The sequence below is a fragment of the Neovison vison genome, chromosome 2, assembly GCF_020171115.1.
Source record: "Neovison vison isolate M4711 chromosome 2, ASM_NN_V1, whole genome shotgun sequence".
Lineage (NCBI taxonomy): Eukaryota > Metazoa > Chordata > Mammalia > Carnivora > Mustelidae > Neogale > Neogale vison.
The window spans coordinates 222474260-222612500 of record NC_058092.1 but is presented as its reverse complement, the minus strand read 5'-3'; the positions used below and the strand labels follow the sequence as shown (position 1 = coordinate 222612500).

Sequence of the window (138241 nt, the reverse complement as noted above, 5' to 3'; positions counted from 1 at the left end):
ATAGGTTGTTTGTATTAATGCAAATATGTTAAGGGATTCCCCCCACCAACCCCGCCAACACATATTTTTTTAGTAAACTCTGAACTAGAATGTCATCCTGGCATTTCTTTAAAACGTCATCCTGAACCCAACTTTATATTTTAGATCTCCAGGCTTTTGAAGGTTTGTTAGTCCCCCAGAGCAGTGATATTGCAAGAAGGAACTTAGAAAGGTAATCTTATGATTCAGTCCTCAGTCACCAAACAAGATCTCCCTAAAAACAACAGATAAAACTGAGAAGCTCCTGAACATATTACCTGAGGGTTTTTGTTTTTTTTTTAATCACCCAGAAATTTAAGAATGAAGAATCAGTGTTTGTTTTAATTTTTGTTTTTGGAAGAAACAGACTCTTTTATCAATCAATGGAAGGCACTGCCTAAAGCCCTTGGAGAGCCACGGTAAAAAGTACTGGAAAGTGCCCTCCTTTTTTGCAAGGCTTTATAATGTAGCTGAGAAACTAAGTCACCAATACACAGTGATTCAGAGTTAGAATACTGGGTTAAAGCATTGTTTTGCTACTTACCACATTTCCTTAGTTTTAAGATACCCATTCCTCCTTCTGAGCACACATAATTTAGTGTTGTGGAAACACTGGGATGTGTTTATAAGCAATGCGCACACCTAGCATGGTAGCGATTCCTTGTTTCCTAAAAATCTAATGGTGAGTTGCTGGTATGTCTTACAATGATGGTGTCAAAAAACCGAGGAAGTAACCCTGTGGCAAGTCCTTAAAAATTTCCGTGACTCAGTTTCCTTCTCTCTAAATGAAGGCATAACCCTGGGCTTGCCTTACAGAGTAGAATAGCAATGAAATGAAGGCTCTTACAAGCTATGAAGTAGTCAATAAATAACAGAGTACATGAAAAGACAGCCAACAGTTTCATGCAAGTGTGTATGTCCTTGAGTTTTCTTTCCCCCTCCTCACAGAGAAGGACCACGTGTTTCCTCATAGATTTCATTTAACAGGAGACATATCTATATTGAATAAAGGACATGTACATATTTTATGGATAAAGACATGCATATTGTACCACAGACATGCATGTATAATGGACACTCATGTATTTTATGGATAAAGACTAAATGGACTAAAGAAGGGAGGGGATAGAACATATTAATTTTTTTATATAGACACTTGGATCAAATTCTGTGTAATTTGTTTATACTGATCTTCACAGTTCATTATAGGCATTACTTTCTGAGCACAAAAAAGGCACTTGACTCTAACAAGTATGTGTGAATTCTCTGAGTTTCTCTTTCCTAGGGCTTAGCACTAACTCTGTGCTTCTTCCTTTGTCCTTTTTCTTAAACATCTATTGAGCTCCAATAGTATACTGTGCACTGGGAAGACATGGGCAAGTCAATGGTGTCAAGGAACTGGGGGGGGTGGGTGGGGGAGGCACAGAGTGATGGATTATGGGAAAGAGAGGAGGGGAAAAGGAAAAATTAAGATGCTTGACAAAGGAATGAAAAAGAAAGCCAGGTCACAGAGGGCCAAAGCAGCCAAGCCTCTAGAGAGTGGTCCTCTGATTTGACATAATGATTGTTCATCACTGATAACCACTCTTGTTATTTTCTATAGGTTGGGATTCTTATTTCTATTCCAAGATTCTTTTTAGAAGGAATTGCATTTTTATTAATTATTTTTTTGACATATAATGTATTACTAGCCCCAGAGGTACAGGTCTGTGAATCACCAGGTTTACATACTTCACAGCACTCACCATAGCACATACCCTCCCCAATGTCCATAACCCCACCACCCTCTCCCAACCCCCCTCCCCCCAGCAACCCTCAGTTTGTTTTGTGAGATTAAGAGTCACTTATGGTTTGTCTTCCTCCCAATCCCATCTTGTCTCATTTTTTCCTTCCCTATCCCTTAAGCCCCTTCTTCTGCCTCTCAAATTCCTCATATCAGGGAGATCATATGATAATTGTCTCTCTCTGATTGACTTATTTTGCTCAGTATAATACCCTCTAGTTCCATCCACGTTGTTGCAAATGGCAAGATTTCATTTCTTTTGATGGCTGCATAGTATTCCATTGTATGTATATGTGTGTGTGTGTGTGTGTGTGTGTGTGTGTATACCATATCTTCTTTATCTGTTAATCTGTTGATGGACATCTAGGTTCTTTCCATGGTTTGGCTATTGTCCAAGAAGATTCTTTTCACACATCTTCAGGTATGGACTTCTTTTCAACCAACTTTGGCCCAAGCAGGTCAACAGGATCATCTAGTCTCTGACCTGGAAGGGCAGAGTTGTCTCAAGGAAAGTGAAGCAGTGGAAACCAAAACCTTTCTTGTCTCCCAGTGGAAATGTCTGATAAACACCTACAAGATGCTGTGAGGAAGTATAGGGTCAGTTTGGGCAGACAGACCCTGCTGTTGGCCTGAGATCAGAAACCCACTCTAGCACTTACTAGCTGTGGGTTCTTGGGCATAAGTTACTTAGCTTCCATGAGCCTTAATTTCCTCTTCTCCTAAAAGGAGAGATGGCATCTATGACATAGTGTTAGAGTATTAAATAAGATATAAATTGTTTTATAAAGACACAGTTTATTTTCCTCTATAAGGGTCAGGGCATCAGGGAAAACTTATTTTATGCTTTGTTCTACTTGGGAAATCCAAAGAGGGGAGTGTGTTAGGAGTGGGTCATCACTGGCTAGTGTATATATTATTGCCATCAAGGATGAATTATGTCATAAGTAGCAAAGAGCTCAGGTTCTGAATCAGAGACTGTGGCTCTGTTACATTTCTGGCTGTGTGATCTTGGGCAAATAATGTGATCTCTCTAAGCCTTCAGTTTCTAAAGCTATAGAACGGGGCTCCCTCTCCCCAGTGGCTGTTGTGAGGGCCTAATGAAATGATACATGTAAATTGCTTAGCACAAGGCCTGGTATGCAGTAAGTGCTCAGTAAAGATTTACTGCCATTAAGTTTATTCACCTGAGATTGGTATCCTCAGGCTGAGAACGTGTCAGTAGTGTTCCCGTATGAACTCTGGGCATTTTCTAATGGGAATAAATCTCTCTTTAGAAGCCCACTTTCACAAAGAGCAGGTGCTTTTGATTTCCAGAAAAGCCTGATAATGATAAGATCTCGCCTACAATTTCTTGGATGTGGGGGCCTACCTAACAATCAGGGATATGATACTCCTTTCAAGGGCAAGTTGAATGAAGTTGGGGAAGCGGAGTCAACTTTTGTGGCAGGCTGCTCCCTAGATGTTGAATTTGCATAAGAAACAGAACAGGACACAATGTACTTGGGCAGAACAGTATTTGATACTTGTTCTGATAAAAGGTAGGAGGCTCCTATTTTTTCATGGTAATTACCCACTGTTCTGCCACCCCACCCCATCCCCTCTCTGCTTTTTCCAACACCCTTCTCCCTTCTGGAGAGGACGCTGGCGACAGAGGGACGCCACTGGGGGATGGATCCCAAAGCAAAGTCTCCCACTGAGACTCATTGCTATTTCTCTATCAAACACACGAACAAAACTGATGGGAAGATTTGAACACTTCTAGGATTTTTAAAAGAACCCAGTAAAGGGGGTTTTGGGGCAGACTCCTCTGAAAGGTGAGCTTGTTTCTCCTTTGTCTTTCTTTTGCGAATTGCCAGGCAATAGAACTCTATTTGAAGGTCTTGCATGAGTTGTGAAAGCTGACCCAGACATCGAAGGATTGCCATTTGCAAAATTCCTCCACATTTTCATTCGTCACTCAGAAATCGTATAGGTGATGAATCACGATGATAAATAAACCAGGAAACCCTTACTAGGATAACAGATGGGACTTTAGAAATAAAGCTAATAAGCCTGCGTGAAAGTTTAAAAGGCTACTTTATTAACTTATTTTTTTAAAGCACACTGTTTTGAGTTCATTAAATGTTGGCTTTCTTCAATAGACTCCATTGTTTCCTTTAAGCCCTGAATCAAGCCTCCTTCTACTTTGTGGGAGACTCTTTTGCCAAATTGCAAATGAGGGGGTGTTCCCATGCAGGCTTCAATGGCTTACTCCTTGGGAATTAAGAGTTCTCTGGAGAAAGTGCTGTTCGCCTCAGAGAAAATACCCTTCATAAAGGAGAATTGAGAAGTGGGAAAACCATCTGTGCTTGATGGTGCATCAGAAATTCAGAGCAAGAAGCTCGGCCTCTCCCCTCCCTCCCCAGACCCGGCAGCAACCAGATGACCCCAGGCAGAAGGAGAGCTTTAGGTCTGGCTAATCTCTAAGCAACGGGGTGGTGGGAAATAAAGCCTTACTTTTTTCTCAGAAGAATAGGACCCACTGGGCCCTCCCTGGCCTGTCTCTCCACCACCCTCCTCACCTCCAAGACTAAAGAATAAAAAGCAGTTCCTCTTCAGATGAAGATTAGGGATCTTATTGCTGGTCGAAAACATTCAAGATGAGTAATTTTTTCCGTTCTTAAAACTTCCCAAGGTATCGTTCTTTTATTCCTTCCTTCCTTCCTTCCTTCCTTCATTCACCAAATATGTAACGAATGTCTATTAGGTACCACATAGTAGTCAAATACATGGACATAAATATGTACACAGATGGTCCTTGACATGGCAGTGGTTTGGCTCAAGATATTTTTTGACTTCACGAAGGTGCGAACGTGATGAGTTCAGGATAAACCATACTTCAAATTTGAGTTTGGATTTTTTTCCCTGGGCTAGAAAGGCACAGTACAACACTCTTTTGTGATGCCAGGCAGCCCCCTCCTAAGTTGAGTAAGATCTGTGGATCTTCTACTTGGGGCAAATGTAAAGAAATTGAGCAAGGACACAAATAGGTTATAAAGAGTAGCAGGACAGAGAAGACGCATCTGGTCAAGATAGGGCCTCAAGGATAACAGAGCTGGGGTGTGTGTTGATGGGATTTGTTCACAGGGGCACACACATGTGTGTGTCAGTGTCTATGTAAGGACAGGATATTCTAGGCAGAGGGTATGCATTTAAGGAGATTCCGATTTGGAAAATATTGGCTGAAGTTGTCCTTTGAGAAGAAGAAGCCAAAGAACTTTCAAAGGGTATTACTCCGTATTTCTTCGTGAAGTCAGTTATATCTTGGCTAATTAGTTAGCCAAAAGCGACCTGGTCAGACTCCTTCTGAAGTCCTGAAAATGCGCATCTCTGGTTTGCTGGCACAATTCTCAATACCTCCTTCTGCTTCCTGCCGCTCTCTCGCGCAGGCAGGCACCCTTGTTGAAGTGTTTCTGAGGACAGGGCCATTTCCATACCGCCTCAAAGGGGTTTCTGTGTAACTGCGGTGCCTGCACCTGTCAAGGTTTCCCCCATACTCTGAGAACCAAATTGCCTCCTGGGGCTAGGGAGGCAGTGTTTTCCAAATCTTGCAGCTTTGGAAAAAAAAAAAAAAAATCTTGCAACTCTGTTGGCACTCCCCTGGCAAAATGTACGCTCTGTGCTGTGGTTCACAGAGCTCATGTACAAATTCTGAGTATTCCTATTTTTCTGTTTTTCTGACCCAGCACAGGCAGGTCTTATCTATTTACTAAACTGGCAGGATGCTGTGTGACATTTTAAAGTCTGCTTTGCCTCTCAGTGCATACGTTGTGCGCTTCTGAACCTGGAGAGTGACAACACCTGTGTTAAACATTTGGGGAAGACTGGAAATTTGGGAACGTATAAATTTGTTTCTATTATCCATATAAAGTAGACACCCTGATTGATTTTAAAGACTCAAGGGTGATAGTTTTTTGAGTAGAGCAAGTTATAAATCATGACAATATTTTCATCATAATATCTATAATTCATTGTTTGGTTGAAGGAATTTAGAACAGGAAATTTATGTTGCAAACTTTTTTTTACATGGTAATGATTAAAATACAAAACCCTTTCATGGGGCTGATTTGTCTTTTTGATTTCTAAAGGAAGCTTTTTTGCTTGTATGGCCGGGGGAAATGGTAATTAAAATGGATAGATCCATCGGTAGCCACAAGGAGCAAGGCAAAATGCTGGGGCAATAGACATGCATAATTAGATCTTACTTTCAGGCCATTTTCTTAGAGCCATAAACCCAGGGCTGTGATGGACCCAAGGGGGGTGGAACACTAAAACTTCTGAATCTGGAGGTCTTTTCTTTCTTGAGCCAAGGGTTCTGGGGATGGTAAGTAGGTATTAGGTGATTTTAGAAGGTTGCAGATGGCTGAGGGCCATTGCATGGAAAGCAGGACCAAACAACATTGGACATCATTGACAAAAGACATGAACAATGAAGAAATATTGGGTATAAGCTGAAGTGTCCTATAGGCCATGGGGTAGAAACTGGATGATGAGGAGTTTCTTGTTGATGTTTCTAAATGTTGGTGAATGAATGGACTCTCCATGATCTAGACAATCATAATCATTCTTGAAAGACAAGCTCAAATCTACATGCTGTGACGATGTCTCAGATCTCACCACCTCTGGGGACTTAGAACTGTTGGAACTTCTACTGTCTGCATCGTGTTTATAGCATCTAGTATGTGTTACAATGTATCTTCTTTGTCTCCTGAAATTGAGAACTTGTAGGTCTCTGTATTGCCTATAACACCAAAAAATGTCATACTGATTGTTTGCAGAGGGATTGGTTATATGGCCAATTCTGTACAAGAATAGAATAAAGGGGCACCTGGGTGGCTCAGTGGGTTAAGCCTCTACCTTCGGCTCAGGTCATGATCTCAGTGTCCTGGGATTGAGCCCCGCATCGGGCTCTCTGCTCAGTGGAGAGCCTGCTTCCTTCTCTCTCTCTCTGCCTGCCTCTCTGCCTACTTGTGATCTCCGTCTGTCAAATAAATAAATAAATAAAATCTTAAAAAAAAAAAAAAAGAATAGAATAGAAGTAGAAGTTCCTTTTTCACTCATGTGATGTTTCAAACACCAGTCGGTGATAGTCTTCCTGTGATTATCCAGGGAAATGAACTTGGCTCTGTTTCCCTCAAAATCCTGTGGGGCCTCTGTATTGAGCAAGGAGACAGAGAGGAGTATGGAGGGTCTCTGACGGGGAACCGGAAATCACTAGGCCTGAAAGTGACACACAACATTCCTACTCACAGTTCACTGGCTAAAACTCAGTCATGTGGCAGCGTTTAGCTTCAGCAGTGCACCCAGAGAGAAGAAAAAATGGGTTTTGGTGAACAGATAGCAATCAGATATGGGTAGCTACCTTTAGGGAGATTGGGTGCCTATCTGTCATCTGTCAAGGGTGGGTTTTATTATTCCCATTTTACAGATAAGAACACTGAAATGGGAACATCAGATCACTTGCTGGGGTGAGGGCTGGTGCTTGAATGAAACCCACGATTGTCTCTTTCTAAAGCCACCACATTGTATTTGCATATTAACCTGATTTCTTACACTACTCCATTATTTTCTCTTTCTTATTCCGGCCTCATAACACCCAAACTCAACTGCTATGATAGCCTCAAGCTGTGTTTCCATATGTCAGTCAACCAGGCAAATGATTGATAGATCAGTCTTCTTAAAGGACAGTTCCAACCTTACCAAGTCACAGCCTGAAAATCTTTCATAAATGCTCAGTAAATATATGTTAATTCTCTAGTGAATGGAAGGCAAAGGCCATGACCTGGGCTCATGGCCCCAGATTAGGGAATTCTTTTTTTTTTTTTTAAAGATTTTATTTATTTACTTAACAGACAGAGAACACAAGCAGGCAGAGAGGAAGGCAGAGAGAGAGGAGGAAGCAGGCTTCCTGCTGAGCAGAGAGCCTGATGTGGGGCTCGATCCCAGGACCCTGGGATCATGACCTGAGCTGAAGGCAGAGGCTTTAACCCACTGAGCCACCCAGGCGCCCCCTCCAGATTAGGGAATTCTATGGAAACAATCTGAGAGCAGACCCTGGGTCCCTGAAAGTCCTAACATTCTATGGGTAAGCCTGTGCTCAGAAACACTGATTCTGGGTTGTTAAACAATGACTTCTATGGGAGACAGGGTGGCTCAGTTGGTTGAGCTTCTGCCTTTGGCTTGGGTCATGATCTAGGGGTCCTGGGATCGTTGGCATTGTGGGGCTCCCTGCTCAGCGGGGAGTCTGCTTCTCCCTCTCCCGTTGCTCCTCACCCTGCTTGTATGCTCTCTTGCTCTTGCTTGCTCTCTCAAATAAATTCATAATGTATAAATATATAATAATATTAATATTATATATAATAATACATAATCAATTTATATAAATATATTTATTATATTATTAATAGATATATGGAAGAATGATTTCTTTCCTGACCTTGTTCTAGGAAGTATTAGGTATCTTATTCCCTGAAAATCTTTAGGTTTAACTACACAGGCCCATGTCCTCAGCAGAAGAGAGAGAAGAAACAGCCATTGGCTCTGCCACACAGCTCCTGTGTCCACTCCTAGGCAAACAGTCAGTGACCATCTGCCTCTCCTCTGACTGGGCAGGGAAAGGGTCACAGAAAGCTCCTGAGCCCCTGCAGGGCTCTGTTGAATTAATCCTGTGATTCATCTGGAAAAACTAGTTTATGCACAACGGCAGTAGCAGATTTCCTCTAAAGAAGGGATTTAAGGTAGTGTTCTCATTGAAAAGATGGGATGTCTCAGTGATTAAGGGTACCTTACGCAAGACTGAAACTCTCAACTGTTCACATTAAAGACTGATATGGTTGGTGTGGATTATAGGGAGACAGAGGTCTCCCAACCCCCTCTACCACCAGGACCGCACTGCCGCCAGGGGAAGCTTCGTGCGTCTGCTGAGAGTCTCTGTCTTTCTTCACTGCCCAGTGCTCCCACCTCCGTGTCCTCCAGCAACATTGCGAGGCTGGGCCTGTCGATCCCAGCTCCATTAGGAGCGCCCACCAATGGCCATCTCCTGGGCCCTGGCCCACTAGAAGAATCACAGACCGTGTGATGCTTACTTGGATGGCAACTGCGTGGGAAAAAGCATCAGATAAACACAAACAGAAAGGGGCTGGTTCTTCCTTTAGTGCCCTCCACTGCTGAGACTGGAAGAGCAAATCCTGCAGAAATAATGGGGTCAGGGTTCAGTGTAAAGACTTGACCCATGTTGGAGGGGCCAGGGCCCAAGCTCAGGTGGCAGGCTCCTGCTTTGGTCTGGGCTAGGGGGCAGAAGAACTTGGGATCCTGGACCAGAAATGTCAATGGCTCAGAGCTAGCAGGGATGCTATTGACTGGGCAGAAGAGTAAATCTTGGCACATTACTACTGTATCCTCTTCTCATACCCAGGGCCCACTGTCCATCTCTTGCTGAGTTCCTCTGTAGACCACTGGTAAATCCCAAGAGAGGATTGTCTTGGTCAGTTAGTACCATATTGGCAGAGCTCTTTGACCAGGCCAGCTACCTCCATGACTGCTGTCCAGCCTACAGAGGAACCAACCCTGGTCCAATCAGCTGAGATTCAAGTTCAAGTTGGTTAAGTACAGTGATCGGGTTTAAGAAAAATTTGGCCTCTCTCTGCTTCAGAGTGGAGTTGTAAGTGCGTGGCCCTTAGACTGTAATGTCCACCTACATCGACAGTGAGACAGACAAGCTGTGTGTCTTGGAGTAAGTTACTTAACCTCTCTCTCCCCCAACTTTCCTCATTTTGAAGAAGGTGGTAATGCCAATACCTGCCTCCAAGGATTGTTGTGAGACTAAATGCAATAAGGCAGATAGGGTACTTGGCACCCGGTAAGGGCTCAATAACTAGTACCTGTTGCCATCACCTTAATACCATTTCTCAAAGTCCCAGTAGGGCAGTTTTATCTGGCTCCTTCTTCGACGGGGTTCAGTTCCCTTCATGTAAAGGATGTTTTTCATCTGAGCCCTTTGGGCTTCTGCTGGATAGTCTGAGGGACTCGTGTGTGCGGGGCTGGGGACCCACCTTTTCCACTGCTAGCCATGCCTTCAAGAGTCTGGGAGCTTCAAGGTTCCAGGTGCTTCTTACTCTCAATGAAGTTTTTCTGAAACCAACCTTGCTTTTCAATCACATCCTACGGAACCATTCATCCATCGACTGTCTTATCAGCCCATGTCTGCTCATGCGCTGGGAAATGAGGTCAAAGCCGAGGACCATGCAGGGTCAGAGCTTATTGGAGAAATTTAGGTCAACCCCTATCGTCTTCCACCTGCAGGATTGGGACACGGGTGAGGTGTCTTTCTGGTTTCATTCCCATTTGCTTTTATCCTCATCGTCCATCTTTACAGAGGCCATTGGTTTAGTGATTCTGTGCTCACTGGACATTTGCTCTGTTTGACAATGCACCATCAAAGTGACCCAGTGAGCCAACAGGTGGGTCCAAACAAGGATGCAGGGACCCTCCACTTTCCACAGTTTGCATTCTGCCACTTCACTTTTGCAAGAGATCGACATGAGTACTTGTCCTCAATGACCACAAGAAATCCAAGGAGAATTTTGGCTTTTACCAAAAAAATAAGGCCAAAAAAGCAAGAATAGCCTGCAGCCTTTGTTTGCAGCGAGCAGTTACAGAGGCAGGGCATGCAGGCCCAGCAGGGAGGGCAGCCCTGTCAGCCTCCTTCCCCCAGAACGCCACTCAGCATCTCAGCATGAAGGCTCCCGAGCTCTGAACTGTGTCCTTGAGCACCCGGGCCTCATCTCCATTTATTTCGTGCATCCGTTAGCAAGATGAATCCTAAGGTATCAAAGAAGCCTAAGAGAGATTATTTTGTGGGTCTGGGAGGGCTCGAAAATTTTCCCACGTAAATTAATAGTAATGCCTTCTTTGCCTTATGCTTTTTCAGCTTATTACAGCTTTCAAAGGAATGCTCTGTTTTCAGATAGTGGGGGAACATGTGCTGATATTCCAGGACCATCCAGAATGCACACACAGCTTGAGATCTTTATGGGAGAATCTAGTGCAGTGATTCTCCATTCCCCCCTTTTTTTTTGGAAAAAAAAAAAAAACAAAAAAGAGTAGCCCAGTATGTTGAATTTGAGCAATTTGGAAACAACATAGTCAGGCCTGCAATTTTGTTCAAGTATTGCAATTGCTGGGTAATTCTGTGGCTTTGTGCCCCGACCTTTGTGCCCTATGACCTTTATTGGTTATCTCAGGCCATTTACACTGCTTTAGTTTCTGGTTTGAAACCAGCTCTGCTCTCTTACAGATGGATTAAAAAGCTATGGAAATCAATCCTTCCCAGTGGACTTAAAAGATGGTTAGATTTGATAGGAAATACATTTACAGCTCCGAGCACCCTCCAAGATTGCCACGGCACAATGCATCCTTCCTCGGGGAGCAGAAGCTTGGGCTTGGGAAGCACTTAGATCCCCTTACCCAAACCCTTGCCCCCATTCTGCTTCTGCCCTTAACTCCCTGTGGAACCTTGGGCAAATGTCTCCACTTCTTTGGCCATTCATTTCCACCAAGCTCCTTAAAAGGTTCTGGTGCAGATCAGAGGAGAGATAGTCAAAAATGTTTTGAGAATTAGAAGTTGTATATTGAAGTCAATACTCAAAGGTCACATGCAAAGTCCTACTAGAAACAGCCCTTTCTAACAGCGAGGCTGGTCTGGTGACTGGTAGTGCTTTTAGGTGGAGGAAAGGCTGCCAGTCAGACCGCTGAGCTGACTATAGTTTATTGGCTGTGAGGACCTTGTGTGATGGTCCTGAGCCTGGGGCTTGCAGGACCGGTGGGGAGGCTGAGACATTTCTGCAGCCTCTACCAACCTCTTCCTTTCGTTTTCCCTACCTCATCTTCCTTTTTCAATTTTTTTTTTTTAAACTAGAGAAGTAATTCTTGCTCATGGCAAATTACCTAGAAACTTTAAAAAATATGAAAGAAACAGAGAAAAATGCATAAATCTATCCCCCGGAGGCAAGCCCTGTTAAGATGGCGACTTATTTCCTTTCTTTCATTGTTGTTGTTACTGTTTTTTGAACTGTGCATTTTAAAAACATCATTGAGAGCCTAGGGTTTAGGACATTTTGGTATTTTGCCCACCTCTGTTTCTGATGGCAGCACAGGAGAACCTCGATGATCTCTAGGGGTGGATCTCGGGAACTTCACGAATCCCCATATTTGCTAACACTGGTGTACAATATCCTTTCCCCAATAAGAGTTCTCTTCCCATTTCCCCTACAGCTGACTCTCTGTTCAGGGTTACTTCCAAACCTTGCAGAACTAGTACATCTATGATACCAACTGCATTGCACTGTGGCCTGTGACTGGCCTCCATCACTAACTCTGGAACTGGATCCCATAACCCATTTCTCTACTCCTTGAAACTCTTTCTGCTCATGCGAGCAGAACAAGGGACTCCGTGTCTTGGACTTTCAGGATCACGTGTGAATAGTTGAGACCTCAAATATTCAGCTGTGGCTTCCAAGGGTGTCCTCATCCCTGCACCACTGAGTTTGAAGAAGGGTCATTCAGGATTCTCTTTCTCATCCATCTTTCCTGACCTCCTCCCAGCTGGAGCCTTGGAGCATTGGAGAATCACCTCACTTAGCCTCATCGCCATGCAGGGAGGGGTGACCTACACCAAAAATCTTTTATTTTCCAGCTGGTGAAAGGGATGGAGGTGGGGATAAAGCAACATGACTGCAAGCTGCCCCCTCAGAATCTCTCATCTGGGCCCAGGAGAGGTTTCCTATCAAATGGCCACTGGAAAAATGCAAATGTCGACCCCTCCCCTCCGCACTTGAGCTTATCCTGCATGGAATCAGAATGCTCTCCGCCACATAACTCAAGCCCATGACTTCACGCCAGGGCCTCCTTTTGTGAACAAACTGAAACCATTATCCGACCCCGCAATCCCTGTTTTTCTGCACTTGTGATTTCAAGGGAGCCGATAACGCCATCCCCCATGGAGCCAGCCTCATTGTCGCAGGCCTTTTGGAACCCATATTGAGTAACTTTGAGGTGGCCCGTTAGAGGCGGCTTACACATCACAAGTGAGAGAATGACAAGAAAGTGGCTTCAGGAGAAAAGAATAAAACCAAGCCAGTGAGTTGTGAAGCTGATTTGGGCACAGGTTTCAGCTGTCCCAGTACCACAAAAGGGCTGCAGCCCTCCACCGCTCTTCCTTTGATGGCGGCCCACTGCTTTCATCAAAGGGAGGGAGATGGCACCACACTTCAGAAGAGATTCTAGGGAGGCCGGGATTTTGTAAAATCTTTCTGCAGACAAGTGTCAGTCACTTTTTTGCTCATGTGCGTTTAGCGGCTCCTTATGATTTCCAGGATAAAATCAAATCCCCAGGTATCAATACTTGGATTGGTCCCTCGATGATCTCCTTTAATTTGTGCTTCCAGATTTTATACCTTTTTCTCCACCCTATTTCATAGATTCTCAGTGGTCTCTCCATCGTGTTCCATTGATTAACAAGTCCCATCTTTGGCTCAGTCATTTCTACTCTGCTGGTAATGGCTCCCTACCTCTGTCTTCACTTTCTTTTTCGGTCATTTCTCACTACTTACTTAACAATTAACTATTTTTTTTTAAAAAGAATTATTATTTATTGATTTGAGAGAGAGAGAAAGAGAGAGTGAGTGGGCAGAGGGGCAGAGGAAGAGAATCTTCAAGCAGACTCCCTGCCCATCGTCGGGCTCGATCCCACAACCCATGAGATCATGACCTGAGCTGAGACCCAAAGTCGGACGCTTAACCGACTGAGCCCTGCCCCCCCTGCACCCCCGCCCCTGACACAAAACTATTTACAAAGGAGGATTTCCTTAGACTAGAGGTTAGAAAGAGGCCACAGGCTGGTTCGACCAGGGGACAATGTGACTTGTTTGGCCTGCAAAGTGTTTAATGAATTTGAGGCAGTGCTTAAAAATTGGGAGATTTCACATAACCTTGGATGTTCATCTTTAATTTAATCTGAAGAATAACATGCTCTGGCAATACTGTGCCACATTTCTCCACGGGGTTAGTGCTGGTCACAGACTAGGTCCTGCATGCGGCAGACAGGTCACAAGCTCTCTAGCTGTCATGGTCCCTACATTCATGGACAGTTTCCATATGTGTTTCCACCTGCTTCTGCTTCTCCTATTCGTTTACCAACTGGACTCTGTGGGCCTTTGTGTTTGCAACTCCTACCTTAAGTAAAACCGCAATAATTTTAAAATAATAAGTAATGAAAGCACACACAGGGAGTCTTCTAAAGCATGGTTAAGACAAATTAAAGTGCTGCCTAGAACACATCATTGCAGAGTGGGAGGGTATATCTGGGTTGTGACCTTCTGCGGAAAGCCGAAATCTCCCCATCCTGATTGGTCTCATCAGCACTTATGTGGGCAGGCAGGGAGCGACAGGGCAAGGGCTGCGGAAGGCAGAGAAGACTCAAGGGTGGTACCCAGCTTTTCACTCTGAAATTAGGAAAATGGAGTTTCCATTGATCGAGGGGGGGAAGACCGTGAGAAAAATAGATTGCAAGGAAAATTCAGAGCTTGATTTTGAGCCTGTTAGATTTGATGTCCCCATTAGACATCTTTCATGAGTTGAATTGTGTCCCCCCAAAAGAGCTATTGATGTGCTAACCCCCAGTACTTCTTATTTGGAAATAAGTTGTAATTAGTTAAGATAAGGTCATACGGGGGTGGTGTGAAACCTTAAGCTAGTATGACTGGGATCCTTACACTAGAAAAAGACAAAACACACAGGGAGACGATGGCCATGTGAAGACAGAGGCAGAGATGGGAGCGCTGCCTTGATAAACCCAGGAGCTGGAAGGATCAGCAGCAGAGACTCAAAGAGGCAAGAAAAGATGCTTCCTTATAGGTTTCAGAGGGGACATGACCTTATTGACCCCTTGATTTTGGATTTCGAGCCTTCAGAATTATAAGCAAATAAAATTCTGTTGTGTTTAGCCACCCAATGGTGATACTTTGTTATGGCAGCTCTAGGAAGCAAATAACACCACCAATTGCAACTGTTGACCACGTGGTAGGATATGCCGATCTGGAACTCAGTTACATTATTTTAATCTTCACTGTAGCCCTGAATCTTTTATGACCATGTGGGTCAGTCAGGAGCTCTGAAGGAACATGAATAGTTTAGAGAGAGATTGTTTCCTTTAGGAGTATTTTCTCAGATGTGGTTGGGATGTAGGAAAACTTCAGGGAATAGAGAAGGACCCTGAGATCAGTAAATGTGGGGCTGAATAAAGAGAAAGTGCGAGGAAGGGAACTTGGAGACGAAGAGGACTAAGGACGGGTTAACCTGGCAGAAGAGAGAAACATCCAGCTAAGAGGGGCGCTGGGGTGGGATGGAAGGGACAGGCCAAAGGGAGGAGTACGTATACCAACCTTATTCTCTCACCAGTCCGCTGCTTGTCTCTCCATCGGAAAATCCCAGGGGAAGCCAGAGGATGAAGGAGCTCATTGAAATAGTGCACACATGGGACGCCTGGGTGGCGCAGTTGGTTGGACGACTGCCTTCAGCTCAGGGCGTGATCCTGGAGTCCCGGGATCGAGTCCCACATCAGGCTCCCAGCTCCATGGGGAGTCTGCTTCGCTCTCTGACCTTCTCCTCACTCGTGCTCTCTCTCACTGTCTCTCTCTCTCAAATAAATAAAAAAAAAAATAAATAAAAAAAAAAATAAAAAAGAAATAGTGCACACAGAGGTCACACCCTTGGGGCAGAGAATAGGGTGGAAATGAGACTAGGAGGACAAAGAGATTTCCAGCTCATCCATTTAACACATATAGAAACTGAGCTCATGAAAGGTGAAGTGATTTGCCCAATGTCACATGGCTAAAGGGTCAGCCTGAGTGGCTTCCAAGACTGGACTCAACCACTTCATAGTGGGGCATTCCCTGAACGCTCACAGGTCTCTGGGCCACAGGGAATGTCTTTCTAATCATGGAAACCAGACACTGAGAGAAGTTGGGGGAGGAGAGAGATCTTTGTCTGAGTCCATCTTAAAACTGATGTACTTATAAAGATGACAGAGGTTCTAGCCCGACTCGCTCTATGGGACCACTACTGCAGGTAAGCTGAAACAGTCAAAATTTGCCCAGCCTGGGGTGAGAACTCACGGAGGGTCCGAGGTCCCACACTCTGTTGTAACATAGGAAAAGTTACTTCACTAAGAGAGGCATTGGGAATTAGTGGAAAGTGACTGTTATACCATTTCCTGGAGAGTAAGACATCAAGATGATGATATCGAGGGCCTCTAGAAGGGAAGAAACGGGGCAAGGGGCTCCCTTGTCTTTCCATTGCTCTTGGCAAGTGCAGGCATGGCGTACAGGCTTCGTCTCTTGTGCCAGCTTTGACTGATTGCTAGTGGCTGTCTGGAAAGCTGTGTTGAGAAAGATTTTCAGATCAGTGCATCACCATTTGGATAAAATGCTCTGCTTGATTAGTGATGCCTGCTATGAGCATTGAACTGGGAGTAAGAAAATGCACGAGAGACATTTGCCTCTTCAGCTGGATGTATGCGGTTGTCAACAAAGCATTTCATGATCTCTATGGAAACCATGACATTTTGGTATATGATAGTTACTCTGTATTTTTTGGAATTTTTTCTTTTTTGTTTTTCCTTAGGTTTCTGTTGTTTTCTTTTTAAGTGAAAATGCTCCTTGTTTTAGCCATGCTGAAAGGACAAAAGAGGGTCCTTTTTTGGCCCTCCTGGGCCTTGTGTTAGAAGGGGAAGATGGATGCTGGAACTGGGGTGGGGCCGACACAGGAACTGGAAACCCAGGTGAGGATCAGGATTCCTTGTGTTATGAAGCCCTCCTTTCTCACTTTCGCTCAAGCCAGGGGGCATCTGGTTTTCACTTCAGGGAGGGCATTTTCTTCTTTTATGTCCCATCCAACGCGGACGATCTCCTGCCTGCACTTCCCTCTGCTTCCCACCTTAATGGGAGTTCAGACCCAAAGGCTCCAGGGCTCAATGTCTCAGAGTCAGCCCTGGCTGAGAGGCCTGGAGGATGCATCTCGTTTGTTCCCTTGTTCGCAGGCTCGAGGTATCTTAGGCTGTGACTTGGCTGAGTGTAACCAGCTAAGGGTGTGACAACCTTCAAAAGGCCTCGGGACACATTTTCTCAGTCATTCTCCCGGGCCACCTCACCAATGGTTTTGTCCACATGAAATCTTCAGAGAGCACCAGGGGAGGGGATGTGGAGAGCAGAAGTAAGGGGCTGGGGGCAGGGCTTGCTGACTCTCACTTAACAGCATCTTTGGAGGAGGAAGTTTTATGTACCAACACCATGTCGGGGAACTTTCTCTCCCAACAGAGGTAGGTTCAGAAGGAATGGGGTAGGGGATATGGGAAAGCCTTCTTACTTCAGAAGAGCCCCTCTAGCCTCTACCCAACATGTTCACAGTATGACTGGCGGGGTCCCACTGACCTTGCTTCTTAATTTCTCTCTCTCTCTCTTTCTGTTTATCTTGGGAGCCTGAAATTTTTACCCGAGAGCCGTTGCTTAGCCATAATTCAAGCTATTTATTTTAAAGGGCTACTTACCCTTCGAAAGATCTCAGAGTCCGTGGAGCAGGTGTTCTACTCACGTGCTGTGGGGACAGCACCGATGCAGGACGGCCTCCAGCTGATTCGAGTCCTTCCCTTGCGTGTCACTTACCTCATCTGTGCAATGGGAGAACAGGATTCAGTGATCCTGACCTCGTTTTCCTTTCTCTCTGTGTAGAATTAATTCTGAAGCCCTTCCACTCAGGGCAACTAGGGGAAATCCTTGTACCTTCCGCAGCTGTAGGTCAGTGAGAGAATCATGTGCAGTCTCTTGAAAGGGAGAAATGTCACCGAAAGTCACCATGCGGCCCAAGTGGGTGGTGAATGTGAATGTTTAAGGACAGGGGGCGGATGTCTGAGATTTGAGCTGGGGGTTTGGGGAGGCGATTCCAAGCAAGGCTGTGGTTGGCGATGTAGAGACCCTAAGCCCGAAATACTCATGTCTCCCACTCTCTCCTCCTTGTTATTCAAAATATAAATACCACGTGGCAATAACTAAATAAATAAGTAAATAAACCAAGAATATGATGACACAGTTTTGAATTTTTAGTGCTCTTTTGGAAATACAAAATAACAAATTCTTTAAAAACACTCACTCTCTCTCTGCGGGTGGTGGAGGGTGTGGGGGAGGCTTGTGCTTTGCTGAGGTCCTTGTCACAACCCTGGCCTCGTCAACAGTCAGTGAGGAGCCACCTCCCTTGTCTGGTGTCCGCCTTTCACCTGGTGCAAGTCATGTTCCCTGGAGCAAGACTCAGGGGTCTCAGGCTCCTGAAAAACAGAGAGTTTGGCAGGAATCCCTATAAAGATACTTCAGAGTCGATGTTTGCTTACTTTACAAATAGGGCAAGTGCTTTGGTTTGGTTTTAAACATTTGTCTGTCCATAAGTCAGCCCTGTAACAAACAGCAAGCGGACACTATCAAACGACAAATGCAAAACACACCAAACAACGGTGGCATTTTACATGCCACAACTACCCATTCTGTTTGGGTTTGGTAGAGTGAGGACAGCAAGTGCGGCGTTGTTTTTCGTTGTCTTTTTGTTGTTTTTTGTTTTGTTTTGTTTGTGTTTTTTTCTCCTGCAAATGGGAGCGAGGGGTGTGTGAGAACATATGGAACATTCCATTCTGGTATCATCTGGCTCCCGTCCTAATGTCATTAGAGGGATCTTGTAACAGTTAGAGCATTGTTCCAAGAGACGTTTTGTCGCTTTCTTCTGCCTTCCGAAAAGTCCTCTTTCACTCTCCAAAGGTGGTGGTAGAGAGGAAGGGTCCTGAGGGACATGTTGACAGGTGCGGCTTGTTCCCTTGTCTCCCTTCAGCCAACCCCTCTCCCCTCTTTCTTGAGGCCAAAATGGAGAAGGGTCTGAAGCTCTTTTCAGAGGTGGGTGGGAGGGCAGGAGAGGTTCTTGGTAGAACTGGCCATTTTCCAACTTCTGAAACAGACTCCTCTGTTGGAAGAAAACATGAGAAACTGGAAGCAAGAAAAATGGGATGTTTATCAGATTTGTAAAAGCAGTAGGGAGGTGGGCGTGGTGGAGAAGCGGAGGCCAGCATCCAGTCTCCTCCGGCGTTAGAACCTCCCGCAATACCGGCTGCTTCTGCATTTCCAGGTAGGTTTGGAGTGATTGCCAGAAGCAGGGCATTGGTGAGTTGGTTCAGCAACAGGTGTGTGGTCCTGTGGGAGCCTCCACTGGATGCTGAGAAGGACAGTATCAGATGATACTGTTCTGAGGCACCGGGTCAAAACCCTGCCTGCCTAGGGTTTCCCTGGGATTGTGACTTTCTTTATTTCTCTTATGAGTTAGAAATAAAACCAAATTAAAGCTTCTTTTTTTGAAATGCAGACTATCGCTGGGTAGTTCTAGAGACCTTCGAGAAGGCATAGGTCATGCTTGGTGCCTGCTGGTCCCCTAGCCACATGTCTCTGGGCAGGGGCTCCTTGCCCCACTGGGACCCTCTGCAAGGACTTCATCCTGGGGATCATACTGGTCAAGAGACTGCCTGGGTCTACATTCTGGCTGTATCTCTTACTAGCTCTGTGACTTTGGGTAAATTATTTATTTCTCTCTGCCTCTATTTCCTATCTGTACAATGGGGATGATAGCAATATCCACCACATGGCATTATGGTGAAACTTAATGAAATAATCATTAGAAAGCATTTAACATGGTAAAAATTACCTATTTTTGCTATTATTTTAATATTTTAATAATAGTATTTTAACAATACTCTTCAGTAAACCATATATGCCTAGGTACATATATTTAAACATTTTCATAACTGTGCAGCTGAAAAATAGATATATTTCATCTGACCTACACAGATGGTCCCCAACTACGCTGCTTTGACTTACGATTTTTTGATTTTACAACACTGTAAAAAGTAAGATGCATGGTGTAGAGACTATACCTTGAATTTTGAATTTTGATCTTTTCCCGGGTTAGTGATAGGCAGGATGCTACTCTCTTGTGACACTGGGCAGTGACAGCAGCCACAGATCCCAATCAGCCACGTGACCACGAGCGTAAGCAACCCACAGGCTTCCAGCCATTGTGTTGTTACTTCTAATTCCGTCTGCAGTAAATTACATGAGACATTTAACACTTCTTTATAAAACAGAGTTTGAGATCAATGATTTTGCCCAACTGGAGGCTAACGTAAGTGTTCTGAGCACAGTCAGGATAGGCTAGGCTAAGTTATGAGCTTTGGGAGGTCAGACGTATTAAATGCATTTCAACTTACGACATTTTCAACTTGCAATGGGTTTCTCAAGATGTGACCCCAATGTAATGGAGGAAACTCTCTATGTGTATTAAATATATATAACATATATATATATATGTAATACAATGCAATGCAATGAAACTAATGGAAACCATAATTTTATGGAATTATTACAAGGGAATATGCTTATAATTCAGTGTCTAGTGAAAATATAGTTTGCAAAACATAGTTCATGGTACGATTCCAAATTTAAATAACACAAACACACTTCTATGAAAAGCTATACAAAAATGCTAACAGTTATTCAATTATTATCTCTGGGAGAGCAGATTTCATGAGATGAATGTTTTCGTGTTCTCAGAAAACTATGTTGAAATCCTAACCCCCACTGTGATGGTATTAGGAGGTGAGGTCTTTGGGAGGAGATGAGGTCATGAAAGTAGAGCCCGCGTGAATGGGACCGGTGCCCAGAGAGCTCCCTTCCCTTCCCTTGCTGGTGATACAGTAAGAAGACGGCCGTCTGCGAACCGGGAAAAGGCTCATCACTTGGCATTGAATCTTCTGTCATCTTGCTCACGGACTTCCCAGGCTCTAGAACTGTTAGAAAAAAATTCTGTCATTGCAGCCCAAACTGAAGAAGACAGGAATTATGGGTAATTCTTACTTCCTGCTTATACTTTCCTGCAATTCCTAAATTTTATATAATAAAATGAATTGCTTTCAAAATGTGAGCAGTGCCCAGAAATGATAAGAATTTTGTTCTTCTTGAGGTTTAGTTGATTTGTGAGGTTTTTGTTTTTTTTGTTTTTTTTTTTGTTGTTTTTTTAACATGGGAAGCATTTATGGCTTTGGGGTTTCCTTTTGCACCCAGTACGAATGGCCGGCTCATTCCCCTTTTACATCCGGATGCCTTTAACATCGTAGGGGGAACTGCCTCAGCCCCTGGCATGTCTACAAGTGCTTTTCCACCTGCGCACAAAATGGAAATGTTCCCCCCGGATCACGCAGCCCTGCAGCCTGACACCAGGGAGCACTTAGTCCACTGGCTGTCCCTGGCTTGCTTGCTTTTGAAGCTAATTCTGTTCCAGGAAAACTCGAATTTTCTCCCCCAATTTCATATTTTAATTAATTTATTTGTTTTTGCTAGGCTGTGACCATCTGAGGCAGGTCTGGAGCTGATAGAAATATACAACACGTGAGATTTGAGGGAGATCATCCTGCCTCAAGATTCTCAAACCCTTCTCCCTCACCATAGAGGATGGGACTAGGTTGTGCCCCTCCCCCATCTTCAAAATTCATAAAAGCCTTGTGACACCATCGTATTTCTGTGTTTGTTTTAATAAAAGGGAAAATAAGTTTTCACATCACACTTGAAAAACTTAGCATGAAAAATAAAAATTAAGTTAAAAAATAAATCGGGAGGAAAGTGGTCTCTCGGGAAGGTGAGCCAGACTCCCTCTGTCTATGAGCATCTCCAGCTTCTGCTGCATTCCTGCAAGGATACCAGTCCTTGAATTTGAGAAGCACAGATATTCCACCTAATTCTGCAGCATGTAGAAAGCCTGGACAGGTCCTCCCTTCAGTTTTCCCTTGGTGGCTGCTAGAGAGATGAAGGCAGACCTTTCCTGTCCTTCAGAGAGAGGCAGTTGCAAACAAGTTTTTCTTGATGATGTTAGCCAACTCTTATGTTGCAAATCTTTGATGCATTACTTGACTAACAGGGTTTCTGTCTTTTTTTCTTCATCTTAATAAAGATTTCTTCCCAAGGTAGCTGGGAGCTGTGCTGAAGGCAGGAAGTGAGGAGAGCCAGATAGGGCCTTCTAATATAGATCTAATCTGATCTTCTCTTCCTGATGACTATGAACTTGAGGTCCAGAAAGGGAATTAGAAGGAGACAGACATTAACATTACCATGGGCTGAGCACAGGGCTACATAGCCCTTTCCACCTTGTTAATTCCCACAACCTTCTGAAGAAGGGGTATCCTCTCTATTTTTCAGTTGAAGAAATAGTCTCAGAGAAGTCATTAAACCTCCTAGAGTCACACAGCATAAGCAGAGTTAAGATTTTCTTTCCAATTGACTTGATCTCTCCACCTACACTGTGGTCCTTGACCTCAATATGCTTACAATTTGTCTGGAGATATGTCATAGGAGTTTGTAATACATTCGTCAGAGTGCCCGTGTCTGGAAACAATTAACTTCTAAATTTAATTAGGAGGAGTTACTGTTGCTTACTTGCTTATGTGCTTTCTTGGGTGGAAACTAAAGGGGGCCATAAATGGAGGAGTGTAGGGGCAAGGAGGGATGGGGTTGTGTGGTGTTATAAAGAGTGTTCTGGAATATTCTGTTAATATATGCACAGGGTTTACGCGTTATTGCCATATTTTACTTTTCCACACATTAAAAAACCCTTTGTTTTCTTATGGAAAAGTCAGCTGTCATTTGGTTGTGACAGAACACAGATTAAGAACTGCCACAAAGCACCTTGCTTTCAGGGACTTGCGCAAGGCCACCCCGGCCGGTCAGAACAGCTTGAATCAGAATTTAGGTCTCTAAGTTTCCAGTCCAAAACTTGTGTAACACTGCTGCTTGTTAAGATTTGGCCTGTGAGTGTTGATTTAAGGGAAACTCTAACCGAGAGGAAGGTTGACCAGCCAGGAGGACTCCAAAGACTTTACCTAAGACCAGTGAAATAAATAGACCCAACCTTAAAAGTCTGCACCCAGAGTACTCCTTCTCCTTAATTCATTAATCCATATAGCAAATGGTTGTTGAGCAAGTGCTTGGTCAACACTCGTTAGATGAGTATGAGTCAGAATTTCCTTTGTACTTAGGGAATGGGTCTTCACTAAGTGGGTGAAAGCATTGGGTCCTCGGGGCTCAGAAATGAAATCCTCAAAAATATTTACATACCTTTTAGGGGGTTACTGGACCTTCTGAAGTCTGTCCATTGAGGTCATGGATCCCAGGTGAAGAGCCTTTGATCTAACTGTTTAACCTGGAGTCTGACAGTTTCTGTTCCCATGTCATTCAACTTAGTTGCTTACAACTTAACCTTGAATTTCACAGCCCATTCCATTTAAGGATTGATAAGTATGCTCTGGTAATGAAGTAAAATGTGCTTTCATTACCATTTTCATGGCATCAAGAGAAAATTAATTTATTCTCAAGCTCTTATAAGGAAGGCTTTATGCCAGGTGTCATGGGAGACACAAAGACCTATCCCACACAGATTCTACCCTCAAGGTGTCTTTGTCCACTAGGAAGTATAGTCAGTGATACCAAAATATAGCAAAATAAAGCAATTTCAAGGTCGAATAGGTGGGACAGCTGATGAAGATCATGGGCATTTAGAACCAGCAGGGCCCCTGGTGGGATCAGGAGGGGCTCAGGTGAGAGAGGGGAAGCTGAGGCCAAATTCCTGCTGTTGGTTCCTGTGACAGAGACTCGAATCAGCCCATGCAGGGTAAGTGCTCAGATAATGCTGTCTATTCAGTCTCACCCTGGGGGCCCAATATTCCATATGACTGGAAATAATTTTGTACGGAGGGGGGACCTGGGTGGAAACCCTGGCTCCACACTCATGGCTTGGGTATCCTCCTAGGCCAGTTCCTTCATTACTCAGAGCCCCATAGGGTTGGAAAAATTAGTGTAGGAAAGTGAGAGTCAGCAGGTTGGATGGAATTTCCTCAGCCAGGAGCTATTGAGAAGAATCTGTCTGAGCCTGTTTGGGCACTGGCCTGTCTTCACTTGGTTCCCTGAAAGTTAGAGGATTCCTGGGATTTAGGGTAGGACCTGAGCAGTATCAGCTGAGTTGGGAGTGGTGGTCTCATACTTGGTGTGTTTTGAAGTGTGCTCATCTGGCACTCGAGATGGGTAAGGCAGTGGCCCGACTTAATTTGTTCAGGGCCCGAGCATCGAGGGGTCTAACACATAGGGACTGTTTGGCTCTAAATCTCTACTCACCTCCAACTTGCTGTGCAGCCTTGAATAACATTCCCAGCCTCTGAGCCTTTGGATTACCCACTGCAAAGATGGGACACCAACAAATGGGAAGATCAAGTAGTTTTCAAAGGTTGGGCTAAAGCTCCCTGCCATTACAAGTGAGAGGCTCTGGATGGAAAAGGCTTTATGTGCAACTTGTCTGAGCCCTGAGGCAGAAGTGAGGGACAGGTGCACCTCTGGGATGTCAAGTTGTCTGGGAAAACATAGACATCTTTTGGCAAAGTTTCAGGTATTGATGGCTTCCTGTGGATATTCTGGATCTAAATGCACAGCTCAGCTGAGCTTGTCAGTTTCCAGCTCTCCCTTGTAGGGGCATCTCCCCAGTAGGGGCATCTGGGAACTCAAGTGAAGAAGAGGACTCTCTCTTTGGCTCCCTTTTCTATCCCCTCATCAGATCACCAGTTTTGAGCAATTGCATGTCCTATCTGCCTCCAAGCCACCCACCCATCTCCATTCCCCTGGATAGCACCCTAGTGCAGTCCCTCGGGTTCCTGCAGCAGCCTCCTAGGCTTCCCCTAATCCTAAATTCTCCCAGCACCCTCCATAATAATCTTGCCTGCCCTTTATTTATTTAATTTATTTATTTGACACAGAGAGATCACAAGTGGGCAGAGAGGCAGGCAGAGAGGGGGGGGGAAGCAGGCTCCCTGCTGAGCAGACAGCCAGATGCAGGGCTCGATCCCAGGACCCTGAGATCATGACCTGAGCTGAAGGCGGAGACTTAACCCACGGAGCCACTTAGGCGCCCCTTGCCTGCCCTTCATAACTCTGTCCACCCAGAGTCACTTGCTCCATGCTGTCCGCCACCAGCCATTGTCTCCTGCTCTTCTTGTGGCCGGAAACACTCCGTTGGCAGATTCCCTTGGGTGACTCCCAACTGATCTTTAGGCCTCTCTATGTGGGAGGCATTTTTTCCTGCTGATTTCCTTGCCCTTGGTTACTGCCATGGATTTGTCCTCCTGTGCTACCTCTGATTATCTAAAGGCATCTTCCTGGGATGCTAGTTTGGGGTTTTTGAGGCCAAGGTTTGTAGGACAGAGAGGTTTGAGATGTTTGCAGTAGGAGGAGTGAGCGTGTGGGGGGTGGGAAAGCTCAGCCATCCTGGTACAACCCTTCCCCTCTCCTGGGTCGAGCCTATTCCTCCCCCATGGAAGCCTCTGACTGCTTCAGCCCCAGCGACCTTGCCTTCCCCACACACCTTTGTATATAATCAGTGCCACAACACTTAGCCCTGATTTCTTCCCTAATTGTGTTAGTTATTGTTTCTGGTTCTGGTCCTGGTCCTGGACTGGAAGCTCCCAGAAAATAAGAAGCTTTTCATCAAAACCTCTGTGTTCCCGTCCAGCAGGACTGGAACGTAATGGCTGATGGCTGGGTAGCTGCTCACAACCCATTGTTCTGGCTCGCTGGTAGCCTGATGGTGGCCATCTGTCCCCTTCCCTATGGCTTCTGAGAGGCCCTGCTTCTACTGCTCCCATCCTTGGCTGCTGCCTCCCTACATCACACTTGAGCTTCTCACGGCTCCCTCCTTCCTGTCATTCTGGTCTCCCCCCAGATGTCACCTCCTGCAAGACCCTTTCCTCATTACCCACCCTGTTCCTTGGTGACTCTCTTAGAACTGCACTCTGCTTCATGTTCTCTAGATCATGTGTCCACTTTCTCGAAGTATCCAGTGATGTGTTTCCTTTTTTCTTATTTTCTATCTACCCTCCCCCATATCCCCCAAATATAAGCTCCTTGAAGGCCGTGTTTAATCTGTCTTGTTCTCACTATCCCCTCGGGCCAGACACTCTTCCCAAATGGATGGATGAATGAGCGAGTGAACGCCTAAGGAATGGGCTGTCTCTGAGGTTGATCCAGTAGGAGAACCCTTTTACCAGATGATTAATTTTTGATCTCTGGGATTATGGCCTCTTGCTCTGCAAATTCAGGAGACTTCTAGATGACCTCTTGTTTTCTGGGAGAAAGCAGACTGGTTACTAGAAAGAAAAACAACAACGCACCGGAGAGAGAATGGACTACTTACTGGGTTGTATGCGGACCCGGCCATCTGAAAGGCCGAGGACTGTAGGCCATCTTTCTGCTCCCAGCTTCTCCAGCCTCCTGGGAAGAACAGAGGCCATGAAAGGGCCCTTCCTGTGGCCATATTTGCTGGAAAACAATGAGGCACGTTTCCCAGCTGACTCACCAGGAGGGAACAAATACCCCTCTGTGGGTCTCTGAGCCTTGGACTTGAGAATCCCCTGAAGAATGTTAAGGGGGTTTAATGTTTCTCAGCAGAAAGTGCTTTAGGAGAAGGGAAATAGGGACAGAGGGAAGCATTTTCCTGTATCCTTTTTGGACTTAACAAACAAGGCCTGTTCCTCAGGAGAATGTCTTGTTCTTTTTTTCTTTTTCTTTCTTTTTTTTGGCTGAAATTTTCATGCTCAAAGCCTATTGTTCGGTGTGTCAGTGTATGCCCAATGGTGCCTCTCCTCCAGGCCAGGTGGAGAAACTCTTGCCCATGGTTGCTGTGTGTTCTGAAGAGTCCTTAATGGGATCCATTTGGAAAAGACCCCAAAACAGAAGGGAAAAAATGAAAACAATTTATATTTCTGACATTCAGAGGCAACTCTCCAGGTTTTTGCTTCTCTCATGTATATATATATTATGTTTTACTTGTATGTATATGAAAATTGGGACCAGATCTATACCATTTTTTCCTTTGATAGCATATCATAAGCAATCATCAAGTTTTTTTAAGAAAACTTTTTTGTTTCCTGATTGCAATATATTATACTTTTGTTACAGAAAACTCAAAAATAAAATGAAATAAAAAAAAAAACCAAACAAAAAACAGCACATTGGGGTGCCTGAGTGGCTCAGTCGTTAAGTGTCTGCCTTTGGCTCAGGTCATGATCCCAGCATCCTGGGATCGAGCCCCACATCAGGCTTCCAGGAAACCTGCTTCTCCTTCTCCCCTTCCCTCTGCTTGTGTTCCCTCTCTCACTGTGTCTCTCTCTGTTAAATAAATAAATAAAATCTTTTTTAAAAAAAAAGCACAGGAAATAAATTTTTTAAAATCTATAATTTCATTATTTGGGGATAATCACTATAAAGTGTTTACCTAACTATTCTTTAAAAACATATTCTTAAAAACACAATTGTTTTTAAAAGCCTACCCTAAAAAAGATAAAAATGGGGCTTTATTGTACATTCAGTGAGTTCAGGGACATCGTCTATTATAATATGACTATTTAAAATCAAGGATAGTTCATACATTATAGGTTCCGTGAAACCTATTTAAATCACCTTCTCCCTGTGTTTCTCTACTATGAAGCCTGAAAAGTGAAAAATACCCAGATTCCCTTGCAGGAGTGGCCATATGAGTTGTTCTGGTCAATGATATGAAGGCAGATTCCCAAGGAAGGCTTCTCTTCCCAAATGAAAAATGATTAACTTAAAAAGAGAGGATTTGAAAAAGAAGACTTTGCCATTTATACTTCCTTCTTTTTTTCTTCTTGGAAAGTGGATATGATGTTGGGGTAGGGAGGCCATTTTGAAAACATGAGGACAAAATCCACAAAAGACAGTATAGCAAGGAAATAATAGAAACTGTTGATGATTTTCATGACAACTTCTCCAGCTCTGAGCCGTCTACCTTTGGAATTCTTACTTAGTGAGGAAATAACATGCCCCACACTAGTCTAAACCACTATTTGTGAGTTTTCTGTTACGTGTAGCTGAATGCCTTTTTAACTGATTTGAGATGCATATGAAATCCAGCATTATTAATGTCTGTCCTTTATCTTTGCTCCATGTAAAATTACCAACTCTCATATCAGAGCTTGGTGGGTCCGTTTTGACAATAATATGCCTAATCCAACCACGGACTTGTTTCAGGTGTTCATTTCAGTGTGAGTTCATAACATCTGGCTATTTTCACATTATCATTTTTTAAAAAGATTATTATTTTAGAGAGATAGAGAAAGAGGATGAGGCAGGGAGAGGCATAAGGAGGAGAGAATCTCAAGCAGATTCCACACTGAGCGTGGAGCCTGATATGGGGCTTGATCTCACAACCCAGAGATCATGACCTGAGCCAAAATCAAGAGCCAGACATTTAACTGACTGAGCTACCCAGGTGCCCCCTCGCTCCATCATTTTTATGTAGGTTTGTAACTTTGCTGTTCCCAAAACCTCTTCAGTGACCAACTCACATCCACAAGTCAAGGTCTGAACTCTATATTTCAACATAGCTCTATATATCAACATAACACAGTGTTGTGTGAGTGGTAGATACTCAATAAATATAAAGGTTGTATTGTCTGATTTTAACTCTGATTTCTTGATTACAGAACATGTAAACAATTCTGAGACTATTGATTTAGACATCTTTACGGGACCCACAAACACAAAATGATGCTTGTTTCTTAAAATGCTAGGCAGAATAGTCAACATGATACTGTCATACTGTTTTGTTTATGGAGTATTTTCAGCTGCCCATCACTCTTCATTTGCTTATTGTTACCAACACCTTATCTCTGCCCAGTGGTAAGATCCCTTTTGAAAGAGAGGATGTATTTCAAAAGACCTGAAAATGATTAGTGAGGAGGCTTTGATACTGTTCGTATCATCTCATGATTGCAAAGGGAATGTGGTTAATTAGTTGCCCTATGCTCCGTGTACCCAGACCCTTGAAGGGCTGGTGTTCTTGCCTGTTGGAGCAGGTGGAGCGTCAGCAGGGAGCCTCATGGCCGGGCAGACAAAGAGGGAAGAGAACAGTATGGTTGCCCAATGAGCCTTTGAAACAAATCGATCCAGACTGTTTGTGGTTCCAAATGCCACTGGGTACTTGGCATGCAGTTCACCTTAGTATGTAATTGGTCAGTGGTTCGGGTGGGGGCAGGAACCTTGACCTCTGCTTGTCCACTGCAACAGCAGATTGAGAACCAATTGCTTAATGAGTGTCTTCAGCTTGTCTTCATTTACCTGCTTCAGCCATGGGGACCCACACAATGAAGAAAAAGTCACTTGAGACCATAGCTTTGTTGGCTTCTCCCCAGTGGGAGGCCAGATGGCCAGAAGTCAAGACCTCGGCGAGTGCAGGAGTCTACTAGGCCTTGGCCTCACAGCCAGTCAGATGAATCACTTGAGCAAGAGAAGAACCAGAACATCCAGTGGCTGAGCTTCAGGATGGAGAGGTGCCAGAGGAGAAGGTGGGGCAGGAGAGCGAGCTCTGGGTTAGTTGGAGAGAGTAGAGGAGAGAAATCACTGATCTCTTTTATTCTCCTTCGTTCTCCAAACTCATTTTTCTTAAGAAGAAAAAGTTCAGGTTTAACGGACCCTCCCTTATGCAAAGATCACATTTATGAAAACACCGTTAGGTCATTTTTCTATAAGGAGACATTAGACACTGTGTGGGTTAGAAAGGATAATAGATGTTTGCACATAAGGAGGTTTGGAGATTGTTTGGGCCACCACTTGCCTTTACTGATGGGAAAAAGCCAGGAGAAGAGTGGCATACCCCAGGACACATGGTTCAGGGTGTAAGCTGGCTTCTTTTCACCAGCCCTGGTGATCTTGTCCTATATCCCCTCTGAGCCTCCTTTTTCATTTCCAATGGGAAATGGCTGCCCACTCCCCTTCAGCCTCTGGGTCCTGACTTCTGTGCTCTGCAAGGCCCTTCTCAGTTCCTCTCCCGTCACCTGCCCATTGATGACCCTCTGCCCAGGGCCAGGCCCCGTGGTTGCAGAAGAGCAGGTAACACGAGACTGGGAGTGTGCTAGTGTACAGCAAGTTCAGCCTTCTCTCTTCTTCAGCATCCTCTTACTCCTTGGGAAGAAAAAAAATATCAGGAAGCAATTGGAAACCCAATCTGGATGTTTTGTATGAATTAAACGACGTTGCAAACTGTTTGACGGCAAGGACTTTCATTAGTCTCTCCTGTAAATCGAGGGCCCTAGAGGACCTGGCACGCCATGGGTGCTCGTTACGAACCTGTTGGAAAAAAGGAATGAATGTCTGTAAGAAGAATGGGGTGATTCTCAGAGTAGTCAGAGGAGGGTCCCAGAGAAGGGAGAGCCTAAGGCAGGCTCCAAAAACATGGCTACCAGTAATGCCTTTATTTATTTCTCAAATGTATTTACTGAATTATTTATCGGGCCAGGAATTCTTCTAGGTGGGGAGGAAGTTGCCACTGTTTACACAGAGGTCAGCGAAGGCTTCACTTACGAAGCGAGGAGTCCTATCTGTTCTATGAGCGACTGCAGCGCCAGGGGAGTCCTACTGAGGACCCTTCTGCCCCCAACCCATCGCTTCCTAGAACATTCTTTTTCCTTCACTTCTGCACATAGACATCCCAGTGTGAATCGGGCTGGCTGGCCTACAGCGCTGGGAAAGTGAAACAGTGGAGTGCAAAGGTATGTCAGTGACACCTGGGCCAGGTGACTCAGTGTCCTGAAGCTTTGAAAGTCAGGCCCCGACTTTCCCTGGAGTCTCTTCCCCAAGAGCCAGTGGCCTCCAGATGGCTTATCCAACATGGGGCTCTCTTCCAGGATGAAGAAATTGTGGACACATCCGTTCTTGCGTGCGGTGGGAATCTGGAGAGTGCCAGCACATTCTGCATTCTAGATTAGAAGCTGACATCTGTTCGAGGGCAGCATCTGCCTGGTCTGGGAGGGATCCCTGGGCACTGCTCTGTCAGGCAGCTGTGAGGCTGGCAGCCACACAAGATCCCAATGGGATCTCTCCATCAGGGAGGTGTGAAACAGGCAAAGTCATCCTGAGGCATGTGCTCCAACCTGAGCTGGGGAATGTTCTGCTTAATGACGCAGAGGACTATTTGTGTTCTGTGGAAACGATTATGTTATTAATGAGTTTGGGGCTATAATTTGGATATACATAAAGAGGTGATCCTGGAGGCTGGGGAAGTTGAGGTGACTACTGTACATGTGTCTTTCCTATGGAGAAGGTCCATGGCTATCATCAGATTCCAAAAAGGGTAGCTGATCCCAAAGGTGGAGTCCATCATTCACTGTGTGTGAGGGAACTTGGCTTCTCAGGGGCAGGTGTCCAGATGGGCCCTGCTTTGAACGGACCCTTGCTGGGAGGGAATCTAAGAGAGCCTGCAACCCTATTCCAGCATCTGTGTGGTAAGCAGGGGAAAGATCAAGATCTGTCTCCTGGTTCCAGCCCAGGGCCCGGGGAGCCCAGCTTGTTTCCTGTCAGTGGGAAAAACAGCAGACTTGGGGCGCCTGGGTGGCTCAGTGGGTTAAGCCGCTGCCTTCAGCTCAGGTCATGATCTCAGGGTCCTGGGATCGAGTCCCACATCGGGCTTTCTGCTCGGCGGGGAGCCTGCTTCCTCCTCTCTCTCTCTCTCTGCCTGCCTCTCTGCCTACTTGTGATCTCTCTCTGTCAAATAAATAAATAAAATCTTTAAAAACAAAACAAAACAAAACAAAAAAACCCAAAACCAAACAAACAAAAAACAGCAGACTTTTATCTTTACAAACTAAGATGGTGAATCCCTAGTTTCCATGAGATCGGAATAGGGCAATAGAAAATTCCAACCCAATTGCAGCTTTGGAAAATCATGATCATTTTATTATTAACTTATTATTACTTAAATATTATCTTAAGTGGCTGTTTTGTATCCCCATATAGGTGCATTTTGCAGTAGAGATGATGGTACATATTTTAAAACACTTCTATATGCATTGTCATTGAATCACTGGCCTCAGTTTTCTCCTTTAGGAGTTGTGGGGACTGAACAAGTTCAGGAGGAAATGATAGACATCACTTTATATACCAGCCCCACCTGATCTACAGCCCTGTGTTAAGAAGGATTCTGAGGCCTCCAGTGAGCACTGTAGGAAGAGGCTTCCTGATTGGGACACTCTGCCAGGAATGTAGGAAGAAGGTTCTTGGTACCCTGAACCTCACAATGTTTATTCTCTTTTCCAAACATAAGATTCCATAACTGTAGGGCAAGGGTCAGCAAATTGCAGCCCTTGGACCCAAGGCAGTCCCCTACAAGTTTTTCTTTAAATAAAGTTTTATTAAAACACAACCCCATTGCTTTTATTTTTTTTTATTATTTTTTATTTTTTTATTATTTTTTTCTCCATTTTTATTTTTATTTTTTTATTAATTTATTTATTTTCAGCATAACAGGATTCATTATTTTTTCACCATACCCACTGCTCCATGCAATCCGTGCCCTCTATAATACCCACCACCTGGTACCCCAACCTCCCAACCCCCCCGTCCCTTCAAACCCCTCAGACTCTTTTTCAGAGTCCATAGTCTCCCATTGCTTTTACATACTATCGTGGCAGCTTTTGCCTACATGGCTGTTGAGTAGCTGTGACCAACACCATAAGACCCATAAAGCCTAAAATATTTTCTATTTAGCTCTTTATAGAAAAAGGGTGTCAATTTTGTTTTAGGGCACTCAAGACATGTTTTTTTTAAAGATTTTTTATTTATTTATTTGACAGAGAGAAATCACAAGTAGGCAGAGAGGCAGGCAGGGAGAGAGAAAGGAGGAAGCAGGCTCCCTGCTGAGCAGAGAGCCCGATATGGGGCTCGATCCTAGGACCCTGGGATCATGACCTGAGCCGAAGGCAGCGGCTTAACCCACTGAGCCACCCAGGCGCCCCAAGACATGTTTTTTAAATATATACATCCAGGGAGGTAAGTGTTAACAATGATTGAGTGAGACAGTTCCATGGATACAAACAGCATTGGTTTATCGTTTCATGGAGCAGGCAGTCTCTGTTCCCATGGGGCCAGAGAATGGCATGATGGGATAAACGGAAAGAATAAGGTATAAGGTATAAGGCAGAGACAAATAGAAAATGAATAAGGGACAAGAAAGTAAGTCTGAGGGCGCCTAGTTGGCTCAGTGGGTTAAGCCGCTGCCTTCGGCTCAGGTCATGATCTCAGGGTCCTGGGATCGAGTCCCGCGTCGGGCTCTCTGCTCAGCAGGGAGCCTGCTTCCCTCTCCCTCTCTCTGCCTGCCTCTCTGTCTACTTGTGATCTCTGTCTGTCAAATATACAAATAAAATCTTAAAAAAAAAAAAAAAAGAAAGTAAGTCTGAGCCCAGAGTTAATTCACACTTGGTTCAGGGCATATATTATGTTCATTTACAGGGAAATGAATATCACCTAAGATTGTGTTTGCTGAGGTGGCACCTTGGACAGGAATATCTCCATCCGGGGCCTAGAAATGTCTTTCAACCTCTGGAAGACTTATTAGCCTTATTAAGCAAGTGAGGCAGCCCAAAGGAGAGGTCCTTGCTCAAGATCACATGCCATGTTCAGCCACCTTGTTCTCCCATGGCCCCTAGTTCTTTCCACTGCCACTCCTGGCTTCACAGAAGAGAACATCTTAGTCGAGGGCAGAATTCCCTTCATTGGTTCTAAGGTAAGAATTTCACACCACGTTTTTGAATGAAAACTGGTAGGCCAATGGATTTTTTTTTTTCATGTGCAAGAAAGGGAGTGTGGAAGTCCCCAGCTGCTGGTGGAGTTCAGGCACTTGGACTGTTCAACCACTGGAGCGTTTCTCCAAAAAGCAGGTGCTGAAACAGGAGTAGACATGCAGGGGATTTGTTAGGGGGAAATGCTTTTGGAGGATACAGAAGGAGGGAGCGGAAGTAGGTCGGCCTTGGATGGTGATGCTGGTCTGTGCCCTGTGAGGGGAGAGAGGGGAGAAAGGAAGAGCTTTAGACCATGGTGCAGTTCTGAGAACCTCACGGCTGGGCTGATGGGGCCATGTCACAGGGGCAGAAAAGGACTGGCTCTAGTCTGCTGTCATACCCAGCCACGGACCGGTAGCAGCCTACTGAAGTGCGGCCTCTGCTGATACGTGTCATGGATCCAAAATGGCAGCATCCAGAGGATGTTCATCAGCTACACCCCTGCGGCAGGTTCTCTTGAAAGAGAAGCTGAGTGACACATCTCTGTGCTGGCATGACACGCATTGCTTGCTTGCACACCCTTGCCAAGTGCTATTCCAGGCCTGGCAACTACTGGGATCTGAGGAACATTGTTCCCATGGCCAGGGAACTCATGGTCTAGCCAGGAAGAGTAATCTGCCCACCTGGACAAGGGAAAGTGCATTAAATCATGGAAAGATAATAAAGGAGAGAAATGAAGCAGTCTGAGGTTGCCAGGAACAGTGTGTGACAGTGGTTCAAAGAGGCATCCTTGGAGGAGAGCTTGGAATGTTCTCATTAGGCATGATGAGGATAGGCGTGTGTACTGGGTGTTCGGCCTTCGTTCAGCCCTGCCTGCGCCCACGTGTCTCCGCCGCCTACTCAACATTTATTGAGTATCCACCAAGTACCAGGCCCTGTGCCAGGGGCGGGGGTTGTGTGGGTCCCTGGCCACAAACAAGCTGAGGACATTGAGGGGCCGTAGAGACACGGATGAGTCATTTAGAAACAACATCTACAGAAATACGTGTGGGTTTGTGTGGGACTCCTCATGACTGGAATCCTGCTGCTGTTTACAGTGGGGCACCAACAATGGGCAAATCCCAGTTTCTCTCCCTAGGACCTCTCGGGTGGTGTCTGGAGATCCGTGTGCTTAGTAAGTACCTGGAGACTTCTGATAAAAGGGTCCTCCAACAACGCTTTAATTACTCTAGGGAAGCAAGAGAGAGAAACCCACAAGCCACTTGGAGAATTGGCTCTTACAGTCTATTTAGAAACATTGGTCACTGTGAAAGTGGTAGTAAGTAAATGTATGTGAATGTGTATTTTGTCTACCTGATGGGGAAAACAAAGACAGCCCCATGGCTGAATTTATCTTGAAAATCTATGGGGACTTCTTGGCATGAACTGCCACCCAATTTTAAAAAGTTTTGGGGATTTCACATTAAAGTTCATATTTCCATCCTCTCTTGAAGATAAAGAGATCTGACAACACAGCCTCCATTTTCCCATGCAATATTTGGCCAGAGATGGTAGATATTCTTAGATGGGATTACGTACACTCCATCTGACCTCAGTCCCCACCACGCCCTAGTAATTATGCTTAACTCATTTTTCTCATTTATATTACCTGTCTGGTGCTAAGATGCTTTTTGGATATATGATATATTAGACCATCTCCCCAATTCAACTGACAATTGTGTGTATCTCTGTGTGTTTTCTGTCCTTAAGTAGTACAGATAGGGCCCAAATCAAAGAGGGTTTTTATTTGGCCATGACACAATCATCAATGGTATGTATCATTAATTGGGCACTTGATTAATGGAAGTTTTACGGATCTCTGGGATGAAAGACCCTTCCCAGTACCAGCTACACAGAAGATGGCTGCAGTAGGAAAATTTCCCTGGTCAAAGGAGCCATTTTCTCTACTGAAGAGCTGACATAAATAGGAAGACTGTCCATCAGCCAACTATTTAAGGTCAAACTTTGACATAGCCTTGAGGAAATGAAAACTAAAGTTACCTGCACCCTTCTCTGAAGGCAACAGAACAGAGACAGCTAAAAGCAAGGAAGCACACACATGAATATGTGCCCAGATATGTCTTCCCACAGATATGTATGAATATGGATCTAGAGGCACGTATGTTCTATGTCAACATACACACGGCTTTGGGAATGCTAGAAAAATCACTGAAGGGAGAATGGGAGTAAGTGACAGCTTGTAAGAGACAGAAAGGAAATGAATCTAAGACATCTCTCTCTCTCTCTCTTTTAAGATTTATTTATTTGGGGGAGAGAGAGAGAGGGAGAATGTACATGCTCGCGCTGGTCGGGGGAGGGACAGAGGGAGAGGATCTCAAGCAGACTCCCATGAAGCACCCCATTTCAACATGGAGCTGGATCTCAGGACCCCCATGATCACAACTGAATCTGAAACCGAGAGTCAGGCGCTCAACAGACGGAGCCACCCAGGTGGCCCCTAGGAACTCTCTTATGAATGCTAATGTGAAATCACAGAAAGATCATTTGTGGGATTTGGAGTCAGATGGCCTTAGGCTTAAGTCCCCACTTCACCACATATTAACTGTATGACCTCAAGCATTTTAGTTAACCTCTCTGAGCTCTACTATTTCATTCTCTGAAATGCGTGTACATATTCATACCCTATAGGGTTTTCTAGGACCGGACCCATGGTAGGTGCCAATAGACACTGTTTCTTCTCACCAAGTTGAACTTATTGATGGGTGCTTGCCTTGTTTTGCCTCCTGGTGCCCAGTACTCTCTGGTACTCTGAAGTGGGAGCAGATCTAAAGTTACCCTTTCATGTTCTGTAAGTGGGTCTTGTAGACAGCTCAGAGATAGGAGGGACCTGGTACAAACTTGGGACTGTTTCATACTCTTAGAGAGTTTTCTTTTTAATTTTTTTTTTCTTAGAGAGTTTTCTAACCAACTCTTTTGGGCAGTGGTTTTCCTGGTGTGTACTATATTCTGCAAGTGCTGGGCCCAAGGAAACCAAATGCAGTATGCATGAACTTGGTGCAATGGGTCAAGAGCTAGGAGCCTTGAGACAGCTGACTGGTTCCAGACTTCCAGTACTTTCACACCCTTCTGTCCATCCCATGTTCCCTACTCCCAGGTGAGAAGCCCTTTGCAAGGAATCTCCACTTCAGAGTTGAGCTGTGGTCATGCCTATCACCTGTGCTCTCCTGGTCTGCCAGGCCTCCTTCTCCCCATGGGGATCCCGATTTGCCCTCCTGCTTCCGGGAGGATCCCTCATGGGTGGTGTGCACCAGGTCTGTGTTCTTTGGTTGGGGCTGGACAGATGATCAAAGCTGGGTGGATTCTGTAGCTCTGACCCCACTCTTGCTATCCCTGGTTCCTGTTTTTCCCATCCCATTCCACCGAACCTCTGTTTGCATTATTTATCAGACCTTAGGGGTTGGATGAAACGTTGCCGGCCACAGGACAAGCTGGGAACATGGTCAGCCTTTGAATAGGACTGTCCCCACAGTCTCTCTGTTATTTCCTGCTCTTCTTCTCTTCATAGTCATCTTTCCTCTCTATCTTCAGACTCTGGCATTCCTTACTCTCCTGCGAAGCATGGCATCTTCTTCCCTGTCCCTCCCTTACATGCAGTGCCTCCTCCAAGGTTACACATTCTCCCACCTGAACAACCGGGACTTCAACGGCTCTCAGTTAAATGTTAGCAAGAAAGTAAGCTGACTTAGCCCATGTCTGGGAGTCACATATTTGCCTTTCAATTGTCAATGTGTGGCTTACTAGGTCTGTGTCTTTAGAAATGAGATGTAATCTTTCTGGACCGAATGTGCACATTTTAAAAATGCGTACGATAACATCTATTTTGTTGGGCTAGCTGTCGTTTTCTTTATGAATAATAAGGAAGTTCTTTTTTATTTCTTTATCTTTTTTTGTCTCCTTGAACTGCACATCCTAGAAGCCAAGACTGAGTATGTATGAAAGATTAAAGATCTGTTTTGTGTGTGAAAAAGCCCGAGTAGAAAAAACATAGGACTTAATTCTGGCTTCAATTTTTGGATGGGTGACTTTTGGCAAGTTACTGAAACTTCCTAATTTTTTATGGTATCATCTTTAAAATGACAATAAAAATAATATCTCCCTCATGCTTAGGATTGTGGAGATAATTACATACAAGGGAATGGGTAATGGTGCTTCTGTTCAGTAAAAATCTATGCAAATATCAGAGTCAGCTACTGCTGGGGTACTCTAACTTGTGGCCTTTCGAAGGCTCTCTGACCTGCTTTGATGCCTTCTTTCTCTTCTACTATGTGGTTGTGAATTTGTGGGTAAAGGGAAGTGGAGGCATGTATGTGATTCTCCATAGCAGCACTATTGCTAACAGCAAAAATGTGGAAACCTTCCAAATGTCCATCAAGCAATGAATGGATAAACAAATCATAACATATTTTTGCAATGGAATATTATCCACCCATAAAAGAGAATGGAATGAACCTTGAAAGCATTATGCTAAGTAGAAGAATTCAGTACAAAAGGTCACATAGTATATGATTCTATTTCATGAAACGTTCAGAATAGGCAAATCCGTGGGAGACACCAAGTAAACCAGTGGCTGCCTAGAGCTGGTAGAGGTGGGCATGGGGGATGGGAGGCAGAATGACTGCTAATGGGGAGGCATTTCTTTCTGGGAGGATAAAATGTTTTAAAATTGACTCTGCTGCTGGCCACACAACTGTGTGAAAACGCTAGAAATTGTTGAATTATATAATTTAAATGGGTGAATTGCACGGTATGCAAATTATATCTTAAGGAGGCTGTTATATATATATTTTTAAAATGGGGTGCCTGGGTGGCTCAGTCGGCTAAGCATCTACCTTCAGCTCAGGTCATGATCCCAGGGGCCTGGGATCGAGCCCCGCATCAGGCTCCCCGCTCAGCGGGAGCCTGCTTCTCCCTCTCCCTCTGCCTGCCATTCTGCCTACTTGTGGACTCACTTGAGCTCTCTCTCAAATAAATAAAATCTAAATTAAAAAAAAAATTGGAGATACAATCTTGCTTTTGCTCTTTTTTCCCCCCATAGTTGGAGCCCTGCAGGGGGCCCACTGACTTGGGTCCACTTCCTGTTCATCACTGCTGGTTTCCCCCTGCCTGCTTTGGACGGGTCCAAACTCTCTGTAACAAGCTGCCTTGACTGGCCCCTTCCTTTGGTTTGACTGTACTGAAGACTAATATCAAACTCCTGCCTTCTGTGCTGTGAGAGTTTCATGAGGACAGGGGACTCAACCTGGTGATAAGGTAGATACTAAATCCATCTCTATTGCATAAAGTGTTGATGGAGAAGGTTGGGGTGGAGGTAAGGGGAAGTGACTGCTAATGGGAAGGGGTTTCTTTCCGAGGTCCCTTGAAATGTCTTAAAATTGATTCTGCTGGTGCCTATGTGTTATTTGCATAACAAAAGGATACTGAAGTTCCTTCACAGAAGGGTTTCTTTACTTTCCTTAGGGCACGTAGAAACTTACAGGGACCTGGAAGAGTTCTCCCACTGAATCCTCCGCAGCCGCTTAGCCGAGAAGGGGCTGAGGGACATGTTCAAAGTCAGAGGGCTACAAGGCTGCCTAGCTGCTGACACCCACCCTCCTCCTGATGCCTTTGTGACCCCACAGAGCACAGACAGCATGTGAGGGGAAAGTGGTGGGGAAGGATGAAGACTACAGAAGCTCTAAGTCCCTGCCAAGTAAATGCATGCGAAGCATCTCCAACACGTGACAAATACACTTACCACCTCCCCCACCCCCACGGTGACCCAGCCCTGCTCAGCCCCACTCAGGCTTGGTTTCTTAGCAGCAGTGAGAACTCTCTTGGCCTTGGCAACATGGAAACATCCAGGCTGGGAGCTGAGCGCCCCACGTGATAGCTCAGGATACTCAGCTGCAGGGCTACCCCCACCCTGTCCCCCCCCCCCGCCCCGCCCCTCCTGTTCCCCCCTCCCCCGCCGCCCCTCCCCGCTCTGCCGGGTCAGGCTCCTCCACCGAGAATGAGCCTCTGAGCTCCCTACTTAGAAAATCCCCACCAGGCAAAGCCAAGAAGACACCACTTACAGCATCATTAAATTATAACGAGCCCTGAAACTCACTCCAAAAGCCCGGGTCTGTTTGCCCTTGCGGTCTGAAAGAAGCAGGCGATTGGTTGGCCCTGTTCGGCCTCGAAAGCCTTATCTCAGGCTGGTTATTATTTGATTAAAGAGGTTTCCTCCTCCTCTGGTGTTTCAAAACTGTGCTGGGAGGGTTTGCTGCAGCCTGGGGACTTTTTCTGAGGTTACTCTCGAGCACTCAAAGTCCTTCGGCCTCCAGCAGTACAAACAGACAGCCAGACGCCGCCACACACGGGGGCTGTCTTCCGAAAAGTTTCCATCAGCTTTGCACATCAGCTGGTTGAACATAATTCTTCAAACACTACAGAGTCAAGGATACAGGTATTAAAGGTAATTTTTTTTGGCGGGGTGGGGGGGGGTGCCTAATTTCCTAGGATGCCATGACACTCGAAATGGGGATACATTGGAGCTCTGGGGCTCAGAGTAGAAAGCAGGAGAGGCGGAGAAAGTGGAAAAAGGAAGTGCAAGAAAAAAACCTCAGAATCTTGGAATTCTACAGAAAGGCAAGGCCAAGGGGTGAGTTATTTGCAGCTGGAGAGAGCTGTGAGCGTGATCACCAGGTCTCATTGGCATCTGAGCGCTTTGGCTCCCATGAAGCCCTTCCTGAGGTCTGTCCCCTTGGCATGTCCATCATCCTCCCCACTGGCTCAGAACCCCAAAGTCCTTATAAGGTTTTGGACGCTGTGTGAGCAGTCCAGTTGCTTTAGCTTGAAACTTTTCCGATCTGGTTTGCAAATGGGACGTGGCCCTCAGAGGGTCTACTTGGTGCGCCAGTCCTCGTGATGCTGACCGCAGAGAGGGGCAGAGTGGGGCCGAGCCCCGCATTTATGAGGATTTCTTTCCCACCTTGCAAAGATCTCCGTGTGCTGTGCACGGCCTGTTCTCATCCACGCCATGCCCCTACCTCAGCTGGGCGGGTAGGGGACAAGTTGGAGGACTTCCCCTGCTACCCATGCAGGCTGGGCTCCGTGGGGTGCCGGCAGGGGTTGAGAGACCTGAACGAAGACGAGAGCATCCTCTCTCATGGTGAGGTTTGGCTGGAGCTGGCCAAGGAGGGGAGGAGATGATGCAAAACAAGAAAAACATTTTATTTTGCCATTAAATAGAAAAAAAGGCTTTTAGGGTAAATTGGTATTAAAACTGGTTTTTCCCTCCACATGTTAGATGACTGCATCTCCTCTCTCTAGTCATGGCGGTTCTTTTAACCGCCCGAGGCTTCCATTCAGAATATCTTAATTCTGAACTGGCTGTATCCAGGTTGTTTGTGCTTTGCTGGCTTCAATGGGATGGGATGTTGGCATCTCTTTGCCCCCAAAGCTTCTCCACGAGGTGGAGAGCCCTTCTTCCTGCTGAGGACTCTGCCACCCCCCAGGAATTTTCTCTGCCCAGGCCCCCCACTGGATTTCCTGACACTCTTCAGAGTAATGGTCAGAGGAGTTCATCAAAGTAAATCCTGCTTCCCCCTCAAAATTTTAAGGGAAAGGACAAGAGGGGGGACAAGCTCAGAGCAGGGGGGCTATACCTCTCGGACCTGATTTCTTTCCTACTCCTTTGGGAACACCTCCGCCCTTTACCATCGTCTGGGTGGTGTGGGTCTTCCCCTCCCCCCATTCTCCATCCTTGTCCCACCACATGGGGACGCGTTCTTCGCACCCACCATGGTGTCCTTATTTCATGCTCTCCCTTCTGCTTGGCACACTTTCCCCCCTCCCCTGCCCCCTGCTCTTGCCAGGTCAACACATGAGTTGGGTCTTTGAGTAAAGGCTCTTCCTCTGGTACTAGGTTAGGGTTCCCTGCACTTTGCCTCATCGGACCCCTAATCGCATTGTCTTATGATCGCTTGTGTCCTCGTCCATGGCCTCCCCTACACCGGCAGCTCTGTGAAGCCAGGGGTTTTACACTTGTTGACTCAGTTCTCATAACACGCCTGTGGGGTGACTGTCAACCCATTTCACAGACGGGAGAGCTGGATTAACAAACAAGTTCATCGGGTAAATGGTGGGCTTCAGAACCCGTGCTTCCACGCCTGTGCCGCGTGCCAGTCTGGTTCTGAGTGAGTCCATGAGAAACAAATGCCTAGTGTCAGGGTAGTGAGCAGAGCACGAGGCAATGCTCCCATCAGCTCCGCTGAACCGTTCCCTCCACTGAGAGGACAGCACAGGAACTGCAGCGCAGGTTGTGGGCAAGGCTTTGAGGATGTGGGGGTAAGTGGGCACAGACCCTGACCAGAATGGGTCTTCGTTTGGAGCTCTGACCTCTCTGTCAGGATCGGCTTTCCCTGTCAGTCTCTTGCCTACCTTTGTAGCCACGTTTAACCCCTTCTGGGCTCCATACTGGAGACTGAGAGGGGCTCCAGATCAGGAATTTGGACAGCCTTGATGGGGGTCCTTCAGGAAACCATCATGGCCGGACGCTCGGAGTCCATCAGATGTTGTCCTGAGGGCTCTCCCTGCCAGATCTTATTTGTGAGGAAGGGGGTCAGGATCATCCTGTGTCTTCGAGGAACAGACTAAGGCTGGGAGAACCAGCTTGCCCAAGCTGGTAAGTGCGAGAGCTGAAACTCAATTCTGGATGTATCTGGCCTCAAAGCCGGTGCCCTTCCCACACACCAGGGGCTTGCACAAGCACTTAGCTTTGAACTCACTGGATCCCCTCTGAAATTCCCGTCAGGCAGATAGTCCTGCTCCACGGTCTGCCTTCCCACTTGCTGAGTGCGGATCCCCTCACTGTGGTGTGGTCCTCAGCGTCGTCTTCCCTACCCGGACCACGGTCAAACATGGGGCTTGACAAGACCAGGGACTGGTTTGGAGGAATCTGGTCCAAGAACATCACAGCCAAAAAAGCCTCAACCAAGATCCCCAGCCTAGGCGGATCTACAAAGTCTGAAAACCTTTGTTAGAAGAGTAGTAAAGCATTGGGAGTGTCATTTACTGCTGAATTTCGCTTTTTCCACTTGTTATTTATGTTGTCTAAGTTCTAGTCTTCCTCATCTGGAAAATGGGTGTAATGTGTCTCTCTTGGAGTTACTTGGAGAGTAGAGATTCTGTGTTCATTGAATGTGGGTGTGTGCCTGCCAGCTGTAAGGCACTGGGATACAGTAGAGAATCAGGCAGAAGCAGCTCCCTTCCCTTGTGGAAGTTACAGTTGGATTGGGGGCAATAGGCATTAAAAAAAAAAAGTCACACAAATAATTAGTTCCCGTTGTGGTGAGAAAAAGAACAAAGGACCTCATTTAGATGGGGTGGCGAGCTAGTCATGAAAGACTTCTCTGATGGACCAGTAGCATATGAGCACCTCTCATGCCTCCAGAATGTAGTAGGTGCTCAGTATGTGTGGCCCTGGCCAACTTCCGGCAAGTCTCTGGGACTCAGAGGCTGTGAGTCTAAAGTGTGTGTGATGGGGGGTGGACTGAATGATTCCTCAGGCCGAGTTGCCCCTATCCAGTATTTAAAATTCCCTTGATCCACAGCAAGATAGAGTCAGATTAAAAGAGACTCTCCTAACTCCCTGTCCAGTGATCTTCTACCCAGACGTCTCCTTGGATGGAGAGAGTCTGAGTCTAAACTCAAGGAGGCCAGGAGGAAGACTTGGCTGATTCTGTCTCCTGGAAGTCTCTTTCTCTAGCACCTCCTTCCACTCCCCAGCTACAACTCAACATCCTTGCTCCCTGGGGGTCACTCCTTCTAGATGGAAATCCCTCAGCCCCTTCTCAGGGACAGAAAACAGGTTCTCTGTGTCTTTGCCCTCCAGGTTCCTACATGTCCAGCTTGGATGATTAATCCTCCTGTGGCCATCCTCTCTGATGGTGAGATCGCAAGCACAGGCAGGCTGGGAGGGGGAGCTGTGAGTTGAGGATTTGGGGAGGGGCCCATCATCTTCCTTGGCTGCCCATGAGTGCTCCCAAGGTGGCCCCCTTCCCCCACCCACACAGCCTACCCCCAGGAGCACCATGTTCCTTTTGCATTGCACATAGTGTCATTTGTAAGCTCTCCGGCCAGGGTTTTAGTGACAGCCCTTGTGAGGAGCTGGTTAGCATTTTTTCCAGACAAAGCCAGAAACTGGGAGATGATGGAAAGTCTAAGCTTGCCAAGCATGGTGAGAGGAAATGATCAGTATCAGGCTCCTGAAAGAATGCTCTTTAATTCTCTCCCACCTTCCCCATGGAGGACCCTGTCCCCTTGTTCTCCAGGGGCATATCAACTTTCTATCTCCTCTTCCTTATCGGGGGCCATACTCTTGCCTTCACCTGTCTGTTAGCCAATCCCTACCAACTGTTTGCTGGTCATAATGCTTAGTAGGACTGATGTCCCAGGGACATCAGTGTTTTAGCCAGTGATGCCTAAGGGAGCAATAATGGCGGGAAGACGGGCTATAGGATTGATCCTTCAAAGCATACCCCTGTCTTCAAATGAACTCAGGATTTGAAAACCTTTTTTTGGTGGTGGTGGGGTTGGTCAGAGAGGATTGGATGGATATTGAGAAAGGAACAAAAATGCTGTACAATAAATGATACATTACCCCAAGAGCATTTCCAAAGAGACTGAGTAGCAAGTTGTACCCTGAGGCAAATCCTCCCCAGTGGGTCATAAAAGGAAAGTGGCAGGATATTTGCAATGGAAAGCACACCCTGCCCATTCAGTTCCCAGAACCTGCAGCCTTGCAGATCTTACCAAGGTGAAGCTGGGTTCTCTGGCCATGAGCAGCACTTCAGATGTATAATGGGGCTCCAAGCTGCCATGCTGAGCCAGTGGTAATGAAAATCCTCCATGACTCCTGAGCCCTCAAGCAGGAGCCCTCTCCCCTCCCCATGTTCCCCATGCTCCCCTCCCCATGCTCCCCAGCTCCCCATGCTCTTCTTGCCTCAATGCACTTGCTTCATGAGCTTTGCATTTGACCTCCAAACCGCCCTATGGGTCTGGCAGGAAGTTTAGCTGCGGCTGGCTCTGTGCATTGAGCTTTAACCTCTTGCCAGAAATCAAATCGGCTAAAAAAACAATAATAATAATAAATAACAACAACAACAACAACAAACAAGTACCCAAAATGAGTTTTCAAAGAAGGCAACATCACTTCCCCGTGACTTCTTCTGCAGAGAGGAGTGGTTGCTGTGGAATGTAACCAGAGGGCTGCTTGGTAACAGCGCAGATGATGTTTGCTTTTTGTCAATTCCAAATTATAAGTGACTGTGGGGAACAGGGACCTGGGAAAATGGAAAGCCTTGGGACTGAAAGCTCTTCTCTGACTTGGCAATGGGAAAACCAGGGGGATCAAGCAGCAGGTGGGCAGGAGATTGGCTGCTCCACACCGAGCCCCAGTCTGGCCCAGACAGTTCAGGGACACAAGAGAGGTGCTGAGCCTTCACTCATCGGTCCCCTGGCATCTCCCCGGGGGCGGTAGCAGTCCTAACCCCTATTGCACTCCCCTTGGGGCTCATTTTAATGATCTTGTGGGATGATGCCCAGGGTGAGCCTGCTGGGTAGGATGGAGGTGGGGCTCTCCATCCATTGCACCAGCCAGAAACAGCATGCATGGTTAGACGATAGAAAATGTGCCCTCTAGGGGCACCTGGGTGGCTCAGTGGGTTAAGCCGCTGCCTTTGGCTCCGGTCATGATCTCAGGGTCCTGGGATCGAGTCCCGCGTCGGGCTCTCTGCTCGGCAGGGAGCCTGCTTCCCTCTCTCTCTCTCTGCCTTCCTCTCTGTCTCTCTGTCTACTTGTGATCTCTGTCTGTCAAATAAACAAATAAAATCTTAAAAAAAAAAAAAAGAAAAGAAAATGTGCCCTCTAATCGTCACATTGTCTAAGTTCACGAAGCAGCACTCTGTGTTCCTAGTGCTTTGCCATTGCTCCTTGGAATGCCCTTTTCCTACGCTGTCACCCCTGCCCCACAACTAATTAGCTCCGTGACTCAGGGTAACGAGGTACAACCCCTGCTCTCAAGGAACTCAAAGCCCAGTGGAAGAGATGGGTAATTAAACAAATAATTTAGGGTAGCATTACCACATGGAGATTGCTATCACAGAGCAGAGAGGCTTATTCTAGGGGCAAGTTCTGTCCCTGCAACCCTACCCCTCACCTCTTCTTGTCCTTGCCCTGCAATACCTTCCCTGTTCAGTCTGAGTCTTAAACCTAATTCGTCTCCCAGCAACTCCAGTGGCTACTCACAGTAGCCATATTCCAGACTGCAGACCAGTGCTGGTCTATGATGTTTTTCTAAGAACTAAGGACAAAGTAACCAGTCTCTAATACAGCTGTGTGTATTTCCTTGGAGGAACCTGCTTTCCTTCTGAGAGTCTATCCCTCCTGTTTGTCGGGATATTGAGACATTCTTTCTTATGAGATGATGATGTTTGTAGGTTATCAATTTATGTTACTTTTAATTTTCATATTATGACTGGGCAGAAAAAATAGCATCCATTGTTTACTGCACAGTGATAGTTCAAAGTCTGGGAAGCATTGCCCAACAAACTGCTTGTCATCAAGGTTAACACCTATGTCCAAAGCCAAGTGGGAGCCCCTGGCATGTCTTTCTTTGTGTCTGATTTCTCAGTCTGTAGCCAACTGGCCAAGCTGATGTATTCAAATTCTACTCATTTCCCGGAGACACTTAGCTGGCCGTGGCGGCCAGATCCTTAAATAGACACTCCTGTTTATTTGGTGTCACAGGCTGCTATATGTTTAATGCCTTGAGTATCCAGTTTCTGGGCCAAACTCATGAAAATCTAAAGGGGAATTATCCGTCTCAGAAAGCAATTGCAATGGAAATAAAAGCAATTCGTACTCAGTGTTATCAGGGTGTTTAATTTTTCATTGAAATCGCAAGATAAAAGTTGATCTTGTGTTAACCCAGATCTCCAGCTTCCACTGAGCTGCAGCTTAGAAACTGCTGGAAAAGATACAAGTACCCTGGCTCAGAACAGCCTTCCAGGGGCTGTCCCTTAATCTCATGAGGTTAGGAAATCTTGAGGTCGAATGGTCTTGTCTAGCTAAATGAAGTTCCATACTGCCTCTGGTTATCCCACCATTGAAGATATGGTCCAGGGCATTGGAAGTCCCCACAAAAGCTTGATGGATAGAGGAAAATGCCCATCAGGCAAACCAAATCCCAATAACATATGTGGTAAAGTCCAAATTCTTGGGCTATGGTTGAATGTTTCTATATTAAAAGTTATTTAAGGGACACCGAGGTGGCACCAACCTTGGTTGGACACCACCTCTTGGTTTTGGCTCAGGTCATGACCTCAGGGTCCTGAGACTGAGCCTCGTGTTGGGCTCTGTGCTGAGCGTGGAGTCTGCTTGAGATTCTCTTTCCTTCTTCCTTTGGCCCTCCTGTTTGTGCACTCTCTCTCTCTCTCAAGTAAATAAATAAATCTTTAAAAAAGATTATTTAATATAAGCGATTCATGCTGGGCTTAGATAATTTAGCTATAAGGAGGGTTTTCTTTTATCACTCTGCAATGTTGGTTTTGCTCTGCGATGGCCAATACAAAGGGAGACTCTCATGTTTGGACTGAGTCCTTCTTGAGGTCAAGAATGTGTCTTGTGCATGTTATTGGTGAACACGCTCTTCTCCTTCTCCCGAGGTCCTCTGGGACCTACCCCATCTCTTGGGAGGTAAGATGCCAAAAAATTATTGTTGGTGAAAACAATAATACAAATGACTCTTATCTTTTGGAAAGAATCAGTTTCTGGCAGTTTCTACCTTGACCTAATGTGACCACTTAATCACTCATATTTTTCACTTGCCTATTTAATTATTAGAAGAAAAAAATTTTTTGACTTGATAATTATGTTTTGGTTTGCAACCCTAAGAAGAGGAAAAAGGGGGAGCAAAACTGATGGGCAACTAAGGCCTCTAGTGAGCACTCTGCCCTCCCAGCCTTGGTCCCAAGTTTTCTGGAACCTTCCCCGGCTGCTTATTGAGGGTGTCATCCAGACTTGGGAGCAGCAGGCTCGGTCCACTTACTTGTATTTGGTTTGCCTGGGCTCTTTGGCCAACACAGTCCTTTCCACTGATCTCCTCCCACTTGTAACAGGCAGCCCTCTTGTTGGTCAGCAGCTTGAGGTCTGGCAAGAACAATGTAGAAGACTTAAGGGTGTTTCTCATCATGGCTTTGCCATCAATCCGTTGTATGGTCCTGGGCAGGTCATCCTTCTCTCTGGATCATGGTTTCCTCATCTGTAAAACATGTTGGATTAGATCAGAATTTCTCAGCTTGACCCTATTGACATTATGGGCCAGATCATTTTTGTTGTGGGGCTGGCTGTCCTCTGCATTGTAGGATGCTTAGCAGCATCCTGGCTTCTACCTACTGGTTTCCAGTAGTACTCTTCCCCTCTTTTGTGATGACTGAAAGTATCTCTAGACATTTCCAAATGTCTTCCTGGGGGCAGAATTATCCCCAGTTGAGAACTAATGGATTAGATTGACCCAATTGGACTGGGTTTGAGAAACCACATTGAGTTGTTAATCTCTCCTGTTTTATTGAGCACCTACTGTATACTAGGCACTATATTTGTTTTTTTTTTAAAGATTTTATTTATTTATTTGACAGACAGAGATCACAAGCAGGCAGACAGGCAGGCAGAGAGAGGGAGAGGAGGAAGCAGGCTCCCTGCAGAGCATAGAGCCCGATGCGGGACTCGATCCCACGACCCTGAGATCATGACCTGAGCCGAAGGCAGTGGCTTAACCCACTGAGCCACCCAGGCACCCCTTATATTTGGTTTTGTAGCCTAAATATTTTTTTACAGATATTCCATTGAGTAAGTGCCGTCTACTTCACAAAAATCTGAATAAGAGCTAGGCATTGAGATAGAATGAAAAAAGAGAATTTCTCTTTGGATTCTTACTAGCCTCATCTCTAAAACATCAACTTTACACACGGTTGTCAGGACCTAATGCTTAGTGTACATAAAGGACCTTAGATCATAGTAGACATCCAATAATTAAATTCATTCTCCTTTCTTACCCACCCCTGAGAGAATCAGATCTGCACAAAACATTAACTTTATCAGCCTTGCTCTGCCATCCCTAGACATCTACCCTTCACCGACCACGTGCTGCCTCCCCTCTCCCCAGTCAGTCCAGTACTGATATGTCTTCTTAAAAAACCTCAAACTGGGGGGGACCTGGGTGGCTCCATGGGTTAAAGCCTCTGCCTTCGGCTCAGGTCATGATCCCAGGGTCTTGGGATCGAGCCCCGCATTGGGCTCTCAGCCCTGCATTGGGCTTTCAGCTCAGAGGAGGGAGTCTGCTTCCTCCTCTCTCTCTGCCTGCTTCTCTGCCTACCAGTGATCTCTGTCTGTCAAATAAATAAATAAAATCTTTAAAAAAAATCTCCAACTGTTTGTTTCAAGGAGAGCCCCCTCACTGCAGTCTCTTCTATCACCAGATTATTAACTTGGTCCATTTTTGAAGGAGTCGCCTCCCTCTCTAGGGAAGAAAAAGAGTCTTCAGAGTCTGGAGAATCACCAAGGTTTGCAGAGGCCATTGTTTCATGTTTGCTTTGCCTGATGACAATAAGGATCCAAGGAAGAGGGAGCTCCTGCTCTATGAGTTATCATCACTGCCTCTCTGGGGCCATTGGCTGGGCCATGGGGTTTAGCATGGGTTCTGAGTGTCTCAAGGGCAAAGACCATGCATTGTCTTCTGTGGGAGCTCCCGCACCATCTCCTCCAGGGAAAACATGTTGGTGTTTGATAGCCTGACATGGCGAGAGGCATCATGGTGCGGTGATAAGGATTTCAGGGCAATGGAGTTGGAATCTGTATTTTCCTTTCCAGTCAGATCCTGACCAGGGGCTCTGCAGAACATGCAGATAGTGTAATTCTTGGGGAAAAAAATGGTTCATGCTCAGAGCCCAGCTCTGTCGCTTCCTCTCTGTTTCACCTTGGGACATTTATGTTATTACTTGGAACCTCAGCTGTTGTATATGAGAAGTCTGCAATCACAGGGGTCCCTTTTCACAGGGAGGTTGTGAGAATGAAATGCTAGAAGATGTGGACAGTATACAGTACAGTCCTGGTAAATCTTAAGTGCTCAATAGAAATCCACTTTGATTGAAAATAGGTATCATCTTAAATAGTAACTATAAACAATAATAACTAGGACAGGTATTAGACAACAAAAAGAGGGATTTGGGTGGTTGAAAAAGTAGATATGAGATTGACTTGTTCCATTGCTCATGAGAAAACAGGCTCAGAAGGGGAAGCGAAGGGAAGGGCGCCCAGGTTACTGGCAGAGCTGGGGGAGGTCTTGCATCTCTAGATTCTCCTTCACATGCTGGTTCTGCCACGCTGGGGCTGCTTTCCTGTGTTAAAGAAACGAAATACTCACTGACACCTGTAAACATGGTCAGGCAGACTCTTCAGGACTCCCCAGAGGCATGAGGACCATCACGATGGGGCTTTTTACAGTGGGTAGGACAGACTGGGCTTATGTCCAAATACAGCACTGGCAGGGAGGTTGTAGGGGTCAGCAGATGGAAAAGTACTAAGCGGAAACAGCAAGGGTAAGGGGGACTCTGACTCAACCGACCTAACCGGATTCTTCACCGAAGACAGGCCGGGGTGGTCAGGCAAGACCTGTAGGCTGCTGGAGGGTGCCGAGCCTGATCAGATAGGAAAGTCAGGGACCTGGTGAAACTGATGTAGCAGTGTTCTTGCTAAAACTGGGTTTTACTAGAACGTGCACAGAGGGTCTTAGGAGAAGGTCCAGGAGACCACCTAAAGTTTGAATTTTTGTCACCTGCCCAAATATTTAAAGCCCATGTTTGGAAAATTACATACAGATTGGGGAAAATGTGCCTATTGGTTTAAGCACTATGTGCTGTTCCTGGAGGGAAACTTTTTTCTAGGTAAGAGAGAATGAGTATTTGTCTAATGGGTTTGTGATGACCTAGGGTTACCCTAGAGAAAAGCAGAGTATGAGAGGAGGCTTAGCACCCCCAGAACTCCCTGGCCACACCAGCCTGTCCTTCTGTACAGCCCACCACTATAGAAACTACTGCCTTTGTCCCTCCATCTCCCACCTTCTCAAAGTTCAGCCCTTACCTCCCAGCCCAGGCCCAAGGCACTAGTGGGCTGATCTTTTCCTTTAACGGTGACATTCAGTCTCAAGAGCTGCTATAAATGACCATAATATAACTGAGCACAAATTGTGTTCCTCTTCCCAGTAAAGTACAAGAGATTGCCCTGGCCTGGCTCCGAGCCGTGATTCATAGCATATCTTTCACCTCTTGCCAATAACCGTAAGCTTGCTTGAGAAAGAAAGACTGAATGTTTTAGGCTCACTGTTGAAAGAGGAAGAATTTTAACAGAGTGGCTTTCTACACTTGGTCCTTCAATATTTACCACTTGGGGGCTTGCTTGCAGTGGGAGGTTATGTGGTTCTTTTCAGACACTGGCATCACGTCTAATTCATGTGATGCAAAATCAGGCATAACTACATGTGAATGGAACCTTGGTAAAAATGGAATAACTTAATTGAATTAGTTAATTGAATCATTAATTGAACCACTTAATTGAATCATTCTCTTTTTTTTTTTTTTTAAAGATTTTATTTATTTATTTGAGAGAGAGAGACAGTGAGAGAGAGCACGAGCGAGGAGAAGGTCAGAGAGCGAAGCAGACTCCCCATGGAGCTGGGAGCCTGATGCGGGACTCGATCCCGGGACTCCAGGATCACGCCCTGAGCCGAAGGCAGTCGTCCAACCAACTGAGCCACCCAGGCGTCCCTGAATCATTCTCTTAAATGATGGTCATAGTTCAGTTAAGAGGTTGAATCAGTAGAGTCCTATTTCCTATCAGAACTCTATCTCTTACTCTACCTTTTTCCCATCCAAGTACTAACCAGGCCCGACCCTGCTTAGCTTCCGAGATCAGACGAGATCGGGCGCGTTCAGGGTGGTATGGCCGTAGACTACTCTACCTTTTTCTATGTAAGTTAGAACTTACCTGAAAATGGCCATCTTTCTTATCTAAAGAGCTATCGGTGGCACAGAGCACATATTTTAATGTTTGCCTTTTACTCCCCTCCTCTTTTGTTTAACCCCCTTCTGGCATAGCGTATCATCAAATTATGAATTAAACGAGGGATCTGGGGGGCGCCTGGGTGGCTCAGTGGGTTAAAGCCTCTGCCTTCGGCTCAGGTCATGGTCCCAGAGTCCTGGGATCGAGCCCCGCATCAGGCTCTCTGCTCAGCAGGGAGCCTGCTTCCCTTCCTCTCTCTCTGGCTGCCTCTCTGCCTACCTGTGATCTCTGTCTGTCAAATAAATAAATAAAATCTTAAAAAAAAAAAAAAAAGGAAGGATCTGGGCCAAATCCTGCCAACCATTTGTTTTGCAAATAAAGTTTTATTGGCACACAGCCACATCCATTTGTTTATGTACTGTCTATCTCTGTTCTCCTGCTACTACGGGATTGTGAGTTGCATAGTTGTGACAGGGACCACATGGCCCCCAAAGCCTTAAGCATTTACTAGCTGGCCCTTTATAGAAAGAGGGTCTGATTCCTGATTTAGAGTATGAGTGTTGGAGTCAAACATGCCTAGGTTCAAATCAGGTCTTGGTTACTTGCTAGCTTATAACAAGCTAGTTTTAACATTGGAAACACTGGCAGAACCTCTCCAAAACCTAATCTGTACCATAGGGATAATTGATAAATACCTACCATGGAGGGCTGGTGTGAGAATTCAGTGAGATAAGCATTTGTGTCTGACACAGAGCAAATGTTATCCCTGAGCATTCATTTCTTTGGCCCACAAATGTATATCTAGTGGTTTCTGTGGGCTAAGCTGGCGTTGGGGGGCAGGGGGAGGGGGAGGATAGGATAGGATGGTGGGGTGGGGGGGCATGGCCATGGCAGAGATTGACATAGAAGGTCCGGGCTCTACTAGAGCTTACATTCTAATGGGGGAAGAGAGGAAACATAAAGAAAATGAATCACAGATTATTATCAGATAGTGATAAATGCTATAAACAAAATAAAATAGGATGGCACAGAAGAAAGTGACGAGGCAGGGAACCCAAAGTTGCTAGTCAAGCTAAGACCTGAACATAAGAATGAGTCAGCCATGTACAGATCCAGAAAAAGAATGCTCCTGATAGCAGGAACAAGTAAGGAATCTCTGAGCCAGGGATGATTCAGGATGGTTTAAGAAGAGGGATGGCCTTGGGGACTAGGGCTGTAGGGGAGAGGAGGATGGCGGAGGTCAGCAGGGGTAAGAGCATGCTAACACTTGTGGGCCTTGAGAAGATTTTAGAAGCAGAAGTGCAATCTGAAACCATAATGGAGCAGAAATGAGGTCCTTGGCCTCATTCTCTGACCTTTGTTGTAAATATATTATTCTTCCTCTTTGGTGTCTGGCATGTGACACTGTGGAAACCGGAGACAGAAAGGGGTTAGGGAGTCCTCATCAAATGGGAAGCTTTTGGTTGTGGCAAGCCCATCCCACCACCCTGGCTGATCCCAGATGCCCCACCTGGGCTCGTCTCCTTACAGTACCCCTGACTCACCCAAAGATCTGTTGGCCGATGCCATTACCTCTTTGAAATTTTTCTTATCAGGAGGCTTTAATGCCTCTCCAGGCAGAGCACTTAAGGTGAAAACCAGTTAATGTAATCTTAAAACACTCTAAAAAATTTCCAGCAATATAAGACCACCAGATAATCATTTTGTCCCTAGGGTCACTCAGAATTCACAGCTCAGTTCCCATAATTAGCATTTCTTTTGTGTCTGAATCATTGAACAGGCGTGAAGAGCCCCAGTGATAATATTTTGCCTGCTGGACATTTTAAAGAGAGCAGAGCCATAGATACAATCAGTTACCCAAAATGCCTCTAAAGTTGCTGATAATAACAGCCATGTGGCGTTTTCCCAGGTTCAAAGCTGTGCTGCAAACCTAGCTTCCTTAAATTAAAAATATACCTTTAGTTTACCTACCTTTATTGGCTTTGGAAGACTCTTCCTCTTCATCCTCCTTCTTCTTCATCCTCTTCCTCATCACCAAAATCCTTTATTGGAAAGTACTTACCAGGCTAATAGTAATTAGACTTCCTTTACAATGTACCAATATGTGTTTCTGTCTCATCTTGCCTTTAGACATTGTTCAAAGAACAAGATCCTGATTGGGGCTGTCTTGCAACCCATGCTTTCAGACACTGATTCTTTATCTGGAGTCCATGAATGACCTTGGGCAGGGCGGGGGGTGGAGAGTGGGTGACGAACCCTCTGCAATCAAATGTGAACTTCTACATGTACCCCCCCCCACCCAGGAGAGGGTCTAAAGTTTCATCATATTCTCAAAGTGTTCCCCTGGACTCTAAAAAGTGGAGACTTTAAGACTTGAGTGACACAACCCATAGCATAGTTATCGAAGGAAAACTCTGTGCAAATGTGTAAGTGGAAAAGGGAAGTTGTTGGGGTTGGAGCTAGGGTAGCCCATGATTCTGAACTACCACACTGATTGATTACAAACCTAGATCCTATGAAGGCTCCCAAACTAGAGATTTTCCCAGAAACTCTTAGGATAATTGCGAACATTATATATTGGCCACTATACACCAGGTGCTGTCTAGCAGGATCTTCCATATTTTAAATTTTAGTCTTCACAGCCACCCTACAAAGCAGATACTATGACTAGTCTTGCTGTACAGATAAGGGAAATGAGGCACAGAGAGATTAAAACCATAGATTGAGTCTGCATTTAACATTCCAAGACCCTCCATAGTCCTGGATAATGTATCTCGTCAAGCTGTAATGAATGGTCTAGAGTAATTACTATTACTCATGGTAATAGTATTACTCATGGTAGCCATGTTGTAATCTTCAAACACATGCCTAATTAATAATAGGATTCCTATAGGGGCGTCCTCCAGTTTTGCGGATAAGAAGAGATTGCAGGTCATGTGCAGAGGAGAGCCAGCTGACTACTCTTATAATTAAAATTTGTCTAAGAGCGTCGCTGTGGTTTATAAAATGGGGTTGCTGAGTATGTAGATAATTTTACTGTAACTATTATCACCATTCAAAAATTCCTGCCATGTACCTAAGGTATGCCATGACACTGTAGAGCTTAAAGTTAACTAAGCCTTCTCTCTGAGAGGTTACAATTTCCTTCATTCCAGGAGGGGATCCGTTTATGGGGCTTTCGATATAATTCATGATATATTTTTCAACAGTTAATGAGCAGGTGACCTAGACGTTTAGGGACTATCCTCTAAAAACCTCATTTATAATGAACCTAGAGAAAATCAACATTGTGGATATGAATGTTTACTTAATCCCACCTATCACCTACAGTGGTTACTAGGAATTCTACAATTCATGGATGCATGCTAAATTTATACATGTGTGCCAGTGATTTAGGGAGGGGAGGTTGGAACCCTGGACCAGAACTGACAGCTTTTGGAAAAAGTAACTATAAAATAAGTTGATCAAGGGGAATAGTGTTTTGCCATCTCCTAAGCAGAACTGGATGTACAAGAGGAATGTGGGAGGTGTACGTCACCCAGTGAAGGGTCAGCCTCAGTGACCTGTGCAATCAGCAGTATAACCAAGTGGGACTACAGGAGAGGATTGTACCCTGTGACTCAGGATTATGGAAAGCCTATCATACAATATCTTACTTTCATGTCAGAGATCATCCTTGTAATCCATTTCAAATATTCTATGGGATAATATGATGACAACCGTCAGAAAAGATTTGGTAAAAATCACAGCCAGTTGTATTATTTTGCTTTTTCAGGTTTTGCTTTCTATCAGGTAATTTAGAAAATTGGAAACTGTGTTGATAACACTCTTTGGAAACCTTTTATTTTAGGAAATGTGTAAGTAAAAAGCTAAAGATGGTTATAAGGGGGTACATTTGGAACATCCAACGTTTTCTAAAAGAAAATCTTGGAGCTTATGTGTCCCCACAAGTAATAAAACTAGATGTCTTTAAAAATATTCTAACTGGAGATTTAGTTAAACTTTGTGGACCTTCCTGATTAGATTTAATAAGTGACGTTCTAGCTTACTTTGCTCTCATTAGAAAATGAATAATTTAAATGCAAAGTAGTTTTGCTTCTCCTTGTCCTCTTCATGAAAACTTTTTTCCTTTTCGTCAAAAACTGATTCTAAGGAGGGAGTAGAAATAGGTCTCTCTCCAGCCATTTCTAACTTCCAAGTATTTTCAAATTCCTCCCTTCAAGTGTCCTGGGCACACACGCGGTTGCCTCCCAGCCTCTGCTTTGCCTTGTTCTCCATTGCGGATCCTTACCCATGGAAGACCACCACCCTGGCGTGGCTGGTCACCACTGGAGACCTAGGCCCCTATTCTCTCTGGTGTTTATGTTGTTCCCTCTCCTCTGACCCAGGAAGGGGGAGGATGGGTAATCTGCTTCCTATCTCTCTACCAAGCTTGAATACATGTTTCTCTAAGAGCCATAGAGTCCTGAGCCCCTAAGACTCTTTGGTTCATTATTGCTCCTGGAATACGTCTGTTCTCAAAGTTATACTTGTCCACGACTATTAATAGCTGTAATAGCCACTCACACTCTGCTTTATTAAATAAGTAATTACATCTTGTACTTAGACATTCAACGAACAGATCTTGAGCACCTGTTTTGTGCAAGGCACTGTTGGGCGCTAGGAAATTGAGAAGGGAATGGGAGAAGTCAAGAATTTAAGAGGGACAAGCAGATGTTAAATGGCTAATTCTACAGCCGAGTCTTCAATTATAATTGTGATAAGTACCATGGGGGAGAAGCATCTGACAAGGGGTCTGACTTAGTCTGGGGGTCAGTGAGGGAGCTGGGAACTGAGCTGTGTTATGAGTCATGGATTGTAGAGAAAAGAGGGGCTTGTGGTGGGGACCACTGCCAGCAGACGAAGCAGTATGTGCAGGAGAAGGGCAGAGCCATCTTACTGAAGGAACTGAAAACAAACCAGGGTGGCCCAAGTCAGAGACAAAGAGCAAGTGGGAGCAGAGGAGGGTGGGAAGATTAGCAGGCCAGGTCTGAGACTTTTCCTAAAAGTCTCTGTTGTAAAAGTCCTAAAAACTGCAACAACAGCAGAACGGATTTTAATCACTTGCAGTGGGGATCAGGCAAAGAAATGGGAGTGTTTGAAATGCTCAGTGTTGCATTTTCAAAGGTCCATTCTGGCTGCTGTGTGGGATGTCTGCATGAGAAGCAGACATGAGAAGCCTTGGTAGGAAGTTTTGTGTTTCCCAGGGAGGATGGTAATGGCCTGCATTAGGATAGTGCAGGTGGAGAGGAGGTAATGGGTGGTGGGTTTAAAGCTATTTAGAAGGTTACATTGCTGGAAGTTGGTGTTGGATTAGATCTAGGAAGAAATTAAGAATGACTTCTGAGCTGCTGATCTGCTGAGAGAATAGGGAGTAAGAATGAAGGACGACCTTGAGTCAGCAAACGTTGCCAAGAAAAAACACCCAGGTAGGGAGAAGGAAGTCCAGGAGAGCATGGGGTTGTGAAAGCCGAGGAAAGGCCTTGTCCCTTCCACTAGAACTTGAACTTGCTCAGCAACCCATCCCATCAGTATCTGACAACCTGACATCATGCAGATGGTAGTATAAAAGCAGAAGGGCTCTGGGTAAGTCTGGGCACTCACCATCTAGTCCACATGAGGATCCCTCTTCCAGAAGACAAGATGCTTCGTGTCCAGCTAGCATCTCAACTCCATAAACCACCAGGACAATATCTTCCAGAAACCGACAGCGATTTTCAGAGAGGTAACCTAAAGCAGTTTTTAGGAACAAAACTACAAGTTGTCTTCAGAAACACAACAAAAGCACAACAAAGGCAAGATTTATGAGGTCATATAGGGTGGTCTGGCCTGTTAAAAGCTCCCAAATCTCTTCATTCCAGATTGGGAATTTTGGTTTATCCATCCCAACCAGAAGGTTCACTGAGATTGTTCTGATAATCATTAGAGTTGTTTGTTAATTTTGGGTATCTTGTTTCGGACACATGATAGGATGACATTTCCTCACCTACTTGCTTCATACAGAGCTCCAGCTAATGAAATTGGAACTCAAGCTGTATGGATTAAGAGCCAGTGGGTGCTTTATACTCTCTGCTCTTGGCCTCAGCACATAAGGAAGTATGTGTCCACATGGAGCCTTCCCCAGTGACCTTCGTGAGCAGAGCTTCTATAATAACCTGCCCTTTACATGTAGCATACACAAGAAATGAACTTTGTTGTCTTAAGACTCTGAGACATTTTTTTTTCCAATTTATTTATTTTCAGAAAAACAGTATTCATTATTTTTTCACCACACCCAGTGCTCCATGCAAGCTGTGCCCTCTATAATACCCACCACCTGGTACCCCAACCTCCCACCCCCCCGCCACTTCAAACCCCTCAGATTGTTTTTCAGAGTCCATAGTCTCTCATGGTTCATCTCCCCTTCCAATTTACCCAAAAGCACATACCCTCCCCAATGTCCATAACCCTACCTCCCTTCTCCCAACTCCCCTCCCCCCAGCAACCCACAGTTTGTTTCGTGAGATTAAGAGTCACTTATGGTTTGTCTCCCTCCCTATCCCATCTTGTTTCATGGATTCTTCTCCTACCCACTTAAGCCCCCATGTTGCATCACCACTTCCTCATATCAGGGAGATCATATGATATTTGTCTTTCTCCGCTTGACTTATTTCGCTAAGCATGATACGCTCTAGTTCCATCCATGTTGTCGCAAATGGCAAGATTTCGTTTCTTTTGATGGCTGCATAGTATTCCATTGTGTATATATACCACATCTTCTTGATCCATTCATCTGTTGATGGACATCTAGGTTCTTTCCATAGTTTGGCTATTGTGGATATTGCTGCTATAAACATTCGGGTGCACGTGCCCCTTTGGATCACTACGTTTGTATCTTTAGGGTAAATTCCCAGTAGTGCAATTGCTGGGTCATAGGGCAGTTCTATTTTCAACATTTTGAGGAACCTCCATGCTGTTTTCCAGAGTGGTTGCACCAGCTTGCATTCCCACCAACAGTGTAGGAGGGTTCCCCTTTCTCCGCATCCTCGCCAGCATCTGTCATTTCCTGACTTGTTGATTTTAGCCATTCTGACTGGTGTGAGGTGATATCTCATTGTGAGACATTTGTTACTGTATCATAACTTAGTCCATCCTGACTGATACAGAGACACTTTTTTCCAGAACAAAGTAACCTTAAGAGTTCCTATGAGTTCCAAAGATTTTAGGACAAATTCTTTGCCAGGGTTTAAACTCAAAGAATTAAGATCTCTCTTTTGTTTCCAAAGTCTCTGCAAGAGGAGACCTACTGACAATGATAATAATAGCTACTATTTAGTAAATCTTAACCATGCAGCAGGTGCTATGTTAATTATCTTGCATACATTATTCCATTTAATCTCAAAATAACCCAATAAGGAAGTGGACATGAGCAAATCCACTTTAAAAATGAGAGAACTGAGGCTCAGAGAGCTTAAATAACTTGCCCAGGGTTACGCAGCTGGTAAATGGCAGAACCAAGATCGGAATGCAGGGTGTCTGGCTCCAGAGTCCTTGCAGAATTCTCAGACATCCTGCTAGAAGGATTCAGGGTTGTTTTCCACTGATGTCCTCACTCACAGTTCAGTTCTAACGCTAATCCCATCTGAATATCTTTATGGAGTGGGGTTTAACATTAAGATATGCTTTTCAGACCTGGGACTCGACTACCCTAACTGCTAGGCCCTCACCGAAGCTGGTTAAAAATGTTTGTTTTGTGTTTGTGCTCTAGAATCAGATAAATCTGAATTCAAATGGTGGTTCTACCAGGTCCTGAAGTCACTTAACCTCTCCGTATACCTCAGTTTCTCCATCTGAAAAATGTGGGTAATAATTGTTCCTGGCTCATGGGGCTGTGGGAAGGATGGGTCCCTTCTTTTTCTGTTTGCTCTTAGATCCATTCCCCTTCTTTCCTGCTCTATTTTATGTCGGGGAGGGGAGTGGTCCCTGCAAACTCATTCCTTAGGCTTCTTTGCCGTTTGTTTCAGCCAGTAGGAGGGCCTTGCAGGTGGAGGGAGGGCAGAAAGGGGGGAAGCCAGGGAGGGTGTCCCTGCCTTTTCAGGTGGCATCTCCAGCCATGGCAGCCCTGTGGGTTGGAGGACCCAACCCTTTGGGGTTCTCCTAGGTAGCCCCTCCTCCTTGGTCCTTGGTCCTAGATGTTGCTTAGGTGGCTCTGGCTCCTGGTTCTGTCAATATTTTACTTTGTTGCTCCAGCCCTAGGGTACTGATCTGTTGTTGCTAATCTCTGGGCTGCCTCAGGGTTCCCTTTTGTTCTTTCAGCTCTTCCAAGACCTTTCTAAGATGGATTCTGTGTGAAAATTACACTTTCAGTGGTCTGGCCTGGCTTGTTTTCCAGGTTGTGCCACGATTGATACAGAGGATTGCTTCAGATAATGCCTCCAAAGTACTTAGAATACTGCTTGGCACATCAGAAATGCTCAACCAATGGTAGCTTACAAAGTGTGCCTGCTTTCCTCTTACCTAGATTCTCTGTGGCCAGTTAGCCCCAGGCAGGCCCTTGCCCACATCATAGCTCCTGAGTCACTGCCTTCTCTTCCAGGTTGGCCAGGTCCCAGGGCTTCTGTTTTGATTCCTCCTCCTCTAATATTTATAGAGTAAAGGGCCTGTGAATTCCTCCATGACTTATTGACACGTCACAATGTTATGTTTAATTTTTGAGATTTCTTATGGTGTCTTGAAAAGCCCGGCTTTACCTGGCCCCTCTGGCTTCCCAACACCTCCCTCTGCCACTTTCCTACTTATTCCCCTCCTGTCCACGCCGCTCACTTCTGTCTCCCAGCCCCATCCTCCCACAGGGTTTTGGCATGTGGACTTCCCGCTCCTTGGAAAGGTCTTCTCTGGGCCTTCTCACACCACAGTCTTGGCTTGGCTGCTCCTTCCTTAGAGAGGCCCTCCCTGACCACCTTCTCTAATGCTGGTTACCTCTGTTGTCCTCTGTGACAGAGGCTGTTTGGAACTTCACTGTACTTTTCCATAGCATGTCTCCCTCCTGACTTGCCAGAGGCCATCAGACTCTTAACACCACCTGGGCAAATCCGTGTGACATCCCCATATCGCCATCTTGTATCCTCAGGTGCTAAAAAGATGGGCCCAAAAGGGGCTCTCAGTCAGTATGTTATGAAAGAATGGATATCAAAGTAATTGCATGTCAAGGGTCCATAGAAGTCCAATAGTGATCATTCTTGGGATTTGCCTCTTCTCCCTTATGGGCACCTGTGTTGTGCAGAATGCCTGACAGCCAGTTTCCTACACCACTGTTCCTTGCCCAGGCCCTGCATGGTATGTGGGCCCCATTCCCTTCACAACACACTTGGCCACTGAGATCTTCACTGAGGCTCCCAAGACTCTAGCCTTCTGGTCCTCTGAGTCCTCCCATGGTCCTCCTTCTGCAGACTGACCACCTCCACTGGCCCTGCATGAGGCACTCTCGAATGGAATCCTGAACCAGCTCCCTCAACACTTAGCCCCTTCTCCATGCTTGGGCCATGTGGGTCCCTGCCTGCTTCTCAGACAACATCTTCTTGCACAACCCACAGGATTGTGTCTTCTTACACAACTCACAGGATTCCACAGGAAAAACAAAAGGCTCATTCAGGGTTTGTCTTCTTGGTGACCAATCTGATCAATAGTTTCTCATTTTTTGACTTTCAGTAACAAAAAGGCAGATACTTGCAATCAGCCTCCCTTAAGGGCTTGGGGAATCTTGAGATTTTAACCCAAGAGTCTGGCTGGATGCCTTGGGAAAAGGGGAAAAAGTAACTTCCATTTCTTAACCATGAACTTAATAGTTGTAAAAAAAAAATCAACTTGCAAGCTAATTTCTTAATTACCCTGCTCCACTAGTTCTCTGATCCTATGCCCCAGATGCTCTCTGGAACTAGTGCACTGCCCTGAGGCACAGCTAATGGCTGAAAGAAAGTCTGGAACCCTGCCTAGTTCCTGCGGGCTTTCCTTCTTGGCCGTAGAGGTGTGGGGGGTTGAGTCCTGTCAGGTAGCCTATCCTGTAGGAGGTCCTGGCTGAGCAGCCGACCCCAGGACCTCTGGATCTTTAACCTGAGCCCAAAGCAGCCGCTTAACAGACTGAGTCACCCAGATGCCTTCTTTGAATACTTTAAAGATGCCACTTCCCTGATTTCCTGTTTGCAAATTTCTGATAAGAAATCTGTCCTCATTTTATCTTTGCTCCTTTGTATAGTGATTTTTTTTCTCTATGATTTTAAGATTTTCAATTTACCACTGGTTTTAAGCAATTTAATTGTGATGTTCCTTGGTATAACTTTCTTTATAGTTGGGCTTCTTGGATTTGTGAGTTTATAGTTTTTAATCAAATTTGGGAAGTTTTTAGCTACTATTTCTTCAACTATTTTTTTCTGTCTCCCCGACCCCTCCTCATTCCCATATTTCTCCTGTCCTTCAGGGACTCGAGTTATGTGTATGTTAAGCTCACTGATACTCTGTTTGTATATTCAGGCTTTTTATTCCTCTGTATTTCACTTTGGATAGTTTCTATTGCAGAGTTTTCAGGTTCTTTAACGTCCACCCTCCTGCCTTCTCCTTCCAGGTTGGCCAGGTCCCAGGACCTGGGCTTCTGTTTTGATTCATTCTCCTCTAATCTTTATAGGGTAAAGGGCCTGTGAGACCCAGTAATGTTAATCCGCTATTAGTCCCACAGAAGTGTAGGGATGTGTGTGTTAAAAATCTCAGACAATGTTTTTATGATTTCTAGGTATTTGCTTTGGGTCTTTTTAAAGATTTCCCATATCTCTACTTCTTTGGCCATATAGAATATAGTTACAATTTTTTTTAATGTCCTAGTTTACTAATTCTATAATTTCTGTGACTCTTTCAAGTTTAGATTGTTTTAAAAGGTCACCTGTGCATTTTGAGATGGACTTAGAAGTAAAAAGTTCAAGAAAAGGAATTCTTGTTTTCCTTCCTGCTCCTTTTTTAAAGAAAAAAAAAAAAGGTTTTTTTTAGAGGTTTATTTATTTATTTATTTGACAGACAGAGATCACAAGTAGGCAGAGAGGCAGGCAGAGAGCAGAGAGCCTGGTGTGGGGCTCGACCCCAGGACCCTGAGATCATGATCTGAGCTGAAGGCAGAGGCTTAACACACTGAGCCACCCAGGAGCCCCAAAGAAAATTTTTATTTATTTATTTGAAAGACAGGGAGAGAGCATGAGTAGGGCAAACTATGAAGGGAGAGAGATAAGCAGACACCCCACTGAGCAGGGAACCTGATGTGATGAGGGGGATCAATCTTAGGACTCCAGGGTCATGACCTGAGCTGAAGGCAGATGCTTAACCAACTGAACCACCCAGGTGCCCCTCTGTTACCCTTTCAATTGATTGATTTTTCTCCTTATATGGGCTATTTTTCCCTACGTGTTTTTTTTTTTTTTTTTTGTATGCCTGATCATTTTTGACTGGATGCCAGAATTTTGTGAATTTTATCTTGTTGGGTGCTGGATATTTCTGATTTTCTATAATGCTGTTGTACTGGTTTTGGGACACTTTGTTCTTGGAAATGGTTTGATTCTTTTGGTGCTGGCTTTTAAGATTTCTTTGGGAGGACCAGAACAGTATTTACTCTATGATCATTTTTACCCCACTACTAAGACAAGACCTATTGAATCATGAATTATGAGGTTTCTGATCTGAGTGCCAAGATCAGGTCCTATTCCTAGTCCTATATAATCATTGGGTATCATTCCACTCTGATTTGTGGGAACAGAACTATTCCCTGCACCGTGCAAGCTTTGGTGATTGTTCTCGCCCTCTGTCTGGGTGGCTTTTTCCCTGGCCACGGGTAGCTTCCTCACACTCACACACTTAATCAGCTGAAGATGAACAAGGCCTTCTGTAGGTCTCCAGAGCTCCTTTCACTCTATAGTTCTCTTCTCTCGGCACTCAACCCCCAGCTCCCACTGTTTTGCCTTTCCCAGTCTCCTAGTTCTATTTCCTCAACTCAGGCTGTCTGTTTAGCTCTTCCTTGATCCCCCTCTCTGCACTGCTTCCTGGCCACTCTCTCAGGCGGTAAGCAGAGGCAATCCGAGTGCTCACCTCATTCATCTGCTCTCCCTTATGCACCACTGTTCTGCATTTCTGCCTATTTATTTACTTTATTTAGTTGTTTTAGTAAGAGAGTAAATTCAGTCAATGTTGTTCCATCTCGGCTGGCTAGACTGGATTACTATAAATGATCGTTATTCTGTTGATAAAACAGATTGCTGTGTCAACTGTTTCCAAAACAGTTCCCATTAGGTAACCTGAAACATCTTGCACAGCAATCCGCATCTCCTGCAAGTACAGTACATCCTTGTGCAATGTGTGTTACAGAAGAGTTGCCTACAAATAAGGTCTGTGTAAGATAATCTGATTTTTCCCCCTGCCTTCCATTTGCATTCCTGCAGTACTCTCTCTACGTCATTTCTCATCACTTTTTCTTTAGCTATGACTTCAAGCTCTGAGACTTTCCTTTGTCCCCCTCCCCTTTTTTTTCTTTTTTGTTAGGGACCGGTAATCTATACACAAAATGTCATGATGTTGGGGGATTAGAATTCATTGCATTCTTGTCAACACAGTCCTTGAGTACTCAGTGCTTAACTCAGAGTTAAGGTCTGTGTGGGGTAGAATAGAGGCAGGCTTCAACTTCAAACCAGCTCAGTCTTTTTTTCCCCCCATATGAATAGCTACTTCTACAGTTTTGGATTGTTTTAAAAGGCCACCTCTGCATTTTGAGATGGACTTAGATGTAGAAAGTTCAAGGAAAGGAATTCTTGTTTTCCTTCCTGCTCCTCAGTTTCAGCAATATTTATTGTTTATTACAACAGTGCTATTGTATTAGCTAAGAGACTGAGACAAGTCACTGACATTGATGATGAGTTCATAACGTTATGGAAGAATGACATATATTGATAAAGACCCAAGGTGTGGCACTGCAGTAAATCTGTGAGATTTCACAGAAGGGTGTGATTACTGAGGGCTGGAGAGATTAGGGTAGGTAGGCTTGGAGACCTAGTTCAGGAGGGAACTATGGAATTTAGGAAAATGTGGTGTGAGCACAATTAGGAGTATGGGAGCCCATGGTTTGATGAGGGACAACCAGAGAGGTTGGAGTAGGAGCTTCTACTGGAGAACAGTGGGGAAAGTAGAGGAGGTCTTATCTGCCAGGCTTGGGCATTTGGGCTGTGAGAGCTCTGGATGGTTTTCGATGGGAGGACATGGAAGATATGCTTCCATGAGAGGGTTAGGGTTAATGTGTGCAGAGCTGATGAAGACTTGTGGCAGGGGTGTGAGATCAGGGACTATATTATGACTTAATCATCTTTGTATTCCCATGTGCTGGTTCAAACTTAATGCTTGTTGCTAAGGTGCGTGTAAAAGGTGATCCTTTGCATTCCAAATTACTAATATTCTTGATAATCACTGGCCTTGTCAATGGCATGACGAATATTGTGAAAGAACTTCTTTGTGCCCATGAAGAATTAAAGGTAGGCAAATTTGGACTCCGGCTCTTTCAAGCCTTGTTTCTCTTTCAACTCATTCTGTTCCAACGCACTCAGTCATTGTTACAGAAATTACACAACAGGGTCGCTCCCAATCCCCACCTCCCCAACCCTAACAATTTCGGCATGTTCTTACAAATCTCCTATGACAGACCACACATGCACACGGGAACCAAAGAGCCCAAGCGAACTTTCCCAAAAGAGCCTGAGACCGGGACAGACTTCCAGATGGGCAGAATCGACACAATGTAGCCCGAGGCGCGCGTGCACGAGCGCGCAGCGTGCGCGCGCACAACACCTGCACGTGACTCAGCACCGAGGCAGAGTAACCGATTAGGCACTCACTCTCTATTATTGGCCCCACCGGGCCCTGGCGTGCACAGGTTCCACGCCGATCCGCACGCGGAGCCCGGGAGCGCTACCCCCGCCCCTCCCCGCCGCCACCATTCCCGCGCCCAGCCCGGGGCCGACGGACTCGCCGAGGCTCCGCTCACTGGCGGGCGCCGGTTGCGTCATCGGAACGCGACGTTGCCGCAGCACCGGCGGAGACTTGAAGTGCCGGCAGCTGCAGGGGCGGAAGCCGGAGCTGGCGGAGCTGCCGGTGCGGACCGCGAGGGCGAGCGCGGCTGCGGGACGCTGCTCGGGCCCAGAGCGCCGCGACAGGTGCGTCGTCGCCCTCTCCGCTGGACCCGGCGCCACGCCGGCAGGTTGTCCATCTCCCCGGAGCGGCAGGACTCCCCCTGAGAAATGGGCCCGGCTCGTGGGGATGGGGGTCGGGCTGCGGCATGGGTTCCCCTGGGCGGGACGGAGGTTCCTGTGGACTGAGTAGCGTACGCCCCTGAAGGCATCGTGGGGGCATTGGCTTTCAGGCAGCTGGGGCTTGTGCTGGGGACAGTCCTATGACACTTAACAGTGACTGGCCTGAGCGCACGCCGTGTGCCAGACGCTGTGTTAGGCGCGTTATAGGTACTGTCCAGCCCTCCCAGCAACCCCAGGAGGTAAGATCTATCATAATATGCCCATGTTCCAGATGGGGAAACCAAGGCGTAGAAGTTAAGCAACTTGTTCAAAGTCAGCACAGATGGTCAGCAGTGGGGGATTCGAACTTGTGGATGTTTGGCCTAAGAGCTGATCCCCATATCTCTGTTCCTTTAAAAGTTGGTTCCCCTCAGCTAATAGTCTGGCGCGTCCAGATTTCGTTTTAGTTCTCGACCTTGGATAAACGCTGTAGGGAGGGAGGAGCGAACCGTGACTTCCTTTTGGCACCCGACTCTCCCTCCACTACTCCCATGGCTGGGGCCAGCAGCGACTTCTTTTTCTCAGGCAGCAATGGAGCTCCCCCTGTTGTAGCTACATTCTGCTTCTGAAACTGATAGCTGATTTATTTCATAATAGTGAAGAGCTTTCAGGCCAGGTGCATTGCTTTGCTATCGTCTCAACTGGCCTATTAGGTTAGGTTGATGTCATGTTCATTTGTTAAGGACGTACTCTATGGTTGTGCTGAGAATAGTAATCACCGCAGCAAACCCATATGGGAAGTAACGCTGTTACCCCGGACGTGACCTTTCATAGTTTTAAAGGAATAATTTAAGGCAGGGTGAGAAATAGTCAAAAGCTAAAGCAATTTGAGAATTATGTTAGGGAGTTTTTGTGTTTTAGGTTAATCTCTGCTTTCTTTAGCAGTTCACTGTTAATGAACATTTTCCATTAGGGTACGAAAAGCCTTATTGAAAATGATGAAAACTTTTAAATCAGATATTTCAAGACGGTGTGGTTTTGATTTAGAACTTCGTAGGTGTATTAAAAATGCAAATATCATTGCACTTAAGGTATCACAAGAAATCTGAGAATTTAATTCACTTTAAGTGGGAAACTCTAAAGGTTCCCTCTTTGCCTTCACCATTTTTACACTGCATATTATGTATGACCAAGAATTCCAGCACATAATTTTAAAAAATTATCTCTTTGTGCACATATATGTAACTTCTACTTAATTAAACACATACCTTCATCCTCCCAGGAACCTCCCAGTTGTTAATGCAAATGAAATAATTCTTTGTCACCTACCTCAAATAAGCTGTTATTTACCCTTGCACGTTCGTGGCTATTTTGCTCAGGAAATATAAAGTTACACATTTTGATTAAAAAAAAATATCAGAATGGTCTACCAGAGTTGCTGAGTTTAAATACATCAAAGTCTGCTTTTACACATTGACTAAACATGGTGCAAATCCACCAGTAGTTCATTTGACATCCTATGATGGATCAAAATAATGTTGAGGTCAGAATTTTGAGTTTTGGTCTTTACTCTCTGTATTAGTCATTAATTTAAATGGCATATATTTTTTATAGCACATGATTTGGGAGTTACCTTTTGTGACATGGATGAATCTGCACTGACCCTCGGCACAATAGATGTTTCTTATCTGCCAAATTCATCAGAATACAGTGTTGGTCGATGTAAGCATGTAAATGAGGAATGGGTAAGTTTCATACATTTTAGAAGCATTCAACCTAAAGATGTTTGTTTCAGTGTTGTTTATGAAGGTAGCTGGAAGCGATATAATATCAAATAGAGGTTAATAGTTAAAGAGACTGCCTCCAGCTGTTAGAAGATATGTTTATGGAGCCTAATATTTAAACATTCTTAAGATTTTTTTGTTAATTGGGAAGAAGAAATTGGATGAGATATTTAAGCACAGTGATTGTGTTAAAAAGCAAAATACTTTGCAAAGAAAAAAGAACCTACTAGGAGTTGTTTTGGGTAGTGTACTTATAAAGATAATTTCTGTGTCTATTTTCTGTAATAAGTATGAATCTTGTAATGGAAATAAGGGTTTTTTAAAAAAAATAGGAAATTTAGTATGAAAATCAATTCAAAGGACTTGCATTTTGTATTTTTTTTTCTATTTTGACATAATATGGCATGTTTAAAATATTTCTTAAACACTATCTACTTTATATAAAAAATGATGGGAAGTTTTGGGATTTTTTTTACTTATTTTTGAGAATGTTGTTTTCAGTGGGATATGAGCAACTGATGAACAAGTTATTATACGCAGCTTAAAATATTTTACTTTGAATAAAAAACAAGGTAAATTTATAGAACATTCCTTTAGCCTGACAACAGAGTTTAAAATTTAAATCATAGAGTTTAAATCCTAGCTCAAATTCTGCTCCTCTGTTCTAAACATTTTGCTCATTGAGTTCATTAGATGTTCATATCCCAAAGCTAAGACTTTGTACTACTTTTGTGGGAGTCTGTGGTTGAAGAGGAACAAGATGAACTGTTAGCATATGGATCCAGGAGTCTGGTTTTGTTCATCCTGCTGCTTTCACGGGCTTTTTAACCTTGCTTAACTGGTTTTGAACCTTTGAGTGTGCAGTAGTCCTTGCTGGCTACTACTGTTCTTAGGTTCTCAATTTTTGCTTATGTTCCAAGTTGTGTTTCAAGTGTTGATGATGCAGGGGAGCAGTACCATGAAGGAAAATCACTCTCGAGAAACTTGTTATCAAACAAAACCCAAGTCTAGGTTTCTCTTATTTCTGAAATATCTTAGTTTTCAAGATCAGGTGGACAAATACGGTCCTCTTGCCATTCAGACACTTTTTTCCCCCATTACATTTTTTAGGGTGAGTGTGGTTTCAGACCTACTGTCTTCAGATCTGCAACCTTAAAATGGAAAGAAAGCCTAATGAGCCGGAAAAGGCCATTTGTTGGAAGATGTTGTTATTCCTGTACTCCTCAGAGCTGGGTAAGAATGTTACTGCTTGTTGACCTTTAATAAACAGAGTGAAATTCCAACTTTGTGTGAATTTTATTATTGGATAGTCTTAATGAACTTAATTCATTTTTAGAACTTCACCCATGTTTATAAACCAAATATTCCAAGTAGTGATGGTGACTCAGTTTTTCTTTCCATTCATTTACTCAGTAAATAGTGGTCAAACAGTTGGTGCTAAGTGATAATTTGGTTCTTTTTTAGTTTAGTTTGTTTTTTTATGATTTTATTTATTTGAGAGAGAGAATGGGAACACACTTGAAAGAGGGAGAGAGGACAAGGAGAGAGAAAGCAGGGGGAGAAGCAGACTCCCTGCTGAGCAGGGAGGCCAAAAACACACTTTTTTTTTTTTTTTTTCCCGGTTTAGAATGACTTCAGAAGAACAGATCTTACTTTTAGATCGGTCTTCTTTTTTCATTTTTTATTTTTAAGTTCAGTTAGCCAATACGTAGTACATCATTCGTTTTTGGTGTGGTGTGCAGTGATTTGTTAGGTACTTAATATCCAGCGCTCATCAATCGCATGACTTCCTTAATTCTAAAGAGGTGGTGGGAACCTTCGTATAACTCCTAGATGTTGAACTTTTTTTTTTTCTTTTTAAAGATTTTATTTATTTATTTGGCAGATCACAAGTAGGCAGAGAGGCAAGCAGAGAGAAAGAGGGGGAAGCGATTCCCCGCTGAGCAGAGAGCCCGATGCAGAGCTCGATCCCAGCATCGATCTGGGATCATGACCTGAGCCGAAGGCAGAGGATTTAACCCACTGAGCCACCCAGGGGCCCCTAGATGTTGAACTTTGGACTCACGGTTAAAATCCTAGTGAGATGAGCAAGAAATAGCAGGACAGAGTGAAGTTTTAAAGCTGTGACTTTGCCCCACTCTCCTTTTTCTAAGTTTCTGTTGGGGGGGATGGATAGGGAGTGTGGGTGTCTGTTGACTGTGATAGTGAGGGTTGCTTACTAAAATCTTAGGATGGAGGTGCCTCGGTGGCTCAGTCAGATAGGTATCTGACTCCTGATTTCTGCTCAGGTCATGATCTCAGGGTTATGAGATGGAGCTGTGCTTGGAAGAGGCTCTGTGCTCGGCATGGAGTCTGTGGGGTGTGCTTGAGATTCTCTCTCACTCTCTTCTCCCCACTCAAACTAAATCAGATATTTTTAAAACATAAAATAAGCAGTGCCTGGATGGCTGAGTCCATTAAGCATCTGCCTTTTGCTCAGGTCATGATCTCAGGGTCCTGGGATCGAGTCCTGTGTTGAATCTGCTTCTCCCTCTCCCTCTGCCCCTCCCCGCTGCTCGTACTTGCTCAAACACACATACGCTTTCTCTCTCTCTCTCTCTCAAATAAAATCTTTTAAAAATAAAATGTTAGGATGAAGATTTTAAATAGAACATGTATAGATTTGTTTGTATTTTGGTGAAATAAACACACATCATGCAAAATCTTCCACATTACAGTGTCGTATTTGAGAAGAGTCAGTTGGATGGAAGCCAAGCCTCTGCTGGTAATTTGCTAGGGGGGCGAGTTAGCCGAGGAATGTAGACTCGAATTTGGCTGTGTTCTTGGGCAGTAGAGTTACCTTTTAAAAGTATACCTGGATGTTAACGCTTTCTCTGGGATGGGCCAGTTATCAGGACAGAAATTTTGCCATTTGAGTGCCTTTCATTTACAGACATTACTTATGATCTGTGGATAGCTAACCGTGTTGTGTGAATTTTCTACTCAGGGTCGGCTTGGCAGGAGGTAGAATTCTGAGTGCTATAAAGGGATTCACTAACTTGGGAAAGATTTGTGTGGGACCCAAGCAATTTATGTTAAATATTCTGGTCTGCTCAAGAATGTCTAAATTATAAATATTGTTCCTTTTAAATCACAAGTGCTTTGTTGTGGGAATTTGGTAGAATTGTATGACCATGATATTTCTAGTCTAAGAATAAGGCCAGTTCAGATTAGTAGGCCAGTAGAAATACAATTTTTTTTAAAAGATTTTATTTATTTGACACACAGAGAGAGATCACAAGTAGGCAGAGAGGGGGGATGCAGGCTCCCTGCCGAGCAGAGAGCCGGATGTGGGGCTCCATCCCAGGACCCCTAGATCATGACCTGAGCCGAAGGCAGAGGCTCAACCTACTGAGCCACCGAGGTGCCCCAGAAATACAAATTTAAATAAATGATCATATGGCTTTTCTTTTTAGACTAACATCTTATCTAATTCTAATTTCAAATGCTTAAAAGATCAAAATAATACCTTGACTTTAATGTGTTCTTTTTTTAAAAGAAGATTTATTTATTTTAGAGAGAGAGCACACATGCATACATGTGTGAGCATGGGGGAGGGGCAGAAGGAGAGGCAGAGAAAATCCCAAGCAGATTCTGCTGAGCACAGGGCCCAACGAGGCTTCATCTCAGGACACTGCGATCATGACCTGAACCAAAGCCAAGAGTATGAAGCTCAACCAACTGATCCATCCAGGCGTCCTGACTCTAATGTGTTCTTAAATCAGAAGAGAGTATAGGAAATTATCTGGTGGTGGTAGTGGTGGCAGGGGTGTTTTAGGGTGGGCATAGAGGAGTTGTACAATAAATAATTGATTTTTTGTTTAAATACAGTACCTGATGGGGTTGAACTTGATCTTAAAGTTCTTTCATGACATGTTTATTTATAATAATTTTAAACAGTACTTTCCTAGTAATTTTTTGATATTTGCTACCCTTTCCCTTTCTCTAATATCCTGTTTCCTCATCTTTAAAGAGATTCCACGTAAATATTTCTATATCTTCTATTGAAGGTACGTTATGTTTTCCCAGGATTTATTTGTGGAATGTTCACCTTTTTGTCCACACTGATAAAACTACAGACTTTCTCTTTCCAGAAGACCTATCTCTGAGTTATCCTTTAAGGTTTCCTGTAAAGAGAGTGACCTTTAGCCATATATTTTTCAATTAAGTAAACAGTCGTTTTAGAGAGATAAAGACTGTACTTTTTCGACCAAGATGTAAATTTGAATATTAAAACTGCCCTCAGCCTCAATTTTCCCGTCTGTAAAATGGGGATGATAATTATTGTGTCAGAATTATTGCCATATTAAATAACCTAATGATAACTACATGGTACTTAGCATGCTATTTTTGCATTTGGAAAGCCATGAAAACTCCGGTATTCCCATCAATGATTTAATAAGCTCTCAGTAGCTTCAACTCTTTTGGGTTAGAGGTAGGAAGTGAGGCAGGAAAGGGAGGCAAAATTTCCTTTGCAAGGTGGTAAGCCTTATTTCTGAAAGGTTGACCTTCTTTGAAGACTAAAAAATACTTTTCAATAAAACATAATTTTTCTTCATCTCTTAGATTTTTTTTTTTAAAGATTTTTTATTTATTTATTTGAGAGAGAGAGACAGTGAGAGAGAGCATGAGCGAGGAGAAGGTCAGAGAGCGAAGCAGACTCCCCATGGAGCTGGGAGCCCGATGCGGGACTCGATCCCGGGACTCCAGGATCACGCCCTGAGCCGAAGGCAGTCGTCCAACCAACTGAGCCACCCAGGCGTCCCAGATTTTTTTTTTTTGAAGCAATCCTTAACTTTTTACTTAATAAAAGTTATCCAGTAATTTTTGAAGCAATCCTTAACTTTTTACTTAATAAAAGTTATCCAGTAATGTGAGCTCTTCACCAGCCATCCGGTCATATACTCATGTCTACATTTATTTTGTTTCATATAGGATAAATTTTTCAACTCCAGTATTCCATCTTTGGGTTTGCGGAATGTTATTTATATCAATGAAACTCACACAAGGTAAAAAGAAATTTCTTTTATTTCTAATGCATCACAAAAGAATAACTATAATAATCAATGGCTATACTCTAAGAGGAATTTCTTCATCTTTTTGAGAATTAATAGAATTGAGTTCTGACACAAGAGGTGTTATCTAAAAATCAGAAGCAGCACAGTCCCCTGAGAGATCAGTTACTATTACTACTATGTAATTATATAGTAACTATTTCATGAGAGTGTAGATACCACTTATAGCTTTCTCTTTTTGTTTGCATATTGATTTTATATCTGAAGTGTGCCAAAACGTGATAAAGATTTATCTGAGGAAAGGGTAAGTTCAAATGTCTTATGATCTATTATTATTATTTTATGCTTAAAAATTGAAATCAGCCTAATCTATGGAGTTTTAGAAGATGTGTCCCTGTAGTGAATAAATGTGTTTTCATTTTATTACTAGCTTAAGGCTTTCTTTAGAATTCTTCCAGATATCAGGCACTTGGGAATGGGCTGTTAGGCATCCCAGTGAGAGAAAAGAGGCTTTGTTTTATGTGAATCTAGGCTAAGGGGTAAGGGATGGGGGAGGGGAGGTTGTATGAATGTCTGTGAGGCAGGAGAGAATGACAGCCAAAAATACTGCCTGTTCTTATAATTAATTCTAAGAGTGAATGCCTGGAAAAGGTCAGCGGTAGGTTCAGGTGATGAGACATGCTTGAAATTTTGTGAAAATTGATCCAAGAAGTCAAATACTTAAATTTGAAGGCTTTCTGCTATTACTGATCATATTTTGGTGATGAGATCGTAAGTGAGCCTGACAATACCTGCATATAAAAGGGTTTTTTTTTTTAATAGAACCAAAGTCAAAGGACTTATTTTTTCCTATTCCCATGCTACCCTTCTCTCTCTGTCTTAAATTTAAAGGAGAGAAGAGAAATTCTAGCCCCCTGATTTTTCCCCCCTTTTTGACTTCACCTAAGAAAAGGGATGTCATAGTCTCTTCTTGTTTATGTAAGTAGCCATTTTATGTATGAAGCCACAGGGTCCATTTGTTGTCCGTAGTTGAAGGCAGCTAGGAAAACAAAGCGTGCACTGTATGGTCTAGGTGATCTGAAACCAGTCTGTGTGTCAAGCTGCCCTGTGTAGCTGAGCTGGCTACTTCACGTCTCTGTGTGTCAAATGAAACAAAGCCTGGATACTTTGCTACACACGTACATAGCTTTCAATCCATTGCAGATGGATTTCATCAAGAGCTGGGACTTCACACATTCCATTAACTATTGTGAAAGTGTTCACTCAAGGAAGAATTTAGAATTAAACATTTAACATAGTGGGTCAAGTTTGCAGGTAATTGAGACAAGGGAAAGGAGGTAGAAAAAGAGAATGTCAGGAAAAGAGGTGAAGGAACTAGTGATTCATCAGTAGTTCTTCCCCCGGTTACTTTTCCTTAACTGAAGGCTTTTCAGAATTCATGAATTTATATTTGAAATCTGTCCATTTGAATGTCTTTATGGGTGAAATGATAATGAGGCATTATGTAATCATTATAAATGTTTTCAAATCATTGCATATGAAGGTTCGTGACATTGTTATTCTGAGGTTTCTGTCCCCAAGCTCCCATATAAATAAAATAGTTATCAAAACCAATGGAATAGGTCATATCCCTTAGATATGTCAAATGTTGGGGGGAAGAATGTAAGAACTTCTGGCTTCATAAACCCAGTGTACAAATGTTTAGACCATGCTTGAGTTATCCTTGACTCCTCTCAACAATCAGCTCTGTCAATTCAGTATGAGAGTCAGTGATGACCTTAGATTGAAAAAGAAAATTACCTTTAATAAAAAAAATTGGCCCTTCATTAGGAAAGACTTCTGAATGCTCTCTTTATAGTTCATAGCTCTAGGTTAATATAGCTTATGTATATAGCATTCAGCATACTTGCTTTTAAAAAACGTATTTTTTTTTTAAAGATTTTATTTATTTATTTGACAGAGAGAAATCACAAGTAGATGGAGAGGCAGGCAGAGAGAGAGAGAGGGAGCAGGCTCCCTGCTGAGCAGAGAGTCCGATGCGGGACTCGATCCCAGGACCCTGAGATCATGACCTGAGCCGAAGGCAGCGGCTTAACCCACTGAGCCACCCAGGCGTCCCTAAAAAACGTATTAATAAAAAAAGACATTTTTCTTTCTTTTGCTTTTATGTTTGGTTAATTATTTGGCAGAGTAACATCTTTCAAACATTTTAGTACACAGATTCCAAGTTTAAATTTTAGTTGAGAGTACATGAAAGATACAAGGAATGCAATTATCTGTGTAGATCATCCTGAACTACTTAGGAGAATTTGCTATAGGAGAACACCAAATTTCAGGAATAGATGAAACAAGGCTTTGCTTTTACAGCAGGGAAACTGCTGAACAAGTCAATCAGTTTGTTTTAGGTCTTCCTAGACTACTTCTGTGCTAAATCTTTTTCACGTTGCAGGCACCGAGGATGGCTTGCAAGACGTCTTTCCTACGTGCTTTTTGTTCAAGAGCGAGATGTCCATAAAGGCATGTTTGCCACCAATGTGGCTGAAAATGTACTGAACAGCACTAGGTAAGGGTGGGGATACTGTTATAAAGGGAAGAAGCAGGGATTGGGGGGGCAGGAGAGGGAGTAGGGTAGGAATTGCCTTCCTTTATTAACCTTTAGTTTCTCTGGGACTCTGTTTCAAGAGGATTCCCATTTCCAAATGTTAAATGTTAAACTTCAAAGGAAAGCAAGGAAAGGTAGGAGAACAGATGGTTTTGGGAAAAGCAATCTTGTTTTATGCATTAGCGATTGAATGGATTAGTCATATGTGAAGGTGAGTTGAAATTCAGAGATGCACATATTTCCAGTTCTCTGTTAAGTTTTCTGTAATATGAATGTTTGGGACATTATGTTTCCTGTCATTACAGCCCAAAGAGAAACATTTGATATTTCTGTCAAATAGTTATTGAGTACCTAGGCACAAATTCTTGTGCTAGGAAGTCCTTACTAAAAATTTTAAGAGAATAAGATTCTGTCCTTGCTCGCAGATGAGCTTGCCTACAAGTGGGAGAGTTATCCAACTTGAACTCACGTGGAGTGGGGAAATAAATCATTCTCAAGTTTAGGTGTTAGGCTCTGGGAGTTGGCATGAAGATCAGTCTCTGATCTGCCTCATTAGTGTTGCTGTGGTAAGATGTCTACCTGGATTTGGGGAGCCAGAGGCCGGAGTGGTTTGAAAGACTGCTTAGAAATGGAGGCCCTGTAGTGTGGTTGTTGAGGTCCGAACAGTGGTGGCATATAGTAGGTACTCAATAAATGTTTATTGAATGAATGAATAAATAGTCGATAATGGAGATTTAATAATCTTTTCAATTACTTGTAAAAAATTCCTGTCCAGATTGAAATAAAGGTATTAAAAGAATAAGCCTAGGGTGCATCAGGGCCCAGTAGAATAGTCTGTTGTATTAATGACTTAGGGAGCTATGTAGGGTTTTGCTGTGGGCTGTTCTAAAATCAGTAGCAACAGAGGGAGAAAACGTAATTATTTGAAACCCTTTGGGTTATAGTATATTCTATTTTCTAGGTAAAAACCTCCAACTATGTTTCATTCCATCCAGATAGTTTGACTAATAACTAGGATATTAAATGATTTAAGGAGGTTTAACCTCATGTGTTCTTCCCTAAATCACATGGAAAATTTACACAACTAGATTAAATCTTACCTCTTACTTCACTGCTTATAGCTCTGTGTTGTTTTATCTTGAGATGTGCCTTTCTTAAATTACAGGGTTGATATGGAAAAACACGTGTAAATATTTATGCCCCTCTTCGATCCTTTCTAGAGAGTTTTACATATCATTCTATTAATAAAGTCACCATAAATGAGTAATACATTAAGTCTTTAAAAGAAAAATCACATCTTACTTTGGCAGTGGATTTTGGTTAGATACCTCTGAGTTATATACCTAAAGGGGTAACTTCATTTTCTCCCCTCTGCTAGAGTGTAACTTTGTATCTCCTGCAGAATATCTGAAACATTCAAATTCATGTAGCCATTACCCAGTGAATTTGAGTTAAATTCTTTTTTTTTTTTTTTTTTCCTTAAAGCTGCCTTCCAGATTCCTCAGGGATTCACTGATTTAGGAATATAGTGTCCTTAGTATTTAACAGGCAACCAAACAAAACATATCTAACTTGAGCTTATTTTCATGTTAATCACATATTAAGAAAACATATTTCGTTTTGTGGTTTATAGCTATGATTTAGAAAATACCGAATGCAGAATGTAGCATAGAGCCAGTTACATTGTCTTTTTGTTTTCCAATCAGAGTACAAGAGGCAATTGCAGAAGTGGCTGCTGAACTAAACCCTGATGGTTCTGCTCAGCAGCAATCAAAAGCCATCAGTAAAGTGAGAAAGAAAGCCAAAAGGATCCTTCAAGAAATGGTTGCCACTGTCTCACCAACGATGATCAGGTATTCAAAGGCAAAGCAAAAAGCTTTCAGTGATAACCGTCCTGTTTTGAGCAAACAGGGACTGAACCATTGGACTTCCCCAGCACAATGGTTTTGGTCCAAAGGAAGTTTGGACATATTCTGATGTTGACATTCCTTTTTATTTTATTTCTTTTTAAAATTTTTAAGAAGATTTTATTTATGAGAGAGGGAGAGAGAGATCATGAGAAGTGGGGAAGGGTAGAGGGAGAAGCAGACTCCCCGCTGAGCAGGGAGCCAGCCCAGTGTGGGACTTGATCCCATGTGGGACTGGATCCCATGCAGGACTTGATCCCAGAACCCTGAGCTGAAGGCAGACACTGAGCTGAAGCTGAAGGCAGACATTTAACCGACCAAGGCACCAAAGTGCCCCAAATTCTTTTTTATATTCTTGTTCAGCTTCTGTGGGAAGTAGCCCTATGGTAGGCTTTTTAAGGTGCCTTAATCTTTCTTAATTGATAGCAGCCATTGTATGACTGCTGATCTCTCTAGACTTGTGAGCTAGGCTTCACATATCCATATCTTAAACGGAGTGGTTTTATACTGCTTTCTGCTCGCCTAAATATTCGGTTGATGATGGTTGATGATGTACTTCTGAAGTGTAAAGTGTGCTGTTTGAATGAAATGTAAGATTTTAGTTTGTAATAAATAGGTAAATAGAAATGTAAGATTTTAATCTGTAATAAATACATGTATCTATAAGGATGCATGTAAAAGTCAGCTCTTTAATCCAGTAGTTCTGGTACACAGACATACACACACACTAAGTTACTTATAAGTGCTCTTAGGTTGAAGGTTCAGAAACTTAAGTAGACAAAAGTCAGCTCTCTTTAAATGTATGTATGTACATTTAATTTCTTTTTCTTTTTCATTTTTTTTTTTAACTTTTTAGATTGACGGGATGGGTGTTACTCAAGCTGTTCAACAGCTTCTTTTGGAATATTCAAATTCACAAAGGCCAACTGGAGATGGTTAAAGCTGCAACTGAGGCAAGAATATGTGTGATCTGTCATTCTGTTGTTCCCACGTTTCTGGAGTGAATTTAGAGTTCTTTTGTATGGAAGTGTTCTCTTGTGCCCTGTGTGCGTCCATCCTTTTCGGAAGATTTCCCTCATATAACAGGAGCACAGTAGCTGGGCATTTGGGGAAGCGTGAGTAAAGGAGGACCCAGCAGTAGTGTGCTGGATTCCTTTTGTAAGTTACCGTGCAATAACTCTGACATTAACTAGAACAGTCGGTACTTTAGTCGGTACTTACAAATGAAGAAGTAAAAGCACAGATAGATTAAGCTTTCCCAGTCATGGCTAGTGAGTGACTGCCCAGGATTTCAAGCCAGACCAAGCTTGACTTTAAACCCTCTGCCCTTTTGATGTGATCAGGGCCATCCCTTAAAAGATACATAAAAACTACTTCAATTCTCGGTTCCCCAGCTCTTTTTTTTTCTTATTGTGGTGGTGGTTGTTTTTAGTGAAGGCAGTATTAAATTGGAAGAAGTTCATATTACTGGAAAAAGAAGGAGTCATTGATCAGCCAGTGTTTGAGAGATTCTAACCAAATAGGAAGTTGCAAAGTGTGATTGAAGTTCACATTTGAATTTTAAATTTGGCATTTTTTCTTTTACTAGATGAATTTGCCACTTATATTTCTACCAGTTCACAGATCACATATTGACTATCTCCTGCTGACTTTCATTCTCTTCTGCCATAACATCAAAGCACCGTACATTGCTTCAGGCAACAATCTTAACATTCCCATCTTCAGGTAAGGCCAGTTTATTTGGAAATTTAAGGTATGGAAAAGATTATATTTTGAATTTTTGGTGTTTTCATTATACATTTTGAAACATAGTAAAGATGACATTAGCTTTTTTTGTTTTCATTGTAAAAGTAATGTTCATTGTGAAAAATCTGAAAGGTACCAAAAGCATCAAGACTATCTCCATTATTTTTATATTTTATGAGGGTTACTTGGTGAACTGTGAATACATCAACTTCGTGGGCAATATTTATCAAATGGCTAAAATGCAGTTAGAAAGATAAGATAGCAAATTACTGTGTCAGGTGTGGCAGTAGGGCAGGTGAGGGTTGAGTATGGGTCACTGTGGTGGCAAAGAGTAAGTAAGAACAACCATACTGTTAACTCTGACCTAATAATTGAGTAGCACTAGAAACATGTCACCATTATAACATGACACCAAAAAAGTGTATTTCAGAGGTTTTCAGGAGAATGCAGTGCATTCCTTTCAGAGGAAATAGTAGGTAGAGAGGCCGAGAGATTCAAATGCATGGTACGGGCAGGAAACGGCAGATGATTCCGTAGGGTTAGAATGCAGGATGCAGTGGGAAGAGTCAGAGGCCAGAAGTGGTCATTGCATAGGGAGTGAGAGCTGGATCAGAGCAGTTTTTAAGCCAAGAGTTTAGAGTGTATCCCATCATTGAAAAATGGTCAGATTTGCATTTTGAAAAGTCATTCTGCATTGGAGAGTGTTAGAGAAATTCTGACTCTATTATAGTAGCTGAGGCAAAAGATAATGAAGGCTTAGATTAAAATCTGTAGTGATGCTCCTGGTGAGGAAGGCATAGAGTGGGAAAGTGTTTAGTAAGTTGAGTTTATAAGGCGAAATGCTAGTCCAGAGACGGGGAGGTGCGGGAGGAAGGGAGCTGGGTAGATAGAGGGGCTGGTCACCAGCAGGGAGCGGGTGAGGCATAGATTGAGGTGGTTGGGGGCATCGAAGGTTCAAATGCCAAAGAACAGAGCAGCCGTGACATCAGCTCTGAGCAGTAGGGAGTACGAGGAGGATGGATTTACAGTAACTGGAGGGCAAGTGGGCTGGAGGGGTGTGCACGTAAGGTCTCACAAAGTGGCCCTGATGACTTGTGTGTGCCGTGAAGTCTGAGCCTCAGCCTCACAGTCCAGGGAGCTCCTTCCTAATGCACCGGCTCAGAGCCCTGTGGATACCTGGACTCACAGGGATGGCTGAAGGGAAGCCACTGGTCCGGGCAGTTGGCTGATACCTACCCTGCTGTGCTTCAGGCGAGAGTGAAGAAGTTACGTAGTCCTTGCCTTCAGCTAGTTCATGATCTACTGGGGACTATAGACAAACAGCTATAATGCAATGTGATAACACCCCTGTGGGGCAGACATGCTTCTCTAGGGACGGGAATAACTGTGTTTACTCTCCTGGGGGCCTCTTCCCAGTACTGGGGAAACTGGGAAGTTGCATTAGAAAGTCACCTGACAGTTGGTAGCAGGCATAGACTTAGAGCCAAGAGGACCGTTCCTTTCGGGCTTTAGGGAGGTCCTGCCCCATAATATAATAGTTTGCCTTTCCTGTCATCAGAATGACTCCTGTACTCATTCCCTCCAGGTTCTCAGCTTACAAGTGCTTCTGGAGGGATCACTTTGAAATGGGTGTTAAAAATCGATAATTTCTCATAACCTACCTTCCCTTTTCATGAGCTCTGTGCCAGTCGGTGCTTAGCTCATCCGTCCTTCAGACGCGACAGTTGATGACCTGGCCTGTTGTTGGCAGCTGTCTTTTCAACCCACTTTTCAGTTTCTGTGGAAGGTTCATCTCATTCATTATGAACTTTTCTGTAGTTCTGCTCTCAGAGAGTGATAGAATATACTGAAATTATATAGCAATATGATATTAATACCACTCTATGTGAAAAGCATAAGAGGAGGCTTTGAGTTTGGAAAGGTTGCCTTAACTATTATAAAGTTTCACCTCAATATCAAAACCCATCACTGTCATAGAAAGAACCATGGGATTGAAAAAAATCATTTTATCCCTGTGTACACACACATTGAAGCACATTTTTGTTTCATGTTTTGGGGAAATGGTTATGGTTGTTAAAATTATCTTTGTCTCAGGGACACTGTCTAATGGTACGTTCTTGAGAAAATTTCCCCAAAGGACCTTTTGTAACATCATATTCGTTTTGTAGTAAATGCGAAAGGCAGATTTCAGGATGTCTTAACAATCAGTGTCCTGAGATCCTGGACAGTTTTAAAATTTAGCAGTATTTCATCATCCTCTTAAAATCTGTAACCCCACCTTTGCAGGGTGATACATTGTACAGACTTCTTTCAGTTTGGAACAGACATTAGTAGAGCTTCAGTGCATGAGGTGATGTTCTAAAGGCTGATGAATGTTGCAAATGACGGAAACATGTCAGTAACATGGAGAATGGAGAAATGGCTACATTTTCACTGTCAGCAACTCAAACAACACACGTGGTTTATATTCCTATGGCTTATGTTTTGAAGTAACTTGGAATTTGAGTATTCTTACATTTTTCTTTATTAATAAATGATGCATTCTTCAATTTATAGTACCTTGATCCATAAGCTTGGGGGGTTTTTCATACGACGGAGGCTGGATGAAACGCCAGATGGACGGAAGGACATTCTCTACAGAGCTTTGCTCCATGGGGTATGTACGGTCTTTCGTCATCCTTAAAGCCATTATAGTAGTTAGGATAGTAGAAAGAAAAACAGACTTGACTGAGATTTAGAAAAGAAATAAACCTTATTGTCTATGTAATTATTGTTTGGGTAGGAAGTTGATGATTATTTCCTTTATCACCAAAACATAGCATTGGAGTGGCTGGCTTGCTATTATTCATGTGGGTAAAATATTTTGTCAGTGGTGAAGTTAAAAGGTTTTTGTTCAAGATTTAACTTTGCTGAGCTTATTCTAAGGAGGGAGGTCTTGCATTCCAGCCTATGCTAAGTTGGGCAGTCTTGAATTCATGGTTTACATTCTCCTTATACTCCAGCATATAGTTGAACTACTTCGACAGCAGCAGTTCTTGGAGATTTTTCTGGAAGGCACACGTTCTAGGAGTGGAAAAACCTCCTGTGCTCGGGCAGGACTTTTGTCAGTCGTGGTAGATACTCTGTCTACTAATACCATCCCAGACATCTTGATAATACCTGTTGGGATCTCCTATGATCGTATTATTGAAGGTCACTACAATGGCGAACAGCTGGTAAGAGCCCTACCTTCCCAAACATCTTCTCCACTTTCAAGTTGTTTTGCTTTTAGAATTTGCTTTTGGAATCAATGAGGCATTTTTTTTTGCTACAATATAAAGCACTGTAGGAAGCATGGCAGAGTGGGTGTGGTGAGTAGCTTCTGTCTCTTGTGTCCATCTGATTGGTAGTGCTGATGTGGCGTTTTCCTGCACATCTTCTTTATCCATTCATCTGTCGGTAGCTACGTGGGCTGCTTCCATACTTCGGCTGGTGTAAATAATGCTGCGGTAAACACGGGGTGCATGTAACCCTTTGAACTAGTGTTTTTGTATTTTTGGGGTAAATACCCAGTAGTGTGATTATGGGATTGTAGGGTAGTTGTGTTTAATTTTTTGAGGAACCTCCGTGCTGTGTTCCACATTGGCTGCACTAGTTTGCATTCCCACTAGCGGTGCAAGAGGGGTCTTTTTTCTCCCCATCTTTGAAAGACTTGTTTCTTGTGTTTTTGATGCTAGACATTCCGACAGGTGTGGTATCTCATAGTAGTTTTGATTCACATTTCCCTGATGACATGTCTGTGGGCATCTGTTTGTCTTTTATGGAAAACTATCTGTTCATGTCTTCTGCCCATTTTTTAAAAAGATTTATTTATTTATTTATTTGAGAGTGAGAAGATGCATGGAGGGGCTTGGGGAGGGAAAGAAGAAGAAGGAGAATCTCAAGCCGACTCTGCACTAAACATGGACAGTGATGTGGGACTTGATCTTATGACCCCAAGATCATGACCTGATCCGAAACCAAGAGTTGGATGCCTAACTGACTGCAGCACCCAGGGACCCCTGCCCATTTTTAATTGGATTATTTGTTTCTTTGGGATTGAGTTAAGTTCTTTATGCTTTACCTGCTAACACTTTATTCTTTTTGTTGTGTATGTAGTTTGCAGATATCTTCTCCCATGCAGTACGTTGTCTTAGTTTGGTTGGATGTTTCCTTTGCTATGCAGAAACTTTTTATTTTCATGTAGACTTAATAGTTTATTTTTGCTTTTATTTCCCTTGTCTTGAGACATATCTAGAAAAAAGTTGCTGTGTAGTGTCAGAGAAATTACTGCCTGTGCTCCTGTAAAGGACTTTTTATGGTTTCAGGTCTCATATTTAGGTCTTTAATCCATTTTGAGTTTATTTTTGTGTATGGTGTAAGAAAGTGGTACAGTTTCATTCTTTTGCATATAGCTGTCCGGTTTTACCTTCCCCATTTGTTGAAGAGCGTCTTTTTCTCATCGCACATTCTTGCCTCCTTTGTTGAAGAGTAATTGACCAAATAATTGTGGGTTTATTTCTGGACTTTCAGTTCTATTGATCTGTGTGTCTGTTTTTGTGCCAGTATCATAGTTTGCAGTGATTTTTTGTGAATGGCATAAACTGTGTACTAAGTGAATTAATGTAAACTGTTCTGGTTTTCATTGACCAAACTGCCTCTCCCAATAAGAAGATTACATCTTTTGGCATTTTTGCATGCTAAACATTTTATGACAAGTCTCAGTCAATGAATATTTTTCTTCTTTATTTAGTGTTGTCCTTTATTTAGCGTTTTTCTTTACACAAACCTCCAGCTTCCGTTAAAAAAATAAATGGCAGGTGCCTGGGTGGCTCAGTCAGTTAAGCATCTGGGCCTTGGTTTCGGCTTGGGGCTTGATCTCAGGGTGGTGAAATTGAGCCCTGCATCAGGCTCTGCACTGGCTGGGGAGGCCACTAGCAATTCTGTCTCCCTCCCTCCATGTGTCTTCCCCACACACGCTCTTTCTCAAATAAATAAATCAAATAAATCAATAAATAAATGCATTTTTTTGCATAACAGAATACCCGTTAGCTGTATTTCTTACCATGCTGTTCTTTCAAAATTGGAATTTAGGGAAAGCCTAAGAAGAATGAGAGCCTTTGGAGTGTAGCTAGAGGAGTTATCAGAATGTTACGAAAAAACTATGGATGTGTCAGAGTGGATTTTGCACAACCATTTTCCTTAAAGGTGAGTATCTGTTGGAAGGAAGCAGTGTTAAAGCGTTGGCAAGCTTGGTTGGAAGGTGTGGGCTCTGTTCCTGCCTCCGCGGCCTCCTCTCCGTGTGACCTCGGTTTCTTCTCTGAAGACTATGTCAAGAATAGCATTTCCTAAATTTTCCTACCAAAGTATGCCTATTCACAGAGGATAGTATGTGTCTGTCTTTGGGGGCGGCCAGGGTTAGCATTTGTTGCTGTCGTTTCTTTTTTAGCTGATGAGAGTTCTGCATATTGCTTTATGCTGTATGTCGGTATTTTATATTATATTTTAAAATTCCCTTTAGGGAAAATTTTGTAAAACCTACCCCTAAAATCTGGCTAAAATTGACCGTCTAGGATGATGTTCTCCTGAGTGGAATCCACACGCACACATTCAAAGGGAGAGTGCCATTCTTGTGCAGAAGCCTGTGCTGGGGGTCCCCTGAGGTCCTGGTGGTTTTGAATTCCTAAGATTTTCAAATTTGTGAAGGAGAAGGTTGAGTAAGGGAATCGGGAGCCTGTGATAAGGAGCAGACGTCCTACTTTTCCTTTCGTTCCATTCTTAGTTTTACTTCTAAGATCCTAACTGCCGTGCTACATGCTTTCTGGTCTTCCGTGCTTTCCACTTTGAGGAGCCTTGTCATTTCTTTCCACTTCATCTTTTTCAAAACTACTGGACAACTTCTCTATATTGTTAGGATTTGCTTTTGGATTGAGGTTCTTTTGAATATTATGTGACCCTCAGGTCGTCAGAGTTCCTTTGAAAAGCATGGTTGTGTTGCTTATTACTATATTGGGAGTGTCAGATCATTTCGTGTAGATGTGAGAAGAGTTAAGTGTTTTCCTTTAACTTTTAAATAATTTTGTTTAAGGGATGCCTGACTGGCTCAGTTGGTAGAGCACGCGGCTCTTGATATTGGGGTTGTGAGTTCAAGCCCCACGTTGGGTGTGGAGCCTGCTTAAAAAAGAAAAATTTTAAACTTAAAATAATTTAAAAAATTATCAATTTTGCTTAAGCATCATTGTCTCATCCTTTGTGTCATCATTAGTCCTTAGATTTCATGCTTGCCAAAATTCCAGGAGTCGTCCTGCACTTCTGAAGGTAGTTGAGGTTGTAGAAAGTACTCCTGCTCTGTAGCATGGCTCATTCTATAAAGTGCTCCCTTTTTACTGTTTGAAGATTGAATTACATTTAATATATGTAAGCAAAACAGGGAGAGTTAATGACTGTGTTGTGTTTTTCCCTCCCCAGGAGTATTTAGAAAGCCAAAGTCAGAAACCTGTGTCTGCTCCGCTCTCTCTGGAGCAAGCCTTGTTACCAGCTATAATTCCTTTAAGGTAAGATGTGTGGAAATTTTTTATACTAACGACACTGTCAGATACCTGTTATTTCTGGCATCGCAGAGAAAACTAGGTTAAGTTTATGAAGAGTGGGCTCCTTCTCATCTGCACTTCCTCACTTTGGGTAACTTTTCTCTTGGTCTGATAGAGGACAGTGAAGTGACAACATTTTTAGATCAGTCTGGAGGTTTTTGATTATTTGCGTTATAACATCTTTTTGATTGTATGAATCAGGAGTTCTTATGCGATTTATGCTTTTGGATGTTGGAACCGAATTCTTTCTGGTAGTAGCTTAGGTTATGCATATTGTACGTAAGTGTAGCATATAAAAGAGTTTTCCCGTGTACGTTTCCCAGAATTCGAGTTAAATTGTAACTTAGAGAAGTTAAATATTAAGCCCCTCCCCTAATGTGTTCAGGTGTCAAATTTTTAGATATGTTTTAAAATGAGGTATCTTGCTTCATGCAGTTTTTTTGGCTGGTGGCTTTTTGGAGGTGATGTACCAATAGATTATTTGGTCCTAACTCAATAAAATCTTTTGGTCAGGAGAGTGTATTAAATATAATAATGTATATCATGGAGGAAAATAATGCATTGAAATAATCTATTTGCAGTTTACATTCGGAATATGTAGTAATTAGACATTTATACCTTAGGTCTAGATAGTTTGCTTCTAAAAGAGTGTGGCTGTAGAGTCTAATTAAAAAAAAATCTTTTCAGACCCAGTGACGCTGCGGACAAAGATGCAGACCCATCCACGAACGAGTCCAGAAATGTAACAGATGAACCCTTCCGAAGAAGACTGATTGCAAATCTGGCCGAGCACATCCTCTTCAGTGAGTACAGTACCAAACCCTTTAGTTCTGCAGCCCAGATCCAGCATGGTGCGGGGCACACGCCCTGGGACTGGAATCTGCTGGAGTTCGCTTCTGCTGCTTCTCCTCCTACTTCGCATGGGGCGATGGGAGGGTGTTAGAGGGTGATGCCGGCGGGGGTGGGGGTTTGAAGTAAGCAAGTGAAACATCACACACGATGCTTGAGAACTCATAACCGCTCATAGGGTCAGTCTTATGCTTTTTAAAAAAATAGTCCTGTCAGAATGATTTATTGCCTCTGCTATTCATGAATTTGTTCCTTTGAACTAATGAGTGGTGTGGCATCTAGGTTTATAGTTGTGTGTCCATTTTCCTGCTGACCCCACGATTATTTTTATCCAGCACATATCGAGAGGCCGTTACGTATGTGTAAAGCTTCGTTTCAGTCGTGGGGACTACCCAGGGAAGAGCCGGCAGTTCTGCCTGAGCTCACCCCCGTCTGGGTGGCGTAGCTGGGCACAGGGAATTCAAGCGGAAGTGAGCCAGAGCAGAGCGAGTTGCGTGAAGAATTAGCTTTCTCGGAGCCCCAGATGCCAGCACGTGTCATGTTGTAGAATATGCTTCAAAATCGCGTGGCAGTGGCTGGCACCTTGGTGCACAGCCCAGGTGGGCTGTCCTTGCCGTCCCCTGTGCCTCGCTCCCAGGCTGGCCAAACTCTCCGCACCTGCTGGGGTCCCCATCGTGGGGACATCGCACCTCCTCTGGCTCCTGCCCCTCCAGCGGCTCCTGCTCCCGCTTCACGGGAGGTCGGAGTGTTCTTTCTTAAAAGCACCTCTGTTTGTTTCTCTCTACCCAGGTAACAGGAATGTGGCTGTCTGGTCTCTAGAAATTTTTTTTTTATGGTTTTTGTGATGCACTGTTTTCCATTTATAACACAAGCATTCATTCATGGTTTTAAAAAATTGTAAGAATTCTTTTTAATGGCTATGAATATGGTACTTGGTACTGTTTTTCATTTTTTTAAACACTGGAGACAATACTCAATGTGAGTGAAATATTCATGAATTCATTGTAATCTCAGAAAATTCACACATGGTGTGTTTATTTCAGATTATTCCTTAGATGTTCTCATATTTGATTTATATGATTATAATTTTCTACAAATTCCGAGTATTGCCTTATGGACTACAGTACTTCTCAAATGTGTTTCTGTCCTCTCCCCTCCATACCTCCAACCTGGTCATTTCCTCCCCAGCCCAGCGAACGACACAGCATTTTCATCTTACCAATGAGGAAGCTGCGGCATGGGGGTTGAAGTCATTTCCCCCAAGTTATGAAATTAGGCCACGTAGAAATCAGATTTGAGCGCACATTTTCTGTCTTCAGATCACCCAGCCCTTCTCCCACTGTGCCTCTGTCCTCAGGTGACAGGGACTCTACCCACAGGAGAGAGCAGTCGGGGTGAAGCCAGAGCCTGGAGCCAGGAGCGAGCCCAGAAACACGGAACTGGGAGAAGTGGGAGACCCCGTAGAACTGCCAGAACAGGCTTCTGTGTTGGGTCTTGGTATTTCCAGGAAAGTGTCTGTTGGCCATTGAGTGACTAAATTCCACTGGCCTTTTTGGAAAGTGAAGCGTCTTAGGCTGGACACTGGTACACGATGCTGATGATCTCTGATGAGGATCTGTTGGCCAGAACGTGGGATACTGTTGTTGTTTCCCTTCCGTAAATTCTAGTTACAGGAAATGTGGTAGAAGTAGAGGTATTTATAGTTGTAAATACTCCCATTTAAGCTTTAGGTACTTTTGGAGACTTTTCACTGTATTAAAAAAAGGGAACCTAAGTTTCTGTGCTTGCCTTCCAGCTGCTAGCAAGTCCTGTGCCATTATGTCCACACACATCGTGGCCTGTCTGCTCCTCTACAGACACCGGCAGGTACGTCTGCTGTGTCCCTGCGGTCATGGGGGAGGTGTGCGAACGCCATGTCAGCCGGTCAGCTACTTGGTCACAAACGGACATGGTCCTGTCCTGGCTTCTGCTTTAGAGATAAGCAGTAAAGGAAGCCAGGTACCCTGCCCACAGGGGCTTACAGATCTGATGGAGGAATCTCATGAAAAAAACTCCAAGACTGCGTCACATAGACGACAGTAGGACATTCTTGGAGTCATACAGTTCACGTAAATAAGGCCGATTGCGTTGATGTGCAGTGAGTGTTCTGACAGCTGATGGCAGCTCTTGGACTTGTATTTTGGGCCATATGCCCTTCACGAACTTGACTAAGTACTGGGATGGAAAAGACTGTATCTGTGCCATCCACAGTCATGTTCTCAATAACAAACCTAGTGTCTACGTGTGTGTGTGTACACACGTATGTATACATATACATACATACATACATGTTACATATGCACACATATATTACATATATGCGTAGGCACGATGTGAGTAGTTGTCAGATGAATATTTAAAATGAGGAAAGTCGGGGCACCTGGGTGGCTCAGTCAGTTAAGTGTCTGCTTTACGCTTAGGTCGTGATCTCAGGGTCCTGGGGTCAAGCCCCACAGCAGGCTCCTTGCTTAGCAGGAAGCCTGCTTCTCCCTTTTCCTGCTTGTGCCATCTCTCTCTCTCTCTTCTCTCTCAAATAAAATCATTAAAAAATATATAAAATGAGGGGAATTACTGCTAAAACATAAACATTTCTAACTTTTAGATGGCTTCTTCTGCCCTGTGTAATCTTAGATGCTCCTGTCACATATTGTGACCAAAGCATTCTTTGGACATGAATATCTTGACTTTCTGAGGACCAGCTTTTTCACCAGTTTTCTGACATCCTGTGCCCTAATACTCTGGCCTTTTTACTCTCTGTGCCAATAGCGGGCTGCTGGAAAGCCACGGCAGGAAATAAAATCCTCGGAATGGCCTCTTGGCCTCTTGGGAGGCAGGTTTTCCACTGTCATGAGACCATTTCTGTGTGTTTCTCCAGGGCATTGATCTCTCCACATTGGTGGAGGACTTTTTTGTGATAAAGGAGGAGGTCCTGGCTCGTGATTTTGACCTGGGCTTCTCAGGGAACTCAGAGGATGTCGTCATGCACGCCATACAGCTGCTGGGAAATTGTGTCACCATCACCCACACCAGCAGGAACGATGAATTTTTTATTACCCCCAGCACAACTGTCCCGTCGGTCTTTGAACTCAACTTCTACAGCAATGGCGTGCTCCACGTCTTCATCATGGAGGCCATCATAGGTACGGGCTGCCCTGCAGCAGCTTCACGGGAAGGAGAAGGGCCTAAAGCACATGGTAGTGTCTGTTGCTGCGATGATAGCCCCTCGTGGGAAGGGGATGTGTTGCTGTAGTTTTCGTTTTCAAATGCAGGTGTAATCTGCTGTATCGCGATAGCTTATTTTTTTACACCTACTCGTCAGCGAGTGGGTACTGAATTACCGTTGGCCTGGTATTACACTTTGTCCGAGGAGGGGAGGGAAGGTGTTGGGCCGCCAGGAGCTGGGAGTCTGAGTGAGACGACAAAGCGCATATGGTAGTGAAGTGAGAGTAGGGGGTGAAGAGGGAACAGGGGAGGCAGAGCGGGCGGGACCGAAGCCCCTGAGGAAGGGGTCAGAGGGAGCTGGGATCACATGGAACCCTGAGGATTGACTCCTGAAGGGATGTACTGACATTTTTCTCCAGTAAATGCAGATAATTCTCTTTGATGTATTCACGATCTATTAAGGTAATCCACGTTTTCTGAGCCAGCTGAAGTTCTCTTGGAGGAAAGGCTGTGGGCTTCACTGATGTTTTCCTGTCCTTAGCCTGCAGCCTTTACGCCGTTCTGAATAAGAGGGGCTCAGCGGGGCCTGCGGGGCCGTCCCCCAGCTTGATCAGCCAGGAGCAGCTGGTGCGGAAGGCCGCCAGCCTGTGCTACCTCCTCTCTAACGAAGGCACCATAGCACTTGTAAGTGAAGGCTCCTTCACTTACGAAGGAGTGTGACCTGTTGTCTTTTTCTTGAGAATTTTTACGAAATTTTCATGAAAACATAAGCCACCTGTGTTTTTCTCTCAGACAGCGTTTGGTCTGTTACTGAGGCTGTACCTTCTACTCCTGAGCCTCAGTGACTCTCGGGCCAACATCTTGTTTGTTCTCTTTGTTTGCTGCTGGGGTCACTGCTCCAGTGAACCCTTCCTGTGGTGGTGAGGTGCGACAGGACGGATTGCTCAACATTCTCCATGAGTCAAATCCAAAGTGACTGCGCACTTACTGTACGGAAGGCACTGGGTCAGAAGCCTGTAAATAGTTAACATGCCCAGAAGATAGGAGCCAGAAAACAGTCTTAAAAATCATCTGTTCAACTCCTTGTCACTTTACAAATGGGAAAACTAAGACCCAGCAGGACCGATGAGTATTTATTTGTACTGAAGCACTTTTAGACATTCGTAATGAGGCATATGTATTAAGCAATAGATTCTTTTCCCTCAAAGTCATCAACAAATAGTATTCATATTCTACTTGAAGTGTAATACTCTCTGCCACTTATCTGAATGTGTCCAGGGACATTTGTGCATAATTGTATTGTGAGGATGGCCCTCCACAGCGGTTCGTTGCATATTGTCGCCGTGCTGGGGAATCTGCTTTGCATGAGCCTTGGGGGGCAGGGCAGGATGGGGTGGGTGGATAGAGCTCCCAAGATTGACCTTGTCCTTTCCCTGGGTCATTTTTGAGTTACCTGAATATTTGTTTCCTCCTTCACCACCGCCACACACAGTGTTTACGGTGAGGCAGCATTTGCAGAGAAATTGTCTTGTGGAGGAAGAGAAGTCAGCGGCAGCAGGGCCCGGTGAGCGGTGCTTCCGAGGACTTGCTCCCGGCAGGGGGAGACTGAGCTCGGGGCGCCTGTGCCGGTGGAGCCACACTGGGCGCTCTGCCAGACACAGAATGCAGGCTCTTCTTGGGCATTGCCCTTGACCATGCATCCAGCAAGAGGGTGGGAATCTTAGGACTTAACCAGTCGAACGAGGTAGCTGATATGGAAGCATTTGGCAGTTACCTTGTACAGCGTTTTCTTTCTATAAAAAGGTCTGTGATGGGGCGCCTGGGTGGCTCAGTCCATTAAGCACCTGCCTTTGGCTCAGGTCATGATCCCAGGGTCCTGGGATTGAGCCCTATGTCGGGCTCCCTGCTCAGCGGGGAGCCTGCTTCTCCATCTCTCTCTGCCCCTCCCTGCACCCACTTGTGCTTTTTTTCTTTCTCAAATAAATAAAATCTTAAAATAAGTAAGTAAATAAATAAAAGGTCAGGGACATTTATATTTAAATGCCCTTTTTTTCCAGCCCTGCCAGACATTTCACCAGATTTGCCATGAAACAGTAGGAAGGTTTATCCAGTACGGCATTCTCATAGTGGCAGAGGTAAGAGGGCTGGCGTCATTTGCCTGTATTTGGTTTGCTCTTCCTTATCTCGTCTACCAGTTATTCTAACCAGTGTTACAGCCGATTATTTTAGTCAATAATTACATTTGGTACGTAGTCAAGTCCACATGAAGAGAAAAGAAAAGTAAGAATAGGGAGAGTAAACACCTCTGGGGATTATTTGCAGTATTTTGGTTACTTTTGTATAACTGGTATTGTCTAGAACGTATCTTAACTGACACCTGAAAGTTTTCATTCCAAGAAGTGTTTTACATATCCGTGTGCTTGTAGCTTACATACACACAGTTTTCTCTTTTGAGATTTTAATTTTTATCGATTTAGTGTAGTAAGTATGGCCTGGGAAAGTAGCTATCGGTTTAGAGGGTATCTTTATTTGCCGTGTCTGGTAGCTCCCCTCGCTACCTCTTCCCTTCCTCCTTTCTTTCCCCACTGTCTCTCGAGTGACTCTGAGTTTGGAGGCAAAGGTGGGTTGATACCGGGAATGGCTAACAGAGAGCAGGGAGGCAGGGGGAGGGGCTGCTGGCCTGACGTCAGCCTCGCGAATGTTCGTGTGTCCGCACATGTTTATTTCCTATTCGCCATCTCTTTGGCACAGCAAGATGACCAGGAAGACATTAGTCCTGGTCTTGCCGAGCAGCAGTGGGACAAGAAGCTTCCCGAGCCTTTGTCTTGGAGGAGCGACGAAGAAGACGAAGACAGTGATTTTGGTGAGGAGCAGCGAGATTGCTACCTGAAGGTACTTTGGTGAAGGGCTCTGGGGGGCGTTGTAGGGAGGAGTTGAGTTTTTTGTTGTCCCTAGTTGACAAGGTTCTTAGAAACTGAGCCTCTGCTGACTTATTCACATTTCTGGCCCCCACGAACCGGCCGGGTTAATAATAAAGACACTCAAATGTTTGAGGTGAGTGAGTACCCCCGTTGCTCAGTTTGGGTGCAGGTAATGGAAGAGGACACAGAAGTGCAAATTCGGGAAGGGGAACCTCATGAGAGACCCTTCCCGACCCTCTCATCGCCGTCCCAGGGTGCAGACCTGTTTGCCCACACCTACGCTCCCTCCCCAAGAGGCAGGACTGCGTTCAGTCCTCACTGAGCCCAGGGAGCAGCTGCGGGGGAAGAGGGGGGAAAGAGAAGAAGGGGAAGGAGAGGGATCCCTCCCTCCCTCAGTGGCCACAGCCCACGGCTCTTTCCGAGCCCCGCTCAGTCTTGCCAGCCCTCCCCAGATGGCACATGTTGAACCATTTGCCTTCAGTTAAAACAAATCCCATCACAGGAGAAACTTTAGATTTTTTAAAAGATGGATTGTCCTTGATTTGTCATTTTACAAGTTAATAGTGACTCATTTTTTTCTGAATACCTTAAGTGGATTACTCTGTAACACCCCTGATTTGCACACACACACACACACACACACACACACACTCAGGAGGTGTCACTTCTGGAGAGTCCACCTGGCCTTTTTGGGTATGACTGGCTGTGAGCTGGGGCAGTAGCCTTGCTGCCGTCCTGCAGAGGGGCTGATCCGAGCGTGCCTGTTTTGGGTGGGGGCAGTGAGAGCCCCCCTGCCACCCGGCACACCCCACTGTGCCAGGAAGTGGGCCAAAGGCCATGTGGGGTGACGGCAAGTGAGTGCTGGGGAAGACTGAGGTGACCTCGGTGGTCTTGCCACGTGTCTTCTTTCACACTCGAGTGAGAGTGGGGACCCGCCGTGTTCAGTGATGACAATGTGTCATTCAGGCTTGCCGGTTTCTTCCGGGCAGCCGTTCAGTGACTGCAAACCTCAAACAGTGGCTCCCATAAAGAACCCGTTGCACAGGCAGGGGCCTTTCCGGCAGAGGGTCTGCGGCCGCGGCGCGGTGGGCTGCGTGCGGAAGGTGCCGCGTCGGCGGGCTTGTGTCTCCTTCCTGTGACCTCGTGCCCCGGCCTCGCACCCCCAGGTGAGCCAGTCCAAGGAGCACCAGCAGTTCATCACCTTCCTGCAGAGGCTTCTCGGGCCCTTGCTGGAGGCCTACAGCTCCGCCGCCGTCTTCATCCACAACTTCAGCGGTCCGGTCCCCGAGCCCGAGTACCTGCAGAGGCTGCACAAGTACCTGGTGGCCAGGACGGAAAGGCGCGTCGCCGTGTATGGTAGGCCTGTCCCCGCTCCGGCCCCTTGGAAGAGCTGGGCCTTTCTGGATGATAGGAATCTGCTTGTGTAGGCCACTGGGGAAAGTGCAAAATGAGCCCAGCCGCTAACTTCGTAGGCTCCCGTGCTTGTCTGTTTCAGGATGTTCTAGAAATGGAATGATGCAGCTCTATACTCTTGGGTGTGGCTTTTTTCACTTAACTTGATAAGTGGAGCCCTGCGTGTCCGTGCGTGTGCTTGTGTGTGTACTCCTGTTGCTTTAGAGTGTTCCCCCATATCACTGTTTACGGCGTCCGACGTGTGACCCTGGTTGACGGCTGGGGGGTCGGGGCGCCTGCACTCAAGGGCCGCAGTGGCTGGTGCAGCCGTGAACGCGCTTGAACGCGTGGCGCGACCCTGTGCCCTCTGCGCTGGGCCGCGCGTAGGAGTAGTGGCCTGTGAGCACCTGCGGGGGGCCCGCGGGGGGCTCCTGGGGGGCTGCACCCGGCAGCGGCGTGTTTCCGGGGCTCTGCGTCCGGCTCGTGCTCGGTCGTGTCTGCGTGACGAGAGGGGCGACCGGGGTGGGAGCCGTGTCTCTGTGCAGTGCCGGCTTAGCACTGAGGCTGCCTGGAGTCAAGACATTTTAGAGCCAGAAGGGATCTCGAGATAATTTCTCTCTAGACATCTCTCCATGTCCATATGGGCCCCTATAGTTCTGGATTTCTCTCTAGATAGCTGTCGTAGCTCCCACAGCTAGCGAATGGGCACACCCGGCTGCCGGGCTCTCTGACCTCTAGGTTTGTGCTCTCTCCGGCTCCGCTGACTAAGGTCTCCTTAGTTCATGCTGCACTGTGCAGCCGAACAGAGTTTCTACCCGCGGTCTTGTTCGCTTCCCTCAAAAACCGTTCAAGACGGGTGTTGTAGGGGTTTCTCCTTCTCTTCCTTTCTCTCATTTCCTCCCTCCTCCTCTCTCTCTTTTCTTCTTGCTCTTTTTGTCTTAAAAGATGACAGAATAAGTTTAAAGAAACAGCAGAGCCTTTGAGACCTCCCAGGTTGCCAGTGGTAGGTGGCGCGCTGGACCCCAGTCTGCCGCCTGGCTCAGCCCCTCTCCAGGGCCTCCCACACTTTCTTACTGTGGATGTTGGGGGTTTCGTATTTGCCAGGCCTCAGCTTTTCACAAAGTCTTATCCTTTCTCTGCAGCTGAGAGTGCCACTTACTGCCTTGTGAAGAATGCTGTGAAAATGTTTAAGGATATCGGGGTGAGTTCCTGCTGCTTATGGTAGGAAGACACGTGTTAACTTCTTTTTCTGCTCAGACCTGGTCTGTTTTAGCCACCTGCATTTGGGATGGGCCCTGAAAAAGCAGTTTCTGCTGGACCGGTCGTGACCACATTTCTGGGGATTGGGAGGGGGGCAGGCTTATGGAAAGTGGGACACACCAGTACAGATTTATTTGAATGTTCCAGAATTTTCCTGGTTTTCACCTTCATCCCCAAGCTGTTTACATATAACAAGTGGCAGTGCATTTCAACAGGCTACTACAGTTTTCGGCAGGGATGTTAGTTACGTCCTATGATTTTCAGTTACTGTGTTTCTACTGGTATTGCTGGAAGTTTCCTCTGGTGTACTGTACTCCATGTGTTCATACGGGACAGGAGTTCCGTGGAGGTACGAATGGCCTTTGTAAGGAACTCTTTGTGACTTTATTCTAACACAGATTTTAAAGTATAGTATGCTGATTGGACTCTACCCAAAAGAAACCCATCACACCGGCATCCACAACCCTACTCATGAACCCCCACATGTCCATTTATTTAAAACCAGGATACAGTGTTATATGCCTTGACTGCTTTTGGGGTCTAGAACAAAGGTCAGGGTTGGTGACAGAAATATCTTCTTATTTTGGTTTGTCTTTAATTTCAACTTTCTCTCTAGGTTTTTAAAGAGACCAAACAAAAGAGAGTGTCCGTTTTAGAACTCAGCAGCACGTTTCTACCTCAGTGCAACCGGCAAAAACTCCTAGAGTACATTCTGAGTTTCGTGGTGCTGTAGGTTACTCCTGGCACCTCTGGCAAGTGGAGGGTATCAGACGAGTCCCTCGCAGGCTCCAGCCTCTGGCTTGAGAGCTGAAGGTGCCGACGTGTGGGCAGGCCTGCCCTGTCCTGCTGTGACGTGCTGGAAGACAAGTGCCTTCCCTCCGCGGGGCTGTGCTTACCCCCTACTCTGAGACGACACAGCAGCCTCCGGGGGACGCTCGGGGGCCCCCAGCCTCCACTTGCAACTCATCATCAATAGGTGACACAATGAAATCTCAAAAATTATTTTGGAATTTATTAAAGATTTCCCTTTTAAGTATCACCGTTAAGGACTAAATTACTGTGATGGGCACAAAAATGTAGATTCATTCTAGAACCGAATCTTACATAGCATACTTAATACTGTCGGATAATTTGTCGTAATATTTTCTGATTAATGGTTAATGCTTCCTTTAAACATAATTGAGTCATCCATTCACTGGTTTTCTTTTTTCTTTTCTTTTCTTTTCTTTTTCTTCAGTTTTATCTTCATCAATAGTAGCTAATTTTAAAGGGGACACCTTTCATCCAAAGTGCTTTACAATGAATGGGCTGATCTCGGTCACACCCAGGTGTCGCTGTGCTGTCCTTTGCAGTCAGATTTAGAAAGTGTTTGACAAGCTACACGAATGCACAATATTAGTTTCGGTCAGAAATAGAGCTAACGTGATCAAACAGTTCACGTCAGGAGGTAGATTTGGCTGGCAGAGTTCAAGGTAAACTTGGCCAGAACACTGACTTTGAACTTTTGCTCATATAAAAAAGTGCCATTGAGTTTTAAATGACCAGCAAGTATTTAGGAACGACACCTGTTTTATGTCCATACCCCTTCCCACCCCTCAGGTGGCACCTGCCTCTCCCGGATACAGCTGTTTCTTGGAGATTCCCCAACCAAACAGCAACTGTCCTAACTTGACTAGCCTGATAGACTGTGGGAGCGGAAAGTGCTGTGGCTAGAGGCTGCTGACCCAGGGCTCTCGTGTACTGTGTATAGGTTGTGCACTACACCCAGTCCGTGTGACTGGTGCCCACTCAAGTTGTGTGGTGCGCAACCTGTGCCACGTGTGTGGTAGCCCAGTTGACTGCTCCGTGGTTGGAGGCAGTTACAGATTTTTAGCTGTGAAGAAAAACCATGTTTTTTTAAAAAATGTGTATGGTTATATGCCTAAACCCTAATGCCACATGGTGGCAAATTATGACGAAAAATTGTCTGTGCATAATGGGTAGGTGCCTTCTTAGGAGCAGGGAGCATTACTGTTCATTGTGGTAACTATGGTGATTTCATAAAGATCATGTGATATTAAAACATTTTCTGACAGCTTACTGTTTCTTTTCTCCAATGGTATTATGGAATTAGGAATTTTTCCTGGTGAATATTGCATATAGTCTTTGAATTGGAAGTACTGAGAATTAAGTTTGTACTTTCATAAGCTTGGACTCGAAACACTAATGGCGTCTCATGAGTATCCCATGTGTGTTGGGAGAAGGAAGGGGACTGACCGGTACTTCACGTCGTATGAAAGATCTCGTCTGAAACTCATAGCAATAATGCTGTGCTGTGGTGAGCTTTTTCTAGTCTTCTCAGATTCTGTGTTTAAAATCTATTTGTTCTTTGTAGGAATTCATGTACCCTTAGCCATTGTCAGTGTTGTTGGGCTCTGGTGTGGAGCAGGCTCCCCGCCTGGTAGTGCTCTGTTGTACTAACGGGGACGGAGGAACACTTCTTCTGTTGGCTGGAGCCGTGCATGTGGGGGACACCCAGGGAGACTTACTTATCCCCACGGTATTCTTTTTCTGGGCGGCAGTCACTGCACTAGTCTCTCTGATTCTCCCTCTAAGTTACAGATGAAGGATTGCTCAAGCTCTCTCTGAGTTACCTGGGAAGTCAAGGCTGGGACTGATTTCGAGTGGACTCTGCTGCCCGGCCTGTGACTTCTGCTAAGGGCTGCTGTGCTAGCCTGAGCAGGGAACAATGGCTTCTCTGGCTTCATTTTTCCTTTCAGTTGGTTTGTTTCTAGAAATGTAATCAGATGCTTTGGAGATGCAATATATGATTTGCTAGCTCTCTCGCAACTTAACTCACTGTGAGAATAAATATGCATGCTTTTTGTAATTAACTGGTGCTTTGAAAACCTTTTTTAAGGAAGAAAAAATCTCAACCAAAGTTATGCTCATCCCGACAAGCTGACCCTGAGTTAATTTTAGCACAACTCATTCTTCAGTGCCTCATTACTGAAAAAAAAACATACATCACCACAGTAAGGCTTCCAGATAGCACTGTTTTGCTTAAAGATTTATTCTCACTGTTTTCCAAAAGCGAATGGCTTCCATGTAAGATTATACAAACTAGGTGCTTGTAAATAATTTATTACAGTTTACTCTACTGCATTTCTCTAAAACTGAAATGCATGCCCTCCAGGGGAAGACTGTGAGTCAAATAAAAAAAAAAAAATCCAATAATAAGCAATATGAATCTGCACGCTTTCCAACTGAGGATGTCCTAAGTGATTTCAGAAAAGAGGAAGGATTTTTTTGTTCCCTTAAATTTCAAGAAAAGCAAAGGGAAGGAACTTGTGTGAGATGGGTAGAACCAGTAGCACAGAACTAGTAACTCCTTAGTCTGCCTTCTCAGATCTGTTCAGTCTCTCGAAGTCATGAGGATAAGTAGAGAAAATACATCAGGGATTTCCATGAATGTAAACTTAGATTATGGAACTTCCAGGCACCTGAAGGGGAAAAGCATTTCCCATGGTTCTCCATGTAATCTGAGTGCTCTGTGAGATGTTCGTGGGTGTTTTGTGGATGTGTTGCTGGTAAAATAAATGTGTACGTGGATCCCTTGTTTTAGAAGCTCACAGTGCGCTCTGGCATGGTGTGGGCTCAGGCTGTGCCCGGTCCCAGGCCTGTTTAATGCAGCATTTCCAAACTGTTGTGATGCCAGGACCTCTTTCCCCCTTGGTATCCCTATGAACCTCTCACTAGTATGCCATGGAAAACAATTTGGGAAACACTACGTTAGGTAGTTCTCTAAGGGGACAGACCAGTGCAGGATACTTGGGAGGTAGAATTTGCATGCATTTTGTACAATCACCTGTTAGAGTTAGTTGGATGTATGTTCTCCCCCTGGAGACGATAAGCACAGAAAACTGTCATACAGGCGGTCGGGTCTCTTTCCGCTGATGGGGAGATCAGCCGTCCATGATCCTGGGTTTTTCCCTGAAAGTAATGAAATTAACACAAGGATTAACTGGGGTAAATAATTAAGATTTTAATTCAGATCTAGAAGAAAATATTGCACAACTGAATGCAGATTTTTATCCACAGATAGTTCTAGTGTTTAGATATGATTAAGACCTATCATTGAAGTTTATAAGACTTAATTTGGATGTAATCTGTTTTTTAAAACGCTCTTTTTAGGAACTTGAGACTTGGCATCTGGTGTTCTAGTTTAATACAAACTAATGATTGCACTTGAAAGAATTTTGACTTTATTTCTAAACATCTAGAGCTCTGAAATGCCTTGATGGAAGGTGTTATTTTCCTGTTGTACAGAGAAATGTTAAATTGTTGTAAAAAGAATTACTATAAAGTACTGTGAAATAATACTGCGTGATTTTGTGAGCGAAACTTATTTGGAAATGTTGTTTGATTTTTATGCCTGTTAATGTATTGTAAGAAGCACAGAAGTGTAGTTTTGTTTTAATAAACCAAAAAATGAATATATTCTTGATGTCTTGCATTTGTAATTAAAAGTTCCCAACAAAATACATTAGATAAACAATTGTTCCTATTTGATTTTACATAAAACTTCATTAAAATGCTTATAGGAGATAATCTTACATAAATGTATGAGCCTGCTGTGCATGGTGTTATTACTGATCTGTAGCTCTCCAAATTTGATCAAGCATTTGCTCGACTTAGTCCATATTCTCATTACAGAGATATACTTTGAGTTTCTGTAAAGAGTCCTTTAAACTTGGTGCTTCTGTCATATTCTTATGTACTGAAGTGTTGGGTTATTTTCCACTAGTTCATAATAGTTGCTCAAAAAATATTAGTTGACTTTTTTTTTGACAAGTAAGGCAAGTATTTTCTTACAGCACTATTTTCTGTGGATCCTTCAAAAATCACTCAGTGCAGCCTTCTCAAGAGCGTGCCCTCTGCTGTCCATGTCCTTTGGGTACGTAACATGGCTGTGAACCTGACATTCAAGACCATCCCATCTGTTCTCCACCAGACCCTCTATCTGAACTTTGTACTTTCTCCCTCTGGTTTGCTTTGGAAGACTATTGCCAGGATTCTGTCCTTGCCCTTTGGTGCATTCATTTCTTTCTTTGCATTAGCAACTCCCTTGCTGTGGCCAAATGTGACCTTCCCTTTATCATATCAAATTCCACTTTTTACAACCACTCACTCTAAGTGGATGTTTATTTTGCAGGCTAATCTCTTAATGTTCAGTTCGGTGCCCACTCATTTTAGTCTTGTTCCTTTTTTTAACACCTTGCAGTCTGTCTCCTACACACATAGCTTGTAAAATTCTTATGTCCCTCCTTGACAAATACAAAGGGGTTTTTCTAATTGTTGCCCATAGCACCTGCGATGTCCATACTGCAGCTTGGCCTCTCAGTGAGATGCTGCTTCTGTCCTTCTAGTTTCCTTGGCTCTCCGGTATTCTGTCTCCTTCAGGACTCCACCTTCTCCAGCTCTTTTTTTTGCCTCCCACTCTTTATCAGATGGTCCTGGTATAGTTGTTGGAGACTCTGAGTTAAAAAAGTCAATTCTATCTGAAATCTGTTTTTTTTATGAAAGTACCCAACTTTTACAACAAACGATGTGATCACATCGCTGGGCCGTTTCTGGCTTGTCAGTGGCCAGTTCCTGCCTTCTGGCCTGGGAGAAAACAGCTATGAAAGCACCAGTTCTAGAGGTCCCTTCCAGGAGCCAGAGCACAGTCCACTGTTGGGAGGTTGACCTTGTTCAGTTGAGGGAAGCAGGGATGAAGTCTCAAAGCAAAGCTTTGCTGATGACCCCTGGGTAATGTTTAACCAGGCAGGCAACGGGCATCCGTGTCAACCTTTGATGTCTGGCTCATTGCTGTGGCCACATCAAGGAAAGGGTATGTCAAAACAAGCCAGGGGTGCCACTGTTGGTGGCCTTGGTACTAGTGACAAAGCTACCTCTGGCAGGAAATGATGGCAATAAGTGCACAAGCTCAGTTTCCAGCCTTTTGGGAAAACGTCCTGCCACCTTCACATTACAGGTTAGTTGAAAATTAGAAGAGACCCCTGCAAACACCGGTTGAAATTCCTTAAGTCACATAGCGAAGATAGAGAAATTAGTAGAAGTAACGTGCCTACGTTAGGCAAGAACAGACGTGGGTTTCCCCTTGGTTCCTTTTGGTTTCTTTACCGGTGGGCTGATCCTATACCTAGACACCCATTTGCCTGCCATGGCCCCTTTGTAACTTTAATAATGCCCTTTTTGATTCTCAGGAGCATCTAGGTGTAGATAATAGAGTACAAGGTCACCGTATCCAGGGGGTGCATATGCACCTGCCGGTCAGTGACAAAAACCATCCTGCTAGAGTTGAGAAAGAAGCTACCTTTTGGGGATACCATTAGCTTTTCATAGAAGAGAGACATGGAAATTATTTACGTGATGAAAGATTTCACAACTTCATTGGAATGGGCAGCTTCACTGGGTGCCATTTCGATAATGATTTACTTCAGTCTACGTGCTTTCTGAGAATGTCACCATCTCTAAAGAAGAAATAATCTGTGTCATGCAGAACGACTTTGGTGTCTCCGTATTCTGTATTCTGGGAGGAGAAATTTATCTCTACCTTTGCTGCTCACTGGTTGAATCTCTCCAGTCTTTAGAATCTGATCCAACAGCAACGACTGTTGCTTGCAATATTTTTCCTTGAGATCTTTCTGGAAGCATAATATGTCCTTTGGTTACATTTGGTTTCAGCTATACTCCTTTGGGGAAGGAGCTTTCTAAATGCCTGTCCTGCCAGGACTTTGGCCACTGTAGTTCATCCTCTACTACACTTTTTTTTTTTTTTAACATACTCAGGGATTTACCACCTGAGAACTTTAACCATCTTCGAATTTACTTTTAAGGAAATGTTTATAAACATCTAGCTTCTGCTTTTTTTTTTTTTTTAAAGATTTTATTTATTTATTTGACAGATCACAAGTAGGCAGAGAAGCTGGCAGAGAGAGTGGAGGAGGCAGGCCCCCTGCCGAGCAGAGAGCCCAATGCAGGGCTCAATCCCAGGACCCTGGGATCATGACCCGAGCTGAAGGCAGAGGCTTTAACCCACTGAGCCACCCAGGCGCCCCATAGCTTCTGCTTCTTGATCCAATCTGAGCACTTACAGGGGAGATGGCAGGGAAAGAGTCTAGATGATCTCCAAGTAATCTCTTGGTTTTCCAGAACCCCACTAAGCCCATCTCCCGTAGTACTTCTGGAGCATTTGAGGCCAAATGAATATGCTTTGTTATTTCTCTATGGTTCAAATAGTGAGCAAAATATCTCTGCTTCTTTTGTATGATTCTAGGCATGCATGGTGGGGCAGAGAGCTACCGTCTCCCTTCATTTAATAAGGAAAAACCAGAACAATGTGGGACCCATGACAAGGATGTCAGGGAGGGGTTGAATATGTCCTCTCTTTACTGGTCAGTGGTTCTCAAGAAGGATCACCAGACAAATAGCATTAGCACCACTTGTTGGAAAAACAAATACTTCAGGCCCCACCCCAAGTGCCCAGCAATCTGTTTTAACTAACCCTCAGGGACTCAATAGAGTTTGAGAACCCCTGTTCTAGTTATACTGCCTTGGCAAAAACTGGAGTTCCACATTGCACTCAGGAAGTGAAAACGAGGCGTGAAGGCGAGTTGATAAGTACCCTGTCCAAAACGGCTTCTTCTCAGGAAAGTATGAAAGCCCCCAAGTGAACTTGATAGCACTGGGCTACGGAATAATGGCCTTGGACCCTCTGTGCCTGTCGGGGTGCATCTGTATTGGGCCATGGTAATACTGAGCCTTGTCATTGCTCACCATCTCTGTAGGTAAGGGCAGGCGTACCCTCAGCCTCGTGTGACTTGTCATCTGGAGGGTTCTCAGCACTCAGTTTATCAAAAGGAAGGCTTGCCTAAGTTTTGTTCTGTGTGTGAATTTTATATGGCCCTTCAAATCCTTTTTTAAAAAAATGTTTAGTAAAGGGGCGCCTGGGTGGCTCAGCGGGTTAAGCCTCTGCCTTCGGCTCAGGTCATGATCTCCGGGTCCTGGGATCGAGCCCCACATCGGGCTGTCTGCTCAGCAGGGAGCCTGCTTCCCCCTCTCTCTGCCTGCCTCTCTGCCTCCTTGTGATCTCTCTCTCTGTGTCAAATAAATAAATAAAATCTTAAAAAAAATGTTTAGTGAAAAGTCTTATACATTGTTTTGCTGGAGCCAGTTAACGTTCTTCTAGTTTCACATGATCATGTAATTTTTCACGATCTATGCTAAATGCAGGAATTATTTGGACATCATGGCTTGGGAGTTTGCTCATGTTGTTTGCTGGTTTGCATCCCGTTTGGCTGGTGGTCTGATGATGATGCTTCTGTTCCAGGTTCTTTCCTCCACTTCCTGTGTGAGCACGGGCAATTTCCTCCTCTGTAAAACCTGGGGGCTGAATGCTGGTGACTCTTCATTTCCCTTTCAGAGCTAAACTTTAAGGAAATAGAGAAAAGCCAATTCCATCCAGTTGCAACATTTCAAATTTACAAAACACTTCCACATTCATCCCACCTAATTTCTTCTTCAAGAACGCATTGCAGGGTGCCTGGGTGGCTCAGTCAGGTAAACGTGTGCCTTTGGCTCAGGTCATGATCCCAGGGTCCTGGGATCAAACCCCGCATTGGACTGTCTGCTCAGAGGGGAGTCTGCTTTACCTTGTCCCTTTGCCCCAACCCCCTGCTCCTGCTCTTATTTTTCTCTCTCTCAAGTAAATAAATGAATAAAATCTTGAAGAAGAAGAAGAAGAAGAGGGAGAAGAAGAAGAAGAAGAAGAAGAATGCATTGTGAGGATGTCCCTATACAAAGAGAGACTCGCTAGGAGGATCTTGTAGACGCCCTCTTCGACCGTGGTGCTCACACAGAGTTGAGCAGGAGCAGACCCTCCCGGGGTTGAGGATGGCTCAAACTGGCTGCCATTTGTTGTGCATCTTTTATGGCACAGAGCCCAAACTCAGCAGGGATAGCCATACCCGTTGGAGGACATCATGGAGAGAATGCGACCTCCCATTGACCCGCAGGCTGGACCAGGGCGATGGGAAGCTCCTTACCCCTCCCCTGTACATTTCACTTGGAATGTACACTTCGCCCAAGATTCCTACCCTAGTGGCCATCTCAAGGAGGTGGCGCTGAGAGAGAAGGGGCTTGTTCAGATCATCTAGAGGGCTTCCGTGACAGAACCCAGCCAAGGGCTCTCCGTGAACTTACAAGATTCCACTGTGGAGATAGAGTCTTGCTGCCGCCCAGGACAAGCCTGGTAAGTGAGTTCCCTTGCTTGCTTCAGTTTGCTGCCTACCCATCTGGAGTGGTCGGCCTTTCTCTTTGGAGTCTCTTTGCCCTTGGTGTCCAAGGGCCAGTTCGTGAAGCTTCTTGGGATAGTATCTTTAGTATCTTGTGGGACAAACACCATGCACGTCACTTGGTGGTGGTCCTCCAGACCCTCAGAGGAAACCGAAGTGAGCAATTAGGCAAGGTCACATTGCTAGCAGGCTGTGACCCTCAGCACTCTGTTTTAGAAGCGCTCAAGGGTGGCACGCAGCCTCCCTGAGGGGTCCACATCTGGAAGAGAGAAGGAATAACACAGACAGAATCTGCAGGGGGCATCGTCTGGGAGGTGTTTTGAGCGCCAGGCAGGCTTTATTTGGGCTCACGCCGAGGTCTTCCTCTGTGTTCCCTGGGTTGGAAAAGTCACGGTCTCTCAGGTGGAGGGAAGACGTGAGGTTCTACCCCGTCCCCCCCCAGGGCAGCCTGTAGTCCTGGCCCCTCCATCTGGGGTCAGGAGATCTCTCCTCCCCTACAAAGCACTGAATAAGTCACTTCTAATCTGCATTCCGGGGACAGTGATGGTACAGAGTAATGCTCTAAGGCTGGAAACTGCCAAGTCATCTTTTTATGGAAAGTTTGTTTCTATCTCTGGATTCTGAAGATTTACAGAATCTGCTTTGTAGGAGCCTTCCAGCCTCATTAACTTTTCCCCACTGAAGTTCCCGCTCACGGTAGGCACAAAGCAGGCGAATTAATTTGGAAAGAATGTTTCAGACGGGCAGTGGAACACAGCCATTGTTTTTGATCAGCTCGAAACTTAATTTTTATTGGCAACAGCCTTCCACTGAGGTCATTCCCGATGAAAATTCGTTGTGCTCTCTAATCTGTTGTACCAGGAGCATCGGTGTAAATGGCGTGTCCATGGTTGCCGTTCTCATTCAATTTTGTTAGCAATAGAATCTTGCCAGTGCCCGGGAAACAGTTTCACGTAAATAAAGGTGAAATGTACAAGTTGAAAGAGTACTTGTCAGAAAGGACATTCGGATCTCACGACACTGGAAGGAACCAGAATGTGGCAGACACTGAATTTCTGTAGACATCGGTTTCTCTAGCAGAGATGTGACCCTCAAATGCACAAAGACAGAGGCACCAAGAACCAGACAAATTTCCCGAAAAGATGTGAGGAAATCAGCTTTAAAAATTAGAATGTAATTTGAAAGGAGGAGATGATTTGCTATGTGTAAAGTAGTGCCCTGGCAAAGTCTTCAGTGATATAAAGTTCAGCACATCTACAAACTGGAGTCAGTAACTGTTTCTATCGATCTGGGCAAACACTTGATGTCTCACACTTGTAAATTACAGCAGAGTCAGAGTCCTATGCCTATCATGGGGAACCGAGATGGGCCAGCGGGCAAAGCTTTGCAAGTGTAATTCATTCTCTCAGTGTCAGGGAACTGGGTCTCCTGGAGGCAGAGTTCTTGCAGGAGATTCTGTAGGACTCTGTCTATACCCTCTCAACCATCTGGGGGTCACCCAAGGACCTAAGGACATTCCAGCCCCTCCTGTCTGCCTGGATCTCCCCGCTGAGGGCAGTCTCTGACTGGGAAGCATGAGGGACCCACAGGGCAAGCCAGAAGTGCTGGGATGTTAACATCCCAAGAGTGACCCTCAGCCAAGGAGGGGGTGGGAGCCAGAAGATACATAGTTGGCTTTTTGACCCCTCATTGGGACAATTCAGAGGATCCCCAGTGGAATTAAGCTCCACAGGCCATGGCAGTGACCCACTCCTTAGTTTTTTTCTTGGCTTTCCCTCTTCCCTGTCTCCCTTTCCACGTCACTTATTGGGGCTTCCTGGCATCAGCTCACACATAAATGACTTGTAGACAATTCTCGTCTCAGGAGCTGCTTTTAGTGGAACCCAAACCAAGACAGTCATCCTGACTATTCGTTGGCTAGACGCTGAGTTACAAAGTGATGTTAAGAGTGTTTCTAAAGACTGCTGCTATGTTGGACTTACCAATGCACTGTCATGCCAGCTAGCAGAGCAGTTCAAGAGAGGGGGAGAGAACCCGACACTTCTAATTCCCAATTTGCCATCCATGTTCAGAGTTGGTGATGAGGAAGGATCTATGAGCGTTGTCCTTGCTTCTTTTGCTGGTTGCCCGTGCAGAAGATCAACACGGTGCTTGGAGAGATTAGAATTCAGGTGGTAAATGTTCGGGGAGTCTTTTTTTTTTTTTTTTAAGATTGTATTTATTTATTTATTTGACAGAGAGAGATCACAAGTAGGCAGAGAGGCAGGCAGAGAGAGATGGAAGCAGGCTCCCTGCTGAGCAGAGAGCCCGATGCGGGACTCGATCCCAGGACCCGGAGATCATGACCTGAGCCGAAGGCAGCGGCCCAACCCACTGAACCACCCAGGCGCCCCTAAATGTTCGGGGAGTCTTATGGCTACCGTTGCCAACACTGACAGAGTTTAATAGGCGGGAGGGATAGGATACAAAGTATAAAGTGAGCAGCTCCTCGTCTCCTTGGAGACACAAGACTTTTCCCAAGAAAAGTTACCTGGAGGCAAATTACAGAACCTGCTGTGGGCATCTGGGGCGGAGAGGTGACTGAGGGGGGTGCATGGCCGTCAGTCTTCAGCTGGGTCTGGAAGGAAGGGTGAGAATCAGGCGGTGGGAACAGGAATCCTTGCAGAATCTCACTCCTTAAGTAAATTTCTCAGAACCATTAAGTTGCGCATGGGTCACCTGTGGGCTTCATTCAGACCGCAGACTTGCCTCCTTTGGTGACTTTGGCCCAAGAAATGGAGTCGATGTGCAAGCTATCAAAAGATTTCTAAGTTCTAAAATCCTAGCTTTTAAGATTGCTAGAAGATCTGGCAGCACTGGGTCTGTATTCTCCCTGGAACAATGGCTTCAGATGAGGCCTGTGGCTTCTGGTTTGCTACAGTTCCTCCCCCTTCCCCCTCCCCACCTGATTGTTTCCTGTTCCTGAAGCCAAGGGTCAAGAGGTCACTGAATCACCACGCTTGCAGATTTTCTATTTTTTCCCCTGAATACTGAGCAATGTCTCTAAATGCATGCGTTTACTTAAAATGACAAAAAAGAAAGCCATTTGAGTGTGCAGATGGGAAATGTATTTTCTTCAAGGGAGAATAAAATGGTACATATTGAGCATGAACTAATTGCTGGTGGCTGAGCTAACAGCTCTCCAGGCACAGCCAGCCGCTCCCCATTTTACAGATGAAGATGTGGAGGCGGGAACATCTCAGGGAAACGCCTTAAGCTTCTTTAAACACCAGCCAGCCTGGTGCTGGAACCTTTGCTCTTTCCACCAAGCCCCAGGGCTTCCTTGACCTTGAGCTTCTCCTCCAGTGCTCGACTGTCATGATCTGGGTGTGGTAAGTCCCCACAGTCGCCACATGTAGGGGGAGGGTGGATAGGTTAGGGGTGAGGGTTGTGGGAGGGAGAGTCCGGAGACGCACCGGAAATACGGACGTATGGTCACCCCCATGACTTGAAGCCCGCCTCCCAGGACCCACAAGTCTGTTTCAGGACTTACACCAGCCCGAGCCCCCCCAGCCCCAGGACAGGGACAGAGAGGGGTTTCAGGAGGGGAAGTGAGGGCTGGTGTTGAGGGTGCCGGATGGGCAAATCCCAAGTCTGGATAAGGAAATGCAGGCCATGACCAAGAAATCATGGGTGACTCCGTGTTCACCACTTTCTTCAGGTACAGAGCCCTGAACCACCAACCTACTTTTGAACACGCAGGGCCCCACGCAGGAGTCTGGGGGCTTCTGGGTAAACTGTCTTCTGGACATGACTGCTGCTGACGTGTCCGTAGCTCCGTGATTCCATCAGTGTCTGGAATCTGCCCAGGCTCCCAGGCTTCGAGTCCCAGCTCCCTCCTGACCAGCCCAGAGACCTTTCAGCTGTTTCTTGATTACCTGCCTCCACCCATAGGGGATACAATGAAATAACGAATGTTCAGGAAGCATTTAGTACCAAGCCTGGTGCATAGGAAATGCTTTATAAATGTTTAGCTCTGTCAAGGGTCTGTCCCTTTCCAGATGGCTCAGAAACTTTCCCCAGGACCTTCTGCTTTTTCTCCTTCCATCTGCCCACTCTCTCCCTTAGCCAGAGATCTCTGGAACACTCCGGCAAAACCTGCGGCAGCCACATGACAGGGGCAATATGTTCAGGAATGGTGCTTTGTGCTTCCCTAGCCTCCCCAGCCTTCCTGAGTCCATGAAGTCTCAGATGCCGGTTTGCCTGGGTCTGGTCCCACCTACAGGGATGCAGGGTGTGGCCACGTGGCGCATCCCAGCTCTGTCCACTAGGTGGTGCTAGCATTTCACCCAGGGCTCCTGGACCCAGGGCTGAAAAGAATGCCCGCCAGCCCCCAGATCCCCGGTCGAGAATGTGGGCTCCCCTGTGAGGGCTTTGAGAAGCTCCTCCAGCTCCTTAGCAAGGGCAGCAGCCACAGATGAGACCTCAGGTTGGATCTTCCAAGTGGAGGAAAGGAGAGGAGGAGACAGGAATGGGAAGGGATGGGATAGAAAGGGCAGGGGTAGGTGTGGTTCCTGTAGTCCTAGGTCCCCTGTCTGCTGTCCCCAGTGGAACAAGGATGGCAGTGGGTGAAGCCTGAGGGAGCCCTGTCATCTCTGCCTTGGGCTTCTGTCTGGGGTTGTGTCTCTGCCCATCCCCTATGTTAGTTCCGCCTCTGGCCACTCTGTCACTCTCTCCGGTACCCTTGCCCCCTGTCCCCTCTGCCTCGCTGTCCACCTTCCAGAAGCCTCTCCTCTGCTAGTACCTTCCAGAGCCCTCCAAGACCACATCCTCTCTCCTTGTCCTCCCTGCTCACTAGAGTCAAACCCAGAACCGCTCGAGCTTTCCTTAGACCCGGCCCTCCTCTGCAGCTTTGTCACCACTTCCGCACGTTCAAATCTTATCTTTCCCCCTTGGGTCACCTAGAAGTGATTGCTCCTTCTTCTGAACCCTCGTTCCATTTCTCCTATGACACTGGACACCTTCATCCATTCCACTGAGCCGCTACTATGTGCAGCAAGGGACCGGACAGCGGTGAACCACACTGACTTCCCTCCCTCGGGGAGCTTTCATTCCAGGTGCTGAGCTCCGTCTCGGAGGAGGGAGCGGGAGAGTAAATAAAGCCGAGGCGAGGAAGTGTGCCATGAATGAAGCTAATGGGGTCCTGTGAGAGAGCGTACCTGTGGGATGTGGCTGGGGGAATCTTCTCTCAGCAAGTTGACAGTTAAGCTGGGAGCCTGAAGGCTGACAAAGAGCCATCTTTGCAAAGAGGCTCCGCAGTGGGGCTGCTCCTGTCCGGGAGACAGCATGAGTGGGACCCTGGGGCTAGGATGGGAAGGTACTGGGCCATAGAGAAGCTGGGAGAAGGCTGGAACCCAGCACCGGAGCACAGAGTAGGCACTTCGCGAAGGGAAATCAGCAAGGCTTAAGCCCTCTAAAGGTACCGTTGCTGCTTGGTGTGCGGTGGCCTGGGGGGAAGGGGAAGAAAGGAAACCACAATGCACAGAAGATGATGGTGTCCAGGACCAGGGTGGGGAGGAGCTGGGGAAGTGGGCCCATTGGGGTATGCTCTGGAGATCGACGGGTGGCTCTTCCCTATCACAAAGGGATGGGGTCTCGTGTCAAGCGGAATGCTTGGGCTGGGGTGGAGGGGTCATTGCCTCCTAGGGTACTGGCAGGAACGGGTTCTGAGGCCATCGTCTGAGATGCCAAGGGTGAGATGCTGGAGCATCGAGCTCTGGGGTGGGCGCAGGAGGGGCTGAGTGACCTGGACAGTTGATTTGACATTTGAGTCATGGCCTCAGAACTTCCAGAGGGCAAGGGACGGTGGTGGCCTTCCTTGGGCAAAATGAGCATCAGGATTTGATACTGTTGTGGGTCCAGGTGCCAACGGGGCTGGAGCAGGGTCCCCTTGGCTGCCTGCCACGGGCCCTGTGAGGAGCCCTTGCTGGGGCCGCAGACAGGGAGGGGTCAGGCTGGGCCGTCCCTTTTCCCCCTTTGCCCTGTGCCCACGGGGTTCTAAGCCCCCTGGCTCACATTGCTCTTGCTTAAGCACTGAGCTCCAGATCCCTCGTATTTTCCCTTTGGTGGCGGCGCCTGCGTGCTTCTAAACCTGTGGAAAGTGGAGTGCTTTAGAGTTCCGTAGTCCAGATGGCCTTGCAGAAGGGGACCGTGGGTGCCTCCCACACCGCCCAGAAACACATCCTGGATGCCTGAATGAGATCCGAACTTCACTGCTAACAAAGATTCTGCTGGCTGTGAACTGCCTTCCTCCAGAGAAGGCTACCCGGGGAGACCTCGTTTACAGTGTAAATTTTGCACCTTACTAAAGCTGAGATCCACAAAGCAAGCTGGGGGTGGGTGGTGGGAGCGAGGTAGTGGCGCTATTCGTCTGGGATCTGCGATTCGATGGCAAACGCTGAGGAGGGACCGAGGGAGGGATTGGAAGCCGACAGGCCAGTGTCCTGCGCTGCGCGATTTGGCTCTGGCCCTGCCCTTTTGGGAACGCTAGCCGCCCTCCCACTGTAGGGCAGAAGCTCCAGAAGCTAGAGAGCGCCGCGGTCTGCGAGCGCCGTGTGCATTCCCGCCGCTAGAGGGCGCCGGCACCCTACAGTGCGGCCGGGAGTGGAAGAGCCGCACGTAGCGGCTCCGGATGCACGTACTACAGGGCTTGATCTGCGGTCTGGCATCCCCTGCACCCCCGGCAACTCCTGCTCCGGGGCTCACATGTGGCTGCTGCTTCCTTGGGTCTCTCGCCAAGCATCTCTGGCCCCACTATTGGCCACGTGAGCCCTAGAGTGGGGACCTCCCGCCAGAGCCCCCACCCCGGTGGTGAACATTAGAAGGGCTCCCAGAGCTGGCTCCCGTGTGTGTAGTCGGGTCTGCCTGTCCAGGATCCTGTAGGTGCCTCTGGCCTCCCTACAGGGTGAATTTCCTGGGGGAGCCCCTGTCTTTGGCCCCTGTTCCCGTCTGCCCGTCAGGCCTAGCTAGGTGCAGCATTCAGTAGGAGCTCATCAGATGCACTAGACCCGGGTGTCTCCTGGAGGTAGGCTCCGGAGCATTGCAGGCTGGGGTGGTGGCAAGGCCTTGGCAGACAATGAGTGGGCGGGAAGGTGGTGTGGCCCCAGCTCAGCTGGTCCTGCAGGGGGAGGCTCAGAAGCCAGAAGGGCTGGGGACCACAAGCGAGGGAGGAGGGCCCAGCAGGGAGGAGGGGGAGGAGGAACCCCAGCACCTAGAGGAGGAAGGGGAGCAGGAGGAGGCAGCAGAGGGCAGTAAGCTGTTCTGGGAAGTACGGAGGATTCAGACAGGCAGGGAGGATAGGATCTATGCCACCAGAAGTTTTGGCCAGTGGCCACCCCGGCTTGCCTCTGTCCGAGAACCGACCCATGGAGCCGGCTCTGCTTCCCACTTCCAAAGCTGTTTCCTCCAGGCTGCTCTGGGACAGTGAAACAAGGAGGGGGATGTTTCCCTTATTCTGCCCTGGACTTTAACCATGGGGCCAGCTCTCTGGAGGATGCAGGGAGAGCCACCATCCCCGGCTGCTAGGGCCTGTGTGCCCCATGGGGTCCCCGGAGGTCCTGACAGCTACAGCACAGGTGTCATGCTTCGACTGGTGTGGCTCTTGCCACCAGCACCTCTGAACGTGGGCAACCTTGGGGTGGGTCTGCTTCAAGGTCTCGGATCCCCCGCCTCACCATGTGGGCTGTGGGTGCCCTGGGCCGGCTGCATTTTCTTCTTCCAGAGGACATAGCTTCTGTCCCGACAGCTGCAGGACGATGCTTATGGGCTAACCTCCAGCCACAGTTTCTCAGGTCTGATGATAAAGCCTCACTGTGTATAGGGCTTGTCTGAAATGTCAATATATATGATTTTTCAATGTCGTTGGCGGAGGATCATCATCATAAAGAGAGCCTTAGCGATGGGCATTGTCCAGAGCCTGTGGACTCACGCAGAGTCTGTGTGGAACACGAGGGAGTCCAATGAATGGAAGGCCCGTGGGTAGGAGGTAGCAGCCATGCTTCTGAAGGCCAGGCTGGTTAGAGAAGGTGCCGTGCCTATGCAGCCCCAGCAGACACCAGGAGGTAGTGGGCCATGGCCAGCTTTCTATTCATTTCTGCGTTGCAGTATGATAGTAAGTGTGACTTTTTGGGAGGAGAGGCTCAGAGAGGTTTAGATTCTTGCCCAGGGCCACACAGCAAAGCAGAGACAGAGCAAGGCTCGGGACACAGATTCCTGCCTTTAGATCTTCAGAGTTCTTTCGTCAAAGTAGTTATCCACTTGGTCTAATCATCTTCACTGCATGCTTACTGCATGCTAGGTGCCAAGGACAGCTTGGGGTCTGATGGGAGATGCTGACAAGGTGACAGGACCACAAAAGGATGATGGGGTACACAAGGTGACAAGCCCAGGCAGGACATCAGCGTGGCTCAGAGGAGGAACGCACCTTGGCTGAGTTGGGTAGCAAGCAGGACTTCCTAGAGGAAGTGAAAAGTAATTGGGCTTTGATGGAAGAGAATCCAGTAATGAGATACCCCATTGAGAATGTCCCAGCAGAAACAGAGTAAACACTAACGAAAGGACAGGTAAGTAGCCGAAGTCACTGACATCTTGGAGCTCTCACTAGACCGTAGTCCCTGGGAGCAGGAATCTGTAGCCCGAGGTGACTCGCTCTGGGGGAATGGGGAGTGGCCAGGGACCCCCGGCTGGTTGGTGGCGGGGCTGAGATTCTGCTCATCTGAGGCCTCTTGCTTTCCTTTGTAAAAAAATTCCTGCTCATCATGGGAAATTTCAAACATGTGCGACAGTGGAGAGACAAGTGTTAACAAAGCCCTACGCTTGCATCAGCCGGCTTCAACAATCGCCAACTTCGGGCCAATTGTGTTTTGTCTGTTTCCTCCCTGCTCCCCCACCTCCGGATTATTTCAGAGCAAATCCCTGACATAGGATCATTTTATCCATAAATATTTCAGCAGGAAGCTCTAAAGGATAGTGAAACTTTAAAAAAACATAATCACAATAGCATTATCACACCTAAAAACAGCAGTCATTCTAGTCGGTGTTCAACGTTCAATTGCTAAAAAAAATTTTTTTTTAAAGATTTTTATTCATTTATTTGATAGATAGAAATCACAAGTAGGCAGAGAGGCAGGCAGAGAGAGAGGGGGAAGCAGGCTCCCCTCTGAGCAGAGAGCCCGATGGGGGACTCGATCCCAGGACCCCGAGATTATGACCTGAGCCGAAGGCAGAGGCTTAAACCACTGAGCCACCCAGGCGCCCCCCCAAATTTTTTTTTAACAGTTGGTTTGTTCAAGTCAGGATCCCAGCAAGAGCCACACGTTGCAAGCAGTTAGGTCTTTCAAGTTTCTTTGGAGCTGTATTTTTTTCCCTTTCCTGTCCCTCCGCCTTGCAGTGTATTTGTTAAGACAGCTGGTGGTTTCCCACACCTGCCGTTGGCATCCTCAGGGTCCTGGGCGACCTGTTCCTCTGTCCCCTGTATTTCTGTAATCTGGAAGTCTGGAACTTGGATCTGGAGCCTGGATCCCATTCAGGTGCAGTTTTGGTATCTCTGGCATTCTTAAAGCCCAAAAGCAAAAGCCAGCTGCTGAGCACCGTGTGCGTGTGTGTGCGTGTGTGCCGGTGTATCCACATATGCGTGCATGTGCCTATGGTCTACTTTCTTCCCTCTTTGGCCACTTCCCGGCAGCCACTGCTTTCCACTGTTCATAGACTCCTCTCAAGGTTGTAAAACTCCTTCAAGACTACTTGCCAAACAAAGAGAAGGCCAGGAAACCATAAAAGTATCCTGTTTCTTGAAGTCAGTCCCTGCGATGCTGCCACGCGAAAGAAAGCCTTCTTCAGTGCGTGCAGCATTCTTTGTGATGTCTGCATGTGAGTTTCCTCCTGCTGCCTCCCTCCACTCCTCATCTTTTGACCCAGGGTCCTGAGGATCCAGCCTTCTCCCCACCCCCACCCCTACCCCCTTCCCTCCCATCATTCCATGCCAGCTCTTTGCCAAAGCTGAGAAGTCAGATGTGAACCTCTGGTTCTGGCCCTAGGGTCCTGGGGGCTGAAGTGACAGCAGTCCCCCTGAGTGCCCTGGAAACAGGAGAAGGGCCGAGGGAAGATCGGAGAGCACAGGGCTGCTCTCTGCCTCTCCCGATGAATGGGGAACCCCACGCAAGCCAGTGACAGAGCATGGAGGGGACCGCCGCGCGTGGAGAAAGAGGCATCCAGCTCGCCTTCTGGGCTTCCTGTTCTGGCGGCAGACCTGTATGTTCTGTGAGCCATTCCCTGACCCACGGAATCGGGGAAGAAATACCTGTGGAGAGGACAGTGGCATTTCAGACCCTCACAGTGTGTCTGGTTCCACAACGCAACCACTGGGAGGCATCCTTGATCCCTCTCCTTCGTCCCTAACATCCCTTCCATGGCCAACGGTGCCGACTCCGCCTCCAACACAGATTTAGAATTTGTCCCCACGTGTCCATCTCCGCTAGCCCAGCCCCCACCCACCATCCCCTCCCCACGGCTCCTCACACCCTTACTTACCCTCCTTCTCACCCTAACCCAGCCCTTACCTCCAGCTGGAGTCATAGTTTTCGAAACATAAATCCTATCCGACCCATCCCCTGCCTTAAAATCCTATGGTAGGTGGACTGGTTTCCCCAAAACTCATGTCTACCCAGGACTCAGAATGTGACCTTATTTGGAAGTAGATCCTCCTGGATGAAGTCGGGCCGCAAGCCCAGTGACCGGTGTCCTTCTAAGCAGAGGAGAGGACGGGGAGAAGGAGGTCCTGTGAGGACAGGCCCATTGGAGTGAGGTCCACCAGCGGAGGAAGGCCCGGATGGCCGGTAGCTTCTAGAAGCTGGGAGAAAGCATGGAAGGATTCTTCCCTAGAGACTTCAGAGGGAGCATGGCCCTGCCAGCCCCTCCAGTTTGGATCGTGCCCTCCAGAACCGTGAGAGAATGAATGCGTTGGCGGGACTTTGTGATGTCAGCCCCAGAAAACGACACAGACCCTTCATAAATGCCATGTGAAACTGTACTCAGGATCAGGTGGCCCATCGTGCTCGGGCCACGCCCCCTGTTCCACCTGTCCTGCCGACCGCCCCACAGGCTCTCCTCCCAAGGCCAGTTCCCAGGGCGGCCCCCGCAGTGGGTGCTGACCAGCGTCAGACCCGTCCGTGACCCTCTGTCACCCCGTTGTAACTTCCTTCATGGCGCCTATTCCGGATTGTCATCTGAAGTCGGCTGTGATCTCGTCCCCTCACCGGCTCGGCGGCAGGCTTGTCCTTTTGTCCTGTGTCCCCTGACTCCTTAGACTGGGTCTGGCACACAGTAGGTGCTTTCCTCAACATTTGCCGAATACACGAGCCCACCCTATGCACGTGGCAATGTTTCACGGGGTGAGGCTGGGCAGTGGGTCCGTCAGGGAGGCACGGGCACGAGGGGAGGTTGGAAACAACCCAGTCCATGGTCCCCGCGTAGGGCACGCTGACCAAGGTAGGTCAGGTCAGCAGCTCCGGTTCACTGCGGCCTCGGGGGGCCACGTGCTCGCCACTGTGAGCTGGATCCCTCAGCTCTGCCCGCCAGGGAGTCCTGCCAGGCGTCTGAGCAGGAAGGGCCTCCCGGGCTCTCTGTGCTGTGATGTTTGGGTCCCAGACAGAGGGCAGGAGATCCTGATTTACACGAGCCACAGACCCTTTGGGGCAGCGGCTGTGCTGAATGATATCACCCGACAGGAGATTTACGGCCCCGGCAAGATGCCAGAGCCTCCAGGAGCGGCTGCTCCAACTCCTGGTTTACAGATGGGCCTGCGGAGCCCGTGACGTGCTCAGGGTCAGACATGGGCATCCTCCCCTGGGGCGGGGCTGGGCTGGAATCCGGGGGTCCTCGGACTCTTCTGGACCCCCCCCCTCCCAAGGACGTTCCTCAGGAAAACAGAGCCAAGCAGGTAACATTTTCTGTGTCCGCACCCCCCATGCTCCAGGGGAGGCCTGGCTTTTACTTAAAGATAATAAAGGTGGGCGCCTGGGTGGCTCAGTGGGTTAAGCCGCTGCCTTCGGCTCAGGTCATGATCTCAGGGTCCTGGGATCGAGTCCCATGTCGGGCTCTCTGCTCAGCAGGGAGCCTGCTTCCCTCTCTCTCTCTCTGCCTGCCTCTCCATCTACTTGTGATTTCTCTCTGTCAAATAAATAAATAAAATCTTTAAAAAAAAAAAGATAATAAAGGTGACAGTTCGATTTTATTTAAAAAGTTAAGCTTTTGAAAACCTCCCTGTTTTTTCCACCGACAGAGCCAGTGTGGAGAGGTTGGTGCTGTCCTCCTCCTGCCCCGGCTGCCCTTCTGGTTCTTTGGTGTCAGGGAACCTGAGCCCGACAGGGGTGGACGGGAGCTGAGGGGCAGGCACAGCAGAGGCCTGCGACCTCCTTCACCTGTCCTGATTTCTCACGCGACTGCCCGCCGCATCCAAGTGGGACCTAAAGCCCTGGCTTTGTGCCGGGCCCGTGGCCCAGCCTCGTGAGGGCGACGGATGCAAGGGACAGCCAGCGACGGCTGCAGGACCGGCAGCTCAGAAAGCCCTTTCTGTGATTCGCGCCACCACCTGCCTCGGCGTCGAGAGCCCACCCAGGCCCCCCTGCCCCGGTCGGAACCCTCTTCCTCATTCTTGACTCTGTGCTCCCTGGCCCAGGCCATCCAGCGGCAAGCGCTGTGGACTTGATGTCTACGGTGTGTCTCCAGCCCCCCTCTGCTCTCTACCACCACGGTCACCGCCGCAGCACAGCACCCCCTGGCCGCCAAGCTCCCCCTTCCCCGGGGCCCTGCTGCCACTCGAGGCTCTGCCAGAGCTCCCGCTTCCCAAGCGGCTGGTGCGAGGGGCCATGCTTGTAAGAGGACACACACTCCAGTCATGGAAACTCGCTGCTTAAATCTGTCCATGGCTTTCTGCAGCACTTGGAGTAAAGTTCTGACTCCTTGGACTGCTCACAGGGAAGGTCTGCCCATGCAGGGACCCCCGCCGGGGCTGACAACCCCTTGAGCACCCACCGGCACTGCCTGCTCGGCTCCCAGCCCGCCCTGGCCCTGGGGTTCCCTCTGCTGGGAGGTTCTCTCCTCTTGCTTTCTGGGGCTGGCTTCTGCCCACTCTCCCAGCCTTAGCTGACCTGTTACCTTCTTAGGGATGCACCCTCTGCCTCCTTACTCTGCCCGCCTTGTGCCCAGGGGTCACCAGCCTGCGTGGGCTCATTTCATAATGAGGCTTTATTGGAACATAGTCATACCTGTTCCATTGCCTTTGGGTTAGAGGGACAGAGCCAAGAGGTTGAGACACAGGCCGTAAGGTCCGCAAAACAGAAAATAGGTACCATCTGGCCCTTTTTAGAAAACAAAAACAAAAACAAAAACAAAAGCCAACCTGTTGACTCCTGTTCTAGCTCAGACTTTTGCTTGCTTTTTTATTGTCTTTCTTCACATACAAGAATCAATTTTTGTTTTGGCCTATCTTCCCATAAAAGTGTGAATTCCCTGAGCGTAGGGCATTTATGAGAGGGATGGCACCTGTACACTCAGTCTGAGTGTGGGGATGGGCATATATACCCGGCATTCAATTATTGACCAAAACAAAAAAGAACTACGATATTATCCAATATTTTTTAGGACTAATCAAGTAATTAACTATTGATCAGATTAGTATTTTTGGATTACGTTGAGCCTACTTGCTCCAAACACACGTACATACCCTCTGGGTGGGACAGATGAATGTTGAGTGTGTATTAATGTCACTGTAGCTCAGTTGTCACAGCTGAGCAGGGACTCTTCTGTTTCTCTCCCAACCTGATTGGCCTCCCAGATAATCTTTGAGAACAAGGGTAAAAAAAAAAAAATGAGGAAAACATTTCCCTTGCCAGGAGCAAACAGGATGGACAATGGAGAATGGGTTGGTTTCTGCAAGAGGGAAACTGAGCCCAGGACCATGTTCTGGATACCTTGATGCCATGAACTTGTTATACAAATGGCCTCCTTTTCTTTAGAAGAAGGTGGATTATAACGTATAGCTAACCAAGTAGGAGAGCTGGTTTTCCCTCTGGGCCCTAGTGTCTTTATCTGGAAAATGGTTTCTGAAGAGTACAGATTACTGTTTAATTTCCTGGGGCTCTTAGGTGAGCGTCAGAGTCCCTGTGTGTGACCAGGTTATTTTGACTCGTAGTCAGACCCACTGGATTAAAAAGAGTGTGGATTTTCTCCCATGTCTCCTATCATCATTATTATTTTTTAAGATTTTATTTATTTGAGAGAGAGAGAAAGCACTAGTGGGAAGGAGGGGCAGAGGGAGAGGGACAAGCAGATTCCCCATTGACCTGGGAGCCGGGCTGGGACTCGATCTCAGGACTAATAGAATCATATTTTTAAAATATTAACTGATTGTTATTACTTTTTCCTTCTTGTCTTTTCCTTCTGTCCATCAGTGGGAGTCCCGTCTTTCTCCATAGGCCTCCCTGTGAGAGCAGAAAGAAGGGAAAACTCTCTCTTCCTGGTTTTTGAATTTCAAAAGCCTAGAAAGGATTCATATCAGAGGAAACAAGACACATGAGATTAAGACCTTCTTCCCATCCCTGTCTCTGAGCAGAAAAAGACTCTCAGGCTACAGGCAGGGAGGCAGCTTGGAGGGGATGAAGGGAAGGAGCAGACTTGGAGAGACCCCATGAGGGCTTGGCTCTCCGCTCCCCAGGCCGAGCCCTGGGGGAAGGAGCCACCTTGCCCGAGATACCTGAGGGCAGAAGAGACTTGAGTCTGTCATCCGCAGACGCGGCAGGACCTCAGGGGAAAAACTGTATCCTAATGAGTCTTGATGAAGAACTCCCTGATTGCCTCAGTTTATCCCCAACCTAAAATGAAAAAGTAACAGATTATTCCAGAAGGCTCATGAGGCCGGCAGGGGCCTCGGGGGCGGGGATGGGGATGAGAGTAGAGACCTACAAGAGCAGAAGACATCCAGACCCTCCCCCCACCACCCCGCAGTATTCCATGGGCCTTCCGGAAACTTCCATATGACTTCACGGCAAAAGGCGGGTGGGCTGGCGTTAGCTGGGGTTATTCCACTGCCCTAATCAAACAAAAATGAATAGTTTCACTCCTGGCTGATACAAATTTGAGGTTGGGATCGAAAATGGGGACAAAATGGCATATGGGGTTATAAACCCATGAGAAGCTTGGCTTGGAATAAAAATGCAGAGAGGGAGCAGGGGAGAGAGGCAGGGAGAGAAATTGCAAAATCAGTCCCCCAGCCACCAGCAGCCCAGCTGGTAGGCAGCAGATGGGAAAACGATGATGTGCAGATCAGGTGGTGTTAACAAGGCTGAGAGCGACCATGAGAAGCCACCTGCAGCCGGCTTTGCGGAAAATCTGGCTCCCGAGCAAGGGGCTTTGAGTAATCCATCTCGGGAACCACTGAGCCATGAACTTGTTAAGTGGTATCCGCTGGAGGCCTGGTCATCTTACACTCAGCTGTAAGCGGTCATGGAATCTCTGGCCCCGGAAACCCAGATGGTGCCAACGGCACTGGTGGTCGCACAGTCCTGTTGCAGCGAGCACGCACTGCAGCAGATGCCTGGGTTGGCAGCTCCCGGGTCAGCCGAATGCGTGGTGCTGGCACTCGCAGAGCTCTGGAGAGGTGCGTCTGCTCGCTGGACGAATGCCACTTGCCTCCTGCCCATGTCTGCTCTCCGCGGACCAGCCTCTGCCCCTCTGCTCCCGTGGAGCCTGGTGCTTCTGCTCGCTTCCCTCTGGAAGGGCCAGGCCGGTCCTGCTGAGCACTGAGGCTGCTGCAAGCAGAAGGGATGGAGGGCAGAGCAGAGAGGATGCCAGAGCTCTGGGCTCACATGAACTTGGACCCGGGTCTGGCTCCGCCCCGATCGGTGGACTCTGGGCAAGCAACTCAAAGCCCTTTAAACCTCATTTTCTTCCCCTTTCAAAGGAGGGTACCTACCTGATGGAATAGATACAGGGATAAAATGGAAGTCATGTGAACAGAGTACTTAGGTCAGTACCTGCTTCCTAGTACCTAGTACCTACCCAGTAAGGATAACTGAATGACCACCACCAGCCACAACCATGCAGGGCTTGCACCACCTGTGACACAGGAGCAGCCCCTGGGACACTGGCACAGCTGAGTCCCCACAGCAGAGCGGCAAGGGGCTCACTTTCCTTGTGGGGCCGTCACACTCCTCAGTGACCTTGCCTCTTTTCCCCACTCCTTCTGGAATGTGCTCACCTTCCTCCTCCCAGGACAGGCCTTGCGAGAGTCCCAGCTGCACGTGACGGTGGGAGCGAACTCTTCCCAGGCAGAATTGCATTAGGGGGCTTCGTTTCCTGCAACTCTGCCCCTCGGAGATCGCCTGTTTCCAATTACTGCACCTACCCCTAATTAGATGAGGACACACTGAAAAACTGGCTTTTGGGTGCACCACTGGCACTGGACTGGCTTCGAAGCTGTCAGCCTCATTAAGAATAATCAACATTTTGGGGATGAAGTTTTGACCAGGCTCTCGTCAAACGCCCATTCCTCAGGAGCTCCCTTCCCTGGATAGGCGATGTGTGTGCGGGGAAGGGACTGCCCTTGAAATCGGAGTTCAAGTCCTTGGTTGTGCTTGAAAACTCAGTTCCTCTCTCAGGGACGCGGCTTCCTCATCCGTAACATGAGAGGGTTAGACCGGATGACCTCCGGGGGAAAACTGCTTTCTTGAGCTTCGACATTTACAGGAAAAACACCACCAAGATCCAGAGTAAGGAGCTCAGCGTGGCCATGACTGACCAGTGCCCTTTGGTTTTTTAAAATTACTTCGTTGGGAATCAACTTTGGTGAGTGGTGATGCTCTGGGACCCTTTAGGAGGCAAAGGTTGGGAAATGACCTTGGGTGGACATAGTTTTCATGAGAATAACTTTTTATTCCAAGAATGCTCTGGATGAGCATTCAAGAATTCATTCAAGAATGAATCATGTCTCAGTAGTTCTTGACCTTGGCTTTTCATTAGAGTCATCTCAAAATTTCAATGCCCAGACCACACCTTAGAACAATTACAACAGAGTCTCTGGGAGTGGGGTGAGGCCTCTGTCCTTTGTAGAAACTGCCTGTGTGATTTCACTGTGTGTGTGAGGTTGAGAGTCACGGGGCAACAACAGGCTATCTTCAACTTTCATGCGGACCTGAATCTCTGGGGATTTTGCTAAAATGCAGATTTCGATTCAGTAGGGTCGCAGTGGGGCCTGGAGTCTAACAGGCTCCCAGGTGAGAAGTGCTGTTGGTTTTAGGACCATCGTCCAAAGACTTGGGAGGCTTGGAGGCCTGATTCTGCTGCCAGAAACTGTGAGTTCCGGAGAAGCCAAGGTTGCAGGCAGCCGTCTGGCAAACTTCTCTCCCCACCCATCAGCAGAATGAGACTGGAGAGTGTGGGTGTCCTCATCAGGCTAATAATTTGTCAGTTCTTCAAATGGATAGCCTTTAAATATTTGTTCAACATTTTTTTTTAATTGGGGATAACATTGGTATTGGTAAGGGTTTTTAAAAATTGTGTCTTGAATATTCCATCTGCCCCCAGGATTGTGAGCCATTTCTTACTTTTAGAACTGGATGGCATCTAATGCTTCTTTTTGTGCTTTGGAAACGCTCCATGGTGCATCTCACTAGGGGCAGCCCTTCTGCCGTTCTTGGCAACTGGCGAAGCAGCCCGGGGAAGACTGGGGCCTTAGCTTGGAAAATTGGAAAATTGGGGGCTTCAGCCTGAGACTTCAACTCAAGCAAGGTTGTTGTCTCAAAGACGCAGTTGGAGCTGCCTAATGAGAGTGAGTGTACCCAGGTCTGGTGTGGTGGTGACAGCCATGGTGACCTGTTTTCTGCAGTAGGAACAGTTGATGCAAACCCCCTGACTTGGGTTTGCCTTGGGCTGGGATACTGGCCATCCAGGGTCGTTTAGTTCCAGGTTCCCCAGTGCTCTGGTGAGCTACTCCATACCCTTTTGATAAATATATTTTCTGCTTAAATCACTTTGCTTTCTATTGTGTGGACTCAGATTCCTGATTGATATGGAGGGTGGTTGCTGGATTAAATGAGACAATCCATGCAGAGAGCCTACGGTTCTACCCAACACATAGGAAACAACCAGTGAGTGTTAGTTATGTTGGTGGAGAAGAAAAAGAAGAAGAGGGTCCGGGGGAGGAGGAGGAGAAAACATGCAGAGAAAGCTGAGAGGGACAATATGGAGGGGACTTGCTCTCATCAGAGTGGTCAGGAAGACCCCTCCGAGAACATGCCATAGAAATTCAGACCTAAACAAAGAAAAGACAGCCCTTGGGCAAAATTAAGACACATGTGATTTGTCTTGGGGGTGCAGGGTCCACCTTCACGAATGGGTTCGCCTTGTACAGGCTCAAATGCTCACTCTGTTCATCTGTCCGGCTGTGGAAGTCTTTTCTCAGAGGACAGTCCTATTTGTCACTATGAGATAGGCTCTGCTCTGCCGACCCATTATCCCTGAATCTCAGAGACTTAACAAACTCGATGGGAGTCTAACAGCTCTGCGGGACAGCCTCTCTCCTGCAGTAACTCAGCGATTCTGGCTGCTTTGATCTCATGGTGCCATCAGCTCTTCATTAGGCTCCTTGGTCACCATGACAAGAGATAAGAGGTGAAGGGTCAAACACCAGCTCTTGTCTGTCCTATGCAGGCTGCCGGCCAGGACTGCCCATACAGCCTCACTTAGATTGAGGGGCTGGGAGCACGGGGAGCGTCGGAGAGCACGCGCAGTCCTCCCAAAGCTCTCATCAAATGCAGCAGAGTTTCTTTGCTTGGGAGAAACTAGTGTTAAAGGCCAATGCATTATACTTGTTGCTAGATCTTAATTAAACCTCACCATGACCATGTGAGACTAAAAACTGGTACATCTCCACTATCACAGAAGAAACAGAGGCTTGGAGAGTGTAATACTGGGGGCTTGTGGTGGTGAATGTTAAAGATCCAGGTCCAGTTGGGATAGGCAGATAGAGAGGAATTTATTTCTGTCAGTAGAAATTCTAAGGCTTCAGGCACAGCTGGATCTAGGGTCTTCATGATGTCATCAGCACTCAGGTATTCTCTTGGCTGTCGTTTTTGCCATGTTGGTGGGCTTTCTTGGTGTGGCGGCCCCAGCAGCTTCACATGGGTGCCTTCTCAGTTTCAGATATAGTTTCAAAAACAGGAGCAGGGGAGATTTTCCTTCTCAGAGGTTCCAACTCGGAATCCCAGGGTTGAGTGTCTTTGGTGTAACCAGGGTCAATGGGCCATGCTCATTCGACTGCTGTGGCTAAAGAGATGGTCTGTGCTCCTGAACTTCTGGGCTATGTGTCCACCTCTAGAGCCAGGGACAGAGTAGTTCGCTACCATCAGCCACAAGGAAAATCATGGCTCTGTTACCTGGAGAAGAAATTTGGTGCTGTACAGGTAAACCAAGAAAGGAGGCATCTAATTCAATGAATTTCAATCCTGTGCATGAGTTTTTATAGCTGTTCAGTGGCAGCCAAAATTTGCACGAAGGCCCATGGTCCTTCCAGTTGCTCTAGCACTGGGGGACTGCCGTAGGACCTCCTGGGCTCATAGGCAACCGGGGGGAGCATGGTCCCACCAGCGGCACGAGACTTTTTCCTGCTGATCTGTCTACGCCACCTTTACAGGGTGCCCACATGGAGTGAAATGTGCTTTCTTCTTGATTGGGGGAACACATATCAGTCCAAATTTTCCCTTCCCTGGGAATAACTGCAGGGTAATCCTGGCTCTAGACATGGCATGCAAGGAAGGCCCCCATGGAGGGACCTGTGGAGATCATTGTTGGGCTGGGGCGAGGATGTGGGTATTCTTGGGGCTCTGAGATGTACAGCATGTCAGTGTCTCCTGCCCGCGCCTGGGACTTGAAAGTCCATGACTCGGGATCAGGAAGGCTGCTCGAGGCAGGGAGGGATGAACAGAAACAGAGCAGCGTCCTCCATCCCCCCACACGCCCCCCAACCCGACAGCACCGTATCTGACTTTGAGTCCCGCGGCTCTGTCCACAGGTATGTGGGTGAACCTGTGCCTTCCCCATGCAGGCTCCTCTCTTATCTTCCCAGATTTAAAAATCTCTTGAGGGGAGGGGCTGTGGTTTTTATTTCCCGCAAGCTACGGGTGGCTTCAGAGATGCCGTTTCTGAAGCTCCCTGAGCCAATAGGCTGGAGGAGGAAAAAAGCAGGTGTTGGGCCCTGTCTGTGTGCTGTCATTCCCAGGATGGCGTGGGTGTGAATGTGTCTCTGTGTGTCCCTGTGTGTGCATGTGAGTGTGTATGTGTGTCTCTGTGTGCATGTGTGTGTCTCTGTTGTATATATGTCAGATTCTCATGTGTATGTTTGTGTATGTGTGCACTCAAGTGTGGGTGATTCTTTGTGGGGGGCTTTTCTGTGCCCTGCAGGATAGTAAGGGATCATGCCCTGTAGGATGGTAAGGTAAGGGACCCCCAGATCCCACTTCACACGGTCAAAAATGTCTCCAGACATGATCAGTGTCTCCTGGAGTAAAATGGCCCTTGTGTGAACCGCTGCTGTAGACACTGTTTACATGGGGCACCTGCGGTCACACACCCTGATCAGTACAAGACGTTGTTAGAAGACAGGGGGTCACATCACCACCGAGGTCAAGACGCCTCTCCATGAAGTGCCCCCCATCCATGTGGTGGTGAGGGGGGTCTTTTGATCCTGGCAGTAGCCTGAGAGAGAGGCACGTCTTCTCTGGGGCCCTCCTTGAGGGTGGGGGCCCGCCACAGCGGCGCCTAACTCACACCCCCGTGGGGCAGGGAGGTCCGCCGCCTTCCCCCGGCTCCCGAGAGGCCGCCTGGGCATCTCGAGCAGGAGGATCCCCCCAGCTTCTCTGTCATGTTGGAAAGTCCGCGTCCCAATAACGAATATGCATCAAGCACCGGCTTTATGCCATGATCATTTCTGACCTTCCTGGCACCCTCGTGATGTGGCTTCTATTATTACCCATACTACACGACTGAGAAAAGTGTGTGTTGCATCAGGGTTCTGAATGGTTGAGGTGGGATTTAGACACGGACAGTCTGAGTCCAGCGTCTGCATTGTGAACCACCGTGCTGCGTATATACGCATGTCTCTCCCATTTCCTGAAAAACACACCCCAGTCCTACCCCAATGCCGGGGAAACACGATTTGAGGTGAAAACAAGTTACATTAAGCTTTAAGCATTAGGGGGGTGCTTCGTGAACAAATTTCAGTAAATGTTACCAGATACTTTTTTTTTTTTTAAAGATTATTTATTTATTTGACAGACAGAGATCACTAGTAGGCAGGGAGGCAGGCAGAGAGAGAGAGGAGAAAGCAGGCTCCCTGATGAACAGAGAGCCCGATGTGGGGCTCAATCTCCAAGGATTGAGTTCTTGGGGCTCAATCCCCAAGGACCCTGGGATCATGACCTGAGCTGAAGGCAGAAGCTTTAACCCACTGAGCCACCCAGGTGCCCCACCAGATACTTTTGGAGCTAAGCCTCCAGATGGTTGACCAGCGTTTTGCTCCCTGGGAAGGAGCCCAGGCATGAAGTACCCTCCAGGATGTGTGGCCAGGCGCTTCCTTTGTCCATGTTCCTGCCTGTTTGAAAAGTTTTGGAGTGCTAGGGAGGGCAGAGGGGCGGTGGGCAAGGAGGGGGTGAAGCTGAGGGCCAGAGGATACAGAGTGGGGCTCAGACATGGACCTACCTCCCCACTGGGAGGTTTCGGGCAAACTTTTTTGTGAATTTTTACAAATGCCATCAGCAAGCCCCCTGAGATAACAGGAGCTTTGGGTTGGAAGGTGCCGGAAGGATTCTCACTGGGCCTGGCTTTATTCCCTGAAGATGAGCAAGTAGGGGCAAAGCAAAGGCATCCTTTAGATTGGTTTTGCTTCTGCGAATGAGCACATGGCTAGAGTAGTTAAAAACCTGTTAGTTTAGATGTGGATTAGGAATAGAGAAGAGCAAGAAGTAGAGCAGGAGGTCAGCGTACCTGCAGAGCACCTGTGAGCTGGGGATGCCTGGAGATGCTACAGAACTCTGATCAGCGGGTCAAGGTCATTGTCTGGTAGTGAAGATATTGGGTAGATCGTGTTACAGGAGCAGGATGGTGAGTCGAGTGGGTCCTGTGCTATGGTGGGACAGGTTGAAAATTATCACGAGAGAGGAAAGAGGCATCCGTCACTAAGGGCAGGTCAGTGGAGAAGACAGTTGGCACGTTTAGTGGAACCTGAAAAGGATTTGCCGTATTTGCACATGAAAAGAGTGTGGTCAAGGCACAAGCAGGTGTGTTTGGGTAGCAGCCCCCACCCCCACCCCCCAGGCTGAAGCAGGTCCATGTACCTAGGATGGTGGTTGGGGAAAAAAATTCTAAGTCATGTGCCTTTTGGGACTTTGGTTCGCGAGTAACAGAAACTCAATTTAAACTAATTTAAGCAAAACGCACAACAAAGCAGAAAACGAGTGTGTGTGTGTGTAGCGTAAGGTCATTAATTAACCTAATGGAAAGTTCTGGAGGCAATTCCTTTCTGGCACAGAGTATCAAGAAACTCAAAGGATATCTATCAACAGAGCTCTGTTTCTCTTTATCTTTTGACAATACTTTCCTCTGTTGGCCGCTCCCTTCCCTTCTAGTCCTTGGAGTGAGAAGTCTTCCCTTTCTCATTGGTCCAAGTTGATGTTCTGATTTTAGTCTCAGTGGCCAGTCCTGGGTTCTGGGCTTCCTTCAGTTGGGGGTTTTAGACCAGGCCCACTGAAACTGCCTGGCCTGGGTGTAAGGGAGGGGCCTTGCTGGAAGCAGGGGTGGGGGTTGGGGGAATTCATGGGCTCTGGATGGATGCAGATGTACAACTTTCATTCCACACGGAACACTGAGCCACAGCCACAAGCTTGCTCGTCATGTGGGGGTCACACAAAATATTCCTGCCCCCAGTTTCCCATCTGTTCAATGGTGAGCTTGGCTGGAGATCTGATTTCAGTGATAGTCACATCCTGACTGGTGATTTTTGATTAAAAAAACAAAAACAAAAACAGTCAACTCCAGTGGTGGGTTAATTGAGAAATACCCCCATGAAGTCAGAGAGATGAACATAAAATAGCACTTTCTTTCTTTTTTAATGTCTAAGCTTCTCAAAGTGAGACCAGGTCTTTGCATGTCTCCTACGCCTTCCATCACCCAACCCGGTAGCTCCTTGATTTCCGGTGCTACAAGCGGCCTTTCGCAAACCTCAGGCCGAGAGCCCTGGCTTGGCCTCTGCCTTATGCTTTGCGGTGCTTCCTTCCCTACAGTGAGGCCGCCAATGAGAGAAGGGGAAGGAGGGGAGCTCACTACCATCTCATATAAGAGTTTCCGACTGCAAGGCTCAGGGCAGCCTTCCCACTCTGGGGTTTACATCCTTGGACTCTCTTCTTATGGTCCAGTCACTGCTCCAAAGCCCCCTTAGGATCAGAGCAAAGTCCTACAGAGGCTTTGTGCCAGCTCCTCTCAAAAGTCCAACCAGATTGTACCATGAGGCAAGTCAATGAGACCACATGATGCTCGGCCTCAAATTCTCATTTATTTTATCACGATATGACATTTTTCCTGGTGAGATCATCCACACGAGGGCATGACTCGAACAGGGGGTCTGGGGCCCACTTAGCCAAGCCTCAGCAGGAGCCTCCCTGATCACTGAAACTTGAATGGGATCCTTGATTCTCTTCTCTCTGGAAGCCCAAGAACATAATTTTCCCTCCACAGTTCAGCTTGACTACATTTTCCAGCGTCTCCCCTGGAACCAGTAATGGTGTTTTCAGGTTCTATTGATATTATAGGGATTTTATAGGTTCCTTGGTTTTGTAGTCTTCTTTATGTTCTCATAAGACAGTTTTTATTTTGATGTAGGAGGGAAAAAAAAGTCTGAATCACATTCTGGAATTTTAAGCTTCAAAAAGCCATGGACATCGTTAGCCATGAGGGGAGTATAAGTCAGGACCCAGTAGTCACTTACTAATCCCTGGGATGGCTGTAATGGAAAAGATGGACAGTAGTATCAAGTGGGGTCAGGACGTAGAGAAAGTGGAACCCTCAAACACGTCTAGTGGGAGTTTAAAACAGCACAATGATTCAGAAAATAGTACTGTTCTTCCTTGAAAGGTAAAACATAGGGTTACCATGTGGCTGAGCAATTCTGCTCTGAGATATGTCTATTTAAGAGAAATAAAGACACACATATTTGTATGTGATTGTTCATAGCAACTTTATTCGTACTGGGAAAAAATGGAAAGAGCCCAAATATCCATCAACTAAAAATGGATAAGCAAAATGTGAATGAACCTTAAAAACATTATGCTGGGGCACCTGGGTGGCTCAATGGGTTAGAGCCTCTGCCTTTGGCTCTGGTCATGATCCCAGGGTCCTGGGATCGAGTCCTGTATTGGGCTCTCTGCTCGGCGGGGAGCCTGCTTCCTCCTCTCGCTCTCTCTGCCTGCCTCTCTGCCTACTTGTGATCTCTATCTGTCAAGTAAACAAATCTAAAAAAAACCCCATTATGCTAAGTGAAAAACGCTTGTCACAAAAGACTATATATGGTATAATTTCCTTTCCGTGGAGTTTCTTTGTGGGGTGATGAAATGTTCTGGTATTAGATGGTGGCTGTGGTTGTACAACTCCATGATTATACCAAAAACCATTGAATTGTCCGTTCTAAATTTAAAATTAAATAAACATTTATATTATATACAATTTATATATTTATATTTACAAATACAAATATACATTTATTTATATAATATGAATACATAAATTTAAATATATTTATATTTTATATATAAACATATTTAAAAACATATAAATATATAAATATAAATGTACTTAAATTTAAATATACAAATATATTTATATTATTTATATATAAATAATATAAATATAAATATGTTTGTGTATATATATGTTTGTCTGTCTATCTATCTATCTGTCTGTCTATCCAGAGAGAGATTCTCTGATAGGAGTACAAAGTAACCAAAGAAAATACTCAGTGGTAAAGTTACTTCATAAATAAAAATGGTAGAATGTCCTTCCCGCCCCTACCCTGGCCAAGCAATCACTTCTGATCATGTGTTAGGTCTCTAATTCCTTATACTAATTCATGGCGATCCTTGTTAGTGAGCAGAAATATGGAAACTTCTCAATTTCAAGGACAAATATGTAAATCTTAACTTTGATGGGGTCGTTGCACGAGCCCATGTCTGCTGTGGGACGCGGGCGAGGCCCTCTGATTGCGGAGCCATGGGGAAGCCCCATCACAGCTCCAAGCAAAAGGGAACAAATGAGACTCTTAGAGCAAGTACAGTTTCTCGCTCACTTAAGAGTGGAAAACGTTATGTTTATAAGAGCAAGTGCAGCGAGTTTTGTGGATCTCAGGTCTCCCGTAGTGCGGTGACTTAGAGGGGCTCTGTTCCCCCACGCTGGGCAGTCTTGGCATGCAGCGTCTGGGCCAGACATAGAGGCTGGTCGCTCCAGGGACCCCGGGGGCGTTTCTTTTCAGCAGAGGCAGAATCCGTGTCCTGAGCTGAGCCAGAGGACGACGTGGGGCCACGGCGGGCTGTAAGGCGCTCCGTGCCGGACGCGGGGTCCCGGCCAGCTGGTATCCTGGGGACCCAGCACGGCAGCTGACACAGAGCAGGCGTTTCATAGTATCTTCTGGACCGCTACACGCTACCTGGAGTACAGTGGGCAGCGCAGACCCGGGCCCTTACGGGAATAGTAAGGGACATATTGACCAAGTAGTCCCGGACAGATGCGGTTATCAGCCGCGAGGCGGCTTGAGGGGAGGCACGCAGGGGCATGCAGAAGGACTGACCGCCCCAGGGCCGCCGGACGCCCCTGTGAGCCTCGCCTCTGGCTCGCTTTCCGCCTCTCTCGGCGGACGTGTTCAGGCAGAGGAGAAAGGAGTTCACTCCAGCTGTCATCGGGGCTCAGACGGTCAGGACTAATTTGCTCAAAGGAAACCTGTGTATGCCAGCCCGCCCGCCTCCTGGTTGACGAGGGCAGGGCGCGCGGACAGGGCCTCCCTGGGAACCCGCTTGCCGGATGACGTCGGTGTCCGGGGCCACCAATCGGGAACCAACACCTCGGGGAAGCCAGACAGCGAGGGTACCGGCGAGGAGGAGGAGGCTCTGTGCTGCCCCCGTGTGGTGGAAGTGGAGAGTGCTCCTCTGCGTCTCCCGTTGTTCTCGTTCAGAGCACCGTCTACACCAGCCCATCGGAGACCTCAGGGCGTCCTTCCCTGTTGCTTATGACCTTTATGGTTCTGAGATGTGCTTGCTGGAAGGAGTTCTGATGTTACATCTATCAGCCTATTGGATATGGCTCTAGTTAGAAGTCCCGTAGAACCCTGGTATTTAAAATATCTGAAAATGAACTTATTGCCTCTCTCCTATACTCTCTGAGCTGGTAAACTGCATCATTCAGTTCCCTCATCTCCCTCTGCCCAGGGCTAAGCGATCACATGCCTATTCGCCACGTGTCTATGTATTTTACTAAATTTATCCTCTCTTTCCCCTCTCCAATGATGTTATGTCAGTGATTAAGTTGCTTGTTCAGGAAACATATAGGCTTATTATTATTATTATTATTATTTATTTGTCAGAGAGGGAGAGGGAGAACACAAGCAGGCAGAGCAGCCGGCAGAGGCAGAGAGAGAAGCAGGCTCCCTGCTGAGCAAGGAGCCTGATGCGGGACTCGATTCCAGGACTCTGGGATCATGACCTGAGCCAACGGCAGCGGCTTAACCAGCTGAGCCACCCAGGTTTCCCATAGGCTTGTTATTTTATTCAGAGGTTATTGTTTGATTTGGTGTTTGTTGGGGTCATTGTTCTTGTCCAGAGCAAAAGCTTTCCTGAATATAAGGGACATCGTCCTATTTGGTTGGATATAGGCCCCTTCTAGGAACATTACCAGTTCTTTGCTTCATTTAGCTGTAAATAAAATATAAACAAAACGACCCCACCATCTATTCATCTTCTGATGGAGTTGTAAATTTAATCAGAAAAAGACAAAAGACTTCATTGTCTGGAAATAATGGTGTGTACCTTCTGTAAATGCCATCTGCCTCTATCTTTGAGTTCGGAGGAATGCGTTTTAGAAGTAAATCAAACAGTGCCAATGCACATCTTGCAGAAATCCATGATTAAATGAAGTTTTCCTGATCAGTGCTTTAGGTCACAATTCGCCACATAAATCCCAAATGCTTTGTGTACCACTCACTATTAATCAATTGATTGATTCAAAAAAAATTACAGAGAAGAAATTCTTATGAAATATTCAATGTTTTTTTTTTATTGCCTGGAGAAAATTCTGTTACTCAGTTTGTGACATTGTAATCTATAATCCTAACAGTGATTTGACCCTTTTTAATTCTCAAGTGTATGTCATCTGAACGGAAAAGATGGGCAGTGCAGTTCATTTCGCTAGAGGTGTTTGGCCTCTGAGAGGCTATATAGATCGTTGGATTACTAAAGACTTCCTGCTGTTTTGATTTTACAAACAGTTGGAATTAAAGAATAAGAATCAGTCCTTCTTTTGGTGAAAATATGTCAAGTTTCTTAGTGTCTCCATTGCCAGGGTCTTATCCATTGCTCTGTTTGTTTCCATTGCTCTTAGATATCTGGGGTTGTAGAATCATAAAATGTTAGCTCAGCATACTACTTTGAGATCACCCTCAGATAGAAGCTTCTGGAAAGATTCACAGTCTCCTTTAATCTTCCATGTACGAAATTGGAGATTCTTGGGCCTGATTTTGGTCCTTCCCCCACCTTTCCTCAGTAAGCAATACCAAAGGGATTATTGGTCACCTCTCACTCATTCTGCTGGTGGCCTTGACAAGGAACAAAGGTCATGAATTCTACTGAGATGTCCTCTAGTTCCCAGGAGTCGCTAGTAAATAGCGCCCCCTGTGGGGTAAACCAAAGTAAATGAATTATCTGCTGACACGAAGTTGATGGCAGGGAATTAGTTTTGTTTTATTGAATTACCTGTCTTGTTTGGCACAAGAAGTTGTTTTGAAATTCTTCCCACTTTCCAGTCTTTTTTAGTGTAAAATCTGTAGGTTTTGATGAGGGTGGTGCTTAGAACAGTTGATAAAATATGATGTGCAAATGAACGTGCTCACGTTCATTCATGTGTAAGCACCTATTTTGGTCCATAATGGGGTGAGTCAGCAGAAGACCGTGCCCTTTACCTGGGAGTCCTAAGTAATTTCGCATTAACTTCCGAAACTATATGTAACTCCAGGCAACATTGAAACTGCAAACTTCAGAAACGAATCCTATTCCTGTTCTGCTTGAAATTACTTGAAAAGCTAGCATCTCTCCACAGGACCAGAGTCTGCTGTTTGGTTCAATTTTTCTTTTTCCTTCTTCTACTATTGCTTTGCTATGTCATGTAAATCTGATTTCTGCCTTAGCATTTCCATCCACTAATTACAGCAGATCCTTGGCTTTTGCAGATTTCCAAACTCATGGGATTGACTGTCCTCTAGAGGCCCTGAATTATTTGTAGTTTTACAGAGTAAGAATTAGAATTGTATCTGGCATAGGCTGGTAAGCTAGAGAAAGATCTTTTGCTAATAAATACACTTGACTGACCCCAAACCTTGGTGTGGGGTCACTCCTCCATCGTGGAAGGTTCCAGCTGCCTCTGGGTAGCTTAGTCTTTAATCATCCGACATTAGAGATTTATGGACTAAAATTACATACAGGTATATGTGGATTTGCAGTTTGTGACGGTTTAGGAAACTGTTTCTCAAGCATTTAAATAATTGCCGGTTCCTGGGAAACATCCCTAGAAATTCTGATTCATCGTTCCGAGGTGGGGCCTGAAGATGTGTATTTTTTTTAGAAGATTTTATTTATTTATTTGACACAGAGAGAGATCACAAGTAGGCAGACAGGAAGGCTGCTGGGGGGGGGGGCAGGAAGCAGGCTCCCTCCTGATCAGAGAGTCTGATGTGGGGCTCGATCCCAGGACCCTGAGATCATGACCTGAGCCAAAGGCAGAGGCTTAACCCACTGAGCCACCCAGGCGTCCCTGAAGATGTGTATTTTTAAAAAGCTCTGCAGGCAAGTCTCATGTGCAAACCCAATGGACTAGGAGATATTTTGATCCTTCACAAACCTCAAGTTCTAGCTTGAAAGAATGGTTTCCCACTGCCATCAAGGGAAAGACCCAACGTGGTCAGTGTCTCCTAAACCGACATTTGTTGGGAATGCCCTCTAGTTCTTCCCCCAGCCTCTTCTGGTGCCAGTCTCATCTTCTCTGTACATCTCTCAGCCTCTGGTATAGACCCTAGTCTTCCCTTCCACGGCTTTCGGTTGCACTCTTGCCTTTGCTGGAAAGCTCTTTACACCTCCCCTGCCCTAGTGAACTCCTGTGCACCCCGTGCAGGTCTCAGCCTTGCTGCATTTCCCCAGTGAAGCCCCTACTGACCCGTTTTCCCCACCACGGCTCACTCCCTCTCTTCCTTATAGCGCTTACAGCTGTGATTGGGGTGATTCTCTGCCTCCTGCCCATCTCCCCAACAATGCCGTGAGCTCCACAAGGGGCAGGACCATGTCTTCTTGGCTCTAGATCCTTCTTCCCAGCATGATGCTGTACAGAGTTGGAGTTTAGGACATCACTGAGTGAATGAATAGAAGGTTGGCAGCGTCCTTCATCTGTCCCATTGACTGTTCCACCATCAAGATGGAAGTGGATTCATTCATTTAGAACTAAACAAAATCCATTAATTGCTGATTTGGTGCTGTTCTGAACACTGTTTTTAGCCACGGGTTCCCAGTCTGGGTTGGATGATTTGTTGTGGGGGCTGTCCTGTGCATGGAGGACTTTGAGCAACAGGCCTGACCTCTACCCACTCGATAACCTTCCCTGAGTTGTGCCAAACAAGAATGTCCACCGACATGACAGATGTCCCCTAGGGTCCAAAATCAACTTTCGCCATTCTAGGCAGAGAGACCAGAGCCAGAAGTTACCATGACTACCTATGCCGGTAGACCTCAGCGCGTTATCTGCTGTTCCTTGAACTTCTGGGGAAGGAGGAATTTGGTCATTGCTCAAGTTCATCATGTACTAATAACTGAAAAAAAAAAAAAAGAAAGAAAAGAGAAAAAAGAACAGTTTGAAAATGTTGAGTCCTACTGGAGGGCTTTCTTCTAAGTGCCCCTGACGATTCTGGCTTGACGATAAAGAAAAATAAGGATGATGGCAACAGATAATGACTCATTCTTGTGGCCACCTAGGTCCTTGTGACGAAGTCTGGGGCAGCAGAATGTGTGTGAGGGAGGTGTGTCCCTCAAAGTCCTTTGCAGACACCATCCTTGCTTCTCTTTTTGACAATGTCTGGTCCCTCCAAGCTTTTCTGCTTAACTGATTTCCAAACTTGGCTAATCACCAAAATGAGAGGAGAGCCTTCTAGAAGTCGACATGCCTACCCCTCTTTGATGGAGCGACGGGGTCAGAACAGCAATCTGAACCTGTGAAGGGCTCCTTTGGTGGTGCTGATGACCCTCTGCTCTTGGAAGATGCCTCCCCGGGGCCCCAGGAGCTGCATCTGAGCCTCGCAGCTAACCCCGCTAGCTTACGTGCGTATCGGGGTGTCAAGCTCTAGGCTGAAGAGTCAGCATTTGGGGGGTAGGTGTGGGGGGCTCCCTGAAGGCTGTGGGATGGGCCAGCATTCTGTAAAAAGGCACGGTGGAAGGGCACAAGGGGTGGGTGCATGTAACCAGGAGCCCATGGCCTGCCTGAAATAGGGAAGGGCTGAAGGGAATATTTAGGTCAGGAACAGTGTCCACAGCACCAGAGAACTCAAATCCTTTATTACTGAGACCCATTTGGCTGCCAACAGGGGCTCTCCTCTTCAGTCTTCCTCCCTCCTTCCCTTTTTCTCTCTCGGTGAAATAAAGCTTCCAGCACTTTCTTAATATTTTTATTGAGGGGAAAGAGAAGGAAGATGGGAGAAAGATGATCTAAGTGTTCTGCTACAGGCAAAATCTCCCTCTATTTTGAAAACTTTGAGAAGCCTAGGAACTGCTCACCAGAGAGCATTCTGCTGGGATTGGACCACTCCGGGCAGTGATACCGGGCATGGGGGCGAGTGCAGGGGCTCCTGGGTGTTCTCACTTTACCCAGAAATTTCCATATGGTTCAAGAGGGGAGAGGGCGGGGTGGGGTGAGAGTTCGTGGTCTCAGTGAGCCGTTGGGTTTATGCAGTAGGGATTTCTTTACACATTCCAAGTGGCACTTACGGACTGTGTAACAAGTTCAATCTGTAAGAATCTATTTAAAAGATGTCGACACACGCGTCCAAAAACCAAACCAAACCAAACCCCAACTGTATTCTCTCAGGGAAGGAGTTAGTCATGTTTCTTATTGCAGACAATTTGGAGGAATGGGCTTTGGGTTCCAGGACATGCGTACAAGGCTAATATAGTTGTTTGGAGGTAATTTGAAGAGAAATGAAGTGTGCTTGTACTGGGAGTTCAAGGACATCAAACAGTCTTTATATGATAGAGTTTTGGGTGAAAGCTCTCTTGGAAATTACAGTCTGGGTCCTGAGCTGTCCGTCCAGGGACTGGGTCCTTCATCGCGGGTGGACGCCCAGCTCTCCAAGGGGAAAGCAGCTATTTTAAAAATTCTTCGCCGTTCAGAGTCCTTTCTTGCAGTTCTATGTAAGTGGGCACTTTATTTCTTGGCACTTTATTTTACCGCAGCTCATACTCCCGGGACGTGGTTTGTCATATTGTTGGTGTTCGAGGTCTCCCCATGACCGTGTTTCGTTAGGCAGAACTGAGACAGGCTTCAAAACAATTTACATATGACCCCCTTCTGTTAGCTTCAGTTTTGGGGATGGCTGACAAAGGTGTAAATTATTGCTTATTGATGTGGCATTGAACATATGTTTGTATAATGAGTGAGAAGTTTAACTTGGAAGGAAAATACTCTTGGACCTCAAACCAGAACCACGGAATCTGGATATCTCGAAGTGTGCGCAGCTCCTTGATTATGTGGTGGTTAGAGTTCAAGGTCCAAGTCCACACCGCCTGGCCTCCAGCACTTCAAGCTGTGGTAGATTAATGGCTTCCCCACATCCATGCCCTCTGCCGTGTGTCGTGGGTCCTCCCACCAAGATGTAGAGTCTATTTCCCATCCCAGGAATCTGGGCCAGGCTGTGACCTGCTGTAGGCAACAGAACGCAGGGAAAATGATATTGTGCCAACTTCAAGGCTCAGCCTGAAGAGTCCTTACACGTGTATCTTCCATGTTGGATGGTGGTAGTCCTGGCAAATCTGGCTCTCTCGGCTTCAACAGACACAAACATAGACAGGACCCAGTTAGGCACACCCGGTGGCTCCGTTGTTTAAGTTGCTGCCTTTGGCTCAGGTCATGGCTCCAGGGTCCTGGGATCGAGTCCCGTGTTAGGCTCCCAGTTCTGCTTCTCCCTCCCCTCTGCTCTCACGCTCTCTTTCTCTCTCTCAAATAAATAAATATAATCTTAAAAAATATATGAAAAGAAAAAAAGAAAGGACCTGGTCAGACCCGACCTGGATAGCTGCCCAGGCGGGGTTAAGTGCGAGTGGGGGGCTCTGATGGCACAAAAAAGCCAGGTGAGCGGCAGGAAGTGAAGGACACAGAGAGCCCCAGAGGCCACGGACATTGAGCGGAGAGCCGCTCCTGACCCCTGTTTCCCAAGGCCCCTGCTACCGGTCACAACTAATCTCCTTCCAAGATGCAGCCCAGTTTTTCCTCCGTGAGGAGATGTACTTCTGGAGAGATGAGCCCGTGTTACCTGCTTTATAGATTATTATTTTCCAATTATGGAACAGCCTGTTTGCACACCAGGCCTTATGTTTGTTTGCTGCTTACAGGACATCAAAGATCAGAAAGATGTAGTTCCTATCCTCGGGAAGGTTAAACTCCCTTGGGTGGTCTGTCACTCTGACTGAATGTTAGAATCGTCTGAGAGCTTACACAAAGCCGTGTCTGGGCTCCACCACAGCCGGATTAAGCCAGAACCTCAGGGCGTGGAATGGGGGCATTGCAATGTTTCAAATGTGCCCCATCCTGTTCTGCTCGGCAGCGGAGTTGAGGCTTGAAAGGCAGGTGGTTTTAACATATCAAATGATAAAAAGGAGTGGTTGCAGAGTTGGTTAATATATGGAACCTATGTTATTTTCTCATTTCTTCTCTGTTGTCTTCATCAGGCTGACTTTTGCCTCAGCTTTGTGGTTGCAAAATGGCAGCCATGGTGCCATGCATTTCATACATCTCCCTCATTGCATCTTGAGACAAAAGGGATGGCTTACACAAACACGCGTGCACACACACACCCACGCACATATCTATCGTCTATTTTTCTATCTACCTACCTACCTACCTACTACCTACCTATTTATGAGTGAATAAAGCCTTTCTCAGAATTTCTGGAGATT

At 46.0% G+C, this 138241-nt stretch overlaps 1 protein-coding gene and 1 pseudogene across 4 annotated transcripts; one reads left to right on the top strand and one right to left on the bottom strand.

Moving 5' to 3' along the window:
• The first annotated feature begins 39876 nt into the window (after positions 1 to 39876).
• Positions 39877 to 99956, top strand: GPAM (glycerol-3-phosphate acyltransferase, mitochondrial). 4 transcript variants are annotated; one of them, XM_044240503.1, is made up of 21 exons: positions 39877 to 40074; positions 67652 to 67782; positions 68932 to 69054; positions 72796 to 72869; positions 75325 to 75438; positions 77184 to 77330; positions 78241 to 78337; positions 78973 to 79109; positions 81687 to 81786; positions 82133 to 82345; positions 84243 to 84356; positions 85617 to 85702; positions 86426 to 86541; positions 88383 to 88453; positions 89502 to 89766; positions 90330 to 90472; positions 91846 to 91923; positions 92540 to 92680; positions 93876 to 94065; positions 95244 to 95302; positions 95978 to 99956. In XM_044240503.1, the coding sequence occupies exons 2-21, from the start codon at positions 67681 to 67683 to the stop codon at positions 96092 to 96094; spliced, it is 2487 nt and encodes an 828-aa protein (XP_044096438.1). In that variant the 5' UTR covers positions 39877 to 40074; positions 67652 to 67680; the 3' UTR covers positions 96095 to 99956. The 4 variants fall into 4 exon arrangements, with proteins under 4 accessions (XP_044096438.1, XP_044096440.1, XP_044096437.1 ...); XM_044240505.1 differs by lacking the exon at positions 39877 to 40074 and adding an exon at positions 40330 to 40352; XM_044240502.1 differs by lacking the exon at positions 39877 to 40074 and adding an exon at positions 65827 to 65962.
• Positions 99957 to 101842: 1886 nt separating this feature from the next.
• Positions 101843 to 108490, bottom strand: LOC122899295 (annotated as a pseudogene).
• Between the last annotated feature and the right edge of the window lie 29751 nt (positions 108491 to 138241).

What these genes read in the sequence shown, in the direction of transcription:
- GPAM (XM_044240503.1), top strand. Translation starts at nt 67,681, where the DNA reads ATGGATGAATCTGCACTGACCCTCGGCACAATAGATGTTTCTTATCTG. An exon ending in AGCATGTAAATGAGGAATGG is followed by an intron (nt 67,783 to 68,931) that starts GTAAGTTTCATA and finishes TACATTTTTTAG; the next exon opens with GGTGAGTGTGGTTTCAGACC. An exon ending in TCCTCTACAGACACCGGCAG is followed by an intron (nt 88,454 to 89,501) that starts GTACGTCTGCTG and finishes GTGTTTCTCCAG; the next exon opens with GGCATTGATCTCTCCACATT.